This window comes from Marmota flaviventris, chromosome 11 (assembly GCF_047511675.1).
Source record: "Marmota flaviventris isolate mMarFla1 chromosome 11, mMarFla1.hap1, whole genome shotgun sequence".
Taxonomy (NCBI): Eukaryota; Metazoa; Chordata; class Mammalia; order Rodentia; family Sciuridae; genus Marmota; species Marmota flaviventris.
This window is the reverse complement of record NC_092508.1, coordinates 4,084,143-4,227,132: the sequence shown is the minus strand read 5'-3', so window position 1 is coordinate 4,227,132 and position 142,990 is coordinate 4,084,143. Positions and strand designations below refer to the sequence as shown.

At 48.8% G+C, this 142,990-nt stretch overlaps 3 protein-coding genes across 4 annotated transcripts in view; all 3 read right to left on the bottom strand.

Annotated features, from left to right (window-relative positions):
• Positions 1-9,204: 9,204 nt before the first annotated feature.
• On the bottom strand, positions 9,205-11,232 carry Gbx2 (gastrulation brain homeobox 2). Of its 2 annotated transcripts, none has more exons than XM_027956205.2 (2): positions 10,710-11,232; positions 9,205-9,728 (listed from the first exon to the last, which is right to left on the bottom strand). In XM_027956205.2, the coding sequence occupies exons 1-2, from the start codon at positions 11,230-11,232 to the stop codon at positions 9,205-9,207; spliced, it is 1,047 nt and encodes a 348-aa protein (XP_027812006.1). The 2 variants fall into 2 exon arrangements, with proteins under 2 accessions (XP_027812006.1, XP_027812007.1); XM_027956206.2 differs by having other exon boundaries at positions 9,680-9,728; positions 10,661-11,232.
• A 17,185-nt stretch (positions 11,233-28,417) lies between these two features.
• Asb18 (ankyrin repeat and SOCS box containing 18) lies at positions 28,418-86,162 on the bottom strand. Its single transcript, XM_027956193.2, has 6 exons — positions 85,958-86,162; positions 67,706-67,828; positions 64,092-64,359; positions 43,644-44,148; positions 30,058-30,171; positions 28,418-28,603 (listed from the first exon to the last, which is right to left on the bottom strand). Exons 1-6 carry the CDS (start codon positions 86,160-86,162, stop codon positions 28,418-28,420), a joined length of 1,401 nt encoding a protein of 466 aa, XP_027811994.2.
• Positions 86,163-135,381: 49,219 nt separating this feature from the next.
• Iqca1 (IQ motif containing with AAA domain 1) overlaps positions 135,382-142,990 on the bottom strand; it is a 125,262-nt gene continuing 117,653 nt past the window's right edge. Inside the window, exons 19-20 of the mRNA XM_034637405.2 lie at positions 140,720-140,958; positions 135,382-135,504 (exon numbers count right to left, since the gene is read on the bottom strand). Coding sequence (XP_034493296.2) covers positions 135,382-135,504; positions 140,720-140,958 — 362 coding nt within the window. The remainder of the gene's footprint in view (positions 135,505-140,719; positions 140,959-142,990) is intronic.

Here is a 142,990-nt window from a genome sequence, read left to right as displayed (position 1 = left end):
TTCCTAAATATCTTACAGGCAGCCATTCTTCCTTTCCCACAAACTCTCGTAAATTTTCATAGACTCTAGATTCTGTTTCTGAGCAAAAAGCTGTCATTGACACGAGCAGCAGTCCTGTAGCTTTAAACTGGCCCGAGTTTAAGTCCTGGGTCTGCTGAGGCCAGTGGCCAACGTCTCTGTGCTTCTGTTTTCTCTCTGTAAAATGTGAATGACAGAACCACAAACTTTCCTATGACTTAATACAATACCTGCCTCGGAGGGTTGAGTGAGGTTTCCACTAATTAGCATCAAAAGCTGGAGGAGAGGCTGCCACCCACGGGCGTTAGGTCCTGTTCCTCTGGAAGCCAGTGCCCCTCCTCACTAGGTTCCTCAGCTGTTTCAGCTGTCTGCTCTTCTGGATGTGCCTCAGAACCAGTTGTCAAGTTTCAGAGGTGACTCCACTGGGATTCTGACCGGGGTGGTGCGCAGAGCAGAGTCACGGGGAGCCCTGTCATCTTCACGGTCACGGGCCTCCCTCCGGGCTTCCCACGCACTGCAGCCTTCGTGGCGGGGTCCTGGGAGCTGGGTTTCTCCACTCCTGAAGGTGGAAGGGCCGTGGGGTCCCAGAGCAGCTTCCACTCGGGTGCTGGGACGTCAGCTCCGGGCCGGTGGGGTTGACGCCTGCTCACCCCTCACCATGCCCCCAGCTCCCCTGCCCCAGCATGTTTCTTTCCCATGCCACCTGAGGACCCAAGAGGACATTGCCATGAGCCTCAGGGCACACGAGTCCCCAGACACTGGAAGTCCCTATCATCCCTGGCTGAGCGCCAAGAACATCAACCACACCCAGGCACCTGTGTGGGTCCCCCTGCCTTGCACAGTGCCTGCAGACATGTGCTCAACTGGGGACAGTTCTGTGCTCCTCTAGAGGTCACATGACTCTGATGCACCTCTAGCATGCATAGGAAATCCCATAACAAAGAGAACTGTCCTGCCCCTAGAGCCTCAGGCTTGGTGGAGAAGCTCTGCATGTAGCAGCACTCAGGTGACCAAGGAGCCCCTTTCAGGGCAAATGTGTGGCATCCCCTGTCAGGAACCAAGAGCACCATTACAGCCCACCCATCTCGTCCCTGTGTGGCTTCCACTTTGCTGTACAGATGCCTTCTGGGGGGACAATAGTTAGAGGGAAGGAGGGAAATCTCCTGACTTTACAAATGGGGCTTTGCTAAATGAGCCTGGAAGACAAATCTGTCTTCAGTCCTATTCATTAAAGAAAGTCCTTTATAAATCCCCAATTAACAATTTCTCATTTAAAGATGGGTGATCATCATTTTTTTTGGCAATTTATAGCTTTAAATTTCCTGAAATATGAAAATTACTGGGGGAAGATCCTAGCTGTGGTCATGGAAATCCACTTCACCATTTCTGATAAACATATTAAAAATGATCAATAATTCTAAAGTTCAAATGTAATAATCCCACTAATACATATTAAAAGGCTGCCTTGGTATCACATGAAGGAAGGTATTCTAGATCCAGGTGGCACAACTCTCCATGTTACTGGAAAACCACACGATAAGTGTGGATGGATTTTCCCCAGCTTGGATGGGGCTGGAATTCTTATTTTCATTTGACACTGACAGTCTCGGGCCAGCTCTCCAATCAGACTGCTCAGCAGCAAGACGGGTGAGTCTGCAAAGGAGGCACCGTGTAAATATTAGGAGCGGGAAGGCCTCTCTGAAAGGAGACTTCACGACATTGTTCATCACTTACACCTTCACTGCAACCTCTCCAGCCCTGGGGATCCCCAACTCTGTATCCAAGATATGAAAGCAGGCTGAGAGAGAGAGAGGTGTGAGTGGTTGAAGCTATTTGTTTTGTTTTGTTTTGTTTTTTTTGGGGGGGACCCTGAACTGAGATGGCTTTTGTGGGTTGAAGAGCAGAGTAGCCATCCTGCCAAGGCATCTCTTGGCACAGTGGTCACTGGCCTACACAACCACCCCACCTTGACCTCAGGCTGCTTGAGAGCCAAAAGCACCAGAGACCTGAGCAAGTTAGGCAAGTGAGTGGAGAAGGTGTCACTAATTCTAGAACATAACAGAATTGAATGTCCTGGCCTTGAAAGGGAGCGAGAAGAGCCTCTGCATTGAGCAGGTAGAAGGGTGCTCTGGAGAACTTGAACCACATACCACAGGCCCTAAAGGAGAGAAAGAGTATTCGGCCTCTGTGAGGGTAAGGACAGAAACAGAGACTAATGTTGACGGGCACTCACGCTGTGCCCAGCTCTGCACAGCACCACTTGCTTGCATCAGCCCAGTGAGTGCTGATGGGAAAATGAGGCTCAATGACCAAAAATGGGACCTCAGGTGATCTAAGACCAACACTTTGCCCGCCCCCCCCCCCCCCCCGCAGGAGGCTATGCTGGGGGCTCCTATGTTATCATGTGCTTCCTCTGTACCACAAACTGCCCCAGGAAGCAGGACTCCTGGAGGCTGGACCCACTGTGCATGCTGGTTAAGAAAGAAAACCTGAAACAAGGGCGCAGCACCTCAACCCCTCAACCATCAAGAGAGTTCCAGCTCCCAGTCCAATGTCACCTCTGCACCCTTCCCCAACAGGCCAACCTCTGCCCTTGCCCTGGACTCCAGGGAAGGAGTTGACCAGCAGCTTCCCCACAGAACCCAATGCGTGGGCAGGAGGACAGGCAGGCTTTGGGCATATCCAGGCCAGTCCTGTTGCAGGTGTGGCCTGCCCAAGTCCCCTGCCTCATCTGACTGCTGTCTCTGGGAAAGGGGGCCTCACCCTTGCAGCTGGCTGCTGTGAGATCTGAGCAAGCAGACAAGGTGCCCAGTCCAGGGACCAGGAAGGTGGAGAGGTGCCCTGGAAGCCACAGGGCACCGGTTCTGAGAGCCTGGCTAGCTTGGCCTGTGCGCCTGGAGGTCAGTACCAGCTGGGGAGGGGCCGCCCCTCCCTTTTTTTTCTTCCCTGGCCTGGAGGGTCTTGCTTTTGTTATTCAGAACTCTGATTGAGCTCCCTTCCTGGGGTCAGGCGGCCACTTCCAAACCCCCATGGTGTTCGGCTCTCCGCGGGTCCCCGCCAAGCCAGGTGCACCCGCTGAAGTCGGGTCGGGGGCGGGCAGAGTGGGAAGGGCCAGGGGTGGGGGATCGGAGTCGGTCGGAGCCCGTCCCCGGGGAAGGCCGCTGGCGGGCAGACTTAATAGGATCAGGTCAGTGTAATCCCATTTCAGCCATTGTCATTCAAGCGGCGGGAGCCCGAGCTGGGGGGCCGGGCCCTTTAAGACAGCGCGCGGCCACACCAGAGACGCACCGGCTTGACAAAGGCCGCGAGGGATCCAGTGGCGGGAAATAAAGAGATGAAGGCCTGGGGGTGGGCTCCCGGCGTGAAGCTCCCTCCCGGGCCCGCCTGCCCCTGCCCTGGCCAGCGCCCTGGCCGCGCTGGGGGACGCCCTCGCTGCGGGCTCCATTTCGGGCTCAGGTCTCCGATGGCCTCCCTGGCTCTCCGGAGTCCCCGGCCGCCCGAGCCTCCTGCCTCTCTCTCGAGGCCCGCGGGGTGCTCGATGGTTCTGGCCGGAGCAGGGTCCCCTCGCGGTCGGGCGGCCTCTGCCTGAGCTGCCCGGGTCTCGGCTTTCCGAGCCCCGCGTGCAGCGCAGCTCCGGGGCGGGCACGCGGGAGTTCCTGGTGCCAGTTCCAGACAGAAAGTTTGTCTGACCGCGACGGTGACCCGGGTGGACTTGGGGGAGGAACGGGTCCCTAAACCTGTATGTGTGGCGGGGTGGGGGTTCGCAAAGGAGGCGGTGGATTGGGCCGGGGGTGCGGAGCGGCGCAGAGGCCAGACCTGGAGGACCCGGAGGCGAGATTGGAGAGGAGGACCGGGGGAGGGGGGGGCATCCCAGAGACCAGAAGGTGTGGGGGTGCTCGGCGTAGTGGAGGTCGGGGTGCGCGCCGAGAGCCCAGCGGCCGAGCGGAGTCGGACACGCGGACTGCTGGGCCGGGCTCGGGACTGGAAACCAGGCCGGGACCAGTCGGAGGGAACCCTCGAGAGCTCCCGGGCGCAGGCAGGGGAGGGCTTTGCGCCGGGAAAGGAGACCCTGGGAGAGCTGAGTCCTGAGGGGCGGCCCCAGCACACAGTGGCGCTCCATCAAGTAGGGCGCCTCCGCCGGCGTTTGGGTTCGGCCAGTAGGATCAGGCTCTTGGTTCTCGTGGATCCAGGATCGTGCAAAAAGCAGTAGAAGCGGGAAGGGAATCGCACAACCACATCGTACACTCACGTGCTCACACGCGCTCGCGCGCGCACACGCACAAGCGCTTACACTCACACGGCACCAACACACTCCCACCCTGATTATCCTAGAGTCAACTCCATAGGGAGCGGGGAGCTCACGGGGACCGCCGGGTCCGAGCTAGAACGTTTCCGCAGCGTCACCCTGCACTGCCCGGGAAGACGAGATCTAGGGCACCGTCGAGCCGGGACCGCAACAGGCTCAGTGCCCTTGGCGCCCCAGTCCAAAAGGCATAGGTCGCAGGTCCTCCTGTCCCCACAACTTCCCACAGTCAAAGGAAGCAGGCAGTGCAGTCTTGGGGCACCAACCAGGCAGGAACGCGGTGCTGTCAGGGGACAGGGCCCAGGTACTTTGGTCTGCAGTTTGTCAAAGAGAAGGGCTGCCTGACCTTTCCCCCAAAGCTTCAGAGGGCGGAAGTCAGCTTAGGTCTCCCACTTCTAAACTGTTCAAATAGGCAATCAATTTTTATGATGTAATTTATAATTTATGCAGGTTGTCTTCATACATATGGTGTTGCTTTTGTGTGTCGGGGTTTCAGGTGCTTTATTACTCTGACGGTGTGATTTGCATTCATGTTCAGTTACCAAGATCATATTTCTCCTGTTTACACCATAAGGGCCCCGAAATGAAGATTGATGCTGCCTCCCTTTGTCCAGGCCATCCCTGTAGACCTCAGGGCTACCCCCAGACCCTAGAGCCCAGCTACCCCAGAATCCTCCAAGTTGTGAGGGGAAGGAAGATGCACCTTTCCAAGCCATCTGGGAAGTTCTGGAGCACCAGAAGTCAGATCAGGTGGCCTGCTTTGATTGTGTACACTAGGGCTTCGGCTGAGGGGTTTCTGGGTACAGAAGGAGGTGCATATACACAAGCCATAGGGGGGGGGGGCAAGCAGGACACTCTCCTAATCATAGCCCAAGTCCAGTAGGTGAAAGGAAAGGGCAGCAAGCCCTAATCAACAGCCAGGGCTGCCAAATTTTGCAGGCTACAACCACTCCGGACAACCACAGGGATCTAGGAGGGCCTTGCGGTACTCAGTGGAGACACAGTCCCCAGCTGGGGAGCCATATATTCCTCCAGGTTTTTTATGCACCCCCTAACAAGGAGGGCAGCAAGCAGCTTTGCTCTGACTAGGCCCTGGGCTAGAGGGATCAACCTCGGCAGGCCTGTGCCAGGTCTGCTAGAAGCAGCTGAAATGATTGGCCCAATTAGGCTGAATCCAGCAGCAACAAGGGGGACAAGCCCTGGTCCCCAGAGAAAGGACATCTTGGAAGGCAGTACATGCAGACAGTCACAGAGTCAGGATGTTTCTGGGAAGCAAATCCCAGCTGGAGATGGCCAGGAAGACTCCCTACCCCCTATTTAGCTAAAAAGGTGCCAGTGGAAGAACCATTCTGGGGACTGAAGACTAGGAGACAGAGGCTGGCTGCACAGCATGCTCCACATCTTGAAAATTCCAGTGTAGGTTGGGTTTGGAGAGGGTGGCTTCAGTTGCAGGGTACCCCAGCCTCCAAAGGTAGCTAAAGGAGGAGGCTGCTTTAGGCTCAGGACCAAAAATATTTGGCTTCAGCTTTTCAAAGTACCCTCGGTTTTCCAAAGGGCTGGAGGTGCCTGGCTCTCTGAGAGCAAGGGCTCCCGGGGAATGAGGACTGGGGGCACAGGGTCAGATGGCTGTTCCTGTGGCCCCCTTGGGCCTCTGCTTAGGTCAAAGGACCCAGGCTGCAGGCAGCCCCAGGCATCCCACCGCACAGCTGGGGGCGCAGGTCCACTGTGCTCTCAAGCGTAATTATTTGATCTGCAGATGTAAGTGGAATTTATTGTAACAACAAATATAGTGATGTCAAAACCCAACCTTGGATTAAAGCCGGCAGCCAAAGGGGAAGTGTATTAATTTCCAACAGCATCTCAGGCCAGAGCCTATTAGAACAAGCTATTCTTCAGGCCCCCCCATCAGAATTAATCATTGGGAGTTAATTTGAAGCTCAGACAAGTTGCTGTTAATTTAGTGCAGGGAGGACGGGATGGAATAAAAAGCTGAGGTGCTGGCCGAGCCTCGTGGGTCTCATTAATCAGCCAGCTGAGACGGCCTGGCTTGATTACAATTTGCAAAAAAATTCATTAGGGCCCGGGCGATTGACAATTTTTCTCTCTGCCTGTGATGTGACTCATTAGGCAGCCAAATGAAAGCCATGATGACGGCCATGATGACAGCGGCCATCAAGCGCCGCTTGTTTATCTTCCTCCCCTCGGCCTGTCTCCAGGGCCTCTGACTGGCGCTGGGCTCTCTGGGCTTTTGGTGCTCAGGGGGTGGGAGGGAGGAAAATGCCTCCTAAAAGGGCAGGAGGGCCTAGGATGACTCCAAGGCTGTCCCCTCCTGGTGCTTCCAAAGTGTGAGGAGTGTGGCTGGGGATGGCTGGGAAGCTTGGGTCCTGGGATGGGGTACCTGAAGGCCATCTCCTTCTCCTAGGGAGCTTCACTTTACCGTGGGGTGTGTAACCAAGGTGGCCGCCGCCCATCTTTACCTTGGGCTTTTGGAGAAGGCCAAGTAGGGTTTACAGGGTACAGTGGAAGGGCATTTGGGAGCACTCTAGGATCTGCAGGGAATGCTGGACTTTCAATGTCCAGGATTTCTCTTTCAGAACCCGAGTGTCACTGGGGCAGGAGTCCTCATGTTCCTCTTGTCCTCGGGCTGCATTCTGCCACCACTAGCCATAGTCCCCTCGGGGCGCATAGGCGGCCCAAGGATATACTGCCCAAGAAGTCCAGGTGTATGTATATAGGGGGAGGAGAGGACAGCGTCCCTGCGAGTCTCAAATATCGCAGTACCAGCGGGCGGCCAGTGGAGACCTGCCCTGAACAATAGCGCCCAGGAGCAGCTGGGCCTTGTGGACCAGGCGCTGGGGCCCGGCGCGCCCGCCGGCGCTGTCCCTCTTCCCTTAGGCGGGAGCTGCCGCAGTTCTCCACGCCTCAGCCGGCTGAGGCCCTCGGAGGACCGGCCGCTCGGATTTACTGTGCTCAAAACCAAGCCCGGGCCATTTTCCGCCACCGGAAGTGTTCGGAACGCGGCGGGAAACCGTGACTCCGTCGCTCCAGGCTTTCACTCGGCGCCTGAAGTTCGGGCGGCGGCCTCGGTCCCCCGACCGGTGACGGGTTGTGAGCCATATAAATTAAGTCAATATTCGTATTGACCCTTGTCGCTGTGTCTTGGGCCGAGAAGGAGCAAGTGCGGCGCCGCGGCTCTGCAGCCAGCTCCCCGGGCTCCCTTCCCTTCATTTGGGAGGCTGAGCTGGCGAAGCCACCGGCTTCTCTTGCTGTGGGCCGGTGGTTTGGTGGCGGGAAGAGCTCTGGCATCACGACCACACTCACGCGCGCTCTCCACGTTTCCGGGACACCCGGGGCCTGCCATCCCAGCCTCTCGAGGGCCTGGTGGCGCTGGTTCCGCGAAGAGTCTCGGGTGTGAAAGGGGACCGGGGGGCTGGCGGGGCTCGGGGCGGGGAGCAGTGGGCTCGGGGGCGGGCACGCCCCGCCCGCGCCCTGCTGGCCGCCCCACCCAGGCGGGTAGGCGCCCGGCCCTCAGGCCCTGGCGGACGGTCCCCAACTCTCCGCGCTCCTCTCCTCTCCCCTGCTGTAGTACTGACTGCCCCGCGCCGCGGGGTGGGGCGGTGGTCCGGGCCCGCCCCTCCGACCCCGCCCGGAGGGGGAGGTTCCCGGCCCGCCCGAGCTCACCGCCCGCCTCCGCCTCCGAGCCGAGCGCTGCCGGGAAGCGGCTTGGCTTGCTGGGTTCCTGCTCCTGTCGGAAGATAACGCCCGAAGACTGATTTATGGACCTTCGGCGCTGCTGGCGAGCAAGCACCGCTGCTTTTCGGGACCAGGATGTTTAAGGAAACGTGTTTCTTCCCCTGGCTGTAGTCGATTTAGAGCACCCGCAGTTTGTGCAAATCCACCATCACCCACACTCGCGTTCCCTCTTCTAGGCACCCTCGCCTCTGGCTCCCTAGGTATTGATTAGGCTGGGCAGAAGAGGACATGCTAAATATCTAAGGTGGAATTGGGTTTTCTGAAATTCATAATCCTATTGGAGCTCTTGCCCTCCATTTCAAGACCTGGTACGGTGCTGCATGAATCATGCCCACAGGCCTTAGGACAGCTGGACCTGGGAGTTTATCCAGTAAGGGCCCCAGACCAGTTGCTCGGCCACACCCTTGCAGAGAGCCCTTGGAACAAATTCTGGACACATTTATGAGGCCCAAGGATTGATTTTTTTCCTTGTTCCTTTTTATTATTCACAAGACTGAGATTGTTTAAATGTCATAACTTATAAGAAAATAAACTACATTGAAATAAATTAAACACAACGGAGACGCGCTTCAGACATGGCTCAGATAGGATAAGCAACCCCAAGAAAGAAAGCCAGGCAAAGCAAAGCAAAGGAAAGCAAAGCAAATTCCAGGCTGCCCAACACTCTCTGCTTTGCGGTCAACTCAAAAAGCCAGAATAGAAACAAAAATAAGTTTAAGCCCCAGTGTTTGTTCTTGTGTTTCATGTTTACCTTTGGAAAAGTATGGAAAGATGGCTGCTAAGCACGGCAGGTTACAGCAGAGGGTTTGGTTTCTTCTGGAATGTGAGTGGAGAATATTACTAGGTAATTTGGTCCTATAACTTTCAAAATACTGCAGCTGAGATCCAGTCTATATAGATATCTATGTACAAAGTAGGATAGTATAATAAATATTTAGTGTATCTTCAGGTGTGGCTGTAGCCCCTTCAAAAGCAGTCTTTTAAGCCTGTTTAATGGATATATTCTCGATTTGCTTGGGATGTCCACGTCTGGGAAGATTTTGAGTTTCGCTTCACACACACAGTGGAGTCCACCATGGGTTCCCTCGGGTGCTGGGTCTTCTCCAAGGCTGCCAGCGGTGGCTGGGCCCTCAGGGTCGGGCCTGCTCCAGCTGCTGATGCTGACTTCTAATAGCGAATCTGCTGACATGGACAGGGATGGGGACGACAATCTTGGGGTTCCTGGAGGGCTCCCCCGTCTTGGAGTTAGCATTGCCCGCCTTCACCCGTTTCCACTTGGCTCTGCGGTTCTGGAACCAGATTTTCACCTGCACCTCGCTGAGTTTGAGGGCGTGGGCGATCTGCGAACGCTCCGTCAGGGAGAGGTACTTTTTGCAGTGAAACTCCTTCTCCAGCTCCAGCAGCTGCTCGCTGGTGAAGGCAGTCCGCCGCCGCCGGTTCTTGCCCGTGGACGTGGTGCTGCCTGCCGCACTGCCGCTTGGCGGGGTCTCCTCCAGTGCGTGGCCTGGGTCTTCCTCCTTGTGAGCGGCCTGGCCAGTCAGATTGTCATCCGAGCTGTAGTCCACATCGCTCTCCAGCGAGAAGCTCTCTTCCTTGCCCTTCGGGTCATCTTCCACCTTTGACTCGTCTTTCCCTTGCCCTCGGACAGCCCCGACTGAAAGCAAAACCAAACGGCGTTTTATTACATTTCGCACACTGGCCTTCCTTTCCCCTTCCCACCGTCACTTGGGCATCCCCCACCCCTTTGCGGATTGTCTTTCTATGACATTAACACATTGTGATTTCCTGGCCTTTGAGGAGTAGAGAAGGAGGGGGGAGCGTGAGAAAGCTCAAAGGAGAGGAGGAGACAGCATAGGCGACGGCCCTTTGCCCAGAACCATCACTCAAGGGGCTCCCAGTCTCCTGCACACACTGCCAGCCTCGGTCAGCTTAAGGAGAGTAGCAGGGCGCATGAGGCCCAAGAGAGGGTCCCCTTTGTCCGGGGGGGGATCAGGGATGGATGAGGACTTGGGGGGGTGGTTCACATCCATCCTGCCTCCACCCCCAGCACAGTGAAAATCTAGTGAATCTCAATTTCATCGCAGCTGGAGCTAGGGTGGAGGCTCGAGCAAAGCCAGACCTTGTCTTTTTTGAGACCAATGGTAATGTTTGTCAGAGGGATGTTTCATAGCCTTAGGAGAAGTTCCCACCAGACAGCTCAACACACACACACACACACACACACACACACACACGACTCCCAAGAATTCGGGTCTCCGAGGCAAGCAGCAGCCCAGTGAAAGGGTTTAATAAGTCTGAGCGCCCCTGGGCAAATGCACAGATGAGACGCACTGCCCACCGGCATCTCCTTAAGGCTTCAATCTACCCGGGACCCCAGGTCCTCGTGGAGTTGGAGTAGATTGGGCTAAATTCGCAGACCAATATGCAGCCCCAAGCAGCAGCTGGCTGGGGGTGGGGGAGAGCGCTAAATGCCCCTTCCCCAGAGATCCTGCTTGTTGAGTTTTTGCGTGGCCTTACGCGGCAGCCGGGGTCGGGCGGGGGCACGGTGTAGCCCCCAGGTTCCCCGGGGGGCTGGAGCTGGCCCGCCCCCTGTCCTCGCGTCCCCACGTTCCGGCTGCGCGCGCCTCACACTCACCGAGAGATGCCTGCACCGCCTCGGCAGCGGAGAAGGCGAGCAGCGAGCCCTCCTTGGAGAGGAAGCCTTTGCCGTCCTCGGTGTCGGCTTGCAGCGCCTCCGCCTTGTCGAAGTTGCCGCCGCCCGGCAGAGGCTGAGGCGCGAACTTGCGGGCGGCCGCCGCCTCCTGATGCTGGGGCGACGCGGAGAAGCCACCTGGCAGCGTGGCCATGAGCGTAGAGGTGAGCGCCATGCCCTGCGCCAGGCTGGAGCAGAAGCCAGTGGGCAGGCTGGGGATCTGGTGGTGAGGGTGAGCGGGCGGCAACGCGGGCTGCAGCGCGGCCTGGGGCAGCGCTGGCGGCGGTGGCGGCGGCGGCGGCAGCACCACCGGCCGGTAGGGCATGAACATGGGGTAGCCGGTGTAGACGAAATGGCCGGGGCTGGGCTGCGGCGGGCTGCCGATCAGCGAGTCTATGCTGAAGGCGGTGCTACTCCCCAGCGGGCGCTGCATCATCATCAGCGACGGCGGGAACGCTGCGCTCATAGACGCGCTGGGGAGAGGCCAGGGAGAGACGAAAAGTCCCCGCGCCGCGCCGCTGCCGGGAAGCCCACCAAAAGACGCGAGCACTACCCGGAGCGCCGGGAAGGCGCCAAGCGGGACCCGGAGAGCAGACTCCGCGGCCACTCAGTCCTGGGTCCACTGCATGACCGGCGGGCGCGGGCGCGGGAGGTGCGTGGGGTGAGGCTGTGCGCCGGGGTTTGGAGAGGGCGCTCCGGCCCTGCGGGCTCTTTGGAGCCGCTGCCCAGCCGCTGCCCGCTGCGAGTCGGTTGGAGTCCGAGAGCTTCACGTCTGCGGCTCTTTGCCCAACTAGCAGCCGTCGGTGCGTCCGTTTGTCCTTCCCGCAGTTCGTCGCCTCCCGCGGGCCGCTGGGGAGCGCGGGAAGCCGGCGCACTTGTCTCTGGCGGGCGCCGCCAGCACCTTTAAATCGCGCTCCTCTTTCTCATTCACATTTTGCCTGCTGCCCAGCAGATCCCGCCTCACGTGGGGCCAGGCGCCGCCCCCCATTGGCTGAGCAGGGCGTGGGCGGGGCGAATCAGACTCCGCCCCTCCTTCCTGGCTGGCGGAGAGCTAGCTGCGGGCGCCACCGTCGGAGCGCTTGAGCCAGAGAGCAGGATCCCTAGCGCCGGGACCGCGCAGAGCAAACTTGAGAGGGGCCGTTGGTACCCAGACTCACACCCTAGGGCCCTGCAGCCGTGTTAAGGCCGCTTCAAAAGGCGCCTTCCTTGCTCTCATCCGCCATGGATGGGCCGGGAGCGTTTTATTTCCTCTTATATTTGCAATGGAACAAGCCTGAGGCTCACCTTGTCTCTGGTGCTCCGGCTGAACCTGGGGTTCGGACAAGGTTCTTGGATTTAGGGGGAGGGTCTTACCCCTGCAGATCCACCCCCAGGGCGCGCGGGCCAGGAACTGTCAGCCCTGCTTGCTGCTGGGAACCTGCCGAGTTGCTAGCTGCGTCCCTACACTCCTGCGGGGAGGGGAGGCTGCTGGTCCCCTATTCGGAGCTGGGTCCTCCCGTGAACGATCCCTTCTCATTTTTCATGACATTCTTAATCATCGCACCTATTTACCCACTTTGCCAGCGCGCACCAAAATAACAACCACGATAATTATGATAATAAAGCGAGTCCTTTATCTGCTCCATCCTCGGGGAGGGAGGAAGGGGGAGTTGCTATGCCCCCGGATTGTATAACGTGAGATTATCCTGATGAAAGCTTTATGATGTTTGCTCAAATAAAAGCTGCGTTTTGTAAATAGGCGCTAATTAAGCACGTTGGGAACGGAGGGAGCGCTCACCCTGGCGCCGCCGCCCGGTTTCCAGCGAATGGACTCGAGGGCACGCGATTCCCCTTCGACTGCAGGATGAAGCTGATTCCCTCAAGATATTTCCCCCGTTTCGACAATGGTAAAGACACTGGAATTTGGGTATTGAGGGGGTAGGGAGGACATGGGATGTTCTTATCTCCTCCTTTATGTTAAAACAAACTTTTCAGCTCTCGTATTCCCTTTTAGAAAGGAATCATTTCGTGGCAGGGGCAGACCGTGCAAAACGCAGTACCGCGCGCGCAGGGCTTCCACGCATCTCCAGGGCCTCGGTTTCAACTTCCTGGGTCTAGACGTCCTACCCGAATTGCCGACAGCACCCGGCCAGGGAGGAGAGGAGGGCATTGTTACATCGGTCATTAAAAACCAGCTCACGCCGAGGAGCTAGTGGTGGGGAGTTGGCCGGTGTTGGACGTGTGTTATGTATCACTTACAAGCACATTTAATTGGGAGATAAAGATAAATCGATCTTTATGAATTTATCGACCCGATTCTTTGAAGCTCTTCTTTCTCGTTCTTGCTCTTTCTCTCGCTGTAACCCCAAGCCCCCCCACCCCCGGGACGTCTTAATCCCAGACCATTTCCTCAGCCAGGAGTCTGGCCAGAGAGCCTCTGCCCACCCGTCAGGCCCAGGAGGTAAGACCGGAGGGTGCGTCCTCGGCTCCCTGGGGTGCTGAGAAAACTCGCTGGCGGGGCTGCCAGCCGCCCTCCTCCTATCCTCCTCTCCCCTCCTCACCGTCACCCGGACAAAGACGTCTCGAGCGCGTTTCTCCACTCCAGGCCGCAGTAATAGATGGCTCCGGCAGCAGGCGGCTTGAAAGGAATTCATTAGGACGCTGCCTGTGTTGCCTCCCCTCACTTCACGGCCAGACCCGTGGTGGCCTAGGCAGCGTGAGGGGAAATTAATTCCCATCGGGGTCCACGGGGAAGGAGGTGTCGTGGGGTCTCTGAGCTCTCTCCCTCATTCTCCATTTCCACAAAAGAAGAAAAAGAAAAAAGATCGCAGCCCAGGGCAAAAGGCTGATTTCTTCATGAGAATAATGAATACTCCCTCTCATTATGAGATAGTTACAGTCACAGTCTCGAGTGCCATTACCTTGTTTTCGAATACTAAGAATAAACGTTTCCTTGATTTACTTGCTACAGCGGGGTCCCTTCTCCTACTCCTCCGGCCACTGCTGTATCTGTGTAAGCTGTTAGGCATCTGACCTAGGCAGCTTTGCCAGCCACTTTGCTATTTGGGGCTAAGATATTGTTCCAGGGGCTTCCATTACCTGATTACTCCCAGAGGGACAGGTATTCCTCTGATTATTTTGGTGATGATTCCACATTTAAAGTTCAGCAAGAAGATTTAGGTCCGTTAAATTATAGCTATGCTTGAAGTAATTTGATGGCATATTATTTGCATCTATAAATTGCCATGAAAAGTATTGACTGCAGGGGTTATGATACTAATCTTTTATTAGTGAGTTCAGATAATTCTCATCAATATGAATTTTATTTACTAGTATGCTATTCTCTAGTGCAAGGCAGTAATATTTTCTCATCTAATGCTTAACTGCTTAGAAAACGATTGTCCCTGTCATAAAAGAATCCTTGTGTCTCGGCGTGATTAACTAGATTCATTCGAGGCACCTCAGGTACCTGCAAAACATTCAGAGTGTGGGGACTGTGGGTAACAAAAGCCTTTAGAGACCTCTGTTCCTGGGAGAGATTTATGGGCTGGGAGCGACAGGTACACGGCTTGTCCCTCCTTCGGATTCCTACCTACTTAGCTTGTAACTACCTCAAACTGCAGAGTCCTGCGCGACAGAGCTCGGCCCAGGCTGCGCGGGAAAACCACCCAGCAGAGATCTTCGCAAGTTTGCTAGGAGAGCCCCGCCCCCCTTCAATTAAGAAAAAGGCTGGACGCGCCCGGAGAGAGAGCAGGGTTCTCGACTCCAGTTAAGTTCTGGGAACTTTTTCTCCCTGAAATCTCCATCGCAGATGAAGATAGCCCAGACCCAGGGCACTTTACTCCGCTGGTGTCAAGCTAATATCAGGGTCATATTAAACCACTGAAAATGCTGCTTAGACGTTCAGTAGAAATGATGGTGATTAGGTTGGCTTCCTGGTTCGCGGCTGCCCCAGTCAGCGTTTGCATGCAGGTGTATGAAGGCTGAGTGTAAAATATAAAACGCACAAGTAAATGAATATTCATGCAGCAAACTCCCTTTGGCCTGTCCAGCCCAGGCAGGAGGAGGAGCAGCGCTTCCAGCGGCAGTTTGGGCACCCGGGTCTCTGCGGACGCGTGGAAACCTGCGGGCCTCTCCGGCTGCTCTCCTCGCCAGCCGCACAGACCCAGGACATAGGCTAGTTTCTCAGGCAACCGGGTTGTTTTTATTTATAGGGATTTTGAGTGGCCTGATCATTCGGTCATTGCCCCAGCTCTTGCTCCTGGCAATAGTTGGGAAATAACTTGGGATGGGTTTTATTTATGGAAGGGCAATTGGGATTCACACCCAGCTAACCCAGAATAGTGCCTCCAAGCCCAAGACGCACTTACAAAGGGGTGCTTGTGTAAAATTCCCCATCAGACACACCAATTTGCAAGTAGCAGAAAGCATTGAAGCCTCATCTTTTTAAACTATTTTATTCAGCTTTTTTTTTTTTTTTTAAATCTGAAAGCCCAAAATAGACTCCATGTGGTTCTAAGTGAAGTCAGCCCTTGGCTGGCTTTGAAATAGCTCCTGCAATTATGTAAAAGAGCCATTCACCAACAGGACGGAATTAAAAGGGATCTCGCCCGCTTCCCTTTCATTGCCAACCTCTCATGTTTGGCTTTTCAAAGCACTTCCAACACGATGTCTTTCTCCAGGACAAAAGGCGGAACAAAAAAAGTCCCCAAACTTGTAAATTGAACGTCAAGGGAACTTTAAACAATTTAAAGCCCATAAATAATGATAAAGGGGACTGGCAAAAAAGGCAAGCCCATTCAATTAATAGAGTTTCCCAAGCAAAGATCAAGTGGTGTATAAAATAAAAGTCTTTGGTTTCTTTATTCTGCTCCTTGACCATGCAGAAAGCGGGACAGGGGGTTTTTCTAAAGCGCCCTGAAGAAGAAACACTTTGCGGGACTGTGTGTGCCTTGACATTCTTATGTAGAAACTTTGCTTTTTGTCCCCACCCTCAAAGTAGCAGAAACAAAACAACTGCAAACCAGAAACGTGAAGGGGAGGGCGCTTTTTTTTTTTTTTCTTCAGAGTTTTTCTCCGGGGAGTCGGAAAATGTTCTCCGCCTGCCTGAAGACCGAGGAATGTGACCCTTCACACCTGCGCTGCTCCCCCAGCGCGGAGGGACAGGCAGAGGCACACCCAGGTGGCCCGCGGGGTGAGCCCCGGTGGGAGCTGGTCCGGAGACGCGCGCGGCTGTGCGAGTTGCCCACTCGGAGCCGCCGCCCGACCGCGCACAGGCGCAAGCTGCGGGCTCCCGGAGCCGGGGCACACCCCACGCTGGGCTGGGCTGCCAGAGCCATGGCCGAGGCGTTCGAGGGCACAGTTTGGGGTTCCAATTCTTCGGAGCAGTCCTAATAGTTGGGGCTGGGAGTTGGTGAAACCCGCCTCAACAGATCACCCAACCCTTCGTCCTGGAATCTCGGAGCTGACGCTCGCTCGGGGCGCGTCTCCCCAGGAGCACCCCGAGGGCCAAGGGAGAGGGTCCAGGCGCAGTTCGCCCACCCGCGGGCTCCAGCGGGAAAGAAGGGAGAGCCAGGCGGAGGCCTAAGGCTGCGCTTCCCTGGGGTGAGGCCTGAGGGGGGGGAAGAGGGGCAGTTAGGGCGCTGGCTAAAGGTCAGAGGTGTCGCAGGGTTGGCGTTCACTTCCGTGCAGCTGGCTCCGGACCTGGGAGGCCACGTCGTCTGGGAACCCCAGATTCGGGCTCTGGGGAGGGAGGCGCGGGCCGCCGGGAGCTTCTCACCTGGTTTATCTCCTACCATCTGCTCCCTCGAATTCCCGCGGCCCCACCTTAGGGGACTTCAAACGTGCCCCCGCCACCCGGCTCCCCGCTCTCATCTCCCGCATGGCAGGCATTGTGTGCGGGACTTCACAGAGATGCTAATCCTGGGGCCGCGTGAACCGCGGCCTGGGAGGCGCGCAGAGGGCACCGAGGGGTGAGAGGGTGCTCTGGCCCCGGCTAGGCGCCCTGGGGACCACAGCGCGGCAGCTCTCCTGGAGAACTCCAGTCCGCTGCTGTTCCGGCACCGCATCCTTCCTGCCTTATTCCAGGAGGCGGCGGGCACGTCGTGATGGACCCGGGCTGGACCCAGCGAGGGAGGGCCAGAGCCCAGCTGCGAGCCCATGGAGCTTCCACCTCTCGCCAGTGTCTAGGGTGAGGCCCGTCGTGGTCCAGAGAGCATCTCTCCAGGCGGCTGACACCTCCCAGAACCGTCCCTCCCTAGCCCCCCCACCCTCCCAAACCAGAGCCCAGCTGCTGCCCCAGAGGGCCTCGACCCCCTGCAGGGGCGTTGTCTTTTAAAGAGGACGCAGTTTTCCAGGAGTGCATCCTTTTAACCCTTGGAGCGGGCAAGAGGATGTTTGGATCAGTAGCCCTGCGCATCAGGGGCACCAGTTGGGACTTTTTAACTTTTTAACAAGAAGCAGTAATTGCTGTTAAAAGGAACTCTGTCTCCTTCCTAGAGAAATGCCTGCAAAGTGAGGTCCCTATTCACTTGGTTGTTGGCCTCCTCCCATGACAAAATGCAACCCAGAAAATAAGTCAAAGACAGGGGCCGTGCATCAGGTGTGAATGGGAAGGAGAGAAGTTGGTCAAATGGGAAGGGAAAATAGGAAGGGTCTCCGTCATGCCTAACAAATGCCCTCAAGAAGAATTCCCAAGGACACACACAAAGTTGACTCACAAAATAGGCTCATGTGGAAAACTAAGGACAAGCGTGTCTATAACTGACCAACCTAATCCAAGGGAGGTTGCCCCAGGGACAGCTGAGACTATCAGAGACAGCTCTCCAGAGTGACCACCCTGAGTGAGGGACTTTTCCAAGAAGAGAGCAAGAGAGGAGTATGAGCTAACAGGGAGGTCCACTTACTAATCACCAGGAAAGCCAGGGAGTGATAGATGACAGCCCCTTTACAGGAACACCTCACTTAAACAGAGCGCCCAAGTTAGGGGACAGGGAAAGAAGAGTGCTTACTCTGGAACCACAGAGGTGGCAGGCTGTGGAGGAGAGGCCAGGTAGAGTGTTGGGGGGGCTTGAAAGCCACGGAGAAGTAGAACCAATGTGCCAGAGCAGTGAATGAAGGTTAGCCCCAGGATGCACCCCAGGCCCCTGCAGACTCTCACCTGGCCAGGGCTTCAAGGGTGGGCATAGTCACCATCTCAACAGGGGATGAGGCAGTGCCCTGTGGTGAGGCTTGAGAAATGAGGCATAGGCTGGGACAGTCTAAAATGTCTTCATAGTTACATCAGACACATTCTCTGTCCTTATTCCCTGCCATGGCCTGAGAAGCTGGGGTTGAGCATACTGGCGAGAGGATCCTCATCTGAGATCTAAATGTTCCTGCTATCTCAGCTTCCTTAAATATGCAGCCCCTTCACCTTAATGGTTTGGCAGAAACCATTAAGATTGGTGACCTCTTTGGTCTTTGAAGCAGAGAAGACTTTTGAGTTTCCTCTGTTTGTCCTTTGGAAAAATACAGAGGACTCAATCTGCGTTAATTTGCTGCGAACAATTATATCTTCCTTATGGGTGCAGTCTATACTTCCCAAACTTTAGGAATAAAGAACTGGAAGCTAGAACAGACCCAAGACTCCAAGACCCCAGAGTAAGTTCAGCTGGTGATTACTGGCTGGTGTGGATGAAGATCAAGTAGGAAACCTGGGGGTGAGGAGAGGGGAGGGGAGTTCTCTGAGTCACAGCCCCAAGAATCCAGAAAACTACAGAAGTTTGCCCCTCACACATTCTTAATGGATACTTCAAGGTTTTGTGGGAAATAGAATACATTTTGCTAGGGGGCGTGTTACCCATGCGTGCATGCATGTGTGCACATGTGTGTGTACATGTGTCAAGGGAGTAGTATTTTTTTCTCTCCATATGATGCACATATGATGATGGACGTTATCTAAGTTTTGCTCTCTATTATGTTTTCTGCATGGTGACTGTGGATGTCCTGCAGGGGGAGTGGACCATGTCCTTTCCCCAAAGCTCCTTACACCCCCACGCTGAGGTAGGCCACACTCTGGAAATTACAATATGTAGGGGACATAGCCACTAGCACCAGCAGAGGGGAGGCTGCTTCTGGGGCTCCCTTGGGTGTCATGTTTGGTCTCACCAGGCCCCAGCCGAGTGGCAGAGCTGCAGCAGGGCAGGGGCTAGGACTTTGTAGGTGGGCCCCATCCTGGCTGTCTGCCTTGGGCTGTCCTCCTTTTTCTCCTGGGCATCTGAGAAACACTGGTCTCTCTGAGAAATAAACCAAAGCCAGAAACAATGGAGCTTGTACCCACCCAGACACACCTTCTGTTCCCCGAAGAATGTGACAATAACCAAGATGAAGTTCTGGAGGGAGCAGAACTTGATCATGATGGCTCAGACAATGGGGCGATTGGCTTTCAGGTGGCCGTATTTGGTGTATTCATTGAGTTTAGGATCTTTCCCCCTTCCTTCCTTTCCCCCTTCCTCTCAGCCTCCCTCCTGTCTTTTTGAGAACATAAGTGTTTTGGAGTCTGTTACTATACTATTCCTGCTCTATTTCTTGGCTATTATGATTTCCCTATTCTCAAGTCTCTTGCAGATCCACAAACACAACAAAATAAGAAAACCTCAGAAACATTAAGCGACAAGAGACTTCTTAGCTGGATATGGTTTTGTATGCCTGCAATCCCAGAAACTCCAAGACTGAGGCAGGAGGATCATAAGTTCCAGGCCAGACTCAGCAACGTTAAAAAAAAAAAAAAAAAGGCTGGGGATACAGCTCAGTGGTAAAGTGCCTCTGGGTTCAAGCCCCATACAAAAAAAATGAGTGACTTCTTATAGTTCAATTTTATTTTAACTGAAAAAACTGTCAAATTCAATTCATTCAGCATATTGGAAATTATTTGGAAAATTATCCTTTAGAATAGAGTGAACTGAATAATTTATTGCTCAAGCCAAATTTTACACACAGAATATATATGTATTAAAAGTGTCATAGATCTTGGTGGATTAATGAGGGAATAGCAGGAAACAGCTTTATTTAAGGTTTCACAATTTCTAAGCTTTAGCCTGAGAAGCAGCGTGGGTGTGCACAGCGCCCCCTAGGGATCACGTAAGTAATGGTATCTGCTCTAGAGCCTGTTGGAGTTCTGTGGTTACAGCCCCAGATTCAGCCGAACTGCCCTCTCCAGGGATCAGAGTGCTGAGGCGTCCATCTTGATCATGCCTACGGTTGGTCAAGGAAGATTTCCAGATTTTTAAAAAAATTTAAACGTCTAAGCCATCACAAACCTTCATAATTCACAAGGTGTAGGAAATACTATCAGATTTTGTACCAGCTAGTAGGAAACCCATCTGACTCCCTTTAAAATCCGTTTAAGGTTCTCCTGGGTCTAACTCGCCCTGAACAGGTCCTAGAGGCAGATAGAAAAGAAATCTTTGACATCTGGGGCTGGAGATTCTCGGTGCGCAGCTGAACCCATCCCGGCCTCGGCTGTTCCATCTACGCAATGGGTGGGAATCCCAGCTCTCTCTCACCAGCCGCCTGACTTCGTCCCTACAAGGGGAATCATTAGTATAGTGCATATATCACGGTTGTCGTGGAGACTGAACTAGGTCGTGCCGTGCTCCCTGGCCAGGGGCCTGGCCCAGTGCGAATGCTGGGGAGGGCAGCTCATTACGAGCCCTCAAGCCAGTACCTCCCTGGAGTTGCAGTGCGCGCGCGCGAGCCAGCCTGGACCAAAGCCGTGCGCTTGGAGTGAGAGTGTCCTCTGTGGGCTGCCTCTGCACAGGACTCTCCAACATTTAGAAACGCCTCAGGCCACCAAGCGGAGCAGGATGTAGTGTGGTATTTAGTAATATATGTCGTCTCCCCCAGGAAGACAGAGGTCCCCAAACACCTCCCCTGGGCAGGTGCCGGCCACTCCACAGCACCAACGGAGACCGAGGCGCAGAGACCATCCCTGGCCTTTGGAGCGCCCTTTTCTGTCTGCTATCTTCACCAAGTCTTGCATTGCCAGGGCGCAAGGCACGGCCTTCTCAGGGAGATGGCTTTTACGTCATTTTAGATATTTTCCTAAAAAAAAAAAAAAACCACCATAAACTCCGTTTATGTGCTAAGACAAATAAAATACATTCATTCCTTTTTGGGGTAGGGGGCGGCACCCGGTGCACTTCGGCCTCCTGCATCCCTCCACATTCGGTGTCCTCAGAGCCACACTTTCCACCTCTGGAGTTTTGAACACTGCGGGAGGATGGGAGTGGGGTGGGCGAAGCTGCTGGGCGGGACCCAGTTGCCCGCAAATGACCCAGGGCTGACCCCACCCACTTCCCTCCCCTCCTCCGCGCTCTTCCTCAAGACACTGGCTCAAGGGCGCCCCCTCCCGGCCGCGGTGGGGATCGGCTCCTCTGGGAGAGGAAGCGGGGCCAGCACAGTCCAGGTCAGAGGGCCGCCCATCAAGGTCCTGCTGGAGGGACTCCAGCCAAGGCCCCTCTGGGGACCCATTCCATACACTCCTGGTTCTAGGATCTCTAAGCACCCCAGGTTTTGTTTCCACGAGCTCTTTTACCGCGGGTTCCTCCACGGGCTTTTTTTTTTTTCCCCCCCTTGAAAGGCGCAAACATTCCCAGTTTTAATGCGGGCCAATTATCTCGTTTATACGACTTAAAATGTTTCCTTTTAACTCATTTCAATCTAGTAAATATGCTTCAGCAAGTAGCTAATTTCTCAGGGATGGCTTCAGTCTCTCCATTTGCATATAAAGCGCATTGGGGTTGGCCTCATTTCGGGGTACGTGGGTCGCAGACAGCAGGGCCTCCTCTTCCAGGTAGGGCGCCTAGGTTTGGCCGCGGGCAGGCATAGGCCAGGGTCCGCGACCTTGCCCAGACCCCGACAACAGGGGGCCGGGCAACCCCAAGCGCCGCTCCCGCCCTGGCCGGCACTTATCCCGGAGAGGGTGCGCCCTGGGGTGCCGCATTGAGGCGTGGGTCAGGGATGCATTTATCCTGAAGTATGTTTATTAAATCGTGCCTGGAGATGGATGGACGTGGATACAGGGGAAGAAATCACAGGGCTCAGTCGAGCAATCTTCTGGCTTTAAATTCCGAATAAAAGTCTCAAATATTCCCGGGTCAGGGGGGCACTGTCTCATTAAAACCACTCTCGTCCCGAAACTGCCATGCAGACATTAAAGTGCAGTATTTTTCAATTAGAGCTGACGAATTCAATCAAAATTCCATAGATTAGGATGAAATGAGGCATGGGTCATTTACAGGGGAATTTAATTGCCGAGCCATTAGACAAATAGTATATTTGCCATTCCCGCGTTATCCATCATTTCGACATCAACACCGGGCCGCGTCTCCCCGTCCCGCGGCTGCCCGGCGTCGCCGTAAACACTCCCTTCCCTGTATCTTCTGATTGTATCTGATTTCATTTAGGGCCATGGGGGATTATAAATGTTCACGCAATCAAGTTCATTAGGACTTCAAATCGCATTTCTGATTGGGATCGCTCTGCAGCCGTCCTCGGAGCGCCTTTCAAACCCCAGCGCGAGGCTTGCGAAAACACCCTTTTGAATTTACAGCTTCCCATCCTTTTGTCTTGCGACGCCCCCGCCCGCCACCCTCCGGAGGCCCAGCGCTGCCGGGGCCTTGGCGGGGAGCAGCCCTGAACCCCAGTCGCCCAGTGAGCGCGGCTGGCGGAGGCTGGGCTGGCCCCCGCATTCCCCAGGCCGCGCCGCGGGCTCCGCCGGCCTCGGGAGACCCCTCCCCCAGCCGCGATCTCGCTGCTGGGCTGTGAAGCCCCCGGGCGGCCCGGGGCGCTCAGGACCCGAGGCCTGAGACGCGCGCGTCGGCTGGTCGAGTGGGTACCAGCCCCGCGTCTCCCGCCCCAGCCCAGTGCCACTGATGAGATTTGGGGGCCCCGGAGTCCCGCCGCCGCAGGCCTCAATTGGGCTGGCCCTAAGGACTGACACTGGGTACCCCCTTTCGGGCTGGTCTGTTTCCCTCCAAGGTCCCGGGTGGGGGCGGTACCCAGCGAAGCCGTACAGGGCTCCCATTAGCAAACCCAAGAGACAAAGGAGGAGGCTCTTCTGGGGAGAGCACGACAGGAAAGGCTCACGACATCCCTTCCAGCACAGTCGAAAAATAATAGCTTAATATTAACTGCTTCTCATAAAAATATACTTTCACAGATACAGTTACAAGAAGAAAACCCTCATTTTATCCTCGTACTTTGTGCTCATCGCTGTTAGCTGCCTCAGTAATTTAATTGGAATAGAACGTGAGAAATGTGTCATTTTTGAAGAATTTATGCATCACTTCCTAGAAATCTCATTGTGTTAACTAGGAGCCTACTGCGTTCTGTTTAGAACCATAATCACATTTTTATGTGTCTGTATTATGCGTTAATGTGACCTCCTATCTTTAGCAGATAAAAAAAAAAAAATCTCCTTCCATAACAAACTACCACTTACATCAAATACACGAAAACCTGTTTTCCCTATGTTCTTCAAACTTACCTACTTTCTCCAGATCATGGATAGGAAATGTGAATGGAAAAAAAAGTGCCTACCAAATGAATAATTACACACCAAATTAAAATCCTGCACTAAACATAGTCGACAGCAAATACTGCATTCTCAATCATGTTTATTGCTTACAAATTGCATTACAAAGAAATCTACTCTTTTTATTGGAGTGATTAAGCAGAGTGTTAGGATTGCAGAAATGCTGCTCCTGAAGATCAGACGAAGGCTGCAAACCCAGCTAGTCACATTGCAACAGTAAATGTATAATTTTGTTAAAGAACACGTTTAACACACAGACGAGGACCGGGCTGTCATTATGACACCATAAAAGAGTCAACTGAAAATTATATTTATTTATAAACACATTGCCTATAAAATGCACATATTTAATATGAAGGAAGCAAGCAATTCCATAATCAATATTTTAATTACTGAATTTTTTATCATAGCAGCACAGTTCTCTATGGTACTTTATGACTCCATGGCCTTCCCCAGCTCTTCTCCCTTTATCATGGGAGCTAAAGTCCTTCCTTGTTTTCTTCTCTTCCTCCCTTCTTTCTGGGCTGAGCAGGTTGGAGGGTGAGGGTCAGACCGTTTGCTGATGGCGCCACCTGCAGGACTCTATAACAAGGAATTTCCACACCTCTAAAATCTTCCCAAGGGCTCTGGGTTATTTTAGCAATTTAATGAAATTGATTTTGTTTTAACATAGAAGGATGTTAACAACTTCAAGATAAATCCTGGAGTCTAAAAAGTATTTTGATGCTGCCAAACTATGCTTAAGTCTGAGAAATAAAAAACAGCATTGATCAGAGTTGAACTGCCAGGGCTTTTGAATATCCCAGTGGCATATAGAAAATAGGACTAAAGGAATAATTTATCCTTGAAGGGATGGAATAAAAGATGAAGTATTCTCTGTTTATCACTTGGTCCTGGGAGCTACCCTGAAGAGGTAAGAAGCAATCAGCATCTGAAATTGTAGTGACCGAGGGCCTTCTCAGAGCCCAGGGTTTCGAGGAGGGGGCTGAGTTGCTGGAGCAGACCAGCTCATTCTCCAAGTCTGCACTTTAACCATTTCTGTAGAGGGTTAAGTGTTCTCTGCAAAAGTTCAACAGCCTTCCCCATCATGTTGGTCTAACCGGTTATTTCAGAGATTGGAAATTTGATGATTATATACTTACTGAGATTAGCAAATCCTCCTTATACCTAGGGAGTCAGTGGCTTTGATTTTCTACCAAACCTGTTGAATTGATGGCTATCAAGTAACTTAAAGTTAAACTGACACAAATACACTAAAAAATAGACCCAATGCTGCATTTGAAATTTTAACCCTAACATGTCACACAGTGTTCAGCCCATGTACTAACTAGCCCGAGGACTGTGCACTGAGTCTGGGGGTCCAGCTGTGAACATTTGCTCCTGTCCTGGGGATAGGTGCACCAGAGAAGCCCACCTCTCTAGGACCAGTGTTGGTGGAGAACGTCACTTAGGTAATTTTGGATCCTTGTGTTCAGATGGCAGGTAATAATCAAAGATATTTGATAAAAGTAGGAAGAAAACCATGCCTTGGCTGTTTTTTTTTTTTTTTCATTTTAGTAGAAGCAGCAGGTAAAGGGGCCATTCACTCTTTTATTACCTTATCAATTTTGAACCAGGTGAATGTACCATTAAAATCTAAATGTGAAATTAAAGAAAACAATTTAGATCTCGCAGAATCAATTTATGTTATATATGCAACAAGAAAAATGATGTTCAGTGTGGACTATCTAAGAAAGGAAAAAAAGTTTAGATTTTTTTAAAATAAAAAATAAATGCCAGGGTAAATTTTGTTTACTGGAAAGGAAATAAAATGGGAGAATTCTGGTCTTAAAATAGAATATCTTTTTCAATGTTCATTTCAGCTAATTTGTCCCCTCTCTACCTCCTTTCTCCCTACTTCTCTTCTTCCCTCCCTTTCTTCTTAGTCTCTTCCTTATGCAAGTCCTGTAATTCTAGAACTTTCCAGCAATATAGCATGGAGCATAGCTAGACTGGTCAGTGAAACAACTTTTTTTTTTGTCAGTTATTTTATTTATTTGGCTCTAACAAAGTAAGTTGCTAGCAGTAATTACATTCTGCAAAACTATGAATGAATTGTACCTTATTTGATGACTAAGATAGCCTCAAGTGCACAAGCCATTTTGCCCCATACAGTCATGGTCATAATTCAGAGACAGCATGTAGCGCATCTGGACAGCCACCAGGACCCAGGAGAACTGCTGTTCAGAGCCTGCTTCCTCCCTGGCCATTCTCTTGCAGCGGTGATGTCATGCTCCTGAAGAGTTGGGGGTGGGATAGAGGACGCCCCTCATCCCAGGAGAGCCAGCTTATGGCTGTTACTGTCACATATGGGTCCATGATGACCAAGGGTGCTGGCTGGAGAGGACAGACCCCATATTTCATAGCAGCCCTAGGACATGTTGTCCTGATCACCTGGTCAAGAGCTCCAGGAGAAGGCAGGCAGCCACCATGTCACCATGTTCCCAGCCCCTGGCCTTGGGCTCCATTCCCAGCCAACTGCTAGGAAGGGTTAGTCTGGGTTAGTCAGATAAATGAACAAAGGTCAAAGGAAAACCAAAACAACAAACCAGAAAATAACAAGAGCTGGTGAGGATGCAGAGAAATCAGAACCCTGGGGCATTGTTGATGGGACTGTGAAATGGGGTAGCAGCCACGGAAAGCAGCATGGAGTTTCCTCAAAAACTAAAACTGGAACTACCATCTGATTCGACAGTCTCACTTCTGGGTGAATATTCAAAGGAGCTGAATGCAGGATCTTGAAAAAATATTTGCATGCTCATTGTATTAGTCAGGTTTTTTTTTGGGGGGGGTATAAAAAACACCTGTGGCTGGATACATTTCAGCAAGATCACTTGGGGCTGCAGAAGACCTGCCTTATACCATTTCATCTCATGGGTCCCTAAGCTAGTGAGAGCTGCCATCCAGGTGAGCAAATTGCAGCTGGTTTCACTTCAGTATCTGTCTCTGCTGCTCAGTGGAGAAAGCCAGTTCTGAATCCATCTGTAGGCTGTTACCATGAGCTATGCAATGTCCAGTGTACTGTATCGCCTTCCAGGACAAAGCCATCTTTCTAGCATCACCTTTTGACTGTAACTGTTCACCTGCCCTCTGGTTCCTTATACCTGTACAGTGAGGTTCAGAAGCCTTGCTATGGAGGCCCAGGGCCTCCTGATTTGTAACCCCCATCTCTAGCCCTGCTTCCTTCCATCTGCCAAAGGATGGGGACCCTTTTTTCTGGCTGCCCATCCATCATGCCCTGCACTTCCCTGCAGCAATGACATCATTCAAGTTCTCCTTTGGGTCCAGCGATGACACCTGGAGGGGCCTGGGAGAGTAATCTACTTGGGTTGGGGGCCTCTGGGGGTCTTGAAACAGTGTTTACATATCCCCTTTGAAGGACAGGTCAATTGTCCATTATTAAAGGGTGGGATGGAGATGGGGATGGGTCATCTGGAGGAGTTGGAAGATGACAAGCTGTCTCATCACTCCCTTGGAAAGTCCAGTATGTTAAAATGTGACCCTCTACCCAGGTTCAGCCTGTCTTCTCCATCATGGTGGCCCTCCTCATGGATGGACCCTTCTTGCCAGGGGGCTTTACTCACCCGTGGTGCACACAGCATCCCCTCTTAAGCTATAGCTGCGTCCTGGGGCCTGAACTTGCTTCCAGACAGTGACAGTAGGAGTGTGTGCCCTGGCCTCAGGGGTCTTGCTCTGGCTTTAATTGGAAAGCAAAGGGGCCACTGCTTATCCTCATACCATGACCATAAAGAGTTCTTGCTTTGAAATATAGTGTGTTGGGCTGGGGCTATAGCTCAGTGGCAAAGTGCCTGCCCAGCATGAGGGAAGCCCTGGGTTCCATCCTCAGTGCACGCGTGCGCGCGCGCACACACACACACACACAAGTGTATTGATAGAAAACTTGAGGTCAAGTAAGGCAATACATTGAGAGATGAGTATCTATCACTGAGCTGCTTATCTCTCATAGTTCCCGAGAGAAGAAGGCTCACCATGCCACAGGGCCATGCAGGGAAGCATGAGCATTGGTCAGGAGCTGGGGGAGGAACAGGCTTAGGTCTGGTTAGTGTGAAGACTTCAGTGGCTCTCGGGCATAGGAGCTGTCCCTCATTGTCTAGTTTGTGGTCCTGGAGTGATCAGGACAGATGGACAGTGGCACTTAGTGAGAGTCAAATAAAGAAGGTGGCTGTGTGCTCTGGCCTGGTTGGCATGCATGTGAAAAGATGCTCTGTGGCCAGCTGTCTCTAGGGACTAGCTAGTGGGAAGGGCTGTCCCTCATGTCAGCAAGGCCCCAGATGTCACAGCATAGGAAAAGAGCAGACAGAAGACAAGTTCAACACGTTCCTAGATAATGAGCCCCTCTCTCTTGCTGTGTGGGCTCGGCTGAGCTGGGGCAACACCTGTGGACCTGTGCATTCCAGGCTACTTCCCACAGGGGTCTGTTGGGGTGGAATGAGGGTGTCAGACAAAGGACTCCTATGGGACCCAAAGTCTGACTCGACACCCCTTTAAGGTCCTCCTGGGAAAGTGCCGGATTGCTGTGTGCTTGCTAGCAGTGACAGGCTCCAGGGAGGTGCCCTGTCATGGAAGCAAGAGTGCTCTCAGCAGGTGGGCCTGGCATGTTCTGGGCACAGACCCACTCCCAGTGGCCAGGCTCCAGGAGGGGGTAGGAGGCCTTCCCTATGAGGCTGAGGGTCCACAGGCTATGGGGCAGTAGGCATGCTGCCAGTTCATTAGGGGTCAGGGACAGATCTTAGAAAAAGACATATGCCTTTTAGTTCAGCTTTTGTTGAAAGGTACTTTGCAACAGCAAGTGCAGCAATAGTCATGCTGTCCTGTGAGCCTCACAAGCAATCCTGAGATGCAGGAAGGATGTTCATTACCAATTCCATGTTGAGGCAAACCCGAGGCTTGGCAGCTTTGTGCTTCGGCTGGTCACATGGGAGTGAGGGGCACGGGAGGCCCATGCAGATGTGCCCCTCCTCAGCAGGCGCTCTTCCCCACAGGGCCTCCCTGAAGGGCCAAGATGAGGACCAGCAGCCTTGGTTGCCAAGCTCTTTCAGTGCAAAACACCCTCTGGCTCCAAAAGTAGGTAATCTTGCAGGGACTTGGGCAAGGGCAGCAGGGGTATGAGGTGAAAGCAGTTTTTTCCAGACCATCTGCGAATGGCACAGCGGCAAAGATGCTGCAGGCAGCGCGGGGTGTGGGCCAAGGCGAAGAAAGACTGGTAGAAAGGCTCGTGCATCTGGAAAGGAAGGCGCAGGGAGTGTAAGTGGGCGCACGGAACCCACCCACATTCCTCCCCCACCAGGCCACCATAGAAAGTCGTCCCTCTGTGGCTCCCCGGCTTAGTGCAGGGAGGAGAGCTGTCCTCCAGCTGTGCTTCTACAATGTAGTTCCCACCCAGTCAGGGAGGCGTGGTCTCCAGGGACTTGGGCTGTGCACTCCAATCCCTTCCTGCCCTGTCCTCTCTGACAGCAGCCCTGCAGCTCCAAGGGTGGCCTCCTGTCAAACCAGTCCTGACAAGCCTTCCCTTTGGCCAGTGATGGGCTCCAGAGCCCAGGCCAAGCCATGGGCGCATGGTGATCCCTGGCATTCATTAACATGCACTTGATGCAGCCAGTGAACCGGGAGAGGATTATCTAGGAAGAAACATTCTTCCTCTTTGTGCAATTGACAGTCACCCGTGCACCATGCTGTGTGTGGATGTGACCCCCTTTGCTGTGCGGGTTGCTCCTTTTTTGGTTCTGGGATTGAACCCAGGGGCCTTCTACCACTGTGCTACATCTCCAACCTTTGGCCTTTCTGTTTGGAGGTAGAATCTTGGTAAGTTGCCCAGGCTGGTCTTAAACTTGCAATCCTCCTGCCTCAGCCTCCTGAGTCAATGGGATTGCAGGGATGTGCCACCACATGTGACATGAGTTACACCTTGAGCCATCAGAAGAGGAAGCCCACACTCAGGTCCAGACTGGCATGTCCAGAGAAGGAGCCAGGACCTGCACACTCAGGCGGCTTCAAATCCCTTCCCTGATGTTGCTTCCCTACACTCCAGCAGCCTCCAAGCCAGTGTGGGCTGTTGTGTGCTCCCTGCAGCCACAGCACCCTCACCATCCTCTGCTGTATCTGTGGGGGACAGGTTCCAGGACCCCTGAGGGTACCCAAATCTGCAAGTGCTCAAGTCCCTTCTGTAAATGACACAGTGTTTGCAGGTAACCCAGGCACATCCTCCTGGGATGCCTTTCAATCACTTCTAGGTGACTTAGGATGCCCCCCACAGATGTCACACTGTATTGTTCACGAAAGAAGGGCCAGAAGCCAAACAAAGCCTGCACATGCTCAGGGTAGTTTGTCCCTTAAGATTTTTGATCCCTGAATCCAAAATCTGGATGCAGAACCCATGTACAGGGAAGGTGACTGTACAATAACTGGCTCTTGGCTATGTGGTCACTCAGACGCCAGAAGAAAACAGAAACATGTAAATGTGCCCCAGTGTCCCCTCTCCTCCTTACCTCTTAACCTTTTTTTTTTTTTTTTTTGGTGCTGGGGATGGTAGCCAGGGCCTGATGTGCTAGGCAAGTGCTCTACCGCTGAGCCGCACCAACTCAATGGTTCACACTTCCTGGATCCATGAAAAACTCCGCACAGATGCGCAGACAGCAAAATCTTGTACCCGAGTGGGAGAAAGAAGCATCTCCTCACCTGATACACTTCCTCAGGAATCATCTCCTTCCAGGACTCGGACACGTGCAGCTGAGCGTAGGAGTTGAAAAGAACCTCGATCACGCCCGGGGCTGGCGCGCAGGTCCTGAGCACCTGGTGGGAAGGGGGGAGATGGACTGTAGGGCGACTGGCTTGGGGTTCACCTGCAGAAGGGTGGGAGGCATGCAGATATGTCGGGTGCACGCCCGCCTCTCCCTGGCTGTGGGACTGGGGTCTCAAGTTGGAGAAGAGCCACAACACAGCCCAGCAGGAGGCTGCTGGGCCCAGGAGTGAACCAGGACAGGCACAGGCAGGCTCTGAGTGCCCCCTCCCCTCAGGATGGCTGCTTTGAAAACTCTGGGCACCAGGACTCAAGCCACCAAGTTCCAGGAGATGACACTGAGGGCCTGAGGGCGAGCAAACCAGAGTTGCACCAGAAACCTGGCCCCAGGAGGGCGTTCCCAGCCTCCGCCTCCTTGAATCAGGAGGGTGACAAGGGCCCACTTCTGGGGCTGCTGGATGTCCTCTTAGCTTGGCCTTTACATTTTATTTTCACAATGCCCACTGGCAAAGATTCCTGTTTTCTTAATTGCAAATTTATAGATCAAGCATATCAGCTTCACTGTAAAGATGGGAAAAATAAAATTTTGCTTTTGAAAAATAAATTTTTTATCATGGAGAAATTTGAACCACACAAAATAGATCAAATAGAAAGATAAAGCCCTGTGCACTCAGCATTGAATCAACGTCGATCCTGCTGCATCCATTTCCCCTCATATTGTCTTCTTATTTATTTATTTATTTCTGTGAGGCTGGGGATGGAACTCAGGGCCCTGCACAAGCTCTGCCACAGCTTCGTCCTCAGCACTCACCTAATATTGTTTTGAAGCAAAACCCCACGTGTCCTTATCATTTCACCTGTAATCATTTCAGTGTTTCCCTTAACGGACCTTTTAAAAAAAACATGATAGCACCTGAGAAATTAACATTTGTTTCTTTCTTTTAATTTATTTTTTATTTGTTCTTTTTAACAATTGTTTCTTAATATCATCTAATATTTAGTTAGCATTACAATTTACAAATTTCTCTTAAATGCCATTATATTAACAAAATAATTTCCCTTCTGGTACTGGGTAAATGAATATAATGCCATTAACAAAATAATTTCTCCTTTGCCACTGAGTTACGTTCTTAGTCCTTTTTCGTATTTTTTTTTCTTTTTCTTTTTCTTTTTTTTTTAGACCAGGACTCATCAAGTTGTCCAGGCTGGCCTTGAACTTGCCATCCTTCTGCCTCAGCCTCCTGAGTTGCTTGGATTACAGGTATGTGACACCACACTCTACTAATTTGTTTGGTTTATTTTATTTTATTTTTTTTCCTTCTCATTTGTTTCATGGTATTTATTTGTTGGAGAAACCAGATTCTTGATCCTGTAGTTTTTCTTTGTGGGATTTTGCTGATTGTAACCCTGTGGAGTTTTGAAACCTGCTGCTCTTCCTCTGTCCTCTGCAAATAGTAGCTAGATTTTTCAGTTTAACAGAATTGAGATTAGATTTTTGGAGAAGGGCAGGGCAACCTCATAGCATTCTTTTTGAGGGTCAGCTTTGGTGACAAGCTCACTCTTCTAAGACTTGGTTGAACAGGCTGAAGTCCTGGGAGTCTTCCAAGAACAAGCACCCGTGGAGACCATGACCGGAGCCAGTGGCCAGCCTGGCCTGCACCCTGACCCTGGGCCTCTGAGCATGGCCTCAAACAGAAGGGTGCATTCGAATCCCTCATTACAGTTGTTGCTCTTACAACTCACCTTGCTTCTTCACTGTTTTGGATCTAAGATCCTTCAAAATACAGAGAGTCAAAATTTAAAAAAGAATCATAGTTCTTTGTTCAGAGATAACCACTATCAACACTTTGTGTATGCTAACGTTTTATGCCATTTAGACAACACATTTACACACACACACACACACACACACACAAAGTTCCAACCTACAGTGGTTCTGCTTAAACAACTCTTTGATTCTACAGTGGAGTGTAATTAACATGCATTCAGAAGAAACTGTATTTTTAAAAAATATTTATTTTTTAGTTGTAGTTGGACACAATACCTTCATCTTATTTATTTTTAGGTGGTGCTGAGGATTGAACCTGGGGTCTTGCACATGCTAGGCGAGTGCTCCACGGCTGAGCCACAACCCCAGCCCCAAGAAACTGGATTTTGAATGTGGATGTTCCCCTGGACTTGTGACATGTGGTACCCTCTTCTCTTCCCTGTGATGCTAGATGGGGCTGGGCTCCCACACTGCCCATCAGCCCCTGCTCACCAGAGGTAAGAACGAGGGCTCTGCATTGTTCTGTGTTGTTGAGCTCCGCAATTCAGTAGGTCAGGTGCATTCCATGCGTCTCCTCTGGCTGATGTTTTTAACTTACAATGACTTTATTGGTACATAATCCTATTATTAACTAAGGCTCATCTGCATAACAAAAATGCTAACTGCTTTGCATATTATTTTGAAACTTGAGTTTTTTCTGCTTAAAATAGATTGTGAATAATTCAAAAATTATAAATGAAGCATTTCAGGATCATTTTTGTGCCCATATATTTTATTCTTGAATACATCAGAATATATTCATTGAATTAACTATGTAAGTTGCCTCAATATTTTTGGATAAAACAATATCCTTGGACATAATTCAATCCCTCTTTTCCTCCGATGAAACTTATTTAATTATTTATTTATTTAAATTAAAAAAAAATATTTTACTTTTACGTTTTAGGTGGACACAATCCTTTATGTGGTGCTGAGGATCGAACCCAGTGCCTCGTGCATGCTAGGTGAGCACTCTACCGCTGAGCCACAACCACAGCCCCAAAACTTATTTAAATACACTGAGAAAGTTACATTCTAGAAATGGAATTGCAGGATTAAAGGTATGTACATTTTAAGGCTTTTAAAACATACTGTCAAATATAAGAACATAAATTGGTGCAGTTTTTTAAAAATATATATATTTTTAGATGTTGCTGGACCTTTATTTTATTCATTTATTTATATGTGGTGCTGAGAATTGAACCCAGTGCCTCACACATGCTAGTTAAGTGCTCTACCACTGAGCCACAACCCCAATTTGGCGCAGTTTTTGAAGAAACAAATATAAGAGTGCATCTCTCCCCCTACCCAAAGCATCTCAATAATTGATTAAATTTGATAGATGCAACATGGAATATTGACTTTTGGTTTGATTAATTACTTATCTTTCTTCTTTTATGACTTGCTAAATTACATCTTTTGCTCATTTTTCTATTGGTCTGTTCATTTTATTTCTCTGACTTGGAAGTATACTTTACTTTAGGTTGTTTTTCCAGGTAGACAATATATAGTGTTTTTCTTCTTTAATATTAATATTTCCTATTTGTTTTCCTTGTCTTATTACATTGGCTAGCACTTTTAAGTTCAATGCCAAATAATAGCATTGATAAAGACTGTGTAATCATTCTGTTCCTAGTTTTAATAGGAATTCATAGGATTTTCTTTAATGTTTCACCATAAACATAATCTTGGATATAAGTTTCATATAAATATCCTGCTCTGATTTCAGAAAATACCTTTCTATTGCTAAGTTGTTACAAAATTTGAGATTTAATTTAATTTTTTTTTTTTAATTTTTTATTGTGGGTTGGATTTAATTTAATTTTATCTGTTATATTACCAAGCTTATAGAACAGGATTTTCCAATGTTGTCTCATTTCTGCCTTTATAAAACCAACCCTAATTGGCTATTCTTCTCTCCAATTGCTATATGTTGTGGGTATTTTATATGCCATATATATATATATATATATATATATATATATGTATATATGATTAATGTATATAATATAATGCTAGATTACTTTGATAAGGTTTTTATTTATTTATTTTTTTATATTCAGGATGGAACCCAGAGGTGCTTTACCACGGAGCTACATCCCTAGCTCTTTTTAAAATATTTTAAGACAGATTCTCACTAAGTTGCTTAGGGTGTTGCTTAGTTACTGAGGTTGACCTCTAACTTGTGATCCTTCTGCCTCAGCCTCCAGATCTGCTAGATTATTGGCATGAGCCACAGTGCCCAGCTGCTTTGTAGTGTTTTCTTTTTTAGCATTTTTGAAAATTGGGTTTGAATTTCACTTTATGTTAACTTAGTACAACTATCTGAAGAAAATTAAATCTTTTTAATACTTGGGAAGATTTTTAAAAGTATACAGTTATTGGGATTAAGACAACATGACAGAGTTTTAAAAACATTTAGTGGTGCTAGTACTGTAGCCCAGGGCCTCTTGCTTGCTGGGCCATTCTGGGTTTGATCCCCTGCACACTACATGCGCGCGCGCACACACACACACACAGACACACACACCCCCCTAATCAATTGGCTTTTGTTAAGCAAGTCTCCTTTAAAATTCACTAACCCATTAATTTGAGCCCTTTTCATGATTATTTCCTTTCTCCCCTCTGCTTGGTATGTTCTACTCCTTGGATTGATGGCTCATTTGATTTAGTGGTATTTTTTTCCCCTGAGTCATATATAATAGCAATAAAAGAGAATAAAATCATGGCATCTGCTGGTAAATGGATGGAGTTGGAGAATATAATGCAAAATGAAGTTAGCAACTTTAAAAAAACTTTAAAAAAATAACTATTTTATTTATTTACTTTTATGTGGTGCTGAGGATTGAACCCAGTGCCTCACCCATGCCAGGCAAGTGCTCTACCACTGACCTACAGCCCCAGCCCCCTGAAGTCAGCAACTTTAAACCTACTTTAAAGTGGCATCAATTTCCTTTTCAACATAGGTGGCTCATAGCAATAAATGTTAAAGCACAGTACTTCCACTGTCTTCCTTAAATAGTCTGCAATTAAATAACTTTTTTTTTTTGAGACAAGGCTCACTTTGTTGCCCTAGCTGGCCTCGAAGCCTGGGCTCAGTGATCTTCGTGCCTCAGCCTCAGCCTCTGGAGTAGCTGGGACCATGAGCACCTGCCTGAATAACTATTGACAGGGTGGTCACCTGACAGTGTGCTATAAAAGTTTCAAAGATTATATTATTTAAAACAAGTTGACTACCTTTTACTTTTATTTTCTGGTGTACTGCACTATTCGTAGGAACATCTTCTCAGGGTGGTAGAAGAAGCTGATTCAGTTTGGTTCAAGGTTCATTATGTACTCCTCACATTTATGACCAGAGCCCTATGCTTTTTCCTCCACTAGATCTGTGGAGATGGAGCTCTGTCTTAAGCCACCATACCCAGTCTAAGTGTCTTCCTTTTGACATAAAATGAAAGCTATTTGGCTGAGCCTAAAAATTATAGTATCCAAATTTTCCCTTAAAAATACGTAGATGATCCCAGCAGCTCGGGAAGCTGAGGCAGGAGGATTGTGAGTTCAAAGCCAGACTCAGCAATTTAGCAAGACCCTGTCTCTAAATAAAATATAAAAGGGGATGGAGATGTGACTCAGCAGTTGAGTGCCCCTGGGTTCAATTCCTGGTACCAAAAAAAAAAAAAAAAAAAAATCTGTAGATGACATTTCACTGTTTCATGCTAACAATGCAGCAGAGGAATCTATTTTTTGTTTTGTTTTGTTTTGTTTTTGGGGGGCATCTTTAACCATTTTTATTTATTTATTTTGGGGGTAAAATAAATCTGGAATTTTTTTGTTATTTATTTATTAATTTAATCAGTTATATATCACAGTAAAAAGCTCTGCAATTCATTGCACACAGATGGAGCAGAATTTTTCACTTCTCTGGTTGTTCATGAAGTAGGGTCACACCTTTGTGCAGTCATACATGTTCCTAGGGTAATGATGTCCATCTCATTCCACCATCTTTCCTACCCCTTTGCCCCCTCCCCACCTCTTTTGCCCCATTCAAAGTTCCTCCACATATCCTATGCACCTTCCCCATATGGATTAGCATCCACTTATTAGAGAAAACATTTGGCCTCTGTTTTTCGGGGGGATTCGCTTACTTTGCTTAGCATGATATTCTCCAACTCTATCCATTTAACTGCAAATGCCATAATTTTATTCTCTTTTAATGATGAGTAATACTCCACTGTGTATATGTACCACAGTTTCTTTATCCATTCATCTACTGAAGGGCATCTAGGTTGCTTCCACAGTTTAGCAATTGTGAATTGTGCTGCTATAAATACTGACGTGGCTGTGTCCCTGTAGTATGTTACTGTAGTTTTTAGGTCTTTCAGGTATAGACCGAGTGGGATAGCTGGGTCCAATGATGGTTCCATTCCCAGTTTTCTAAGGAATCTCCATACTGCTTTCCAGACTGGCTGCACCAATTTGCAGTCCCACCAGCAATGTATGAGTGTGCCTTTTCCCCGCATCCTCACCAACACTTACTGTTGTCTGTATTCTTGATAGCTGCCATTCTGACTGGCATGAGATGAAATCTTAGAGTAGTTTTGATTTGCATTTCTCTAACTACTAGAGATGTTGGATGTTTTTTCATAAATTTGTTGATCGATTGTATTTCTTCTTCTGAGAAGTGTCTGTTCAGCTCCTTAGCCCATTTATTGATTGGGTTGTTTATTTTCTTGGTGTTAAGTTTTTGGAGTTCTTTATACATCCTGAAGACAAGTGCTCTCTCCGATGTGTGTGTGACAAAAATCTGCTCCCAAAATATATAGCCTGACTTTTATTTCTTTAGGAATAACCTGTTTTCTGTTTGAATATGTGGCAAGGATTCCCCATGTTTTTGGAACATTTTTGCTAGACTGGACATTGACATGCTTCCTGTCATTGATCTACAGAGAACAACCAATCAACTTCTAACTAGAAACGTAAGCTTTTCAGTGCAGACAGGTTTCCTGTATTGAGTCTTTGGTTATGACTTCAAGACTTTTGTTCTAGGTCTTCCTTTCCTGCCCCCTCCTTTTCCAGGGCTTCTTATAAATCAAGAAACTGTGAACAAGGAAGCTGCCTAGCCCAGTTGCTGCTGGCAGCCCTGTTTGACCAAGAGAGGAGCCCTGGGAGGCTGGAGCTGACTCTCGGCACAGTGGAGCGGGGAGCTGGAAAGGATCGGTGCCTGGATGACACCATGGAGACACGGATGCAGCCACTCCTACAGGCTGCAACGTGTGCACGTGGTGTTACTTGAGATCACAAGATGCATTTCCTTACTTCATCCACTTTGAGTTGGGTTTTCTTCTACTTGTGGCTGAAATGACTTACATCAGTCAGAGTCCCATCGAGCAGCAGAAACCACTCCAGGTATTTCAGTCAGAAGGAAGTGAACATATGGAATTTATTATACAGGCTCCTGAGCTGCCCGGAAGCCAGCACAGGGAGGTGAGCTAGCCCAGGGATTAGCCAGACAAGCAACGGTTGTGGCCCTTAGTGCTATTGACAGTGGGGCACCCAGGTCAGGCTGGAACCTAGTGGGGTCAGGGGCTGGGTCATTAAGGCAGAGCCGTCCAGTGGTGCTGGGGCTTGGAGGAGACGCAGAAGCTTTGGGGGGGGCTACTTAAGGCAGAGGAAGGAGGAGAAGTGTGGCTTCTTCCCCTCCACTCCCTTTGCCGTGGCGTGCATTGGCTGAGCCTGCCAGAAGCCAGCCAACAGGGGCCTCTGCGCCCAGCCTGCAGGCCAGGCCGCGCCCCTGCCCCCAGGATGTAGAGCAAACAGGGCCATGGCAGGAGGGCTCAGGGCACAGGCACACAGCACAGCACCCCATTCATGTCACTGGTTTGGTTTTTTAAATGGGCCTCCCTTGGTGTGGTTCAATCTACGACTGCCCTGCTTTCTAGCCTCCACCTTCCTGGCCGTTCTGCTGGCTGCCTCTGGCCCTGTTCTGGATCAGCAGGGCAACTTCCCGCGCTCCCTGGAGGAGGCACTCAATGCCTGAGATTTTCTTCCAATCTTCTGATGAGAGATATGGACTTCTTCTCTGTTTTTTGGATTCTGTCTCGTTTCTCTTTTTCTTGGCCCTTTTCCCTCTGTGAATCCATTAGCTTTCTCGTTACTCTTCTGCACTGAGGTGAGGAACAGATGGGAAGTTCATCAACACGTGCGAAGCCGTGGTCCAGCTCCAGGGGAGAGTGTGGTAGGGCAGAGTGGAGTGCAGGCAACGTCTGCCTGACTGCCTGGACACTCGTGGCCACACCACAAAGGGACATCAGGTAAGAGCCCCCCTCACTGGTGCCAGGGATCCCGTCTCTCCCTCCCTCCCTCCCTCCTCCGGTCTCTGTCTTCACAGATGTTCGGGAGAACATCTGCTGCTATGGTAAGACTTTTCATCTCAGCTCCTCCCCTCCCACCCCCACCCCCTAATCTATGACTGTCACCAAGTCAGGCTGGAGCAGGCTGTAGAGAAGGACACTGGGCGGCTGCAGAGGGAGCCCGCAGGGCCTGGCGTCCATGTTTCTGGTGAGCACAAGGCCCTCTAACACGCCTTCCCTGTGCGTGGTGGTCTCCGACTTCAGTCACCCCTTCTCCGTCAGGGGAAAATGTGCCACTGAGAACGGTTCACACGGGGCACCCCCAGACCAGGTCTGGGCCTATGGAGATGGCGTCCTAAACAATTCCAAGGCCTTCCTTAGCCCTTGCTAACTTCGCTCTCCCAGCGACCCCCCAATTGGCCCTGTCACTACTCTGCAGTGTTAAATGGCTCCCAGGGACGGCATGGAACACGAATGTCCCCCGCCTGGGAAGAGCTGCCTGCCCTCAGAGGCAGAGCACCACCCCTCCCCCACCCCGGGTCACAGACTGTGACAAAGTCTTATTGCCTGTCTCTGGGAATTCATTTTCTGTCTCTCCGCTGTTCCACCTCTCTGGGGCTCCCCGCCCCTCCCGGCCCCTCAGCGCTGTGCCCCTCTGTTTGCCAGGCAGCTGGCTGCCTTCATTATTTTTACGCCAACACAGTTTAAAAATCTCCGCTGCCTCCTTGCTGTCTGTGGAGAGGCGGCTGCCACATTACTCTGACATGCTGATGTCATTAGTGTCCACGCAGACCCTCTCCAGCTAATGAGGCGGCAGAGAGAAAATTAAGGGGAGAAATCACAGAGGCACGTTGCTTTATATGTAGATGGAGAAATAAAACAAGGGCAAGAAAACAGAGGCGCTCCTATGATGGCTCGTCCCTCCCCGGGAGCCCGAGCACGCGGCTGTGAAGACAGGAAACGGGGCCCTGGGTTTTGACTACTGCTATCCCAGGTTCTCCCCTAAAATCCTGTGAAACTGGGGTAAATAGGTGAAGTCACTTTATCTGATTCTGTAACTAGGTCAAGAAGAAAACGTCAACATTTAAGGCCCCTATTTTGGCATTGTCAACATCCAGGTGAGGCAAGACCAGGGCTTTCCAGATATTTCTAGAATCTGTCATTACCCGCACCAACCTCCACCCCGTGTTGTTCAAGCCAAGTGCACCCCTCAACTGGATTTCCACAATGGCCAGTGGTTTCCCTCTGCCTTCTACTCCAGCATGTTCTCTACAGGACTGCAGAGAAATCATTTTAAAACATGAGTTAGATTATGGCACTTCCTCCGCTTAAAAACGATGGAGTAGATTCCCACAGTTTTTGACTTTTGCTTTTGGTACTTGGCTTGAACCCAGCGATGCTCTACCACTGGGCTACATCATCCGCCCTTTTTGTTTTTATTTTGGGGCAGGGTCCTGCTGAATTGTTGAGGCTGGCGTCAAACTTGCAATCCCCAGCCTCTCTTGGGGCTGGGCTCACAGGTGTGCACTACTGCAGAATCCCACACTGTACGGCAAGGCCTCCGCCTGGCTGTCCAGACTCAGTTCTCGGTCCCTGCTGTTCCTTCCGTCTGGAACAAGTCCCTTCCGGAGGCCTCACATAGCTGGGTCTCCAGGCTCCTCTGGGAGTACTCATCATGTGCTCGGTGTAGCCTCTGATCCCCCACCAGACCAGCCCCCATCTGCTCTTGGCTTTGTGGCAACTGTCACCACAGCGATTTCACATTGGCACGTGTGGTTGTTCAGCTCACTCCATGAGGGCCGGGAACACATGTGGTCTCTCTAATTCCAGCCCAGAAGTTCTCAAGACATGCCTACTGAATGCATAACTCAGTGTGCAAAGGATGCCCTCGGGAGGCGAAGTGGGTACTTTGCGGCCTGGGGAACCTTCACCGTGGCGTTGTCCTGCACTTCCCTGACTCCTGGTCATGTCCCAGGAGGAACTGTTTATGACCCTCTGCAGGTGCATTTCTGCTGCTCAGGGTGACCTCTGCTCCACGGGTCACAGAAGTGGCTTTGGGAAGCAGTACAACATAGGGGTCAGGGCTGGAGGGGCTAGAATGCTTGGTCACACACATGGTGAACGCAAATGACAAGTTCTGTGGAGGTGGTTGGGTGATACTGGGGAACAAATGAGACTGGCCACTTAATCCAAGCACTGATTCCAGGTGGCTGCCAACTGAGAACCAGGGAGGGGGAGGAGGCAGGGGACGGCAGTGATTCTAGGTGAAGGGACTTGGTAGGGTTCTGGTGTTCCACCCCACAGCTCCGCGACTATGGGTCTACCATGTCAGTTTTGGAGGGGGCTGGACTTAAGGGCACCCCTCCCTTTGTGGCTCCAAAATCGTGTTCTGAGATTGAACCAAAAATGTGCTCTTCAAAGAGGTGGGAGGTGCCAGGGAGAAGGGGAAGCTGGGCTTCATTACTGGCTTCTGAACGCGCCTTCCAGGTAGGAAGGAGCAGGAGAGAAACTCGAGCCTTTTCCTTTATCCAGATCAAGCATCCAGTCCACACGGTGGGCCTATGGCAGGTGCCAACACTTTCAGGCCCATCTCTGCCTCCTGCCGGCATTTGCCAGGCCTGACCCTAACCTGGTGTGACACCTTGCAGAGCCCACATGGCGCTGCAGCTGGCCACCTGCGCCTGCTTCTGGTGTGAACTGCAGCTCAGAGGGGAAGAGAGGCCTGGAAGCCTGGATACCCTTTGATTCTCCACGGAGCACTGAGCCAGGCTCCGGTAGATCCTTGTGTCCGCCTGCTGCCGAGGAGGTGGGTCCTTGTCTTGGTGTGGGGGAATGGTGATTTATGTCCCAAGCTCGCTGTGAAGCTTTGTGCCTCAGTCATTCTGAGCTCCATGGGTGTCTCTTTACATCTATTTAAAGTACGGCTGCTGCCCACTGGCTGCATGCTCTGTGACATTCCCAGTGGCCCTGTGCTTGCCTCGCCGTGGCGCCTGAGTCTTCTCTGATGAGCGTCTTTGTGGCCTGTGTGAGTGTTTGTGGGCACTAGCCAAGGCTGCCGAGCCCTCTTGGGCCTGTCCCTTTGATGTTGTGCGTGATTAGACCCCTTCCCCAGTGGGACACTCTTGGGGAGCCTGGGGGAGGAAGATGCCGCCTCCAGATCACAGCATATTGTCTGGTTGTCCTGGGGCAAGGTTAGAATGTCACAGGCACTTCTACCTTTGCTTGGAGGATTCTCAGTGTGGTACATGTGTCCCCATCCACCAGCTGCTCCTGGCCAGGTGTGGGGGCACCCCCTGGAAGTGTGAGGATTGTCCAGAGATTAAAGGCGGCTGCATACCCTATAGTTGCTGGAACCTTTTGCATTCATTCAACATCACTGATCAAAGGGCTGCATTGTCTGCACCACCTGAGCACAGGGTAGGCAGTAGTGGGAACGCTTGGGTGAAACTTCAAGATATTGAAGATTTCTCAAAATAAAAATCCAAATCTTCCCACTTTGGGGTGGAATTGACTGGATAGATATTGTTAGACCAGGGGCCAAGCACCTCTCACTGCCTAGTAAACCTGGACTCATCCCAGCCTGCCCGGGCAGAGGTAGCTGGACCACTGACTATATACCAGTCATGTGTGGCTGACATAGTTTTGGGGATCCAGAACAGATTCTTGAAGATGGGCCAGAGGCTTTGTCCTTCATCTCTAGGTCAAGGCAGGGTATTTCCTGTAGCTTGGAGACAGAGTTCAGGCACTAGAGGTCTCCAGAGGGGATGGCTGTGAGTCTGCCCTCAAAACTTGAAAACCTGGGCAAAGATCATGTGCACTAAAATGACATCAAGGCTAATGAAGGATTATTCCTGGTTGCTACTGGCACATATTGACTCCTAATTTTTTCTTTAAAAATGGCTGCATGTATTTTCCACTTGAGGCTCATCCTGTAAGGTTTCTCCTTTCATTCTGTATGCAGTGTCATACAAGGAGTGTTGAAGTGCACGTCATGGTTTAATGCAGATGCAATGTGATTGGCAGGGCAGCGGTGAGTTTTGCTTCTATAACACAGATTGATGAACTAAGCCTGCTAGTAATGGGAAAGGTTAAGGGCTAAATTATGAACACAAAGATTATGAACACAAAGGGCATGCTGGCGTTTCCTCCCTTTAAGAGTCTACCATGTTGAAATGCTTTGGAGGAGCACCTTAGGGAGATAGTGACAGAAAAGGGCCATCATATTGGTCACATAAAGGGACATCATGTTGGTCTCAGTGGATTTCCCACTTTTTACCTTTCCTTTTGTAGACATACTCTCTACCCTGAATGCATCTGTAATGCAGAGTTAGCATTGGCAGAAATATGTGAACTGCACAGTTTCAGATACTGTTCTTTTGGGTAACAACCTTCCTGATATCTATTAAAAACATGCCAGACCAAAAAATGTCATTTGCCTATGACTTTGCGTCTTGGGTAATGAGATCAATTTTATGTCAAATACACAAAAATTTTACATCCAATGAAGTGATTTCCTTCAATGAAGTCTTTGGGAAGGGCAATTTCCTACTCCAAACAACATTTTGGAAACTTCTTTTGGAAACACTCCCTGCCTTTTGGGTATTTTCTCTGATGAGAAATCTTTATTCTTCATCATTATTATTTCAGGGCAGATCTGACAGGTGGATCGGATGTCAAGTTTACAAAGGTAAGAACCTGGGAAATGGAGTTGAGGTCTCAACACAGCTGTGACCCAGAAGGAGGCACTTCACGTATGGAAACTCAGGTAGACGGATGTTTGGACAAAATCGTCCCTATGGAGAATTTCACATCAGTGCTACGAGACTAAAGGAGAGGAATCTGCGAGGGTGTTAAGTGCTATCATTAACAAGGCAGAGGACGAGGCTGGGTAATTTCGTTTTAGATCAAACACCAGATGCAAACAGAGACTATTTTTTCATCTTTCTGAAAATAACACCAGAAGACGAAAACCGCCAACGTGTTTTGAGTCGTGATAACGTCATTGAAATAAACGCCAGAGGTCCCCACGTTACTCCTTTGAAAGGGTATGTTCTGATATGCTACTTACAGCCCAACCTCTTAATTTCCTTGTGACTCTGACCCCTAGGAAGTTTCTAGGCCTTTGATTCTCAAAAAGTGGGGTTCTAAGATCAGCAGCCTCGGCCTCACTTGGGAGCTTGTTAGAAACGCAGAGCCTCCATCCCAGAATCGCCCCGGGGGGCCTGGGCCCGTCAAAGTTTGAAAGCGCTGCATGCAAAGCCAGCTCCCAAGTCCAGCCTCTGCGTGGCAAAGCTCCCTGGGGATGCTCTTCCGCCATCTGCCACGGATGGCCATCCGTGGCGCATGCCAGCCCAGCTGGGGCTCGCCTTACCTTGGGAAAGGCGTCGGGCCACACGGTGGGGGAGCCGTGGTTGAGCAGCGTCTGCACCGTGAGCTGCGGCGCGGCCTGGGGCGCGCAGGCGGCGGTCTGCAGCACGCGGGCCAGCGGCGAGGCTCCGCCGTAGTCCAGCGCGCCCGCGTCCGCGCCGTACCGCAGCAGGAGGCGCGCCAGGCTGTGGCGCGCGTGGCCGCAGGCCTTGTGCAGCGGGCTGCGCTCGTCCTCGTCGCGCGCGTCCGCCGCCGCGCCGCGCTGCAGTAGCAGCGCGCACAGGCGCAGGCAGCGCGCGTGCTCGTCGGGCTTCCGCGCCGCCCCGCAGGCCAAGCTCAGGGCCGTCTCGCCGCGGCGGTTCCTCGCGTCCACGCGCGCCCCGTGGCCTAGGTAGAGGTGTGCGTGCTCGTCCAGGCCGTGCTGCGCTGCCACGTGCAGCGGCGTGTCCCGGCCCGCGCCGCCCGGGAGCTGCACCGAGGCACCATGCTCCAGCAGCGCCTGCGCGCACCTGCGGGGAGGCCAAGGCTGTCACCAGGGGAAAGACACACACCCCCGCAGCCCCCAATCTACTGCCTGTAGGCTGGAGTTTACGCCGCGGTTTAGCCCACTTAAATACCAAGAGTGAGCCTGAGAAAAACCATGAATTTGGGTCTCCAGGGCAAAGGGTACAGGAATTCAAACTATCTGGAAACAAAACAAAACAACAACAAAAAACAAAACGGGAATAGCCTGGGACCTTTCGTAAAAAGTCAGAGTTAAAACTTGGTGCTACTTGGGAAAGTAATGTGGACGAATGACAGTTCTCCATGCACTGGTCACCTGCGTTCCTTGTTACACCTGGAGAGTGAAACCCACGAGAGCCCTCCTTGTTCCCATGGATAGTTTATCTATCCCTCAACAGCACCGACTCAGTGCAACACGGCCATGTCCTCAACCCAGCGCTGGAAGGTCAGGTGGAAACAGAACCATGTCCAGCTGTGGGGCGACCTTTATCCCAAACAGACTCTCTTGGATGGGACTGTGAATTTGGGCTGTAGCCCAGTAACCCCAACAGTCTTCTGAGGTCTCCAGGTCCCCATGTGAGGCTGCTGTCTCCCCCAGAGGTGGGTGTCTTCTGCTGGTTCCTAGACTGTATCTGAGCCGAGTTGCCAAGGCCTCTCCGGGAAGAGTGGCTGCCCCTAGAAGCACTCCTGACACCTCGACTGCCATTCCAATGGTGGCTGTTTCCAGACAGGCCCATGCTGGACCTCATGACCTAGTACCTGGTGGAAGACTCAGTCTGCTCCATCTGAGGGTGGGCACCTAATGAGCCTTGAGTCCTTGACCTCTGCCTCTCAGCCCTTCCTGGCTTTCCTTGATCCCCGGGCAGCACTGGGGTCACCGGTTTCCCTTTCTTAATCTTCAGTTCCCTTGAATTGCAATGGTTTCCATGCCCTGCATCAGATGGCCACCCCTTTAACCTGGAGTTCATTCCTCTCGCTCTCCTGGCGGCTGAGCCCGCTGGGAAAGCACTGCCTGAGGGGACTGGCCTTGGTCTCAGCGGCCTCGCGGCTCCTGCTACTTACTGTTTTTCAGTGCTGGAGGCTGAGTCCTCGTTCCTCAGCTTTCTAGGGTGCTGAGCCCTGTGACTCTGCCCCATCCTTCTCTTCAGTACTGTACCTGCTCCATTCAGAGTGCACTCCAGGAACCCCCCACCTGCCTGCCTCCTGCACAGGAGTCTGTTCCAACAGGTATTGTAAGCTGTTTCTACCACTGCTGTGCTGTCTTCCCGGGTTCGAGGAGGAGGCCTCCTGCGCCCTGCCTCCCTGGGCTCCTCTTCAGCATGCCCAGGGTCTTGCTCAGCAGCTTACTTGCTCTCTGTCTTTCTTCTGTCCTGTCCCTCCCTCACTCCCCTCTGCATTGGTGCCTCAGCCAGTTGGTGCCATCTCTTTAATAATCACCTGAATGGCTTCCTCCCTCCATTGACTGTCACTGTCGTTTGAGAGGCCAAATCACTTCTTGCTGGAATGTTCACAGGTCTCCTAGTTTGTCCCTTGCTCCAATCTGGGAAGCTCCGTGCCATCCAGAAAGAGGCTTGCCAATGTGAATCAGAAGAGCCACACCTGCTTAAAACTGGTGGCAAAGCCCTGCTCCTTTCTCAGGACACCAGCTGCCCCGGGATCCAGCTCCCGTGGACCTCACCAGCTTCACCTTGGGAGGCTCCACCCAGCTGCACTTCAGTCCTACCTCACCAGGGGTGGTCCCTAGAACCCCTAGCCATTTCGTTCTCCCTTTGCATGTTCTCCCTTCCTCCTAAGCCCCTGGCACCACAATGGCCCCCACATTCCTATCCTTCCTTCCTCTCAAAAGTCTCCCCACAGCCACCAGGCAGAGAGCTGCAGCTCTGTGTTGTCCTGCATCTAGCCTGCAGGTGCCCAGGCATGACTTGTCACACCATGTTTCCAACATTTGCTGGCACCTTTGTCTCCTCTCTTAGATTGTTGGCTCCTCGAATGTGGACATGGGGGCTCTTTGATGTCTCTGTCTCGGTGTCTCCTGAGGCACCTGGCCTAAAAGTGCTGGTGTTCCCTGAAAGCACGTTGAACAGGCGCTTTTCATGAATCAACACTTTGCAGCCTTGTTTCTGTTGTTTTTCTGTCATTTATCTACCTGGGCTCTGAACCAGATCTGAAGGTTCAGAGCAGACAGTGGCTGCCTCTCAATCTCTTTATATTTCCTCTTAGGAACTCTCAGTATTTTAAATTCTACCTTTGTGTTTGTTTAGCCTCAGCATCAGCAGTATCTTGAGAAGTGGTCTGTTTGGGCAAAAGATTTTTGACAAACAGTACAATGTGATGTGAAATGTCCCTTGGCACGGTAACCAGCTAGGAGAACATGCAAATTTTATAATCAGAGCGCTCCAGCGTCTTCCTGCTTGACTCTGGGAGAAATGCTGAACCATGCCGCAGGAGGTTAGAAATCAAGGGTTCTGTTTTTTTTTTTTTGCCTCTGAAACTAGCAAACAATTACAAACCATTTTCTTCTACATTTTTTTTTAAAGCACCTCAGCCTCCAAAGATGTCCCCCAGGAAACAGAGCCAGTCCTCTTTTCCAGGTCCTCAGCCTAACTGGTGGATGGCCGGGCTGCTGTCTGCAGCCCAGACACCTGTCAGAAGAACCAGGACACTGGCCCGCATTTCAGAGGGTGGAAGATGCTCTTTTCTGTCTTAATGAGGAGCTTCCAGGTAGCTCGACCTTGGCCTTTCTGACCGTGGGCAGTGGTTAGCACTGCAGAATCGCAGGTACGAAGCCACACAACAGCACAGATTGGCAGAGGGCGCGTCTCTGTCGGCACACTGTGGGCAGTTAATAAAAACGAAGCTCGCGGGCCGGGGCTGTGGCTCAGTGGCAGAGTGCTTGCCGAGCATGCGTGAGGCACTGGGTTCCATCCCTGGCCCCACATAAAAATTAATAAATAAAATGAAGGTATTGTGTTCATTTACAACTAAAAAAATATTTTAAAAAATGAAGCTCAAGGGGGCTGTGACTGTGGCTCCGTGGTAGGGCTCTTGTCTTGCACATGTGAGCCACTGGGGTTGGATTCTTGGCACCACATAAAAAGAAATAAAATAAATATAGTAAAGATAACGTGTCCATCTTCTTAAAAAAATCTTAAAAAAAAAAAATGAAGCTTGAAAGCCCGAGTGATGGTGTGGAGGGGGCTGTGTCCTGGACGTGTGGATAGTCCAATACCAAACAGCACTGTGCCGTCCCATGTAGAAAAGCTGCCCATGTCTATGTGTGTGGAAGGAAAGACCAGACAAGGCAGGGCAGCGTGCGTTGTCTCTGGATGACTGGGTGACGGGGGCTTTGATTTCCTTTTCACCTGCCTGTATTTTCAAATGTTCCAACGTAAGTCAGAGTAACAGGTTGATATGGCCACAGCTGGCATTATTAATCACAAGCCACCCTCAGCAGCTCCAACAGCAGCTCGCAGATTCGAATAATGTCAGCCCTGCTTTCCAGTTTCCCAGACACTCTCAACTTGTCCACTGATCTGTTCACGCATAAGCTGCAGCCCCAGAATGTGGGTAGGCATGGCCACGCCTCCGGAAGGTGAGTAGAACCGGCTGGGCGGTCACAACTCAGTCCACGATCAGCAGAAAAGTGGCTAAAGTCTCAGGGACCTCTCAGACCTGACTCTGGCACTCAGGCCCCCCCTCGAACACTGGTCCTCATTTCAGTGCTGTGTATGTGTCCCCAGTTGAAGAAATGGCCTAGATGGGAGCACAACTCCCAGATTTGTGTGGGGAGCCCATGAGGGCTGAGCCTTTTACTCAGAGCTGGGACTTGCGACAGGTTTCCTGGTATCCTGATGGACGGGCAGAAGCCAGGAAGGGCCCTGGATCAGTGCGGAACAGTGAGTGTGGGGAGCAGGGGGTGCACTCCCATCTGGAGCATGAGAGGCACTTTCTCTCACTGGGATGGAGGAGACTCCATGGCATCTTCACAGCCTCTTGTAAGAAGGTGCTTGGACCGACACACTCACCCCCTCCATTCCTCATTCCTGTCATGGATAAGGACTGTGCTGACAGCTGTTACAGGGCCCAAGGTTGACAGCACAAAGAAAGAGTAGCTTGACCCAGAGGCAGGAGTGAACGGAGAGGGGCCATCAAGGGCTGTCGAATCCATGTCACCTTAATTCATGCTAAGGAGGAAGTGATCTTGGAGTCCACTCTCTCCCAACTCAGCTCCTGTCCACCAGGCAGCAGCCTGGTCACCTCCTCTGGCGGAAGGTCCTGCCCAGCCCGGGCTTTCTTGTCTTGGCCTCTTCCTCTGCCCCCCTGCTCTGTCAGCCAGGCCCCCCGCCTGTCGGCCTTAGGATTTCCTTTTCCCACCTTTTCTCTGTCCCATCTTCTCTGCCTTCCAATCACTTCACACAGTCCCCCAAATGGTACTCCCCTGCCTCCTAGTTATAAGCTGGAAAGGCTATGGGTTCCCCAGTACTTGGTCTTTTTTTTTTTTTTAAACAAATGTGACCTTGAGTCCTTGTAACTCTTCAGGATTCTGGTGGAATTTACAGGTAGGGAAATCAAGGCTTAAAAAAAGATCAGTGGCTTGCATGAGACCTTGCAGCCAGGACATAGCCCAGGTGGCCTGCTGGTCTGGCTCCAAGTGCTCAGTTACATGGTCCACCTCACTGCTGGCTCCTGGTACAGTCATGACCGCCGGGCTGTGTTTGGTCAGTTTCCGTGAGCATACATGATGGTGGTCGCCTAAGCTTTTATAACGGAGCTGAAAAATTCCTAACTCCTAGGATTTTTGCTAGACCCTTTCTAGGTTTAGATGTTTGTTCACACAGACATTATTGCCCTCAGTATCCAGTAAGTTGACATGCTCTCCTGATTCGTAGCCTGGGAGCAATAGGCTCCAGCATCCGGGTGTGCAGGGGTCATGCTGTCTAGGCTTGTGTGGTTGTGATGTTACAGTGTGAAGCTGCCTAGGGATGGAGGGGTCTAGTGACGAGTTTGTCAGGAGGATGGGGCCAGTAAGCAAAGCGTGCCTGTGTTATTGGTCTAGAACCTTCCACGAGCCAGGAACCACACTGAGCATGGCCCTCAAGTTATCTCTAAGGTCCTCCTTCCTTCACTCATTCAAAAGAGAGGACCCTCCCATGCTCCTCTCCTCTCAAGGCAGAGAGTGTTTCTTCCTTAGCACTCCACGGGAATTCCCGGGAGGCCCACTGACAGCCCCTGCAGTGGGCTCGGGCAGGAGGTAGCCTGTCCCATGGGCCTCGAGCTGTGGGGTGGGCACCAGCACCTCCTCCCACCCAGAACTCCCAGCAACGCTGCTGCACGAAGGTCTCACTCTCCCTAGTGCTGGGTGCAACTCAGTTTCAGAGGTCTGAGCAGGGGGCTGGAGGTGGAGACCAGGGCATCACAGTGGCCTCACAGCACATGGTGAGCTCCAGCCCCCCTGGGCGAGGGAGGGATTCCACACCCACAAAAAGATGATGCCGAAGGAACAAAGCAATGAGCACCACAAAGAACTCTACCAATATGGCTACATTCCAGATGAACACATCACTTAATTTTTTTTTTTTTTTTTGCAGGGGACAAAAGACGCTGCTCATAAGCTCTTGTTAGAAATATTAAGGAGGCGAAACTGCTGTCTCCTGGGTAACGGTTTCTCTCGCCGTATTCCCTGGAGCCCTTGGACAATCCTGGCATGCCCTTTACTTCACATGATTGCTGCCAGAATCCCTTCTGACAGACAGAAGGGGCTCAGTGCTCAGCAGTGTGTCTGCAGGGTGATGGGCATGAGGAGCTAGTCTCCTTGGATCCCGGCTGCTGCTCCTTTCCTTCTTGGAGTTGACGTGGCAGCAGATGGGCTGCAGACATGTCCCAGGGGAAGGGTGCCTGGAGCCGCAGGCTGGGTCCCTGGGTGGGGGCAGAGGACAATATGGATGCTGCATGAAAGTGGGTGGGGACTTGGGGAAATGCAGTATCATTGTCTAAGGGCGCCGTTGGAGAAGGTTCCCTCCTGTGGACTGATTCCCCCGCTGGCTCTGCATGAAGCATGGGGGAGCCACAGGCCTGAGACTTTGATGGAGGAGCAGTTCCACTTTTATTTCCTTGGACCTTCTGCTGAGGCTGTCCTTTGGGGACCTGCCGTCCACCCCATTGCTGTCTGTGTTTCCTTCTGGCTTGCTTTCTCCTGGGATGCTAAGTTATGACACTATCAGGCATACGCATGACAGTGGAAATGGCTGATGTGAACAGACAGATCCTCAGGGTGGTGGGGGCTCAGGAGAAAACCTTATTGGTCATTTCTAGCATCACAGTTTCCCTTGGAGCAATGGCTGCCATTTGATGTTTTTCTGAAGCATTGCATGGCTGCAGTAGGGGATATTTTGGGCAAACTGTCCTCAGATCACAAATGGAGCCCTGCATCTTGGAGAATGGAGACATGATTTAGGGAACAAGATTTCAGAAATCAGCTCCACTGCCTCCCCTCGTGTCCATCAAGCAGCATCACCAGGGTCCTTCCTGGACACAAGAATAGACAGTGCTTCTCCCCCTTCTCTCTTGTCCTGGTCCCAACATACTGGATGGAGAAGGAGACCCAGAAGCACCAGAGTAAGAGGAGGAGAAAAAGGAGGGGTGGGAGTGGGGTTTTTTTTTTTTTTTTTTTTTTTTTTTTATCTGGATGAGAGAAAAGGTGTATGAATCTTTAAAGTAAAATTTACATACTGAGAAATGCATAGGCTTAAGAGTATAATTGAATGAATTTTCCAAAGGAATATATCATCATAATCAAAAGCCCAGGCAAGATGTAGTACATGTCCATGTTTCCTCTTGCATTGATTGCCACTTGTTATCACCCTCAGAGGCAGCCACTTCTCCCTGCAATTTCTCCCTCCATGGTGCAGTTTTATTTTTTTCTAGAAGTTTCTATTTTTCTTGCATCTGCTCTGCGCATGCAACAATTCATCTGTATTGCTCTAAGCACAGAGCAAGTCGTTCTTGTTTTTATTGCTGGGTCATATTCAATCGCTTAGATATACCATGATTTTTAATCCATTCTCTTATTGATATTGATAGACATTTAGATGTTTTCCACTTTGTGACTATTATGAACAGAGCTGCTAAGAACATTTTTGTATAAATCTTTTTGTAGACATTTATTCTCACTCTTAGGTAAATACCTACAAGTGGAATTGCAGGTAGTTATGCATTTAACTTTTAACTCCCAGTGTTCCAAAGAGATCTAACCATTTTACACACCCAGCAACGAAGTGTGGGAGTTCTAGTGGCTCCACACTCTTGTCGACATTTGGTGGTGTCAGATGTTTATTTTTTTGAGTGACTGTATCATTACAGTGACATGGTGAATATCTTTGTGGTTTTAATTTGCATTTTTCTGATGACTGAAGGTGGTGAATGCCTTTTGATGTGCTAATTGGCATCTGTCTTTCATGCAGCGTCTGATTAAGGCTTATGCCCAGAGGGAAGCAAAAGATGAGTAAATCTGCCTAGAATGCCACCAAAGGCTGGGAAGGTTCGAAAGCCTGTAATAGAACATGTTTGAAAGTTAATGGTTACAGATGAGTGGAACTACTTCCAGATGATAGGCAGTTTATATATATATCAGTCAATAAGGGAGAGGCAATCTCTCAGCATCCTTTGCACAATGCTTGGTTTGGGGCCCCGGCTCTGACACTGTCCACTGCCAAAGCACTGGCCCTCTCTGAGCCTCAGTTTTCTCATCTTGTGATGGGGGATGACCAAGTCCTGCAGACCCGAGATGATCGTAGGAAAAAGACACCTGCTAACACTCAGGAATGCATTCAACTACAGACAGTAAGTCCTCCAATGGGGTTTGCTCCTCTTCCTTCAATCTTCCTTAAGATGTGTTGAACTCCTGGCAAATAAATTGTTTTTCATTTAGTTGATCAAACACAACCAGTCCAAAAAAGCAAAGCTGTGTGCTTTTCATTAATGTGTCCCATGAAGGAAGCAAGTTGTCCTGGCTTTCATTTAAATCAAGACAGCCATAGACAAGAAAAAGACCATGTCTTCCTTCTTCCTACTGGAAGGGTGAATTGAGCACTCATCTGAGCTGTGGAAAGAGCGGGTGTTTTCTGGATGACGTATCCAAGCCTGTGAGCCTTGCTTCTCATGCAGTTAAAACCCATGTTAACAGCTGGAGGCTGTGGGGTAGGGGAGGGAGCCTGAGCTTCCTGCTCAGATACTGACCCGACAGTGGCTGCGTTTTCCGTTGTGATCATTGGTGTGCAGTTGGTCCTCCACATCCATGGGTTCTGCATCTGCACTGTCAGCCAACCAGGGATTGAAGCTGTTAAACCAATTGCATCTGTCCCGCCTGAACACAGAATTTTATTGCTTGTCATTATTCCCTAAAAAGCACAGACCATATCTTTGACATTGTACTAGGTATTGTAGGTCATCCAGAATGATCTAAAGTCCATGGGAGAATGTGTGTCAAAAGCTGTGCCACTTTATAGAAGGGACTTGAGCATTGTGGATCTTGGTGTCCTCAGGGGTCCTGGAACCACAGCCCTGCAAATCATTAGTGCTTTGTTTATGTCTCCCCGGATTTCAATCGGCTGGGTCAGAACTAGAAAAGAATCGTGCAATGGTTTTCTTCCATGATGTCTGTTCCCACTTGAGATAATTAGTTTCTTCCCCTCATCTCACTCTGGCTTATGAATTGTTCTTCATTTAGTTGATCTGACACAACCAGCCCCCCAAAAGCAAAGCTGTGTGCTTTTCATGAATAAGTCCCATGAAGGAAGTGAGTTGTTCCGGCTTTCATTTAAATCAAGACAGCTATAGACAAGAAAAAGAATCTGGACTCAACAAATTCTTTTCTCATTTTAATTATCTCAGAGTAAGAATGGAAGGGTCGAGGGGAGGAATCTGGTAATAAATAGGGCGAGGCTGGCCGGCCCGCCGCCAGTGTGCACAGGTAACTTTACTGGAACTTTTCTTTTTGGGAAAACCTCTTCAAAAGCTTCCAGATGAAAGGACTGATATCCCTTTCTGTGTGTTGGATTCTGAATTCTGAAGCTTGCTGGTTGGAAGGAAGCACACATAATTTTTTTTTTTTAAATCCCAGGAACTCAGAGACTCAAAGGTTTTAAAGTCCTATGCCCATGGAGAATTGCCAACTAAAAGGGGCAGAGCAGAGCTGGGTCCCTAGGTGTGGGGACCATTGTCATAAGAGTAAGAAAATGAAATGGCTCTGTATGTAGGTCAACGACCCCCTCTCTACCGGGAGGTAAAAAAAATTAAGGATGACCTAAAATCTACTATGTATAAAAAGATTCCAGAGAAAGTAGCTCTTTCTTGTCAAAGTGATAATGTTTATACTCCCCAAAGCCAGACCTCCTTGGAGTCTAACTTTAGGGGGAACTCTTTAAAGCTGAAAAGCCTGGTCGGACCCTCAAGTCCTTTCTGACATCTATTAACTTTTCATCCTTCAAGGTAGTTGGCTGCGTTATTGTAGAGGTGTTCAATGGATCCTGCCAGCGTTTTCCGTTGTGATCATTGGTGTGGAGGGTTCTAAGTCAGCTGCTTCTTAGCGCTGGTGAACTTCTGGCTTCTCCATCACTTAACTTTTCCCCAATAGTGAAGATTTGAATGAGTCAAGACTCCCAAATTAAACTGTCAAAGGGAAAGATTCACAGAGAGAGATTTAGATGAGAAATCGGGACAGAAAAGAAGAGGAGGAACGAGAGGAAGACAGAAGGAGATTTAAAAAAAAAAAAAAAAACCACTCTAATACAAAGACGTTTCAAAGGCCTTATTAAACAATGTCCTAGACCTGTATGACTTTTTTTGAAAAGCCAACTGAAGCCAGAAAATCAGTTTTTATTGCCCAGTTATGAGATGAGTAGCTCCAATGGTCTGCACCTGGTCACAGCTCTTCATGATGTCCATGTGTCAGACTCTTGGTTTCTCCTGAGGGCTGCTGTCAGGATTCACAGTGTTTTGCGCTCTGCGTAGCTACTGCATTCTCATTTCTTAGCAAAAAGCAACATTTTTTTCTAATAAAATAAAATAGAACCCATTCTTATTTAAGAATTGTTTCAGATTTACAGAGGAGTTGGGATGATAGAACAGAGAGTTCCTGCACATCCTTCACCCAGTTTCCCTTGAAGTTAACTTGTTATATTAGAGGGTACATTTGTCAAAATTAAGAACTTTGGTGTAGTACAGCAAACTGAACAGCCCCCTAAAGGGCCCCCAGGCTCCCAGGTGCAGTAAAGGGAGCAGGCAGAAGCTGGTGAGCTCTGGAGTTGGAGGTGGATCTGCACTCCTAGGGAGCAGAGGCAGCTGGAATGTGGAGGGCAGAGTACTGGAGAAGGGAGAGTCAGAGAGAAAGAATTTGCAGAGGGGCCCCTTGGGTACTGAGTACTGATTACTGTGTGCCTATGAGGAACAGCCTTGAAAGGGTTAGGGGAGAGTGCCTGTAGAGTGCACAGGCCTGTTTCCACAACCAGAGCATAAAACCTCACAACTAATGAGCCATGCACCGGAGCCTCAAGAAAACGCTGTCCAGGAGTGGAGAAAAAATCCACCTCTGTTAAATCCTGCTCTCATCCTGCCTAGCAGAGATTAAAGGCAAGACCCAAAAGGATCAATTTATTTCCAAGTAAGTTTACATCCCAAAGTAAAGAGTATTGATAGAAATACAAAAATATCCAGTACCCAGTGAAATAAAGAGAAACAAGGTCAACCAAAGTGACCCTGAAGTGACACAGATAGGGACACTGAAGCAGAGTTACAACTGTCCTCATATGTGTGGGAGGCTAGAGGAAAGGCGGAGCGTGTGAAGTACACATGAGGGATATGGAAAAGAGCCAAGACTGGACTTCTAAGGTTGAAACTACAGCGTCTAAGATGAAAAGTACATTAGACAGGGTTCCTGGTACATCAGGGGTTTTAGAAGGAAAGATAAATCAGCCACAGAGGGATAAAAAGACTGCACAAGATAACAGAGCTCCAGTAAACTGTGGAAAGACTTCAAGAGGCATGGTGTGCACACCATGATTAGTGCTCCAAGGCCCTGGTGGAGAGAAGGAGTGGGTATAAAAAAAGGGGAAGAAATAATTGCCAACAGTTTTCTGAATTTGATGAAAAGTACAAATCAACAGATGAAAGAAAATCACATCAAGACACATCCTTAGCAAATGCTTAAAATCAGTGAAAAGTAGAAAATCTTACAGCTAGGGAAAGGATACATTAGGTACAAAGAAGTACAGATAAGGAGGACAGCAGATTTCTCATTGAAAAACAAAACAACCAAGTTAGAAGTCAGTGGAGTCATGTGTCTGCAGTACAGAAAAAGAAGAGGAGGAGGAGGAGGAGGGAGAGGTAAAAGGAGGGGGAAGACAAGAAAAACCAAACTGTCACTCCAGAATTCTCAAGCTGGCAAAAACACCTTTCAAACATTCAGGTGAAATAGTATTTTTCAAATATACAGATCTGAGAGCATTCACCACCAGCAGACTTTCAGTGCAAGAAACACTAAGGAAAGTTCTTTAAGCAGAAAGAAAACTATTCCAGAATGAAATGCTGGATCCACACAAAGCAATGAAGGAGCTGGAAATGCTAACTACAGGGCTAGAAATAAAAAAACCCTTTTTTCTTATTATTTCAATATATTTAAAAGAAAATTGACCATTTAAACAAAATAATAACAATATATTGTGGGACTTAAATGTAGAAGTGAAATGTATGATACCAATAGCACAAAGGCCGGAAGAGACATGGAAGTATACTATCATATGACTTTTACGCTACACAAGAACATCACTGAGGGCAGATTATGATAAGGAAAGATGTATACTGAAAACCCTAAAGGAATCACTATGCTAACACAACAAAATGCTATATTTAATAAGCAAAAAGGAGACAAGATGGAATTATGAAAAATACTTCTAAGTTTAGAAGGCAAAAAAAGGTGATAAAGAGCAAAGAATAGATGAACCAAATAGGGAAAAAAAGCAGAAGGTTTACTTTGAATCTAACAAATCAAAATTACATTAAATGTAAGTGATATAAACATGAAATTAAAAAGCAAAGACTGTCAGATTACACATAAAAAGTCAAGATCCAATGATGATCTTACCACAAGATGCTGACTTAAAAAACACACACACACACACACACATAAGTTCAAAGTGAAAGGCTGGTATGGCTGGCAGCTTCTGGCCTAGTCTCCTAGCGATCAGGCCATGAATAACTTCCAGTGTTCGTCTCTTGAGTCTCTCTTTGAATGTGGGTGGGACCTTTGACTTGCTTCTAGCTGATAGAAAATGGCAAAAGTGATAGGGAGTCAATTCTGTGAGTAGATTACAGAAGATCATAACTCCCATCTCACTAGCAAAATCTCTCTATTGTCTTCTCAGCTCACATGCTTTGATGAAGCAAGTTGCAATATTACAGAGTCCCACATGGCAAGGGGTATAATTTCCATGTTTTGTCTCTCCAAAATCTACATGGACAGCTAATCCTCAATGCAATAGTATTAAGTGGGTGGGTGGGTTCTAGGAAGTGATTAGGCCACGAGGGTTCTGTCCTCATGGATAGAATTAACATCCTTATAAAAAGGTTTGAGGGAGCAAGTCCATTCCTTCCATCTCTTCAACCCTTTCTGCCAGAAGGCCCCATCTTAGTGAGCAGTCTTCACCAGCTGCTGAATCTGCTGGCACCTTGACCTTGCACTTTTTAGCCTCCAGAAATGTGAGCAATAAACTCCTATTATTTATAAGTTACTTAGTCTAAGGTATTTTGTCATAGCAACAGGAATGGCCAGCAACAGTGTTATGGTTTAGATACTAGGTGCCCCCTAAAGCTCATGTGTGAGACAATGCAAGAGCAGTCAGAAGTAAAATCATAGGGTTTTGAAAGCCTTAACCAATCAATTAAGTCAGTGTGTTAATCCACTTGAATGGATTAAATGGGTGGTGGTCACTGTAGGCAACTAGGCTGTGGCTGGAGGAGGTGCTGCGGTGTATATATTTTGTCTGTGGTCAGGGAAGGTCTCTTTCTGTTTTCTGGAGCATGTTCTAAGCTGCTTTCCTCCACCACACCCTTCTTCTTCCTGCCTCATCTTGTGTCCAGAGCAATGAGCTGGCCGTCTATGGACTGAGACTTCTGAAACTGTGATACCCATGTAAACTTTTCCTTCTCTAAAATCGTTCTTGTCAGGCCTTTTGGTCACAGCATAAAATAAATAATTAAATAAAAAGCTGACTAAAATGGACAGAAAGGAACTGAAGACAGTTTTCAACCAATGTCAGCCAGGAACTGAGACCCTTAGTCCAACAGTACCTGGGAAACCGAATTCCGCCAGTAGCCATAGAGGTTTGGTAGCAAATTCCCAGTTGACAATTCAGGTGAGACTGTAGGCCTTGTTATCACCAAGCATGCAGTCCTGTGAGACCCAGAAGCAGAAGACCTAGCAAAGCCATGGCCAAATGCCAGAAACTGTGAGGTAAGAAGTGTGTGTTGTTTTGAGTCTCTGCATTTGCACTAATTTAGGACACAGCAATAGATTTCTGATGAAGATGGAAAAAGGCCTACCATAATCTAAAGAAAGCTATATTAATACAGACTATGTCTTTTAAATTCAAGGTGATTTTAGGCTGAAGAATACTACTAGAGATTAAGAATACCATTTCATAATGATAAAGATGTCCATTCTTGCAGGGCATGGTGGTGCACACCTGTAATCCCAGTGCTTGGGAGGCTGAGGCAGGAAAATCACAAGTTCAAAGCCAGCCTTAGCAATTTAGCCAGGCCCTAAGAAAGTTAGTGAGGCCATGTCTCAAAATAAAACATAAAAAGGGCTGGGGACGTGGCTCAATGGGTAAGCTCCCCTGGGTTAAATGCCTAGTATCAGAAGAAAAAAGTGTTCATTCTTCAAGAGGACATCATAGCAATGCTAACCACTTGTGTACCTGATAATAGAACTTCAAAATACTTGAAGCAAAAACTGATAGAACGATGAGGAAAAAAGAGATCAATCAACAATTATAGTCACAGAGTTTAACACTGTTTTTTAAAATAACTTTTAAAACAAATATGAAGAATGTCATGAACAGTCAGTCAGGTTCTGTACTGCTGTGACCAAAATACGTGACAAGAACAACTTAGAGGAGGAAAGCCTTATTTTGGCTCATGGTTTCAGAGGTTTCAGTTCATAGATGGCTGACTCTCTTGTTCTGGGCCCAAGTGAGGGAAACTATGCCCTTGATGGCAGCCAGGAAGCAGTCCACCCAACAACTGCAGATGCACACACATTATTTTGTAGTGTACATGGAACATTTACCATGATACAACCTGTTTTAGAATGTAAGTAAGTCTCAGTCAGTTTATAAGGAGTAAAGTCATACAAAGTAAGTTCTGTAAACACAATGATTAAATTAGAAATAGAAAGATATCTGGAAAGATATATGAAAAATTCCCAAACATTTGGAAACTAAATGCACACTTTAACCCAGGATTCAAATTAAAAAGAAAATCAAAAGGAAATTTAGAAAGTATTTTGAGCTGACTGAAACTAAAAGCACAACATAGGAACATCTGTGAGCTTCAGAAAATAGTATGGGAGGATCATATGTACTACTAAAATCCTACATCCCAAAATAAGAAAATTCTCAAATCAATGACATTTGCATCTTCCTTAAGAAATTAGAAAAAGATGAGCAAATGAAGGCCAATATATATATATATATATATATATATATATATATATATATATATATATAGGAAAATAAAAGAGATCTAGTGGAAATCAATGAAACAAAACTTAGAAAACTAATAGAGAAAGTCAATGAAACCAAAGGCAAGACTGTGTGTGAGGGATGGGAATTCCAATTGCATGAGATAGAGAGGTGATATTGCTATAGATTCTGCAGCTATTAAAAGAATAACAAGGATCAACTTTATGCCAATAAATTCAAAACTTAGTTGAAAGAGATAAATCTCTTATAAGAGACAGACTGAAAGCTCTCTGAAAAAGAAAGGAAGAAACTGTGTAGTTCTCTACCTAGTAAAGGGCTTGAATCCATAGTTAGAAACTTGTCACAAAGAAAATGCCTACCCAGATGACTTCACAGAAGAACTATACCAAACATTAAGGGACAACTGCAGGTTTTCCAGAAAATAGGAGGGAACACTTCTGAGGCCAGTATTACTCTGACACCAAAACCAGACAGGCATTACAAGAAAACCATAGACCAATATCTTTCATGAAAATATATACACATATGAAAAATTATAACAAATCAAATCCAACATCATGTACATATGTGTATTTACATATATATGAAGCTAATACTTTGTGACCAAGTATGATTTATTCCAGGAATGCAAGGTTGGTTTGACATTTGAAAATCAGTGTAAATCATTATAATTAACAGATGAAAAATTATATCACATCATCTCTGTATATATAAGAAAATCATTTAATAAAACTTGATATCCACTCATAATACAAACCCTCAGCAAAGAAGAAATAAAGAGGAGTGTTCTATCTTTGAAAAGGAGAATCTATAAAGCCTTTACATCTAATATCGTACACAATGGAGGAGACATTCAATGCTTTCCTCTAAGGTCAGAAGAAGGAGAACTGTCTGCCCTAGCCACCTCTACTCAACATGCCACTGGAGGAAAATAGGAAAGGACATCTGTATGGCAAAAGAAGTAAAAGTGTTTATTTGAAGATGATATGCTTCCTACATAAAAATGTATTTCCTATGTAAAAATCCCACAGAATTTATAAAAAGTTACCAGAACAATGACTGAGTTTAGTTAGTTTGCAGGATAAAAGGTTAAGACACAAATAGGTTATTTTGGTTTCATATAATAGCTACACATAGTCCAAAGCTGGAATAAAAATATTATGAACAATATTATGATTCCAATATAAGATGACTAGGCAACAATCTTACAAAGTATTTGCAAGTCTTGTGCACTGAAAACTAAAACACAGCTGAGAGAAGCTATAGGACCTAAATATATGGAGGGATGCATCGGACCCATGGGTTACCAGTCTCAATATTTTTATGATGTCAGTACTCCCCAGATGGATTTAATTCATAGCTATCCCAGTGAAAACCCAGTTAGCTATTTTGAAGAAAATGACCAACTGTATCTAATATTCATATGAGCATGCAAATGAGCTAGATTAGCCAAACTACTGAAAAGGAAGAATGGCCCTAGAATTACACTCCTGACTTCAAGGTTTATTAAGAAGCTTCAGTATTCAAGACAATGTGGGATTGGTGTCAAAATTCCCAGATGGATCAGTGAACTAGAGGAGAGATGGGGGATGACTCTTCCATTGCCCTCTGACCCCGCTATCGCCCCTGGAAGGCTGTCGTGAGACAGAGTCCTATTGTCTCTTGGGTTCTGATGAGCTGTGGGCCTTCCTGTCTCACCCCTTCAGAACAGAGCTGCGGACCCTAAACTGCAAAGCCCAGGTCTAGACTTGGATCTCAGCCTGGGGCACCCTTCCACCCACATTGCCACCATCCAGCCTCCTTTGCTTGGATGTCATCATTTCTGGGGTGTGGGACGGAGTAAGGACCATGAGGAGCTGGCACCTCTAGCTAGTCTTTCACTGTTTACACAAAAAGCGGTTCCTGGCGTCTTGTGTATAATTGAGAAGACCGTTCAGAATGAAACCCACACGTATGGAGTCAATTGGTTTTTGACAAAAGTACAAAGGGAACAGAGTGAAGAAAGTAAAGGGTTTTTGACAAATCGTCAAACTCTGTACACCCCGTTGGATATGCAGTTTTGGACCAGCTGGACACCCATAGGCAAAAATGAGCCAAACACACACTTCACCCCATACCTCACTCTCTATAGATGCAGAAATTAACTCCCAATGGAGCACAGCCATTGTTCTGGAGCAGTCCAGTTCTGCTGTGTGAGGACCAGCCCCAAGATGTTGTCACATGTGGAGAGTGGTGACAGTGACTGGGAGACCAGTGTCTGAGACTGGGGTCCCCGATGACTTCATGGCTGTGGTATGCCACCAAGTATACTTGGTGACTGGGAAAGTTTCTGTGCAAAGGCATAGGATGCCTGGTTGCTGTGGAGATGTCCTCCATGCTAGAGTCTTATCAGCTTCAACCTTATTCTCAGGCAGGGCAGCTCCTGGGAATGAGAGAACTTCCTTGCTGAGATAACCACAGCATTTGACCAGCTTTGCTGCTCCTGAATCTGCCTGAGAATTAGTAACTTTAAACAATGGACTTTCTTGAGCTGCCCAAGGCTCCCAACATTGCACATTGCAACTGTAGCATATAACTGAGGAAGTAGCTGCATACTGTTGCTAACTCTGTAACTTTCATGAATACAAAGAAAAACCACTTGGATAGTCTTTAATCTGATTTAGAGACATATAATAAAGATTGCTGGTGTAATCCTTTAGATCTGCTTCTCCATCAGAGAGCAGCAATCCACCCGACCCCAGTGTTTTATCTTCAAGGTCTGCGTGTGTTGACTCTTTATTTCTTCCAATCTCCCATCACTCTTTGGGGGAAGCTGCTAGTTTGGCCGCGCTGGTCACGGCAGTCGAGGCTGAAGGGAAAAGGCAGGTAGATCCAGGATTGCACAGAATGCAATTTATTGGGGGACTGACTTAACACTTGGATTCCTGCAATATGGGTCACCAAAGGGGCATATTTATGGGTTAGGACAAAAGTGACTTTATCCTTGATCCTGTTTTATCTTAGGCTAATATTAAAGTGCCAGGCACTTCCCTGGAGCCAGGGTCTGGTTATAAAGCTCCATATACAACTCTAGTGTTTTTGTGTATTTATAGTTGAATGGGAAACTGCAGGAAAAATAGGCTACCTTGGGCCATCATGGCAGAAGTGCCTCAATATGACTGCCATCATGTCAAGCTGAATCCACACAGACTTAAATCTAAAAATGTAAAATTATGAAATTCATAGAAGAAAAAAGGAGAAACTCTTTGTGAGCTTCTTGGGTTATGCAAAAAGTTTTTTAAATACAACCCCTAAAAGAAAAAAAAAAATGATACATTGGATTCAAAATGAAGAATTTCTGTTCTTCAAAAGACACTGTTCAGAGAAGAAAATAAAAACCAGAAACTAGGAGATGACATTTGTTCAACACATATGTAACAAGGGACTTTTACCTAAAATATATGAAGAAATCCGAAAAATTAATGAAAAAACCCAAACAACTCAATTTTAAAAATGGGCAAGAGATTTGAACAGACACTTCACCCAGTAAGACACACGGATGGTAAATAATTAAATTGAAAGAGACTGAATATCACTAGTCATCAGGGAACACCAACCCAAACCACAAAGAGCTACTTCTATACCCCTGTTAGAATGTCTGCAGTTAGTGGCTGACCACACTAAGAACTGGTGAGGATGGGAAGCAGACCCTGGGACATGGGTGGTGGGAGTGTAAAGGGCACTATGGAAATTAGTGTGGCAGTTCCTTAAAAAGAATCTTCTTAATCCTGTCACATGTTCCACCCATTCCAATCCTGTGTATTTCTCCAAAAGAAATAAAAGTTTATGCCCATACAGAGGGTTAGTAGCCACTTTATTTGTAATAGCTGGAAACTGGAAATGATCAAATGTATTTTAGCCGTAAATGGATAAGCACAGTAGTACAGCCACACCATGGAACAGCACTCCAAGATAAACCGGAAGGAGCTATAGATACACACCATGACACTGATGAGTCTCAGAATAATTATGTCGAAAGAAGGCAGACAAAAAAGAGCATATTCCATTAATATGAAATTCTAGAAACTGCTAAAAAAAAATTGCTGAAAATTGCAGAAAGCAGCTCAGTGGGTGGATGGGAGAGAGAGTGTGGGGCCTAGGAGCTTTTGGTGAGGTGGATGGGTTCACCACCTGGGGGACGGCGACGGTTCGCGAATGTGTACCTGTGCCCACGTTTGCCAAAGCCAGAACCCTGTTTCTTTCGCTCACTCTCCAGAGTAGTGGGGGTCTGAGTCCTGAGTCCCCACGCTGAACCGGGGGGACTCTTCTTTGGTGGCGCCCCTGCCTCCGTGTCCAGGAGCCCAGTAGTCCTGTTTCCCGCTGCCCTAGCCCTCTGGGTGCAGGAGACCTGTGTAATTCGGGCAGTTGGTGGGGGAACAGCAGGGCGACACGACCACTCTGCCTGGGTGATTTCATTTGATCCTCACACCAAGGAGGCAAGCCACACAGTCAGAACCCAAGCCGGGACGGGAATACTGGAGTAAAAGCAAGGTCAACGCTAAGCGATGCCAGAGGGACACTGAGCCAAGTCCTGTACAGTGACACTTGGCCCCGCCGCCTCTGCCGAGACGCTGCGGTCCCCGAGTGGAGGACGCTGTCGGGTCTGCGGTGTGGGCCGCGAACCCGGCGCCGCACAGCCTGGGCGGGGGCGAGGCCCGCACAGCTCCGCTTCCCGCGGGCCTCGGAAGCCCCCGCCCGAGGAGCTAACCATTTATGTCACACTGTGACAATTATTCTGCATAAAATTATCATTAAAAACCCTAATTTTTCAGCCTCCAACCCCGCCAGCGGCCTTTTAGCATTCTCCAGCGCGCGTCTGCGGGCGCGATCAGCGCGCTCATTACCGCGGCGTGGCGCCTCCCCGCGCTCGCAATCAAGCGCTAATTAACGCGCCCGGGGGCCGGCGGCGGGGCGGGGCCTGGGGGCGGGGCCAGTGCGCGCCTGGGGCCAAGTCTGGGGTCCAGGGTCAGGGGTCCTGGATCTGGGATGTGGGACCGGAGCTGGGGAAGGGGCCCCGGGGTATTCGGGTCCCGGGACTGGCGGCCGAGGGCGCGTCCCCGCCCAGGGTCGGAGTCCGGGAGGAGTCCCGAGGCCGGGTCCTAGGTGTGGGTGGAGTCCGGGGCGGCGGCTGTCCCCAGCCCAGGAGCTCTTACCCGAGCGAGGCGGTCGTGCGGCACAGGTGCAGGGGCGCCAAGCCCTCGGAGCTGGGAAGGTCCGGGTCGGCCCCGTGCTGTAGTAGCAGCCGGGCGCAGGCCGTGTGGTCCCCGAGGCAGGCCTCATGCAGGGGCCCGCGGCCTCCAGGGCTGGCGTCGGGGTGAGCGCCGCGGGAGAGCAGGTGTCGCACGCAGGCCGTGTGGCCATGGGCTGCTGCGATGCACAGGGGCGTGGTGAGCTCCCGCTTGTACTCCAGGGTCCAGAGGCCTGGAAGGGGGGGGGGTAAGGTGTGAAATGATGGGGTTGGTGGGGAGCCTATGGGGTCGCGCTACACTAAGGCGGGAGAAGCAGGAGACAATTGCTTGGCGGTAGGTACCAGGTGCACCTGCAGGGGACACACCCGAGAGTATAGAGGGACAGAGAGCTGTGAGACACACTGAGCAAGACAGAGGTGTAGACAGGGAAGAGACAGAGAAGGAAAGGTTGGGAAGGGTACAGCTGAAACCGAAAGGTTGTGGGGTAGCTGGGAAGGAAGAGGCTTTCCAAATATGGGGGTGACTGAGAAAGTTGGTAAGATTCAAGTAGTCAGAAGCCCACCCCGCCGACGCAGAGGGGGAATCTAAGGGCAGAATTCACATTTTCCAAGCTCCGAATTAGGGATGACCTGAGAGAGGAGAGTGGGCAGTGGAATTTTCCAGAATTCAGCCCTATCTGGGTCAACTGCCAAACTTACCTCTTTATGATTAAGAGAAGACAAACAGACAAAACAAACTGACCCACCTCACCCAGATTGTCCAAGAAAAGCACTGGGAGAAAGTTTAGCCCCCTTGGAAGTGGCTGAGTTTTCGAAGGCCTCTTTGATGTGGCCGTCCACATTCAGCACAATTCTGGTTTGTTTCTCTGCGCTTTTGAGGGGTGTGTGTATATATAGGGTTGTTCTTTCTTGAGGGATGAATGGAGCAGGTGCTATACATTTCACTTCTCTGAAAACTTTGGTGCTTTCAAAAAGCCCGTGGAAGGTTGTTAGCAGCCAGGAGCACTCGTGGAAATGGGGGGAGGTGTCCCTGGTGAATACACATCAAGGATTTCTCATGGCAGGAAGGCCTTCTGATAATGATGGGAGAATCGATACCATGGCCGTAATGAGCTGCAGAGGAGGCCCTTTTTGCAGGCCACCGCCTTCCCAAGACCCATGCTGAGCAGTTTTGAAAGACCACTCATTAATTACCTCCCATATGTGGTGCACAGTTTCAGCCTGCCCCTTGGCCCAAGGGCCCAGCCTGGAGCTGTTGCCCCCTCAGGCGGGGGAGGCAGGGGCCTGTTGTCCCTGGTGTGAAGTGATGGTGGCCACAGGCCCAGGGCTAGGGTCCTGCATGGGATTTGGCTGCCTTTCCCACTGATGTCTGAGTCAGAATTGAAGAGGGCAGGATGGAGGTAGTCCTAATGACAGCAGTACTCTACATTCCTGCACGGGCCCACTCTTGGTTCTGTGATTGTATTTATTTTCCAGAGACATGAAGTCTGTTTACTGACTTTTGCAGGACATGCTAAGTTCCCAACTCTCCCCCATCAGCTCTGTTCACCCATCCTTGATTCCTGAGTTTCTCCTTAGACTGATGGAGATGCCATGGTTGGGTATCTGACTCAGCCAGAGGTAGGGGCACCACCTTCCCCAGGTCCTGAAAAAGAATGAGGAGCTTCCAGTAGGCCAAGGGAGCCTGGATTCTAGGGCAGCCCTCTCAGAAGAAAGTCTGAGTTAGCTTCCCATAAATCCCTGACCCTGTTGGTCTCCCACCAGGACGAACATGGATTGAAGATTCTCACTGTGCACTCCCCATGCCAACCGCTCCTGGGACTGTGGGCTGCAGGAGTTGGCCACTGTGAACCTACAGCCTGTACCCAGAGCACGCCCTTCCTCAGAGCTGCCGTGGGGGGCTGGAACTGCCCACCAGGAAGTCTTTGTGCAAGAGAGTGCAGAGCAGGTGCACTGTTCAGCCGGGGGTATTTCTGCTTCAGGGAAGTTGGAGAGCTGGGCCCAAGAGCTTGGGATCCAGGCTGCCCCATCTTCCCTCCCTTCCCAGTGTGCACAGAGCCTCAGGCCAGTGCTAAGTCTCTGGGCTGCATTTCCCATCCCTTCTCTGTTGGTGGGCTGTGCCTGCTGTTGGGCAGATGTGCCACAGAAAGCAGCAGAGCTTAGGGACAGGAAGGTTACTGAGGAAAATAGAACCCAGACTTTGAATTCAGACATGTAAGAGATGGGTTAAAATTAGCATCTATTTGAAATTTGAGGCTTGAGCATATGAGTAAGTGCAGGGCCAGGAAGCATGTGACTAAAAAGATACAGGTGGCATCCATGTGTGGTGGTGCTCACCTGACATCCCCACTTATCTGGGAGGCTGAGGCAGGAGGATCAAGTTCTAATCTGGGGAATTCAGTGAGACCCTGCCTCAAAATAAAACATAAATAGGGCTGTGGTATAGCTTAGTGGTAGAGAGCTTGTCTGGCATGCTCAAGGCCTTGGGTTCAATCCCCAGCCTGCAAAATAACACAAACATGGCTCAAGTATTGAAGCAGGTGGCATTCTTGGTTCGGGGCAGGGGCAGGTGAAGGAGAGGAGGCCTGGAGAGGCTCAGCTGGGAGGCAGTGAGCCTGATGGCAATGACGCCTGCCTTCCCTGCAGCCCTGTCTCCTCATGTGGGTTAGAGCTGCTCAGTCCTTCCATGGTGCTCTGCTTTATCCCCTTCTCCCCGTGTGAGGTATAAACCAAATCATGCTGGGTCTCTGGACATGGACCTTCTACATTCCTTGTCTGCCAGAGCTCACAGGTCAGGGGCATGGACACTCGCCCCTGGCCCAACTGGCAGCAGATTCTCAAATCCCCATGTCTGGCAGAGTTGCAGTGGATTCTAGCACATGGGCCCTGGGTAGGGGGGTCCCAGTGCAACTGCCAGCCAAGAAGCCTGGATGCAGCCAGGTGGTCAGCAAGCATCTGCATATCCAGGTGGGGTGGGGAGGCTTCTCTTCCCTTGGGGTCTTGCTTGCCTGCCTGGGCCCAGGTGACCACATCCAGGCATCAAGAGTGTACTCAGACAAATATGACACAAGGACCTGGGGTTTCATTCTCCAGCCTCCCTGGCTTCCAGGAGGAAGGTCTGCTATGCGCCTCTTGACCTTTGTGTGTGGGGTGGCTGGGGCACAGCTCTCCCTGAGGCTGTGGCAATCATGGATTCATAGAAGGGCCTTCCACAGAGCTGCATGCCAGGGGCTTGACTCTCCTCCTCTGGCTCTTGCCTCCCTGGCTGCCAAGTGTAGGGGCTGGCTCATCGGCATCTAAGCCAGCTCCCTTTTCTAGGCAAGAGGCAGATGGAGCATTATCAGATGGGCATTTCTCACTGGTTGTTTTGCTTTTCTGATTGCATCTCTCATATCCCATCACCAAAACCCCACATCTTAAAACCCACAAAGATCAAATTTTGTTTACAGATGTCCTTTGCTTAGAGACTCTCCTTAAACACAGTGTCCAGTTGCCCAACAAACACATGTGCCCCGTATATTCCGAGAGTGTTAGTAGCTCCTTAGAAACACACAACTGAGCTTTAAAGGCAGAGGGTACCTGACAGCCCAAACGTAGCTGGGGATTTCACCTGCCACTCCATCTCATCCTTGCTGATCTCAAATACTATGTTGGCATCCTGGAAGAACTGGTCCATGAGAGGCTGAATATGGTCCAGGTCTCCTGCCACCAGTGCGGCATGGTACTCCAGCTCCGGGGACCCTGCTCTAACCTGAGGCTCTTTTTCCATCTTCTGAAAGATCTGAAGCTTTCTTGTGATGGGCTCTGGCCGTCTCTCCATTACAAAGCAGTTGATTTCAGAACAAGTCTTTAGGAGGGGAAAGATGGTCTTGTAGAGTGTGAGCTATTTCTATTGTCATTACTCAATTGTCCTCCAGTTGGGGCCCGATGGTGGTATATTTATAACTCCTGTGGACTCTGATGTGATAATGGTTACTTGATATGACCAGGGTCATATGATCACTGAGATGCCACAGTGCTCAGCCACCCCTGTGACTCTATAGATGCTAGCCTCAGAGAAAGACACATCTGTCTATCTCAAAACTGCTCTCCACGTGTCTGGGGAAGATGCCCAGCACACACGTTTAGCTGTGATGGACTCTTCTCTTTCATCTGCTATTTGGGTGGATGACTCCCCAGATGCCTCTCTGCTGCTCAGAGTGCATTCTCTCATAGTTTCCACTGTCAGGAGGATGGAGCTGAAAGGCCCTCCCTTGTCGGTGTTCTCCGTGCTGTTTTTGAATGGCTTGGGAACTAAGAATGGTTTCTAATTTATAAATGCTTGGGGAAAAAAAAATCAAAAGAGGACTATTTCCTGACATGTACAATGACAGGAATTCAAATTTCAGTGTCCATGAATACAGTTTACTGGATCCCCTCCGTCTCATTCATGTCCATGTTGTCTGCTGCTGCTTTCAAACTCAGCCTGGCAGGCTTGCATAGGTTTGACAGTGACAGATGGCCCACAAAGCCAGAACGGTTTTATTCTCCAGCTCTTTGCAGGAAAAAGTTGACTCCTGGTCTTGAAGTGGAGAGAGCTAGCCAACCCCTCCCAGCAAAGGCTCATTCGTAATTCTTACTAATACACCATTAAAAAGTAGGCGAGGCCTCTCCTGCCCACTCTGCAGGGCCTCCTTCTGCTTCCTGTCTCACTCTCTGTCTCTGTGGCTGTGGCCACCAGTGAGTGAACATTTGATCTGAGGGCTGCATCAGCCCCTAAGAAGCAGGCCCAGCTGGAGGCTGCAAATGACCAGGCTCTGCATGAGTGTCCCTTGGTGGGGACACCAGGACTTCCCTCAGGCATCCTCTGAGGTGGCGGCGGCCTGTAGTTACTTCCAGTGACTGAGAATATATCCCTAAATGTGCATCCTTGCTCAAGATGAGAAATGCCACAATTTAAAAAAACCCGAATAATTAGTTTTTTTTAAAAAAAATTAATAACTAACCATATGTGAGCATTCCTAATCTGAAAATCTAAAATGCTCCAAAAATCTGAACCTTTTTGATATGTAATTTTGGATTTTGGAGTGTTTTGGATTCGGGGTGCTCAACTAGTAAAATCTACACAAATGTTCCAAAATCTGAAAAACTCTAAAATCTCAAACACTTCTGGTCTCAAGCATTTTGTATAGGAATAGTTGTTATTTACTACAGTTTTAGTTCAGGGCTTTAAATACAGCTCTTTTCCCACCTTATATTGTAAATCAAACTATCACACACACACACACACACACTCACATACTTTATGGCTCTTGCTCATTCTCCCTAGGAAGTTGGTCTGTCCACATGCATCATGATAAAGGCAGGAAGAGGGTCAGGAGGGCTGTGCCTGGCTGGCTGAGGGAGGAACAGTGAGGTCTGCCAGGAGAGCTGAGCCCAGGGAGGGTGATATATCCGCCATCCATGCCCTGCCAGCAGGAGACACGGGACCCACGCATCTTGTGCCCATGTGGTGTTGCAATCCAGTAAACAGCTCAGAAGCGACAGGAAGGCAGACGCGAAGTCAAGCTGGAGAGTTCATCCAGGCAGCACGTCCTCGGTCACAGTCAGAATTCACAAGCACCCTCTTACCCCATGTCCCGTCTCTGTTCTGCACATGGAGGCTGCCGGTGACTCCCCTCCTCTCTGAGCTCCACCAGAGCTGTGGGCCCCAGAGCAAACAGGCTCTTTATTTCTGACAGTAACCTGGTCTCTGGGCTGCCCCTTCCTGAACACCTCCAACCAAGGGAGTCCGGCAGAGGAAGGCGTGCCTTCACCCTTGGCGTGGACTGAGTCCAGGCACCACTGTGGGTACAGACCGACCCGAGGCCCAGAGGTTGCCCACAAAAGGTCAAACCCACTCCTGCGCCACAGAGGATGTGCTGGGGCGATGGGCCCTGTCTGTCTGTCTGGGTGGTCCTCACGCAGACAGATTCAGGTACTGATCATGCCATAAAAGCAGAGGCTCATGTCGGTGAGGGACAGCTATGCCTGGGGTCGGGCCGCTTGGACATGAGCCGTACATAGTTGCTCCGTTTTTTAGTAGCAATGTTAGGCTCCTCGGATATTTCATTTCTCTAAGCATAGCCGTTGGGCCATTTTTTCTACAACTGATTATTTGTAATTAGATTTCTGAAAGACTTATTCAAGCACAACTGTATTATTATTATTATTATCAGCACCAGGGATTGAACCCAGGGGCACTTAACCACTGAGGCACATCCCATGTCCTTTTCTGTATTTTACTTAGCGACAGGGTGTCACTGAGTTGCTTAGAGCCTAGCTAAGTTGCTGAGGTTGGCTTTGAACTCATGATCCTCCTGTCTCAGCCTCCCTAGGGGCTGGGATTCAGGTGTGTGCCACCATACCTGGCTCAAGCACAACTTTAATATGACCCTGCTTGAGTGGCATTTCACTTTAAACTGGAGGATTTTTTTTTTGTACTTGATATAATTTGTTGTGGAGTATTTTAAAAAGGGATGGGGCTCTGAGGGGAGTCCAGGGGAGAGGCCACTCTACGTCCTTCTAGGCTAAATTTAGCTTCCATGTGTTTTTGTCAACAGCTCCCTAAATATCCAAGCTTGATTTCAGTAGTGGGGAGTAGTAGTCAAGAACAGGCTTGGTGCTTTGTGAGAGCTTTAAAAATAGCCCACGATGACAGCACTGCCTCATAAGTGGGGCATGGGGGTGACTCCAAAGGCCTGGCACAGAGTTTTTTTTTTTTTTAAAGACAAGAATAGATACACTATTGACAATTATATTAAATAAACAAACCTGAAAACCAACCCTTCCATTCATGTATTTGTTCAATAAACATTTATGTAATCTTTATGTTTCAGGGTAGGAATTTTGGGGATTCAGAGGTGTAAATGACAGTACCCCTACCAGCAAGGATCACTCAGGAAAGAGCAGTGGCCAGGGGACCCCAGTAGACAAGAGTTGGTTACTGTTCTTTCTCGCCCGCTGGATGACATCCTTTAGGGATTCAAGTGTCACTGTTACCTGACCCAGTGTTCCTGGTTGGGCTCCTCCTTGCCCCCTGCACCCCAGTTTTGCCATCCATACCTTGTTGGTCAAGCTATTTTTGTGTCATTTTTATCGCCTTCATCCCTCAGCTTGTCAAACCCAGGGCCTAGCCTCAAGATGCAACTCAAGTCTTCTCTGCTCTGCTACCTTCAGTCCACAGGAAAGCTCAGCTTCTTTCAAGAGTAAATATGCATCCGAAGTTGCCAGAATTTTGGAGGGAATTTTGGTGGAACATCAGGACCTGAAGGCTGGAGTTTTAGTTGTCAAGTTGGAAAAGAATAGGGATTCCTCAGATTCTCGAGCTTCACATTAACCCTTGGAAAGTCCCCTCATGGCATTATGGAAACGATGGTTTGGGAATATTTAGAAAAGGACTGGGATCACTTGGAGCTTGGGGAGTCCCTAAGAACATGGCCAGGTGGACCAGAAGAATTGTCTCTGGTGACTTGGTTATTCACTTCCAAGGAGGGGCTGTAGCAGCCATTGTGCGTATCTCAATGTTTAATGGAAAGTGTTATGAAAACTTTTGGGAGAAGTTGAAAAAACGATGTGTCTTTGTGCTGAGCATTCCGTCCCACAATTGTGTAGGAAGACGATGAGTCCTAAAACTGACAGTGTGTTTACTGTGGGGAGCTGGGCCTGCAGAGCCCCAGCCTGCCCTGTTCTCGCACAGCACTCCCTTTACAGGGCCGTGTGAGGCTACATCTTAACTACAGCAAAACACATGGGAGACAAGGAACTGATTGGCTAGTTCTAAGAAACATTTTCCCCAGTGGCAAAACAGGCTATGTTCTCATTTAATGCCAGGACACAGACACCTAAAGTACACAGCAGGTCGCGCCGCTGGGGCCTTGTGTTTCTCCTTAAACAGGGTCATCGTGCCCCACAGGAACGAGCCTGGTGTGGGAGCTGTTGCTGTGCTGCCGCCTGCAGCCTTCCAGCTCCTTGGCTTGGGCTGAGGAACTCTGCATTTAGATTCTTCAGGGTGCGCTTTCCATGACCTCAGGAGAGGGGATCCCAACATCTTTCTTTGGGAAAATTTGGTTAAAAAACTCAACCTGGAGAAATAACATACACAATGCCTCTAGAAGAGTGCCTCAAACCTCGGCCATGAGGTGGACTCGCCCATGAGCTGTAACGATTGCTGGTGCCCGGCTCTGGGGCAGAGAGGCTCTGGGGTGGTGTCGGGCTCAGCATGGCTCAGGACTGCCGGAAACTCTCCAGGTGCTGCTAACGGGCAGCAGGGCCGGGAACCACTGCTCCAAAAGGAAGCCACAGAGCCTGGCTTCAGCCCGACCTTGAGCACATGCAGAGTTGGGTATCAGAAAGGTGGCATGGAGCAGGACACAGTCAGAGTTCCTAAAGATGGTAACAGGCCAGAGCAAAGGGCTGAGTCCATCCACGCCCCGATCTGACATCCAAACTTCTGACACACAGGATCCTGCTTCCTTGTGAATTTTGTGGCATAAGCTGCCGCTCCTTGCTGTGGCTTCTCCTGTTGCTCTTTCTAGATTTTTCTCTTTCTTCTTTGTAAGCTCAGAGTGTTTGGGACTGTGGGTGAGTTGATGTTGGCACCCATGTTTAGATGGCATAAATGCAGCAAGTCACGGAAGCTGCTTCACAACATGCAAAGCGTGAATGTGCAGCCAGAGAAACTGTCAGCCAGGTGTCCGCTTGGGTTCCCTCAGTCACCAAGGCCCTGGCTTGAAGACGTGAGAGTCTCCCTAGAGCCCCTGGCTTGGCCTCCACCTCTGTGTGCCTGGGGACTGTCTTCCTCCTGCTCTGCCCCATGCTGGTGCACATGGGAGCTCCGTGGAGTTTTCTAGGTGAGCCTGTTTGTACGCTAGCCCTAACAACACGGATGAGCATGGTGAGTGGGCTGAGTGGGTTGATCACAGTCTGCACAGCCTCATCCCACCTTTCTCCAACCTGCTCGGCTTCCTCTCTCCCTGGTGGCACCATTAAAATCCTGACCCTTTCCTTTGCAGTGTGGTTCCATGCTTTCTCAGTCCCTGCAGCGTTCCGGCTTCTGCTCCGGGGAGCTGGTCAGAGACGTTGCTCCTGAATGAACACAGTGCCCCCCTTGGAAGAATGAGGCTCTGATGAGTTCAAGCTTCTCCAAATCAGTAAGTACGCTTGGTGTTCTTAGTTCTTCAGACGAACTATCCAGCGGTCCCTCTTTGAATAGAGGACGCTCGTTGTATGGGCGGCCATGGCAGGGTACCACACACAGGTAGTTCTGTGGCCTTTTATTACAGAGTGTGGAAAGAATTTAGAGAAAGGAAGCAGGAGAGGATGCTGAGCTTGTGTGTGGATAACTGAGTCAATAGAGTAAGTTTCTTCAATACCCAGCCATGTAGTACCTTGATTTCGAATGTAATTTTGCAAAGAATATTCTTAGGACTTGAATAATAAGCATTATGTGTTGTCTACAGGAGGCACGAAAACTAGTTTTTCATAACTGTGTTTTGTAGTATAGACAGGGATTTTTCTTTCTGGATCAAATGAGATGAAAAAGGTGAAATCTACTTGAAATTCTAATGGGATACAGGAATGACAGTGTTTGAAAGGTAATTATTATTTTCACGGCAACATTGGGACCATGGTATCCTGTCACTGAGGTGACAGATGTTCTCTTTCCCCCAGCAGTTCTGAGGGTCAGCTCTGCTGGTGCTCTGTGGAACCGTCTGGCTGGGCCTGGACGTGGGGCTGGTGACCGCGTGATTACGGGACCAGCTTCTTCTTCACACAGCAACTTCCATGCCTCTGGCCAAGAGGAAGGTTTTTGGAGGCAGCAGGATGCCCCTGTCATTTTTTCGTGTTCTTGGGGAAGGGCCAAGGTTCTGACTCTCTCCTGGGTCATTGGAAAATATCTGACCTCCTCCTAGATACAAGTGTCCCTGTAACTGGAGAGAAGAGGGCGAGAGGCCAGAGCCTGAGGACACATGAGATTCCATGCACACTCTTACACACACCCGTGGATAGGCTGGCGGGGTCCATCTGCCCTCCCTGGATGACAGTTTATACAGATGGCGGTGGGCTGACTCCACTGGGCCTAGGATGACGTTACCCCCAACAACATGGTGGCTGCAGACCTGACAGTGGTTCACTTTCACTCCCTTTCCCTGGTCTTAATCTCCCTACAAAATTTCTAAACACTACTCTTCATTCACCTCTCCTCCCCGGAGGGGTCCATTTAAAAAAAATTTTTTTTGTTTGAATTTTTTAAAAATAAGAAGCTGGCAGGTGGGTAGGGCTCTGTTTTCATGACTTCTAAGACATATTCACCAGAGTTAGTCACATAGACATTAACATCAAACATGTTAAATATCTTAACCTCCTGTCTGAATAACAACGTTAGCACATCACACCTCATTTAACAAAACATTACAACATTTTACTTCTTCAGATCAACTGTATCTATTAATAATGACTTAAATTGTCTGTACTGATTTCACATTATTAAGAAATCTCATTCTCATCATGTGGAAGAACACAATGGTGGGGGGGGGAGCACAAACCACCTTCATAACTTATTTTCCCAATGTTGCTACTGAGCGCAGTGCAGAGAATGCAAAACAGCGAAGTCACTTCTCATTATTAATGTGATCTTATCCAAAGGTCAAGTGCTGCTTGCACTGACAGCCCAGGAGGGCTTTTTTTTGGGGAGCTTAGAAACAAAGGTGCCCTTGAACACTGAGCATCAACTGTGGTTGAGTGGAAAACCCAGCCGCCAGATCCTGGCCTGCAGAGCCCGGAGCAAATAGCCCTGGAAGGACATTTATAGGCTCTGGGGACGTTGCTGGAAAGCATATCATCAACACTTTCCCTGATAAAAGTGACGAAGTTTCTTTACAACTGTCATGGGGATTTAATTACATGATGAAATTGCAGCTTCTGCCTCTTGAGACAAATTGCATGTTCAGACTGATTGTTTTTTATGAATCTCACACAGGGAGCAAAATACTTCTCTCTTGAAGTTGGTTTGTCTGATTGTTATGCTGATCATCCTCAGTGTCCCTTTTAGAAGTCTCCCGAGCCTGCTGCTGCGTAGGGAGGTCTCCCTGGGGCCTCTTTGGGTCCCATTGCCACTGTGTTTGTCTGATGGACTGAGAGTTCGTTGGAATTATTTTTTTTTATCGGCAAAAAGTTAGAACTTTAAACTCCAACAGAAAACAGTGAGCATTATTAAAATATGAATGAATATTTAACATACAAAATATCACATTTTTCTAATTTAAAATATAAGTCAAATTTTTTTTCTTTTGCCTACTAAATTATGAAAGTGTTTTTTTTTTAATTTGAGTTTTGGGAGAGTTTATTGAGGCTGATACTTCCCTAATTTGCAGGTGAGAGGGTGAATTCCTATTCAGTTGGGGGATGCACATTGAACTTACATGTCCTGAGCATTTTTCAGATTCTAGAAGCACAAAGGGAGAGAGTGGAGGTCCTCGCCAGGGAGCAGTGTCAGATTTGGCAGGAGAGACGTGGCGACCATTCACGGGCAAGCGGAGTTCAGTGGTCACCGCACCGGGGTGACGTGCTAGGTGAGGCATCCGAGTGGCAGGGAGGGTGGCTGGGATAGCATCCTCCAGGGGCCACCCTAGCAGAGCCAGGAAACAGGACGAGGATGGTGTGTTCTTCTGGGGTGTCTGTTTCCTCCTCTTTACCTGCTGTCTGGAGCTGGAGGCCCTGGGCAGAGTGAGAGGTGGGCATCACTAACAAGGGGGCCATCTGGAAGCCAGGTGGCGGGGTCAGGCAGAGGGGACCTGGGTGGGAAGGAAACCAGCGAGGCCGTGGGTCTGAGGTTCAGAGCTGGGGCGAGGCGAGGCCTGGACGTGGGTGGACACAGACTCCAGTGTTGGGGAGACTTGTCACTGCAGCTGTCAGTTCCCTAAGGTTTGAAGGAGGGGCCGAGAGCTGCCTCACCCGGGCACCCTGCCCGACGTGGCCAGACCCACAGGCAGGTCCAGGTTCAGGTAGAGAGACCTTGCCATTTGGATCCAAGGTGGGAAAACTATGTCAAGCCAGTTAGCTCCAGAGCTGTGACTGCAGCTAGCCAAGGCACCATCAGGCGGTGTCACAAGAGTCCCTTCTCCTACTGCCAACAGGCCTCCTAGGTGTTGATCCTAGAAAACGTCCTGTGTGGGTCAAACTCCACCCAGCACCCAACTGTGAGGCCCCAGGCCCCTGAGCCACCAGGAAGGATGGCAGTCAGCAGGTACTAGGACAGGAGCAGCCGGCAGAGGAGACTGCACGCAAAGGCAGAGGAGGGCCAGAAACAATGGCCCCTCACCACAGATTAGACCTTCACTCCACACCAGAGGTGAAGGCCAGGGAGGGTTTTGTTTTTGTTTTTTAAATCCTGATCTGTTACAACTGATTCTTTTCAAAATCCAATGAAAATCAATCACTTAAAGTAAAAAGGAAAATACACACACAATTACACGTCCTCACACGGGAATGTTGGGCTGCTATGAACACTCTCAATGCTCACTGTCCCCCTCAGTGCCCGGCACCCCCAGAACGACACCTGCTTCCCACCAGGCTCCGAGCAGCCCTGCAACCCGCCAGTCTTGGGAGCGCACAGGTCAGGTAGGTCCTCTGATTCCTGCCGCAAAATGGAGCCTGTCTGTGGTTGGACAGGGCTCACCAACCTTTTTCTGTGAAGTCCAGAGAATAAATATCTCAGGTCTTATCTCAGGGCTGTGTGGTCTCTGTGGTGACGGATCAGCTCTGTGGCAGCATGAGAGCAGCCAGAGATGCTGTATGAAGGCAGGACGTGGCTGCACTCCAATAAAACTTTATTCATAAAGCCAGGCAGCTGGTCCCAGCAGGGCTGGCGGGGCAGGAGGGAGCCCTTGCCGTGCGTGGTGCAGGCGGGCATGCCAGCCTTCTCTGGGCACGCTTCTCCCTCTCCCACTCCAGTGAAACCTGGTCCTTATTTTCCAGGTAAAAGAGCCTCAGTGTAATTGAGTCTGCTCTGCTTGAGGTCTGCTGAACTTGAACTTGTAAATTTATGTCTTCTACCTCTAAATTTTTGGCACAGCTTGGTGGTTATTTCTTTGATCTTTTTTTCCTGTCCATTCTCTTTCTCTTTCTTCCTCTCCAGTTGAATACATTAGAGCTTTTATCTGATCCCCAGTCCTGGGTCATTTTTATTTCCAGACATTTTAGTTTCTGTTCTTCAGACTGGGAACTTTGTATTGATATGTTTTCACATTCGCAGGTTCTTTTTCTTTCTTCTGTCATCCTTGATGTGTTGTTAACCCACTGTTGACAAGAATGAGACCAACCCCAGCATCGAGGGGCACTTTCCAGGTGGGCACTTTGTGGAGGGATTCTCATAGCAAGCGGGGAAGGGGCTTGGAGAGGGCGTGAGCAGACAGTCGGACGAGTCTCCCGGCTTCACTTTCTTGGCTCTAGCCTTCCTACCTATGTGAAAGAGTCACATGGTTCTCTTTTTCATTTTTCCAAGTCATATGATCTCATTCCTCTGCTCAATGGCTCCTCACTGCCTTTGCAAACAAGTGTAGCCACTACATCTAGAGTTTGTGTCCTCATGGGTACAGTCCCACAACACAGACCCACACCCCAGTTCCAGATGGGTCCTATTCCTTTCTCCCTGCTGTATCTCCCTTGGAAACTCCACTTCCTCTCTTTGGCTTATTTCTGTCCATCACACCCTCTCAGAGCATGCTCATAATTGCAAGGCCAATCTGGGAGACTGCTATTCCTAATAGCTGTGCTACTTGGCCCATAAATATTTATTTTAGAGCTATTATGTGCCCAGATATGGTGAATAAGACCAACCTAGTCCCTGTTCAACCTCTGGGTGCTGAAGTTGGTATTAGGAGGTGACAGGAAGTGGAGCAGGTAGGTGGGACCAGGGAGTGTGCTTGCCACTTGCACCACATCCCCTAGGAGTGTTGCATTCTGAAGCAGAGCCCTCCATTGCAGGCAGCCACCGCATTCATCTTGGAAGGCACAACATCCTCTTCCCTATTATCCTCGTTTCTTTTTGTTCTTTCGAACCTCTCCAGTGTGCTCGGGAGTGATGCTAATAGAAGGATGTCATCAGCATACATTATTTCTTTATTAGCCTGTTTCTCAATTTTGATTCTGAAAATATCCTGATTTAGTCTAATTGCAATTTCACCGTGTTCCAGAGGCAGTGACGGTTCATACTGGGGGTAGCAGAGACGCGACCCTGTAGGGTTTTCCTTCCTTCCCATATGCCTTTGAAGCTGGACCATTAGCTCTAAGGCGTGCATCTAATCTCATCACAGTGTGATCCAACCTGCTTCTGGGAAAAATAAGCGCCCGGGGTGGGGGAGCTATCTTGTAGAAAGCAAAGAAATATTCTAATTTTAGGTGGGGAGAGATATTTTTCTGTATCTAAAGCAGGGGCTGCAGCAGCAGCCATTTTATTCCTAAATAATTTAACTATATTCAAAGATAATCTGATGTTATTGTAGGAAAGTGTATTTCTAATAAATTCCACTTGATCTGGGTGAATCAATTCAGGCAGCGCATAATTGAGTCTGTTAGCAAGGACTTTAGCAAGAATTTTGCAATCAGCGTTAATTAAGAAGATGGGACAATAATTTGTGCATAATTCCGGATCTTTTCCTGGCTTGTGAATCAAAGTAATAAGAGCAATGCTCAGGCTGGTGGTGGGATAGTGTCATTAGGTGCTGATTTATAAGTGCTTAGAAAGGTTTAATTTCATTTTGCTTCGAGCAGGGTCTCCCTGCCCCCACATTCTCTGGCCGGGTGAGCAGCTGAGTTGGTGGATGCTTCTCTTTCTTTCCCTGTCATGGGTGACCTCCTGCTTCTAGTTTCTGCTTTTATTCTTCAGAGGAGCACCCCACTCAACCATCCATGTTTGTTTTTTTTTTCCCTGAACACTTTTGCTGAATCCGGGGACTTCAGGCTATTGATATTGTGGGTGCATGTGTGTTTATGCTCATGTGCGTGAATGTGTGTGTGCATGTGTGTATATACATGTGTGTGCTACTCTCAATTCAAAAGAGCTTCACAGGGGACATTTCTTCATGAATTTTCCTGCATAGTGCCACTGGTTGGGCAGGCAGCAAGAGGCCTTGATTACAAAACAGGAAACATCTGGGTTTTACTCTGCTCCTTACTGTCCATTCACCAGTAAGTGCATACAAGAAAGCCTCAGGGTCCCATCTGCAAAATGCAGGATGTAAGCATGCAACTGCAGGCAACATGGAGTACCAGGAGTGCACTGGATTTGTGCTGGCCCTTGGCTGTGGGGCTTCAGATATGCAGCTCAACTTCTCTGAGCCTCATTTTCCTCTGCTGGAAAATAATCACTGTGAGTTGTTGGGTCTCCCCTCTGCCTGTAGGTTAGGCGGGTTCGAGGTCTAACTGAGATATGGTTGCTTGGTCTGTATGTGCAGCTTTCCACCAGCCTCCCATCTGATAGCTTCACTGCCCAGCTGACCTGAAAGTGGCCTCAGAGCCCTTCTGGTGAAGGCAGGGGAAGGCCTACACAGGCCCTGAGAGGCTGAGCCACTCCTGGGAAGGCACCTGGGGTGGGGAGGAGTGCTTCTAACCTCCCTGACACAAGTCAGACTTAGAACCCGAGTTAGTCCAATTTGTATAGACCCTTGGGGTTGATCCGGAATAATATCATCTTTTTTCTTTCTTTTATCTTTCATTCATTAATTAATTGATTAATTAATTCATTATAATTAGGTATATATGACAGCAGAATGCATTTTGATTCATTGTATACAATCGTAGCACAACTTTTCATCGGACAGATGGGCTGATGCATTCAAGGTCACCTGGGTAGTGGCAGAGCGCCGGTGGGAACCGGTTCACCTCACTGGTGGCCTTTCGCTCCTCTCACTGTGCCAAGGTCCACGCGCATGTGCACCTCATTGCGCTTTAAGAGGAGGCCGGAGCTGTGCTGGCTTAGCTGAGGTCCAGCTGTTTGTCCTGGTGCCGTCTCTACCCGGTGCCTGAGGAAGGACGGCCCACTGGGGTGGTGGATATGGCCCCAGGGTCGGCCTAGCGCCCAGCTGTGGACGAGAAGTGTAATTCAAAACATGGACCCCAGCTTCCCGGGTGCGCACGTGTCCATTGCCCGTTTACCCACGCTCATTCTCCACCTATACAGATCTCTTAATAAAGACCCAATTAGTATTTCTTTAACTTTCCTCTGGATGCTTAAATACCATTACCCCAAACACAACAGAATGCCTCTATTTTTCTATTTCAATCAGGAATTCAAGTAGCATCTTGACTTGTATATAATATATCAGCAGCAAAATCATAGGATGCTGACATCCTTAATAATAGCAATTAGTAATCAGTTGTTCCTTAAGTAGTTTGATTACACCAGTTACCAAATTGTGCAGTTGATGCATATGGGGGGCAAGATGGGCCTCGCCACCCTCCCCCAGTCGTCCTTTCTCCCTCTCTGTGTTCTTGGTGCCAAGTGGGCCGGTTGGTGATGAACAGGTACAAGGACAATTAATGCAGTGCTCACCATGTTAGATGGTAGTTAGACGGCTTTGGAAGAAAATAGAATGAAACATTCCTTTGCAGAAAAACGAATTCCAGATGTGTCTATGGAAGTGCAGTTGCCCCCCCCCCCCCATACCAGCCGAGAAGTCTGGCTGGCCTGTGGCAGTCACTGTACCCCAATCTGTAGCCTGTGTGAGGTCTGGGCACTAAGTGTTAGGCAAGGTCTTGCCCTTGAGGAGGTGCGTCTGAGTTTGAAATATCAGTGGGAATAGACATAGAAGCCAGGGCCATGGTCCGGACATGGTCTCAGGGTGACTACCAAAGGCTCATGGCTGGAAGCTTGGTCCCACACTTCCCCAGAGGAGTATGGTGCTCTGGGAGCTGGCGGGGCCTTTCAGAAGTGTGGCCTAGTGGGAGGTGACGAAGTCACAGGGGACACACTCTCAGAGGGGTGAGTGCAGACCTCCTGGGGCCCAAGTGAGATATTCGGAGAAAAATTGTGTTGAAAAGAGCAAGATGGGCCCCTCCTGATCTCTGGCTTCCTTTCTCATCCTGTCTTTTCTGCTCAAGGGCTGCCTGGTTTTAGGCATTCAGCTGCCAAAGCTGTGAAATAAGTAAACCTCTTTTTTTCCTTTTTTTTTTTTTTTTTTTGTAGTACTGGGGATTGAACCCAGGACCTCGTGCATGTTAGGTAAATGCTCTCATTGAGCTACATCCTGTCCCCCACCCCCATTTTTTAAAATGTATTTTATTTTAAGTTCTCACCTAAGTTGCCCAGGCTGGCCTCAACCTGCACTCCTCCCAACACAAGCCAGACTTCAAACCTAGGTAGGATTACAAGTGTGTACTACCACTAGGGGTATGTCTTCCCTTTTTAAAGTATCCAACTTCAGGCATTTTGTTATAGCATCAGAAAGTAGACTAAGACAGCCATACATTTCACGATTAAATGCAGACTAAGGGTATTACACTCTGGCAAAGGAGGAGGTGTGTCTTTCTCTCTCACATAGATGGCCTACTACACATTGCTGGACTCCATTCATGTGTTGAGGGTCTCCATGGTGGGAATGCAGAGCTGGCAACACAGGACTCCTTGCAGCAGGGTGAGCAAGGAGGGGACAATCCAGAGCCAGGAGGGATCACAGTGGTTCTTACCGGGGCAGGCTGAGTGCACACGAGAAGTTTCCATGCCCTTTGGGGCATCTTGCTGGGCATCCCAAGGCATGTCTTGCTAGAGAGCTGGTGTCTTTGCCAGGGCACAGGTGAGTTGCCCCATGAAGGGGACCCTGACTGATGACCTTTCTCCTGTCTCCAGCCCACCTCAGGAGGCACATTTACTCTGTCATTTGCAGGACTAAATTTTCTGCTCCTTTAGCCTCTGCCCACACCGCAGGGCACGTAGGCACCTGCAAGACTTCTCCAGAAAAAGCCATTTCCTGCATTCTCTTGGACAGGACACATCAAAATAAATGATTTTTCCTTCTGTTCAAATTAGTGGAAATAAAAATTCACAGGATGGTTAGCTTTAGAGGGATCCCTGTGTGATCTGTCAACCAGCAGAGAATGGTTACTTTTTCCTGTCTTTGCAGCCTTGTCTCCTTTTGAATGATTCCCAGAATTCTGTCAGCTCAGGCTGTGCTGGAAATCTCTTCTCTCTTCCCCAAATGCTGAGGCTGCCATGACCTCGGCAGATGCTTTCTCCCTGCTGGGCATCCTTGGCTCTCTGCCCTCCTGGCCTGGCCCTCTTCCTGCTGTTGCCATCCTTCACCCTCACCTTCCTCCTCCCGAGGGCTTCAGTTCTTCACAGTGTCTGCTCCTGATCCGGGCTGCATTCAGGCTCCTGCCACAAGTTCCAGAAATCCTCATGTCCCCACGTGTCTGTCTGAATGCAATGGCTCTTGCTTCCTCCAGGATGCTCTGCAAGGCCTCAGGTGTCCCCCGAGAGCAGAGGAACACACTCCCATCTTGGGCTGTGACCGTGAGTCCTGGGGACGCTGGCCTCGGCATGGAGAAGGAAGAGACCCATTCCACAGCCCAGGCCAGCAGATCCCAAGGAGCATCTGCAAGCCCCCTTTCCACAGTCATCAGCAAAGTTGAGGTCAGAGGAGAAATCACGGCGAGCAGGATTGCATTCTGTAAGTCCCTTTGTGGTTAGACCACTCAGAGCCCTTGCTCCGCCAGAGTGCCAGTCTCCAGGGGTAGGATAGCAAGGAGCCCTTCCCAGTTCATCCCACCCTGGAGATTTTCTCAGGAAACTTTAGGACCTCTGTTTGGGGAACATACTCTAACCTCATCTTTGTTGGTAAGTGGAGATGCTGGCTCAGAGAGGGAAAGTGTCTTTCTTGAGGTCACACAGTTTGCTGGTGGCAGAACCTGAGCTTGACTCGGAGAGCCTCATTCGAAGCCAGCTGTTTCCTGGGGCTCCTCATGAGCTGCCCATGATGACGTCTTCTGCGTCACAGGCTCTTGGGAGGGAGTTTCCTGTGCTGACCCTGTGTTCGTCCTCCACTCTCCACTCCGTCACACACGGAGCAGACTTCACGCGCGACAGAAAAGCAGATCGCTCTTCGTGCCTCCTGCCCCTCCCCAAGTCCTTCCCACGAGCAGCCCTGCTCTTCTCCGTCTTTGTCCCTTCATCTGTGTTAATCCCAGACCCTTGCTATGGTGCAGCTGGGCAGCTGCCTTCAGTCCCCTCCTGACTACACCCACCTCCCAGCCTTCTTTGTCTCCTTCAAGCCCTAATTTCCCAGTTTAGTCAGAGTGGCACGCCACACACACAACTCCGACCACGTGGCTCCCTCTGCCCTTGGGAGAAGTGCAGCCTGCTCTGTCTGCAATGAAATCACCAGTGACAAGTCACCCCCCACCACGCACCTACTCATACCGTGTATCATCATCCTGCACTGAAATGACTCTCAGCAGACCTGAGCGCCTAAACATGTCCTCAGCCTCCCCTGTGCTCTGGAATCATGCCATCCAGCAGGGAATGGTCCCTGTGTACGGTGGTGTCCATGAGCTGATGGAGCCAAGGGAAGGGTGTGTGGCTTTCCCAAGACAAATATCACTGGTTGAAGCATTCAGCCCAGTGACGGGGACGGTGAAGGTTGGCAGGTCAGCAGAGGCGTGAGCAGCACTGATGCTGGGAAGGAGCTCCAAATGCACAAGCCTTTGCCGGCCGCGGCAGGTCTGCAAAGGAGGATGCGTGGAGACGACCTTGCTCCAGTCAGAATCCCACAGAAGACAGAGGCATGACCACAGGGCGCAGGAGAGGGCAGTCAAGCAGGGGAGGAGCCGCAGGGGGCGGTTCTCCATTCCTGCACCCGAAGGGCCAGTGAGGAGGATGGGGATGCCGGCCAGGAGCGGGGTCCCCATCTGGACGATGTTGCAAAATTGCAGCAGCCACCTGGCAGGGAAGGGCCCGGGGAGCAAATACCCTGCCCTTTCCCCTCCTTCTAGCACCTTCTAAAAGCTGCACCCAACAGGAACCAGAGGGCAGGGGATGGATGAATGCACTTCATAAAGATCAGCCTCAAGGGTGGGCACAGGGCACAGCAGGGTGGGTCAGGACAGTGTTTATCACTCCTAGTCAAATTGCCACTTATGATCAGAAAGGCTCCCCCTTTCAGCCCCCTGAGAGCAGAGAGGAGCCTTCAGCCAAGACAGGCCTCCCAGGGTGCACATTGCACCAGCTAGAAGATAGCAGAATACAGTTAAAAGTAAATCAGGCCAGGGAAGACATCCTGAGCAAACCCAAGAAGGGATTGTGCCTGTTCCTTGCAGATGTTCTACTAAGTGACAGAAAGCACTCAAAGAGATAGTCGCATTTCATGTAAAGAGGTCTCCAAAGAGAGGCAAAGTCCCTTGTCCTGGCCTGTAAAGAGAGGATGGACGAGCAGGCAGCAAAGAATTGCGCACATACAATGATTAAGTTGGTGATTTAAATGTTTCAATGTGAAGATTCCTTTCTGCGGCGCTCATTGTTGGAGAGGTCGTGGCAAACAGCTCGCTGTCAGAGGGAATAGAAGTCATTTTGGAAAACAATTTGAATTATACTCAAGGAAATTTATATTCCCATTCCAGTAATGGGCTCCTAGGAATGTATCCTAAGGATAAACCCCAAATAAGAAAAAAGTCATGTGGATTCTAATGAAGATGCTAGTTTCAGCATTATTTACAGGAACAAAAATAGAAACCGATACCCTCCTCCCATGACGTTTTGTGATCAATCACCTCTGCAGGGGTCAGGGGTTGGAGATGAGGTGTCCCACAAAGCTCAGGATTAGGTCATGAGAACCACAACCTGATCAGAGCGGCTTTCCTCCTCCACAGCCTCCCACCAGGCTCTTCTGCCTCACCTGGACGCACAGCAGTGGTGTCAGGTGACCACAGACTGAACCTCTGAAAGGGTAAGCCAAATAAACTTTTCCTCCTCTAAGTTGTTCTTGTCAGGTACTTGGGTCACAGCAACAAAGAGCTGACTAACACAAATTCAGGAACCTAGGTGGCAACATGGAAAGCAGGTTTTTGGATCTCAAGAAAGAGCACAAAATGCTGTCTATGATGCGGTTATAAAGAGGCAGACGGACCAGTGTGGGAGAACACGGACACCCAACAACAGCCCCTGTGCCAGGACGGGGCACCCAGGGTGGATTTCTCCTTTGAATCATCTTGTGGGGTGCTGTGCTGTTGGTCCTGTGACACACCCACCAGGCTGGGTGCAGTGTGTGTTTATGTGAACCCAGATGAAGTCACCCTGTCAATCCTGACAGACAGCAGGTAAAGCCGGGAGGGTATGAAGGAGGGGCCCCACACGTGTGCCCGGAAACCAAGACTGCACCAAGGGCTCTGCCAGAGCCACAACCTTGTACAGAGGCCACCGTGACCTTGCACAGAAAATGCTTCTGCAGGGCCATTTGCCCAGCCACTGCCCGTTCAGCCTCGGATGGATGCCGAATGCTGGCTGTCGATCCTTGTAGCCAAGGGCTATTGTTTGCAAATATGTGGCCCTTCTCATTTGCCTCCAGCTCTGCCCCTGGCCTCTGCCTCCTCGATTTGCACGCGGTTCACTATGGCACATGGTGTTCCCCTTGCAATGCCCACTCCCTAATAAATACCATATCTTTGGAGAATCTCGCTCCCTTACGATTGGTATCTTTGCAGTAGGAATCTGATATCCAACCACCGTCCTGGCCCCTTCCCGCCGTCGGCCCCTCTACTCAGGAATGGCCCACCCTGGTGTGGGAGTTAGCCACCTCCTTCCCCCATGGGCCTCATTCTGGTTACCTAGCAGCACGCCAGACGGCAGCTGCGCCGAGGGGTCCTTCATCCAGTCGTCGTTGGCCAGCTCGATGACCGCGTCCACTGGCTCCACCTCCCTGCCGATCAGCTCCCTCAGTGAACCCTCATCGTTGGCGTCCAGGGCGGCCTTCAGTCTCCTCACCAAGTCTGAATTGACAGGGTAGTCGGGTGGGTCATCCGAGCTGGACATTGTAATGTCCTTTGTGTGGGGATCTGTCTTTCTTCTCTTCCTCTAATCTCAGGCCAAAGTCAGCAGCTGCCTGGGGAGGGAGTGGTGCGGGGGCTATAAATAGCTGAGGTTCTGTGGCTCCCTTACAGCCAGGGCCACTGGCCCCGGGCAGCTGTGAGGTCGTCTTCCCGGGCGCAGGGAAGAGCTGTTCTCGATGGGGGCGGTGGACGTGTTTGTGGTGCTGGGAGAGGAAGAGCCAGCCTTTTCAAAGGAAGCTCTTGGAAGCATTGTTGAATGTCTCCTTTGTCAAAAGTGCGGTTCTATCCGGAAACTTTGGACACTGTCCCCCGGGACGGGCTGGCTCTCTGCTTGTTGAAGAGAACATTTTCTGACTTTCTGTCCCTCACACTCTACTTCACCTAAAAGGACAGTGTGGGCACCGTGACGTGGACGGGCCTTCGACTGAACAGAATGCAAGGGGAACTTGGGTTTCTGAATTCAGAGATGGACTGGCAGGTCTCAAAGAAGGACAAAACCATAGACAGGAACTCTTTCTCAGCTGGGGACAGAAGCACAGACCAGGGGACACAGGAAGCAACCTAACATTAGCTGCCCCCCCACACCAGGGCTGATAAACTTGGCTCAAAGTGACAGTGCCCACCCGTGCAGGAGCAAAGCCCTGTCCTGATTTACCTGCACTCCTGGGGAGCGGGTGGGCTATTTTCTCAAGGTAGCCACTGCCTCCTGTACTCCCGGGTGTCCCAATGTCAATCTGTGCACAAACATGGCTGTCCCAGCAGTTTCCTTCTAACTCTAAGTGTGTTGTGGCCTCACCTTATTCTGGATGTTTCTGAGAAGATGTTTTTTGGATGAGATTAATTTAAACTCAGTGGACTTGGAATAAAGGGTAATGGGTGAAGGCCCAGCCAGGACAGACGGCCCTCCGGGCAGCGAGGAATCTGCCGGCGCACAGCCTTGGAACCCAGTGCAGCTGTCCCCGGGCGGCCTGCCCTGTGGCTTCAGACCTACCAAGTCTCCGCAATTGGCGAATCAGTCCCTTAAGCTCTCTCACCCTGCTGCTTCTGCTCCTCGGGAAAACTCTCTTCTCCACTTGGCTCCTGCGTACGACCTTGTGGAACGTGACCAGCCCGTGGGGGTGACTCACAGTGGTTTAAATCCCGTCTCCACCGCTGGCCACTCGGTGTTCCAGCCTCCCTCACGACGAGGTTCTGCCGTGAGAGCAGGTGTGCTCTGCGCTGGGGTGTCTGGGGTGCCTGGGGTGTCTGTCTGGGGTGTCTGGGGAGTCTGGGGTGTCTGTGGTGTCTGTCTGTGGTGTCTGGGGTGTCTGTCTGGGGAGTCTGGGGTGTCGTCTGGGAAGCCCTTTGCTGTCCTGACTGAGCGGGAACATTGCTTCCCTTTTCCTTTCCTTGGACTGGACCCGTAGTCGGAGCTTGGCAGAGGGAGGCCGAGGAGATGAAGGTGAGCAGGCGGAGGGGCCCGAAGCAGGGAGGAGGGAAGGCTGGCTCCTGAGGCCCTCACCCTCTGCCCGGCGCTGGCTGTGCCCGGGTCCCCGCGTTGGTGCTAGTGCTGTTTGTGTGCTGTGTCCCGGGAGGTGAAGGTTTCCCCGGTAGGTTGTGTGCTCGCTCTGCCTTTGAATCACAGACGGGTCTCAGTTTCTGCCTAAAGAGACTCCGCAAAAATGCAGGCAGAGGTGAGGAACGGCTCCCCATTCTTGGCTGATGGCTACTTCCTGTCTCAGGGCAAAGCCACCAAGGGTTTGCCGCAAGCAGCCAGCCCCAGACCCCAAGTGGGGGAGCCAGGCCTCCTGGGCCCGGCTTGCCACCAGCAAGTCCAGGGTCACTCGGGCAACCGCCTTCAAGCCACATGCACTGAAAACTGGACCCTGTGGGGACGTTGGAACCACTGGAGTCACAGGCAATGGCTGCCACCCAGGAAGCAGACGGGAACTCTTCCTCAGCACAGCCACTGGCCTCGAGTGCCTTCTTTGCCCAAAGAGTTAGGGGTTTTGTTTACTTTATGCTGGGGATGAAATGGAACCCAGGGTCTCACACACGCCAGACACGTTTCCCCAGCCCAAAGAATTAGGGATTTGAAAGAGTTGTGAGCTTGAATTTCCAAGTGCAAATGCCCTATAAATGCTTTACTTCCAGAAGGAATTTAGCACATTGGTGTCAACACAGAGAGGGAGGGTGGTGACCACAGGAAAAATGATCTCCATCGGGAGAGGTGATTTAAAAAATCAAATGAGCATTATTAGAGGCTGATATCAAACTTCAAATCAGAAGGGAGGTAAAGATGAAGCACTTGTTAGGCAGATAACAAGATGACAAAGCCTCAAAATCCGGCTCTCTCTGATCTTAATTACCGCGCTATCCGCTGGGTGTTTAATCAGTGGCACATACGCTATGCTAATTATTCTGGCTAATTTTGTTATAATGTAATTCTTTATCAACCCTGCTATGTATAAATTAGGAATTGAAATGTAACGAACACAAATTATATTTAAGGCAACATGAATTTCTTTATTTCAGTATGAAATCTTCTAATCTCTATTTCTTCCTCTTTATTTATTTATTTTTCGATAGCTCGTGTGACCGCTGTTCCCCACCCAACCCCTCTTAGCCTGGACTGTTCCTGAGGAGAAAGGGACCCAGTAGCAAGACTTCCCCCTTCACTTCTTGGAGATCATATATTTGATTTTCTCCTTCAGCAATTGTCCTTGAAGGGTGCAAAATGTATTTAAGCAATCAATGGCAGACACATCCCGGCTTCTCTGAATCAGATAAAGGTCGTTCATCGTTCTAGTTTAATTTTTAAACAGTCATTATCAGGTGCCATAAGTCATGTATTTTCAGTGACACGCTGTACTGACTCACGTCTTTATGTTTACAAATGTCCGGGGCGGGGGGCTAGCAGCACAGATCCTCGGGGAGAAGCACGCAGGTTCTAGGGGGAGTTTTTTATGTTATGTCCCATGGTTTGTGTCCAGTGAGATCAGGCTCGGTGGCTAAAATGCTGTGAAAGGCTTGTTTAAAAGGAATTCAGAAGACCCTCCAGCCAAACTGAAAAGCACTGGCTTTTAGTTACGGTGGAGTTTGGTGTAGTTGTTCAGAGCCCCAAAGTGTACCTTCTGTGACTGCTGGACCTGCAGCTTCTTCTCTATCTATCCTTTTGGTTTTGAGCAATTTTACCACGAGCTGACCGAGCTTGGAGAGTGAGTGGACATGCTTGGAGTCCAGTTACATGTCAGCCCCACGTTAGGATTGAACAGCAGTGAGAGTCAGTTGCCAAAACAGGGTCCTGGCCGGGGAGAAATGGAGAGTCTCAAATGTGCCAACCCCGTGGACCTCAGGTAAGGGACAAGTGTGGTCCATGTACAAATGGACTCAAGTGACCGAGGCCCACTTCTGGGCCCACATCTTCATTGAGCCTGCCATGTTCCCACTCCCTGTGGAGAGTCTGGGGCTGCTCCTTCTGCCCATGGTTCCCATGAGAATTCCTGTGGGTACTCTTGGGTCACTCTCCCCTCCCAGTCTAGCTGCCCAACCTTCCCAGGTCCAGGTTAAACTGGGGCTTTCTTCTTGGGCAGAGTTTCTTTCTGTCTTTCTTCTTCCTCTTCTCTCCCCGCTCCCAGGGTCTTGTTTGCAGCTGCTGTGGTTCACTGTGGCTTGTCTCCCGTGGGGCACGATGGAGTTTGGCCCTCATGGCGAGGTCTTAAAAGGGTGGAGACATGTCTAACTACGGTATTTGGAGGTAGGGCTTTTGGGAAATTGTTGGGATTCAAGTTATTAGGTTCAAGCTCCATGATGGACTCCTGGTGGCCTTGTAAGAAGAGGGAGAGAGCCCAGACACACAGACATGTGTGCTCCTGTCCTTTACCATGTGATGCCCTGTGCCACTTTGGGGCTCTGCCAGCAGGAAGGGCATCACCAGGTGACATCTTTCAACCTTTCATCTCCAGAATCATGAGCCCAAATAAACTTTCTTTAATTTACAAAGTAGCATGCCTTGGGTATCATCATAGCAACAAAGTGGACTAACATGGCGACTCTTAATTCCCTGCTGGAGTGACACAGATGCTTGTCCCTGAGGCCAGAGCTTTTCCGTTTGGCTGGAGGGTCTTCTGAATTCCTTTTAAACAAGCCTTTCATAGCATTTTAGGCATGTCATTCACAACCAAGATATCTGTGTCAGTGAATCGACTGTTCTGTGATGGAACGGGCTTGCTCACTGGCCCACTGCACCTCTTTGTAGAGTGGCATTGGAGTGGGGTCTTGATGGCAGGTCTCTGTGCAAGGAGACAACAGATTCCGATTCCATTTCCTCAGTGGTTACAAAGGTTGGGAACAATGCAGGAGTTAGATACCAGATATGCAGAAATTCAACAGCAACTCTTGCAAGATTTTTTTCTCTTTGGGTCATGATTTGCAAAGGCACAAGGAGAGACCAGTTCAGTTGGAGGTTCATATATTTTCCATTAATACGACCACCCAAACGAAATAACATGGAAGTTTCATGCAGCAAACACTTTGGAGCCCTGCTAGGGCCAGGCAATTCTGGGTGGCTGACGATGTGACGCTATGTGCCATATGCCCATGACAGTTGGTGACACAGGCCAGGTACCCTTCTCAGGTATTGCAAATGTGAATGCAGTTTCCCCTCTTGACACCCTGGGGGTCAGGAGCTATTGCTGCCATCACTTGGCAGGTGAGGAAGCTGGGGAGGGAAACAATTTGCCTGAGGTCACGCTGCAGTCAAGGGGTGGGGCTGACAGTGGGACCATGCCCCATTGCCGTGCGGTCCTGCTTCCTGGCTGTCCATCACCTCCTCTAGGAATCAGCTCCTACTTCTTCCTTCCTCTCTGTTCGTTTGGTCTTTTTAGGAGATGCAGGACCGTGAGAAGAGATGAGGAAGGAATGGTAGGGAAAGAAGAGGTGCAAGGGAGAGGGTAGCCGCCAGGGTTCGGGGCATCGCTGGGCAGCTGTCTCATATGGCAAGTGGACGAAGAGAGAGAGGCAACTGCGCCCTGTGAGCTCTGTGTGGCTGGATGGTGTTTTCCCAACCAAGACGCTGCCTTGAGCCTGGACCTCGAAGGCCTCCTGTTGAAAAGTCGCACAGCTAATCATGGTGTCACTGTCACCTCCAAGCACATGACTCAGGGGAAGAGTTTGCCTTCTGAGAGCTGAAGTTAAAGTCGCCCTGTTAGATCAAAGCAGAGCTGGGTGGCTCCCTGACAGGGCAAAGCAGAGGAGTCTGACAACTCGTAACCCTCCCTCCACCTCCCTCAGTCTTCAGAATCAGTGAACCTGGAAGAAATGGGGAAAGCGTGTCCCCGATGGCGTTGAGGGCAGAGTGCAGCATCCATGAAGAGAAAGTCGCGAGGACTTTGCTAACAACGGGGCAGGGAGGGCGGGCGCGGGCTGAGCTGCTGATCGAGGTCGGGGAAGAGGGAGGCAGAGAGGGCCAGGGTGAGCGGAGGGCAGTTCCTGCCCCATCAGCAGGCCCAGGAAGGGGCCCTGCGTCCCACAGCACACGCCAAACACCCGCATCTCAAGCAGCACCCGGCTCGGGCTCCCTGACCGAGCAGCACGGCCTGGGCACGGCGGGCTCCTGGGAGGCAGCCAAGCCTGTTTCAGAAAGGACAGTGCCCTGCCATTCCAGCAGCTGGACGTTGAAAAACAAAACAAACAAGAAACAGGACAGGAACACCCTGCCCCAGGGTGACGCTCCCTGTCCCTGTTGCTAATTCTTTCCAATTTCTACGCCTGTTACAGAAGAGTGGCACGTCTACAAGGTCCAACCCCGTGGTCTACTCTTGGTAGGGGTCGGAAAATGTTTGACAGTGACACAGTCCATGCTGGAGCGGTCCCTGGTGGGCAGCTCCTGATGCCGGCCTGCTGACATCGCCCTGGTAACCTCCCTGCTCCGAGGGCTGCGGGGCCTCTGAGCCGCGCTTCTAACAGCTGGTGCTGCTCATGCAGAAGAGGCAGCTGCTTGAGGTTGGGTTATAAAAGGTCTGGCTCTGTCCCAAGGCTCTCTTCAGCTCTCTCCGGTGTGGCTCAGTCTTGCAGAAGCCAGCTGCCAAGTATGACCAGCCCTGTGGAAGGACCCAGTGAGTGGACAGTCTGTGGTGCCCATAGGGGGCACGGCCATGCAGGGGGCATGGTGGTAGAGCTTTCGGCCCCTGTCTACCCTTGAGGTGACTGCACAAGAGGCTCTGAGCTGGCACCACCCTCCTAAACTGGAAAGTGTGAAATTATATATGTGTGTTGTTTTAAGCATTAGGCTTTGGGGGGAATCTGTTATTCAGCAATAGATGATTGGTCTGCCACCTTAACTACTGTTTGAAGACAGCCAAAGAGCTTGTCCTTCCCCCTCTCCTTCCCCATCTCAGATAAGCCGAGTGTGAGCTCTGGCCTCACAGAGCTAAAGTGGGTCCCGGAGTCAGCAGAGCATGTGTCTTCTTATGAATCAGAATCGCTGCAAGAAACAAGCACTGGGAACATTTCTACTTCATACTGTCACCTAGGATCTGGACAAGCCTGCTGATAACCAGCCACAGACTATCCACTCACCTGGGTCCTTCCACAAGGCTGGCCATCACTTACACACTGAGGGGAGGTTGTGGGGAATCCAATCAAGAAGACCAGACACAGACGTTCTCTTCAACTTCCACTTCAACATATGAAAGAGAGAAAATGGTTCATGGAAACAGAGCAAGGTGGAAGAAAGGGTCAGGAAATCCGTGAACATGACATAGACACGCATTTCTGGGATTCGTTTAGCTAGCTGTTGTGTGGCTGTGACCAATACACCTACCAAGAACTATTTAGAGGGGCTCACGATTTCAGAGGTCTCGGTCCATAGATGGTCATCCATTGCTCTGGGTCCAAGTGAGGCAGCACATCATGGGGGAGGGTCTCAGCAGCGGAAAGCGGCTCAGCTCACGACAGGAAGTTGAGAGAGCAAGAGGTAGAGATGTGGGGGTGGGCACAGGAAGCAGTGCCCTTCCAGGACATGTCCCCAGTGGCCCACCTGCCCACAGTTACCACCCAGTCAGTCCATCCAAGCCACCATGGACCCATTAGGTTGCAGTTCTCAGGGTCTGATCATTCTCCTCTGAATGTTCTTGCATTAATATTATCTTAGGAGAAAGAGAATAGAGATAATAGAGTATTTTCATCATCCTTTCTTCTGCTGTGATGAAAAGACCCAACAAGAGTAATTTTAGGGGGAAAAGTTTATTTTGGGGTTCATGGTTCAGAGGTCTCAGTCCATAGGTAGTCAGCCACATTCCTCAGGGCCCCAGGTAAGACAGAGCATCATGGTGGAAGAGTGTGGCAGAGGAAAGCAGCTCAGGACCTGGCACCAGGAAGCAGAGAGAGCACAGCTCTGCTCAACCAAGGCAAAATCCAGACCTCAAAGACATGCCCCGCAGGCACCCGCCTTCTCCAGCCACACCCTACCTGCCTGCAGTTACCCACCTATCAGGGGACTGACTCACTGATTGGGTTAAGGCTCTGGTAACCCAATAATTTTACTCCTGAGCCTTCTTGCATTGTGTCACACATGAGTTTTTGGGGGACACCGCAAATCTAAGCCATAACATACAGTAAGTAAATGAAGAAATAACATAGGATAATGTAGCTAGGACTGACTTGTGCCCACCTCCAATAGGTTAAAGCCCTAACCCCCATGAGACTGCAGTGGAGACAGGACCCAAGGAAGGGATTGCTGGTCATGAGGCCTTAAGGGTGGAGTCCGATCCTGTAGAACTGGTGTCCTCCCAGAAGAGGAAGAGACACCACAGCTCTTTCTCTGGGCACAAAAAAGGAAGTCATATGAGTGCCCAGTGAGACGGTGCCTACGTGAGCCGAGGGAAGAGGCCTCAGAGCCAGGCCGGCCGTGATCTTGGACCTGCAGAACCCTGAGCCCCACGTTGGTGTTTGAGTCGCCACCCCGTCTGTGGTACCGGGGTTTTTCATCTGCTTCATTTGCCCAGCAGATGAAGACAAGTTCCCTGAGAAGGAAGTCTTTTTCTCTAAATCAGAACTCCTTCTAATACTTCTAGAAATTAAGAGCTGTCTTTAAATTAAAGGTATTCTTCAAAATATTCTTTGAAAGAAGGAAACATATTTGAACACATTCTGAGGACATTTTGGTATTTCCAGGAGAAAGGAACAATTCCTACCTCACAGAAGAAAAAAACAGATTCTCTAGTTGGAAGCAGGTTTCTTCCTATCAAAACTGGGTCAAAGCAACGGAGGAATGCCTGCAAAGTTTGCAGGGCAAAATGTTATAACCCAAGAACTCTTTTCTCGGCTGATCTAAGGTTCCCATGTTGGGACACCAGAAGGAGGTTCTCAGGCATCAAACACATTATCTCCTGGAAAAAAAATTTAAGAATTATTTTAGTTGTGTGAAATAAAACATTTAAGAATTGGGAGAGAGTTTAAAGAACGGTCAATGTTATGAACTGAATGTGCTCCCTAAAATTCATACGTTGAAATTTAATTTCTGGTTTGAAGGGTTTAGATCATGGGGGCAAAGTCCTCACAAGGAGATTAGTGATTATAAAAGGGCTGGAGAGCTAGCAAGGTCCTTTCTCATCTGCACTTCCCACCAGGCCGGGGACACCACAAGGCACTGTCTTGGAAGCAGAGAGCCGCCCTCACCAGACACCAAATGGCTAGCACCTTGGTCTTGGACACCCCAGTCTCAAGAACCATAAGGAAATAAAGTCCTGTTGTTTCAGGATCACTCGGTCTGGGGGTCTCGGGTTGGGGCTCGCCTGGCATGGTGAGGCACTGGGTTTGATCCTCAGCACCACATAAAATAAAATAAAGATGTTCTGTCCACCTATAACTAAAAAATAAATATTAAAACAAGATTACTCGGTCTGTTGTCTTTTGTTATAGCACACACATGAGCTAAACAGTTGGCAAAAAAGAAAAAAAAATGTTTGGGGAACAATAAAGAATACAATAATCAAGGAAGTGATTTGAGTGCATCAGAGGCCCTAGCTGAGAACAAGGGTCAGCACCCTCCAGGTGCAGAGCTGCCTGCAGGTGGGAGTCAGCCTCTTTCTGAAAGGGAGGACCGAGAGCCTCCACACCTGGCTGGGAGACTCCGCTCCTGAGGAGGAGAGGAAGTCGGCTTTTTCTGGAGTTTGGAGTTCAAGGAGGAGGTTGTCTCTTTCTCTCCCTGCAGAGGAGGCGTAGATAGACACTGTCCAGAGCCGACGAGGGTGACTCACTCAAGGATGGCGGGAGCCTGCAGAAAAGAGGCTGGCATTTGCTCTCTAGGTGGATTTCTATTTTCCAGATACTTGCTGCCCTTGTGGCACCTGAGAAGTTGACAGGCACCTGCAGGAAGTGCACAGAGAGATGGTGGCAGAGGACATGAGCTGCTCCCAGTGAGCCAATGAGCAGGCAGTCCAGAAAGGAGCATGCTGGAGCCAGCACCCCACGCCTTGACCACTGAGCTACATTTGTGACTACAAATGTTTCACGGAGATAAATCTGGATAATCTATGTATATCCATATGTATAATATAATATGTCTATATGCAATGTACTTACATGTTCCCCATACCCCCAAACTGATCCACAGACTTAACATATCCCCACCCAAACCCAAGTGTGGTTTTTTTAAAAAAACTGTAACTTGATAAGCTGATTCTAAAATTTAAACAGAATAAGAATTAAGAACAAGATTAGGAATGAAAATAACAAAGCCATTGTGGTGATAAAACACGCTGAGACAATTTACTGTAATGGAAATTCAGACTTCATGTTAAGCCACAGTCATTAAGACCACGTGGTTTTGGCACAGGAATAGACAAGCAGAGCAATAAATAGACTAGTGGTCCCAGGCCAGACCGAGTGCGAGGACGGTGGCACGAAGAGGGAATCCTGAGGTTACAAGTACAGCCTAAAGGAGGCCAGTGTTTTTTTTTTTTTTTTTTTTTTTTTTTTAGTTTTTAGTTGTTGATGGACCTTTAGTTTTTATTTATTTATATGTGATGTTAAGGATAGAACCCAGTTCCTCACACATGTTAGGCAAACCCTCAACTACTGAGCGGCAACCCCAGCCCCAAGGCCAGTGTTTTTAACGGTTTGAAGTGATGTGACTTCCATGTACTGCTAGAGTATAAACTGGTGCAATCAGTTGGGAAAAGTGGGGTTATATATATAGGTTGAAGATATTTATATCCAGTTACTCCCCAATTGGGAAATGCCCAACAGAAATATGTTCACATGTCCAAGGCACGCAAGACCTTCACAGCAATGTTGTCCAACAGCTCCAAACTAGAAGCCATCCCAATATCCACTGCCAATAGAACGGCTACATAAGCCATGGTGTGCTCTACAACAGACCCGTGCAGCAGCGGAGCTCCGTATTCTACAGGGACTTGCAGCAGGTGGGCGGCTCTTGCAGACACTTGAATATGATAGCATTTATATTAAGATTAAAGACAGGCAAAACTAGACTACAGCGATGGAAGTCACGACAGTGATAGCTTTTGCAGGAGAGACCATACAGCAGGCGGGGACAGAAGTATGAGCAAGTCCTGGTGGCACTTCGTCTCTTGAACAGGTCCCAGGGTGTTTGGGATGATTCACCAGCAGTTATGTAGTGTGGGTAGATGTTTTCGATGATTCACTAATATCACTGCATTACTGTTGTATGTAATGGGTTCATTTTGACATGATCACACATGCATGGAATAATGTGCCCTACTTGGTCCCTAGTACTTCTTTTCATCACCTCCTCTCTCTCCCTGTTCTCTTTCTTTACTCTAATGGTCTTCCTATTTTTATTTATTTATTTAAATTGGTGCTTTCTAGATACACATAAAGGTGGAATTCACCAGTTCCACCCATTTACCAGCAAAGGCCATGATTTCCTTCTTTATGGCTGAGTGAAACTCCCTTGTGTATAAATGCCGCATTTTCTTTATCCATTCAGCTGTTGACAGGCACCTGCGCTGATTCCGTAACTTGGCTATTGTGGACTGTGCTGCTATAAACATCGATGTGTGTATACCACTACGGAATGCTGAGATTGGTTCTTTTGGATCAATAGCAAGGAGTGGGATATCTGGGTCAGATGGTGGTTCCATTCCTAGTCTTAAGGTCTCTCCATACTGCTTTCTAAAGTGGTTAATTTGAAGCCCATCACAGTGTATGGGTGTACATTTTACCCCCAGCCTCACTGGCATTTGATATTGTTTGTATCCTTGATGATGATGCCCTTCTAACTGGAGTGAGATGAAATCTCAATGTGATTTTGATTTGCATTTCCCTGATTGCTAGGGATACTGAACTTTTAAAAAATGTATTTGTATTTCTTCTTTTGAGAAATGTCTCTAGTTCTTTTGTCCATTTATGGATTTTTTGTGTGTTTTTGTTCGGTTTATGTTATGGATGTAAATCCCCTATCAGAGGAGCAGCTGGCAAAGATTTTCTTTCACTCCACAAACTCTCTCTTCACACTCTTCATTGCTTCCTTTGCTGTGAAGAAGGTTTTTATTTTCCTCATTAGGGATTGTTGAATCCAGGGGCATTTTACCATCAAACTATATCTCCAAACTCCTTACATTTAAAAAAAGATTATAAAAAAGGGTTTTACTAAGTTGCTCGGGCCCTTGCAAAATTGCTGAGGTTGGCCTCAAACTTGGATTTTCCTGCCTCAGCCTCCTGAGTTGCTGGGGTTACAGGTGTGTGCCATCACACCTAGCTTTGCAGAAGTTTTTTAATTCGATGCTGTCCTACATATTGATCCTTGGTTTTATTTCTTGAGTTTTTGGGGTCTTGTTAAGGAAGTTGGTGCTTGCACCAATATGTTGGAGTGTTGACCTTGTTTTCTTCTAGTAGTTACAAATTTTCTGGTCTGATTCCTAGGTCTTTGTTCCATTTTGAGTTGACTTTTGTGCAGGATGACACCAGGACCTAGTTCATTCTTCTACATATGGATATCCAGTTTTCCCAGCACTGTTTGTTAAGAAGGCTATCTTTTCTCCAACATATTTTTTGGCACCTTTGTTAGGTATCAGATTTCTGTACCTATGTGGGTTTGTGTTTTAGTCAGTTTCTTGCTGCTTTGACCAAATGATCTGACAAGAACAATCTTCCTCTCTTAGGGGAGGATAAGTTTATCTGGGGCTCATGGTTTCAGAAAAGCATGCATCTTCCCACACTAAATAACTGCTAGTGGATACATTTTATTTATTCAGAGGTCTCAGTGCAAAGACGAGGACTCCTTTGCTCTGGGCTGAAGTGAGGCAGAACATCAAGGTGGAAGGCTGTAGCCGAGGAAAACAGCTTAGGACGTGACAGGAAGGAGCATAGCGAGTGCGCGTTACCAGGGACAAAAACAGATCCCAAAGGCAGGACCCCAGGGACGTCCTCCTCCAGCCACATCCTACCTGTGTACAATACCACCCAGTTAATCTCCATCAGTGAACTAATGCACTGATTATGTCAAAGCTCTCACAACCCAAGCATTTCACCTCTGAACTTTCTTGCATGGTCTCACACATGAGCTTTTGGGGCACTGAATATCTAAACCATAATAATTTGTCTCTGTGTCTTCTATTCTATCCCATTGGTTTTAAAGTATGTCTTGATGCCAATACCATGCTGTTTATTACTACAGACCTGCAGTGTACACTGAGATCAGGTGTTGTGATGCCTCTAGCAATACTCTTCTGGCTCAGCATTGCTTTGGCTGTTCTAGATATTTTATTCTTTCAAATGAGTTTTAGGACTGCTTTTCCTAGTCATATGAAGACTGTCATTGGCATTTTGATGGGGATTGCATTGAATCTATATACACTTTTGGAAGTATAGCCATTTTGACAATATTAATTTGCCTATCCATAAACATGGGAGGTCTTTCCGTCTTTTGAGGTCTTGCTTGTTCAATATCTTTCTTCAAGTGTTCTGTAATTTCACTGTCAAGGTGTTTCAACTCTTGGGTTAGATTTACTTCCAAGTATTTTATTTATTTATTTATTTTGAGATTCTGGTGAATAGGATTGTCTTGCTGATTTCTTTCTCAGAACTTTCTTTGTTGGAGTTTAGTAAAGCTATTGATTTTGTATGTTGATCTTGTATCCACTAGCAGTTATTTAGTGTGGGAAGATGCATACTTTTCTGTATGCATCTCCTACTTAATGATACAAAAAGAATAAAAGAGAGATTGTCTCAAGAGAAGAAATAGTTGAAACAGGCACCAGACCAAAATATTCTGAGGGTTTTTCATTGAGAATTTCTCTACACTTTGAAACCAAAAAGTTGGAGGTGGGGGAGGCTGAGATGTGGGTAATGGTCTCCCCCAGACAGACTACGAAGAGTAACATTTTCTGTTGCAAACATGGAAGACTCAATGGGGATTGACTCATGACTGAGAAGTCCTTAGCTGACCTTCTAGACCTTTGCATCAAGGTCAATCTATGGGTCATTGGGCATCTGGTTTGGATGATACTTGATGTTCCCAGAACTTCCTCTTCTACCCTATTCCCCCCATTCACTTGTCATTTGTGAGCAATTACCTTTTAGGCCCTAGGTAAAAATCCTACTAAAGAGAGCTCCTACACACCAATTTGAAACATTAAGAATTGGCATCAAAACATACTTTAAAACGAATGGGATAGAAGAGAAGACACAGGAGAATGAGAGCAAGAGACTTGCAGTGGGAGAGTAGTGTGAAGAAAAAGGATTCCTGACCAAGATAAGATGGGATGGAAATTAGTGAAAATTCCATAGTGTGCTGGGCGGTGGTAATAAATTCGGTAATAAAATTCCAAAGAAAATTTATATTCTCTGACCATGAGTGAGTAAAGAGAAACTATAACAACACTCTTAGGGAAAGATAGAATTATCAAAGTATTTAGGTATTAGAAGAAACAAAAGGGTTTTAAATAAGTAACTAATACATTGTAGGAGAATTCAAATTAGTGATCAGAAAAAATTTAATTTCAAATGAATGATAATGAAAGTACTATACAACAAAATTTGTAGGAGGTAGCCAAAGTTGTCTTTAGAAGAAAATTCATAGCCTTAAATGCCTTTATTGTGAAACAAGAAAGAAGGGAGATAAAGGAACTAAACTTTGGGAGATAAAGGAACTAAACTTTCACCTCAACAACAGAGGAAAATAATACTGAGATAAAACTAAGAAAACAAGAATAGACAACTAATAAATTTTTAAAAAGAATAGAATAAATAGAAAATCCATTAAGATGATTGAAAAATTCAACATTTTTTGAAAGGTAAATGAAAAATAAAGTCAATCAAAAACCAAAAGAATGGGCATAAATGTATAACCTTCAGGAAAAAAGAGGTCATAAATAGGGAGTAAAAATTTAAATCTTCAAGAAAATATATTCTATTTCATTTTAAAGTCTCAATGAAATGGATGATCTTTCAGAAAAATAAATAGACATGAAAGCTGAACAAGGAAAATAGTAGAAAACTAAAATACAACAATTTTATTGAAGACACTAAAAAAAGTCTGTCAAAGAAATATTCCTAAAAAGTTAAAATAAAACACAACAGAGATAATGGCAATCAGCAATAACAACAAATAAAGCTAGACCAATATCAATCACCAATAAAAGTATAAAAATCCTGTATGAAATATTGAAAAATAAAATCCAGTAATATGTTGAAAGAATAATACATGTGACAAAATAGAATTTATTGCAGGATTGCAAAATTCTTTAGCTTTAAAATATTTTAGAAGCTTTAAAAAATTTACTAATACATTTTGTCTCATATATACTAAAGGAGAAAACAGTCTGATCATCTCAATAGATGCTAAAACAATATTTGACAACACCTGATACCCATTTCTTATTACAACTTTGATTTGGACAGAATGAAAGCATACCTTCTTGCATGATTAGAGATTATCTTTATAAAAGTAACAGCCAACATCCAATTTAATGATGCAACAGAGATATTTTTACTATGCCGAGAAGCAAGCAAGCAAGCTTGCCGTTACCACTTGTTCCTTGTCTCAGTTTGGAATCAATTGAAAGGAGGCCTCAGACACAGGGGGTCAAATGTCAACTTCATTACTGATGAAGCCAACTGCAGAATGTGGCTTTAGATCTGAAGCCAAAGGAGCTTGCTAACAATCCCTGAATTAGACAACCTACACAGACACTGACAGCTCTGACCCTTCTTCCTCCACCCACATACAGCTATGATGGACCCCCTCCTGGGAAGCAGAGAGACCAGAGGATGCCTCTTCTTAACAACAGATCCAAAGACTCCAGAAGGGGCTAAGACATGCAAGCAAACTCTTTCTTCTCAAGGTACCAATAAAATGCTCCCAAGAGGGAATGTGTGAGAGGTTAGAAGGAGATTAGGTGCGTCATAAAAATGCAACTTTTTACAAATGGAAACATGAGATCAAAGGTACCCTCATCAGTATTCTATACTCTTTGAGAAGTTTTAGCCATTGTAATAGGATAGGAAAAAGGAACAAAAATATCAAATATTTTTTAAAAATCAAAATGATTAATTATTATCTGTAGATGACACAACTATCTATTTAGAAAATTCATACAAATCAATATAAAAATATTACTTAGAACTTGTAAAAATGTTCAGTAAGCTAGCTTATTATCATCTCAAATAACAAAATTAATAGTTTTCTATAAACCAGTAAAATTAGAAAATTGGGTAAAAGGTGGAGGAGGGAATCTTGGAAAAAGAGTCACATCAGTGTTCAGGAAATGTAATAAAAGAAGAATGTTGGAAGAAATCTGCTTTATCAGATGGCAAAATATGTTATAGAGCTACTACAATTATCCTTAAAGTGTAGAAATGGTGAAAAAAAAAATTCTGGGGAAAAGAGGCCGAGGATCCTAATAGCCAATACACAAAAAGGAAGCTAAAATACCAACAAATCGTCTTAATGTTAAATATCACTGACATTTACAAAAATGCAAATTAAAAGAGGACATTACATTGACAAAAGTTTAACAATGTATTTGTATGCTGAGTAACGGCCCCTTCTGGATTCTTTACATATATTTCTGGTGAGTAACAATTTTCTGGAATGTAGAATATATAGCATGATTTTATTTTTGGTAAATACACATGAAATTATACTTAAAGGAAGATGAGATGGACAGATTCCAAATATTTAAAGTAGTTATTATTAAATGAGTATCTGTATTTTGTCAGTTTTCTACAAGAAAATATTAGCTTTGTGATGTGCTATTTATTTATTGTTGTTGGAGATGAACCTGGGCCTCACATAGAGTGGGCATGTGTTCTACCACTGAGCTTCACTCCTGGCCCTCAAAACTATTTTTTAAGAATACATTTATGAGAAAAGTTCAGAAAACTTTGAGGAGTGGTCAAAGATAGAGGCTCCTCAGAAGCACAAAGTGGCTGTCCTTGGAAGTGTGGTGTGGGTGTGGGGATTAATGGCAGCAGGAAAGACAATGTGAAATAGTCCTCAGTGAATATTGGGTCTTCAAATTGTTGAAGATAAAAAATTGTCATTTGGAGGAATGTAGGTGCTTTTTATAATGGAATTTTTCTTTAGCAGGGGCCATGGATGAGCCCCTGCTAACTGGAAGCAACCTAAATATCCAAGAAGATTGAATGGCTAAACAAATTATGGTGCATTGATTCAATGAGGTTCCATGTAGACATGAAAATGCTGTGATGGTAGAACACTTAATGGTATGGAAATTTGTATACAGTTTAGGGAAAATCTAGTTTCGGAACTGAATGCATGCTATATCTTAAATTTGTAAAAAACATTATTATTTAGAGAAAAAAACTGAAGAATGCATTTTATTTTATCCTGTTAACTTGTCTGTATTTTTCTATAATGAACATCTATTTCTTTTATAGAAAAATATACTATGGATCAGTTTATATCCACTTTACATAAAATGTTACAAAAAAGAGAGAATGGCTTTTACATCAGTAGGACTTGGCTCTCAAATGTCTGAATGAATCAGAATATCCAAGAAAGGGTCCCTCGGAAGGAGGCTCTATGGATAAGAGAGAGGGGCCAACGCCCTCTGGGGCCTCCCAGTCACAGGAGAAGCCCCTCAGCCTCTGGACTGCTCATAGTGAAGGTCCTCAATGGAAACACCTATTATGTGGGATGGCAGCTCCAGGCCACCCTAATTGGCTGCCGGAGACTCTGGCCTTTCTGCTTCCTCTCGGTTCTGAAGGTTCCCACGGTGTGGCCCAGTTTTGGTTGTAGATGATGGATCAATGGGTCATTAGTCTGATGCAGACAGCTGGTTGAGCTGAGCTTTTCTGGAAAGAGATGAGCAATGACCAGAGAAATAGAAGGGACAATGGTGTAGTAGTGTCAGGGGCCATATGACCAAGGAGCCCCGAGGAGGGGGCTGGCAATAAGGGTGAGCTCAGGGTGAACTCCAGAGTGTGAAGACCCTGAGTGGGTGGGTATGGTCTGCGTTCAGGCTGTTGGCGAGGACTCTGGGCTGGAAGAGTCAACGGGGCCAGGAGGATGGGACTGTTGGAGAACGCCCAGGACACACAGAATGGGAGAGAAGAGGCTAAGGACGGGGTCACAGGCACTGTGACACTCAGAGGCATGGAGAGGAAAGGAGGCCACAGGAAAAGCAGAGGAGGGGGCGCCATATGCAACCCAGGGTGGAGGGGATGGTGGGGCCCAGGGAGTCCTGGGCTGGAGCAGAAGGTCCAGAGCAGTCCAGAGGGTCTAAAAATGCAGAGAGGCAAGTTAGGCAGAGCCCCGGGGCAGACAGCAAGCTGAACTTTGCTAAGAAGTGAATAGGAGACGGAGTGAAGGCTGTCTGAGAAGACCGGGAGGAAAGGGGAGACCAGTAATCGTGGTCTGCTCGTATTTCAAGAGGTAAAAGCTTAGAGAGAAGAACTTCATTGTAATGAGAGTACACAGGCAGAGGAGGCTGCAATGGAGTAGATGGCTGGTGGTCTGGGAGGGTGTGGGCCCTGGCCTCAGCCAGAGCAGGAGGCACTGGTGGGAGGAGGCTGTGACAGTGTAAGGTCACAGATCCAGGTTGGTGAGGGAGGACGCCTAACGGTGTCCTCTCTTCTGGTGAAGTAAGAGTCAAAGGTCTTTTGTTGAGGAGAGGGGAGAGATGGTTGGGTAGAGACCTTGAGCTGGAGGCTGGTGGGAGGGGAGTCCACGAGGAATGAGAGGAAATGGGCGAATGGCAACGAGAGCCTGTGGATAAGGGAAGGTCCTGGGTTGAGTCCATCACACCCTGTCTTCTCTAATCAATGCCAAAGGGTTTAGGAAGACATGGCCGTCTTTCAGTTGTCCTCCGTCTAAAACAGTCCTCCGGTGAACCCCTACCACAGACTAGAAAGGCCTACACAAGGTTCCTGGTCTCCAGGGCCATCTGGTCTGGGGGAGGAGAGAAGACAGGAATCCTTACCAAGGAGCTGGACAGCCATGAGTGGTGGTGGTGGAGAGATGACTTCTTACCATCATGATCAAAGAATTGACGGGCAGGTGGCTCCTGAATTGGGTCTGAAGGGATGCACAGAATTTTGGAAGGCAGAAGTGCTTTTGTCCAGATGGAGGGAGCAGAGTGAACAAAGGCAAGTGGAGGAGGACAGGTGTGCAGATGGGCCATCAGGAATGGAAGGCATGGCTGTGACCATGGAGCCCGGGGGAGAGGACATGGGAAGCGGGTCAGGTCCCAGAAGCCATATGTTGGCTATCCACTTTTGGAGGAAGACTGTGAAATGAACAGAGGGTGGTTTTAGGAAGGCACAGTATTTGGTGCGAGAGGACAGGGAACCTGGGAATAAGGAGCCCACCCCAGTGTCACAGACGTCTAAGAAGAGCAGCTGATACTTGGCAGAACGATGAGATTAAACAATCCCTGTGATTATGCATGTAAACGTCTAATTTTAAATCCAGCACCCTAATGAAGCATAAATCATTTTGCCATTCAAATGTATTCTGACTTGAAGCTCCTCTCTGTCGGGGGTGAGGGAGGGTGCTGGGAGGAAGCACAAGTCAACAATCAGAGTCTCTGTGCAGCCATCCCCAGGAGTCTCACCTCCGAATGGCGCTCACCATTGCTCTGCGGACTCAGTTCTGCCCTCTCTGAGAGGCTGCCTTCCTGGAGGTGGGTTGTGTTTAGGCTGTGATTGGTTCCTAGTTTCATTCCCTTGTGTCCTTCCTGAGTTTTTAGCTTGCAAAGGACAAACCGGAGTAGGGCATGGGAGTCCAGCTGCTTCCATGAGAGAGTAAACTACAATTCCATGTATCTCCAAGAAGACGTTCAGACACCAAACAAGGTTACATGGGACACCAAAATTCCCTTCGTGACAATCCAGGAGGTGGATGTCCAAGTCCAACCCAGCAGATAAATGGGCAGCACTGGAGAGGAAGCTGGGTGGGATCCAAGGAGGGAGCGCACGCAGGAGAGGACACTCCTTGCACTTCCCTGCACAGCTGGGTGTGTCAGACCTGCACGTTTGTGTGAGAATCTGTGGTTCTTAGGCAGATGGGCCGTGGGGCTGTTCCCTCACGTCATGGCCATCCCATGGTCTCACCCATCCTACCAGCTGGACCAGGCTGCTGGGAGGGTGGGTGGTACTTTGCCAGATGGGCTGGGGTTGTAGGAACTTGGTCCTTGTGCTGAGGGTAACTCTTCCTGAGTGGCCTCTAAGCCCTGAGTTCAGGACTTCCCACAAGTATGTGCTGGAGCAAAAGGGAATTGTCACATCTCACCACTGTGAGCTCAGTGCCTTTTCGGTTCTGGACACCATCAGAAGGTGGAGAGCAGAGACAGTGAGACCAGGCAATCCCTCCCTGCAGGGCTGTGTATTGTGGTGAAGAGATGACGAGGCAGTGTGTCTAGGGAGCATTTCTTAATGCACGATGACAGGTAAGGGTGGGAGAGATGATATGCAGGTGGCAAAGGAGTCACACACAATGATCCTGAGTTTGGGATTTATTCTGGAGATTTCCTGGAACAGGTGAGACTGCCTGGTTTAGAAAGGTGCATGACTTCCAGAGGTGGAAGGAGGCTTGCTGGGTGAGGAGAGACCAACACAGCAGAACAGGGGTGAAGGAGGGGCGCAGAGCAAAGAGCATACAATGATTGATTCAAGAACTCAATCAATAACCCTTGTTCCAAGCACCAGGATGCAGCAGTGACAATTCAAGAAAGGACTGGTGGCCCAGATGAATGAGAGGAATTTGGAATCTGTGTGCGTTTTGGAGATGGAGAAGCCAGGATTCCCAGAGGGATGGGAAGTGGGTGAGAGCAAGCAGAACCAGGGCGCCTCCTAGTGCGTGGGAGGAGCAGCTGAAGTGTGACTGAGGGAGGACCACGGTGGGAGAAGCAGGGCTGGGGTGCAAAACCAGGACTTTAGACTTTTAAAAGTTGAGTTGTGCATTGGATGTCCAAGGGAGGCATTGAGTAGGCAGCTGGAAATACATCTACCATTGGGGAAAAAGCCTGGTGGGGAATGGAACTTGGGAATCATGGGCATTTAGATAATATTGAGATCTTTAGATGGGAGGATATGGCATTTTATTGTGGGGGACTATTGTAAATAATTTTTTTTCCTGATTTATTTTTCAGTAGATTCATTATTGGTGTATAGAAAAGCTATTGATTTTTTTTATAGTGCTGGAGATGGAACAAGGGCCTTGTGCATGGGAGGCAAGCACTCTACCCACTGAGCTACGTCCCCAGCCCAGCTATTGATTTTTGTGTGTTGATTTTGTATCTTGCTACTTTGCTGAGTTTGTTCATCAGTCCAAAAGTCTTCTGGTGGAGCTTTTGGGATCTTCTAGGTACAGGGTTGTTTTAGTCAGTTATCTCGCTGCTGTGACTAAAAGGCCCTGACCAGAACAAATGTAAAGGAGGAAAGGTTGATTTAGAGGCTCATGGTTTCAGAGGTTTTAGTCCACAGAAGGTTGGTTCCATTCCTTGGGGCTCAATAGAACATCATGGTGGAAGAGTGTGGCATAGGGAAGCTGTTCACATGATGATTGGAGCGGATAGAGCGAGAGAGAGAGAGAGAGAGAGAGAGAGAGAGAGAGAGAGACACCACTCGCCAGATACAAATCTACATCCCCAAGCCACGCCCCAATTCCACCTCCTCCAGCCACACCCCACCACTTAGTTACCACTCAGTTAATCCCTATCAGGGTATTAATTCACTGATTAGGTGCAGGCTAGAACCCAGTTATTTCTCCTCCAAACCTTCTCGCATTGTTTCACATGTGAGCTTTTGGGGGACACCTCACATCCAAACCATAACAAGGGTCGTATCATCTGTGAACAGTAATAATCTGATGTTTTTCTTTCCTGTTTGTATCCCTTTTATTTACTTTTCTTGCCTAATTGCTCTGGCTAAAATTTTAAGTACTCTCTTGTATAGGTTTGGTGAGAAAGGAAATCCTGGTCTTGTTGCTGATTTTAGAGGAAATGCTTTCAGCTTTTCCCCCATTCAGTATGATGTTGGATTCAGGTTTGTCATATAAAGCCTTTAGGGATATTAGCCTACCCCTGATTTCTTCATTTTTTAAAAATCCCGAATGGGTGCTGAATTTTTTCAAAGGCCTTTTATGCATTTATTTAGATCATGTGATTTTTGTCCTTGGTTCTATTTATATGATGTACTATATTTATGGATTTGCATATGTCGAACTAACCTTACATCCCTGGAATGAAACCCACTTAATCATGGTGTGTGATCTTTATCATGTGTTTTTTATTTGAATTGCTTATATTTTATAAGGATTTTTGCACTTTTTGTTCTTTGATGTGTCCCTATCTGCCGCAGTCTGGCTGGGCACAAAATCACGAGCCACCACACACCTTGTAGATTCAAACAGCAACTCTTTATTCTCGAACTGTCACCAGCACTTTACACACGTTCCGGGGAAATCCACGTTCCGGGCCCCAATCACGTTCTGGGCAAAATCCCAAATACTCTCTGAATCCCACTCAACGAGAACTCAAGGGGAACTCAACGAGCAGGCGCGCCTGAGGCAGCAGGATACGCCCTATTCCCAGCGGGGTACACCTTAAACCTGGAACCGCCCTAAACCCGGATTGTCCTAAACCGGGAACGCCCTAAACCCTGATCCGCCCTGGTCCTTGAGCAAGGTCACCTTACATGCAATGACACTGCAAATGACCTGGGTCAATATGGAGAGTCCTTCCTCTAAGCAACATTGGGTAGGCTGACAAATAAATTGCCATGTGTCATTCTTACTTAGCAATGGCCCTCAGCACCTATCTATTTTTAGTATCAGTGTGATAATAACTTTATAGAGTGGGGTATTCCCTCCTCTTCTGCTCCATGGAATAATTTGAGGAGCATTGGCATGAATTCTTCCTTAAGGATCTGGTAGAACTCAGTTAAGAATCCGTCTGGTCTGCGGTTTTCTTTATTGAAGTGCTTTTTATAACTGTTTCAATCTCACTGCTTGTTGTTGGTCAGTTAAAGTTTTAATTGTATGTGTTTAGAGACCTATCCCTTTTTTTCTAGATTTTCCAGTTTATTTGGAATATAAGTTATCAAAATAGTCCTTAGTGATCCTTTGGATTTCAGGGATGTCTGTTATGATATCTCCTTTTTCATCTCAAATTTTGTTAGTTTGGGTCTTCTCTCTTTTTCAGTTTGGCTAAGGGTTTAACAGTCTTTTTTTTTTTTTATCTTTTCAAAATATCAACTCTATGTATCTAAAAAATTATCTAGTTCATTAATTTAGCCATGATATTTATTATTTTCTTCCTTCTATTGGTTTGGAATTGGCTTATTCTTATTTTTATAAATCTTGAAATGTACAATTAGGTTATTTATTTGGGATCTTTTTTGATTTGTTGAAATTTAGGCATTCACAACTATAAGCTTTCCTCTTAGGATCAACTTCATGGTGTTCCAGAGATTATGGCATGTTGTTATTTCTGTTCTTCTTTGATTCTAAGAAGTTTAAAATTTTCCCCTATCTTCTTTGATATCCCATTTATCACTCAAAGTATATTTTTCAAACTCATGTGTTTATGTAGTCTCTGTAATTTTCTTTTTTGCTGTTGATTTTTAATTTCATTCCATTATGATCTGTCTTGCAAGGTATTGTATTTTTTCAAACTCGCTAAATATTTACAATATATTTTGGAGAAAGTTCTATAAGCAGCTGAAAAGAAAATGTATTAACCTCTTATTGGATTAAGTATTATGTAAATGTCTATTAAGTTTATTTGATTTTTAATATATTCTAGGTCTGAAGTATCTCTGCTGATTTTGTGTCTGGGTGACCACTCTGTTGGTGAGAAAGGTGTATTGAAACCATTCAATATTATTTTACTGGGATATAGTTGAGACTTTATTTCATGTAGTGTTTGTTTTATGCAATTGGTGCCTGGCATTTGATGTGTAAATATTCACTGATATTATATATTCTTGTTGGAATGTTCCCTTTACCAATATGTAGTGACCTTCATTGTCTTTTCTGACTCATTTTGGCTTGAAGTATACTTTTCTGCATATGAGGGTAGCTATTCCTGCTTGCTTTAAGCCCCATTTGCATGGAATATTGTGTTTTGCTTTTTAATCCTATCTGCAAATCATATCATTTCAGTTTGACAATTATATTTAGTCATGGAACTGTCATAACATTTTCAACACTTCAAAAATCATGAATGGAAAAAAAATCTCTACCAGTCCTGACCCACTTCTGTAGTTTGTGTATGGTGTGCTTTCAGTTGCTTAGTCTAACCTAGAGGCCATGAGACTTGACACCAGCTGGCAGAGTGAGGACTGAGCTTAGCAGTTAGTTAACAAAATTTCTGAATTTAACACATGCAGAAACAAGAGACCTACTAGTTCATCATCTAATTCTTTTCTTTTCTTTTTTTCATGGTACTAGGGATTGAACTCAGGGACATTCAACCACTGAACCACATCCTGAGCCCTATTTTGTATTTTATTTAGAGACAGAGTCTCACTGAGTTGATTAGTGCCTCACCATTGCTGAGGCTGGCTTTGAACTTGCTATCCTCCTGTCTAAATTCCTGAGCCACTGGGATTACAGGTGTGGCCCCACACCTAGCTGATCATCTAAATTTTAAATGGATCATTTTTACTTCTCAAATAGTCTAGTTCAGGAAACCTCTCTGAAAGTAAACATAAAGAGGTGGGAAATTTTAATGGAAGGACAAGTTTATCTCCTGTGGGTTATACACATTTCAGACCAATATAATTAGGGAGTATTGATTTGGGTGGGCCACAGGTGACTGGCTGCTCCATTTCTGACAGGCCTCAGCTCTGCATACTGGAAACTCTGCCTCAGATGAGGGGAGACAGCTCTTGTCCAGGGAGGAGGCCATAGAACAGAAGCTGGTGAGATCCACTCACGGCATCTTCACCCATTTCCCATGGGACACTAATTAGCAGTGGAAAGAGGAGCTCTCCATTGTGAATCCTCTCACTGGCCACTCAGAACTGAGCAGAAGGCTGTCTGCAGGGATTCTTTTTCTACTGTAAGTCTGGAAAATGACGGCAGGGCCTAGGCGAGGTGAGCCTGAGGCCTTGTGCAGGCAGGCCAGTAGGGGGCAGTAGCATCCAGGTGTTCCCCCTGCTGCCTGCGTAGGGCCACCTGGACTTCGCTCACCCCCATGCTATGCAGAGGCAAATCTATGGCTTGGGGAGGAGAGGTGCGTGCCGGTGGTGCCGTCAGTGTTCTGTGTGCCCGTTCTCTGAAGGAGGAATGGGTTTAGTTATGAGAGCTGGGACCACCAGGAGCCAGGGTAAGTGCCATCAGTGCGAGGCTGGCCAAGACCCTCGCTCCTTAGTCTTTGGATTTAGACTGGGATAACATCTCTGTAGCCAAGTGCTGTGGAGTGCTGACCGTTTCTCTTTTCTGTGCCTCAGTTGTCATCCGTAAAATGGGAGGCACAGTTCACTACTGAGCGCATCAGTACCTGAACAGTGCTGGCCTGCAGCAGGGGCTCAGTCAATGCTCCTTCCATGATCACACGATGGCGCTCAGTGAGGCAGGAATGGGGCGCCCCGTGTGCACGGTAGTTTGGCCTGGACCCGTGACTATGGGCGTAACCCTGTGGGGACAGGGTTTCCGTTTCTGGATCAGTGCAGCTGGAAGTCTCATGCTAATGACTATCCCTGGGTGGCCCCAGTGAAAAGCTGAGGATCTGAGTTTCCCTAAGGGGCTGTCCCAAAGCCACTGTCTGCTGCTCTGAGGGCCAGGGAGGCTGCAGGTGCACTTGGGTGGGACTCACCTGCTGGCACACAGGAAGCAGGCTTTGCTTTGGAAGCAGCCAGGATGGTGAGCTCTGCTCTTTCCTGGATGTCTGGGAACCAGAGCGAGGCTGCTTCAGGGCAGACCTGGGCAGCAAGTGGAAGCCAGGCCAGACCTGGAGAGTAACAAGCCTGTTTTATTTTGAAGTTGTGGTAAAATGCACACCGTGTACAATTCGCCATTTTAGCCGTTTCCCAAGTGAATGGTTCAGAGTCTCACAGAGAGTGCAGCTGTCACCACACCCATCTCAGAACGCTCTTCAGCATCCCAAACCCACAGGGCACCCTGCCAGGACCAGCGCCCACCCCTTCTCCCTGCATCCCCAGCTCCCCACTCTACAGTCTACGCTCGACTCCTCTGAACACCTTGTCTGTGGAATCAGCGGTCTTTGTTCTTTCGAGGCTGACTTCACTGGGCACATGCCCTCCAGGCTCACCCATGTTGCAGCCTGTGACAGGAGGTCCTTCCTTCTGAGGCTGGGTGGTGTTCCAGAGCCAGGGGAGGCCACAGTTGTTTGTGATTCATCCACTGAAGCTCTGCTTTTGCCGTTGTGAGTACTGCTGCTCTGAGCATGAGTGTGCACGTGTGCAGAACACTTCTCGTGCCTTGCCTTTGTTGGGGACCCCCGTGCCTGCTCAGGGGGGCCACAGACATTTCCATCCCTAGAGCCAGGATTCTCCCTGGTGGGGCAATTCTTGTCCGTTTTCTCAAAGACTCGGGTGTCTTCTGGAATTCTGTGACACAGGCCGGAGAAGGAATGACTGTGGCGTGGAAACCTCGAAGCCAGGAGTTCCTGAGGTCCATCTCTACCAAAACAGAATCTTGAGATGAGGCTCGCGGCCCAGTGAGCCAGGATCGGGGCTGCATCCGACGGAGCCTCCAGGACACGTTAGCGTCACTGCCAACATGCCGCCCTCTCTGTAAGTCCAGCCATCAACCTGCTGAGGCGCACTGGGCAGAAGTGTTCTGGAGCTGCCAGGAGCAAGGGAGGCTTTGGCCTAAGTTGCGTTGATGCCCTTCATGACAATAATTGCTCAGTGAGCTCACCGATTCTCTTGGCCATCTCCGCAAGTCCTGCTCTGAATGTTTGAGGATGCAAATCTTCCAATTTCTCATTGAAATGAACTTGTGCATTCCTGTCCCTCTAAAAGTGGCACCGAGTTTCTTTGTGAATTGAATTTAGTTTAAAAGAGGACAATCAAGTAAAAAATACCAACAGACATTTCACTGAAGGGGCTCTACAGATGGCAGATATGCCCAGGAGAAGATGTTCAGTGTCTTCAGCCATCAGGGAAATGCAATGAGATATTACTGCACACAGACCAGAATGCAGGCCAGGGTGCAGAGAACCCAGACCACCCACTGGTGGGGGGTAAGATGGTGCACCGCTCTGGAGAAACAGCAGGCAATGGCTACCATCCATCACCCACTTTCTTCATCACAGAAATTTCACTCCTGGGCATTAACCCCAGAGAAATGAAAACTCATCTTCACACAAAAACCTGTGAACAGCTGGGCACCATGGCACACACTTGTGATCCAGCAATGTGGGAGACGGGGACAGGAGGAAGGCACGTTTGAGGCCAGCTGGGGCAAGGTAATGAGACCGTTTATCAAAATAGAAAGGACTGGCTCCCTGGGTTTGATCCTTGAATGAAAAGTGGCACAGGACTGATCTCACACACACCTGGGATATGGACAGATCATAGACACCTGAAATAGGGACTGATCACACACACCTGGGGTAAGGACTGATCACACACACCTAGGATACAGACTGATCACACACACCTAGGATGAGGACTGATCACATGCACCTGGGGTAAGGACTGATCAAAAACACACCTGGGATGAGGACTGATCACACACACCTGGGATAAGGACTGATCACACACACCTAGGATACAGACTGATCACACACACCTGGGGTAAGGACTGATCAAAAACACACCTGGGATGAGGACTGATCACACACACCTGGGATAAGGACTGATCACACACACCTAGGATACAGACTGATCACACACACCTGGGGTAAGGACTGATCAAAAACACACCTGGGATGAGGACTGATCACACACACCTGGGATAAGGACTGATCACACACACCTAGGATACAGACTGATCACACACACCTGGGGTAAGGACTGATCAAAAACACACCTGGGATGAGGACTGATCACACACACCTGGGATAAGGACTGATCACACACACCTAGGATACAGACTGATCACACACACCTGGGGTAAGGACTGATCAAAAACACACCTGGGATAAGGACTGATCACACACCTGGGATATGAACTGATCACACACACCTGTGGTAAGGACTGATCTCACACACACACCTGGGATAAGGACTGATCACACACACCTGGGATAAGGACTGATCACACACACCTAGGATACAGACTGATCACACACACCTGGGGTAAGGACTGATCAAAAACACACCTGGGATGAGGACTGATCACACACACCTGGGGTAAGGACTGATCAAAAACACACCTGGGATAAGGGCTGATCACACACACCTGGGATAAGGACGGGTCACACACACCTGGGATAAGGACTGGTCACACACACCTGGGATAAGTACTGATCATACATACACCTGGGATAAGGACTGGTCACACACACCTGGGATAAGGACTGATCATACACACCTGGGATAAGTACTGGTCACACACACACACACATACTCGCCTGAGATAAAGACTGATTACACACTCACCTGGGATAAGGATCGATCACACACACACCTGGGATAAGGACTGATCACATACACACCTGGGATAAGGACTGGTCACACACACACACATACTCGCCTGAGATAAGGACTGATTACACACACACCTGAGATAAGGACTGATCACACACAACCTTGGGTAAGGACTGATCATGCACACACTTTAAATAAGGATTGATCACACACACACAGGTGGGATACGGACTGATCACACATACCTCTGATAAGAATTGATCACACACACCTGGGATAAGGACTGATCACACACACCTGGGGTAAGGGCTGATCACACACACCTGGGATAAGGACTGATCACACACACCTGGGGAGAGGACTGATCACACACACCTGGGATGAGGGCTGATCACACACACCTGTGATAAGGACTGATCACACACACCTGTGATAAGGACAGATCACACACACCAGGGATAAGGACTGATCACACACACCTGGGGTAAGGGCTGATCACACAAACCTGGGATAAGGACTGATCACACACACCTGGGGAGAGTACTGATCACACACACCTGGGGTAAGAAGTGGGTTTATTGTCAGGACCCTGAGAAGGCTGCTCTGCAGAGGGACAGAAGGAGCAAGGAGGGACAGCAGCAGCCCTCCCCCCTGAGTGTCACCTTATAGCCTAGGCTCGTGGCCATGGACAGAGGTGGGTTTGTGTTCAGGGACATGATGAGCATCCCCTGGTCTTGTGGAAGGCAAGCTTGTTTCTTGGGATCAGAGACAGGCAGTTTCCCCATCTCTCAGAAGGGGGGACAGGGAAGTCGTCCTTTTATCTTCTCAAGGAGAGAACAGGGAAGGCAGTATGTCCCCATCTCAGGGTCAGTTAGCTGTCTCCTATCTCTCAGTGAGAGAACAGGGAGAGACTGGTGGTCTCCAGACTGGTAGGTTTTATCTTGGTCTAGTTTCTATTTCTTGGGAATAAGATCAATAGTCATAACGTGGAGGTGGGGAGGGACGATGGCTCAATCATGCCAACAACACTCAGCACCACAAGGAATAAACAAACAGGTACACAGATACTCTTAGCAACTTTATTATTAATTTTGTTTGGTGATAACCCCAACCTTAAAATAGCCCAAGTATCTCTTATCTGTGATGGTTAAACGGGCAGCAGTGCACCAATACCACGGTCACTTCTCTACAGGGATAGCAAACAGCTGTAATTCAATAAGGAGTGTGGATCTCAAAGGGTGGGTGCTGACTGAGAGCTGTCACTCCCCAAAGGTCACAGTCAGAGTGATTCCATCTGTGGAACCCCCTGGAAGAAGCAGAATGATAGACAGGAGGAACAGATGAGGATGGAGGAGGTGCGTGGGACGTGGACGATAGGGACCCTTATTGAGCAGGGGTCCTGAATGCTGCTGTGGATGAGGACACAGCAACATGCACGTGCTGGGGCTGCAGAGGATCCTGCTCCTCGGAATATACCCAAAGGACTTAAAATCAGCATACTTCAGTGACACAGCCACATCACATGTTTATAACAACTCAACTCACTGTAGCCAAGCTATGAAACAACCTAGATGTCCTTTAACAGATGAATAGATGAATAAATTGTAGTATATATACACACAATGGAATATTACTTAGCCATAAAGAAGAATGAAATCATGGCATTTGCCATTAAATGGATGGAATTGGAGAATATTATGCTAAGTGAAGTAAGCCAATCCCTCCAAAACCCAAAGGCTGAATATTCTCTCTGATTTGTGGATGCTAACCCAAAACAAGGGAGGTTGGGGTGGGAACAATAGAAACAGATTGCACTAGACAAAGGGTAATGAAGGGTAGGCAGTACAGAGGGAATAGGAAGTAGAATTAATTGATCGTAACTTTCCTAGCCTTGTATCATACACAACCAGGGCAACTGAACGTTATGTACACCAAGGTGGGAACCTAATAGAATAAGTTATACTTATGCATGTATTCTGGCAAAATACACTCTACTGTCATGTGTAACTGAAAATAAAAATAAAAAAAAGTAAGACAATAGATAACTGATTCACTGGGAAAAAGTGCAGTTGACGTTTTTCCTGCAAACATTTCCTCATTCTCTCCTGTCCCACCTCCCCAGAGGAAATATATTCCTGACATCTTAACTAAAATTTAAAACAGACCATAAAGGTAATAAAGAAAAATTTATTTTGATCTTATAGTGGGAGTTGCCTTCGAAAGCCCCCTGGGGAAGAGAAAGAGATTTGGCTAGGTAAAGATGGCAGGTGCTTGCATCTGAAATAAACTACACGTGGAGTCAGAAGACAGAAGAGAGACTGGGAGAGAATATCTGTGACTGTGTAAGAGCCAGGAGGGCTTCTGTGTCCGTGCAGGGGGACGCACTGTTACCCAACAAGAAGGAGAGACATCCAGGGAAACGGAAGGATATTCAGAAATTGTTTCCAGGACACAGGAAAAACACGCAATCTCGATGGCAGTAAATAAGAAGCAAATTAAAACAAGCCAATTTTTGGTTATTTCAGTATCTTCTCAAGTATGAAACCCAGGGAGGAGTCAGTGAGGGGCAGGCCACGCAGAGAGAAGTCCCACGTTGTCCTGCGTTGGGGGCCGCTGGCTCCTGTACTTCGGTATTTCATTTGGCAAGGGTCAGTTTTCAGGCCAGTTGGTCCTGGGCACTGAGGGCGGAGTGTGTGCTGCGGGGAAGACGGGACCTGGCGCCCGCTGCGGGGGCCCCGGCATGCTGAGCACGGCTGCCCAAGTGCTGCCCGCTGGGGAGTGGGTCTCAGGCGGCAGCACTACTCAGCTCGGGGACCCACCTCCTCTCAGACACTGCCTCTGCCCTGCCTCTATGGGGCTCCCGTGACTGTCCCCAACCTGGCAGACCCCTGAGTACCACGGCTTGGCACACTGGAAACGAGAGCGCTAAGGGCCATTTGGGGCCATCGCCTCGGACTTTCAGGAAGTGAAAGACAGACAGACGGTTGTGGCTTCCTTTCCTGAGGGATTCCATTCATGGAGAAGAGCCCTGTGGCCCCCCTTAGCGCCGTCACACTGGTGACCCTATCAGCTCTCATCCTCGGCCCCGTGTTCCTCTGGCCACTTCTCTGCTGGCCATGTGCCCTAGTCGTCTTCACTCCACCCCCTGTTTTAGCCAGCTTGTTTGTGCTGTGACTAGAGGGGCTGACTGACCAGAACAGCTGTAGAGGAGAGGGTTAGTTGGGGGTCAGGGTTTCAGGGGTCTCAGTCCATAGAGGCCCAGCTCCATTCCGCGGGCTCCAGCTGAGGCTGAACATCACAGTGGCAGAGTGTGGAGGAGGGAAGCAGAGGGAGCTCCACCCCCATATACAAAACATCCCTCACCATGCTCCAGCCCACCCCTCCAGCCCACCCCGCCACTTCAGTGACCACAGTTAATCCCGTCAGGGGTTCAGTTCACTGATCAGATGAAGACTCTCACAACGCAATTCTGAACTTCTTGCAGCGTCTCACCTGTGAGCTTTTGGGGGACACCCCACCTCCACACCCTGACACCCCTTTCTGATTTCTAGTGCATAAGGCTGTGTCTGGAACAGCACTTCTGAAATGTCCCCCAGAGCCACTGGGGGAGACAAGGAGCAGTGGATGCTGAGATGCTGGATTTGTAACTACATCGAGGGGGACCAGAAATTCAGTGACACCAAGAGCTTGCTAACAATGCAGGATCTCAGGCTTGAAACACGACCCATTGATAAAGATTCTGCTTATTAACAAGACCAACAAGTGCATGTTGACATGAAGTGTGTCTCAGCACAGCAGTGAGGCCCACCTGGGACCCAGAGTCTCCGGTGACTGTCACACAGGTGCCCAACACACTGGGTTCTTCCAGGTACTTGCAGGTGTGGGAGCCCTGGGCAGGCTCCTCAAGACCAGTCTGCACCCGCCATCCTTTTGAGTGGCAGGTGACGTGGCTGATATGGCTGACCTCCCTCCTCACGGGCTGGTGGCACTGTGGTGGTCCCCCGAGGACTCACCGCCCAGGGGGCGCTCCTCTCCCACTCACTCTCCGCGTCCTCTCTGCAATCCTCGGGGTTCCGGACAGTGCTGGTGTTGTGGTTTGGATGTGAGGTGTCCCCAGAGCTCCTGTGGACGCAGGAATACTCAGAGGCGAAGTGATTGGTTGTGAGCTGTGACCTCATCCATGCAGTCTGAATGGGCTGACGGGTGGGGACGGCCAGCAGGTGGGCGAGGCTGGAGGAGGTGGGCCACTGGGGTGAGCCCTGGAGGGCGCATCGGCCCTGCAGCCCCTCCCCCTTCTCTCTCCCTGCTTCCTGACCCTCCCTGAGCTGAGCCACTCCCCTCCAGCGGCCCTTCCCCACGATGTGCGCCCCACTTCAGGCCCTGAGCAGTGGAGTCCGTCATCTATGGACAGAGGCCTCTGAAACTGTGAGCCCCAGAGAAGCTGCCCCTCCTCTAAGTTGTTCCTTTCAAGCGTTTTGGTCACAGTGAGGCCCAAACTAACTGAAACAGATGGAGCCAGGTGGGCAGGGGCTGAGGATGTCTTGCTGACCTCCGCTGCTCCGCGGTCCTCTGGGAGGCAGCGGCGTGACATGGCATCCGGGGAAGCTGCCGGGCCTCCTCCTCTCCGTGGTGGTCAGGTCAGGGCTTCCAGGGTGATGTGCAGGGAGAAGGACTCTCAGGAGTGCGGTCAGGGCTTCCAGGGTGATGTGCAGGGAGAAGGACTCTCAGGAGTGCTGACCGAGCTAATGACGCCCGCAGGGGACCTCAGAAGGAGCAGCGTGGTGTTCCAGTGGCCTCCGAGAGACGGGTCTTCAAGAGATTTAACCGGCTCAACACACCCACACCTCCTGCTGCTGGGCTTCCTGTGGCCAGCAAGACTGTCTCCACTCCTGGGGGTGCCGTGGGCAGCAGAGGGGAGGCTCTGTTCTTCTTCCACAGTCAATGCCACTCATTAGGATTTCACAGTTCCAAATCCTGGGTCACTCCCCAAAACAGAAACCGAATCATGTATGTCACATGTGCACGCCCCTGGGTAGGGTCATGGTGGGGTGTGATAGGTAAGCACTGCCATCATATTCTAATAAAACTGCCCAAGTCTAAAGCGTTCCTGACCCGACAGGTCTGTTGCAGCTCTGGGGAAGGCGTGGCCGGCTCTGTTCCGGTGAGGAGGGGGAGGTTTAGGGTCTTCCACTCTTTTGCATTTCCTCCAAATCAGTTTGGCTGTTGAGCCATCAAGTTTCTGTCACATCCTGGAGACATCCCGTGGCTTTTGGAGCCTTAGCTTGCTAATGGCACCTGTGCGTAAATTACCCCTGAGGCTGAAACTGCTCGCACCCCTCCTCCCTGCATGACCCCCCCCTCCCATCCTCATCACAATAGACCCACACCTTGTGATCCAGTGGGGGCAGCACTAGGAAGCACAGGGGGTGAGCGTGGGGTGGGGTCTTCTCCCGGCCGGCACCGGCATTTGTCCCAGGGTCAGGGGTTAGGTCCTGCGCTCTGCACTTGAGAGCACGCAGGACTGCCCACTAAGTAGTGCGGGCGGTGGAGTGCTCAGGATGCAAGGAGGAACATTGAGATGGACTTGTCTGTCCTGGGTCTGACCCCTGTGGCGCGCACTTCTCTCCCTCTCTCCCTGAGGCTGCTGGGCACAAGGATGTGCATGGAGGCTGAGCTGCCAAGCCCCCACCCGGCAGGGCAGGGAGTGGGGGGAAGGAGGGACCAGGCAGAGGCCAGCTCTTGAAGCTCTCTGCTGCTTGAGCCAGTCCTGCCTGAAGGATCCCCTCAAAATGCTGTGCTAGAGCAGAGCCTCGATTTAAAGCCCACGGGGAAATGCGGAGCCAGGACTCCCAGCCCCCCTTGTAGTTGGAACACTTCGGGCGAGTGTGTAATCAAGAACGCCAGCTCGGTGAGCACTTCTTCCATCACTAGTCACGCTTCCCTGCCGGGTCTCCCTGTGCTAGCACACCCCCAGATGTCCCGGGGTCCCCACATACAGACACCTGCTTTCTTATGAGATGGATGGGGCTCGTGAGCAGGCGAAGAAGGGCGAGGGTGGGAACAGAGGGGCGTGCGGGCCCCAAGCAGACCAGCGGCTGACAGCTGACAGCCTTTGGGTATTTGTCCAACATTTACTTCTTGGAGATGTGAGCAGCTTAGTTTCTATGAATAAATGAACCCAGGCGACCATGAAAGGGCATGCCGCCCTCTCTTTCTCTAGGATAGGAGGGCTCTGACCTGCACTGGCCGTGGCAGAGCCATCCCGATGGGGGCCTGAAGGAGAGCTGTGCTCACACGTGTCCACGTGAGGGCACTGTGATGCCGGCGCTGGCTTGGTGTCCTTTCCAAGTGACCCCTGGGAAGATGCCTGACCTTCCATGTCCTCATCAGGCTCTCCCTACTCCCAGAGGGGCAAGAAAGGTTCCCATCCCTACCAGAGGCCGAGGCCTGCGGCTGAGTGACAGCATGCTCTGCAGAGAGACAGCTGAGTGTTCCTGACCACTGGAGCAGCCTACTGGAGAGGAGAGTTAGCGCCAGTCTCTATGGGGATGAGTTCTCTGTGCTACCCATGCACTGGTGCTGATTGTTGGTTTGATCAGCTGTTGGCAGGGGAGGCTAGGTCCCCCTTCTCACAGAGCCCAGGGTCTAGGGCCACCTGGCCAGCAGTGAGCTCGCGGCTGAGTTTAGGAAGTCAGGTCCTGAAGCGGCAGAGGAGACCCTCTGCTGTCTGGCTGCCATCTTAGCACTAGTTGGCCTCTGAAAGAGGCCAGGTCCTCTCTTTCCTGGGCTCAGGAATAGGCTTCACCAAAGCCCAGTCCAGGTCCTGAGTGTGTGGAGGGTGGTCAGTCCTTGTTGGAGCAGATGGAGCCCTGGCGTCCTGAAGCTCCTCCCTGACTACACTCCACCAACACCACCGTGCTCCCCGGACAAACGCAGAAGCCCCACAGTTCTGTTTGTCACCAGCTCATTACTATTAGCATCATTCAATCCTGGTTGAGCAATAATCCTTTCCCCTGTGCCTGGGTAAGCACGTATTATGCAGAATTCAAAGTCTCTTGATGCCACAAGGAAACTAAAAAGACTCTGCATAGGGCAGAAATAATTTGCAAGACCAACTTGGGGTAGAGTGTTCTCAAATGAACTCCAGTGGTCCCACAGCTTTCAGAGGGCCAGGCGGGCAGCACCGTTGAAGGCTGCGTAACAAAAGGCCCTGGCTGGGTGCATTCTAATTTGCTGCTGCCAGTTCCAAAGTACTCGTATTTCCAACAATGTGAAGAGAAATACTGATGTCACAGGACGTGGGCATTGTGCTCAAGATAAATACCCACACAAAAGCGAAGCGAGCCCGTTCCGGACGTCTTGTTGGGGAGAATGTAATTAAATGTACTTTAGAGGACGCTTTGAAGTTGGGCTAACTGTTTTATATAATGGTAACGTTCCCATCAGCCGCTCTGTCAGCTGTGGAACGCTAGCAAATTGGGAAAGTTATGGGGCAGAATCAGTTGGTTTCCACTTGGAGTCAAGCTGTCCCTCAGCAGGGAGGGTGACGTCTCAGCCATGGCGGTTTGAGTCAGCACTGGCAGGGAGCCGTGAGTCTCGGTCGGTCCCTGGGCAGAGAACAGGGCTGGGCCCATCAATACTCGCGTGTGCTGCGGGGAGACCCTGGGGTTAGGGTGGTGCCAGCCCAGGCCTGGCCCTGCGTTACCGCCACACGGTGAGGTCTCCACACCCCCTGAGCCCTGTGAACACTGCAGCCTGGTCAGCGGTGGGAAAGTGCCACGTCTCACTGGGTGAAAGGGTTTGGAAGAGGCCAGCTGGGCGCCATGCCCTGGTGGAAGTGTTGGGAGCTCTGTGAACGCACCAGGCATGAAGGCAGAGGCCCACAGCCATGGGCCCCACCTCATCTCAGCCAAGTGGCCTCAGGGTGGGCCCTGCCTCTTGTCCTGTTCTCCTGTGCCCTGCCTCTGGCCTTTGTGGACAGGGAGAGCCTGTGTCTGCACCTGCCCTGCACTGTTCTGGCCATTTCTCCAGGTGACCAGCTGGCTTAAGTGACCAGCGCTGCATTCAGTGCTCCCGCTCTCCTAGGGTCCTGGGCCACTGTGGCCAGGGAGGGTGGCACAGTCAAGCAGTAGCAGGTCCTGGGCTCAGGGTCAACACAGCACAGAAACCAAGAAGTGAGGCGCAGGAGCTGGACTGTGGGTGTGGCAGTGGGTGGGTGTGTGGGGGGCTCTGGACCTGGTCTGAGAGACGAGTGCAAGGTTGGACTCTGTCATAGGCCTTGACGTGTGACCTGATGCCACACTGGGCCTGGCTGGTGGCGGCTGCTGAGAATGCAGGTGGGTTTCCAGGGGTTCACTGCACGGCCCTCTTCTCCACCTCTTGTCTTCTAGTGTTTCTACTCCATAGATCTCTTAAGGTGATCACGTCTTGTGCTTCCTAGGCCAGCGTGGACCGAAGTAAAGTCGTATTCATTTCCTGGGTTTCCATCATCAAATGATTCCTTAAAACCCACACTTCCCAATGCCTGACTGGTTACCCGATGCTAAAAACAGACTTCGGATGGCAGCTGTGCTCTTCAAGGACATAGGGAGAGAAGATTTTGATACAAAAGTTCAAATTCAAATTGAAAACAGGAATGAGGCACTACTAAATCTTCTCTTCTTAGCTATTAAATTTATGGCACTTTAAAAGCCATTTTTTTTCCTCTACTGGCTTTTGAAAACAGTACCATGGTGGCCCAAGCCTCTGTTTTTAGTTTGTGATCTCATTCTTTTAATTTGCACTTGTGCAGCATAGTTCTTAAAATATATATTTTACTCAAATTGCAAATATGGCGTACACTAAGTGAAAAGGGCCTAACAAAATTCAGAAAGCAAAAAGAAAGTCAGCATGCTCATAGCCTTACTATCCAGAGATCACGGCCCAGCTTGACATGCACCCTTCCAATGCCGTACGCACCTGTGTACACACTGAAATGCATTCTGTTGATCGTGTGCACACTTGGAGCTGGTTTCCGCCTTGATGACTATCAAGAAAGAGATTCTCCGAGGAAAATCTATAGTCTCAAGGTATTGAAAAGCAGAAGGATAAAAATCAATGAGTATCTGTTCTCAGGAAATCGGAAAAAGAAGACCAAATTAAATCATAAAAGGTATAGAAGGAAAGAAAGGATAAAGACAAAAGTGAATAAAATTTAAAAATTGTAATGGGGACAGCCAGAATTATTCCATTATAAACAATGAAAATTCAATTAAGAGTATTCAATTAAATGGAGGAGCCAAAACCCAGCTCTTTGGAAATGTGGTTTTAAAAAGATAAATCCCTGATGACACCAACTAAGAGAAAAGAGAAAAGGCACAGTAACTAACACCAAGAATCAACAATAGGAACCCTTTCAGATCTTACAGTAAAAATAATGAGGAGATTGTGAAGAACTTTATGCTAAGGATGTGAAAATTTGGATGAAATAGACAAATTCCTTTAAAAATGCAATTTACCAAAACTGACACTAGAAGAAATAGAAAGTCTGAAGCCTTATAATGCAATAAGAAATTAAATTGGGAATTAGAATCCTTTCCTCAAAGAAAACTTCAGATGCAGTCACCTGTCAAAGTTACCAAACTCTAAAGAAAATATAATGCTTATCTTATACAAATATTTACAAAAAATAAAAAAAACAAAGAATGTTACTGATTTTATGAGATGTAGATATGAAAGTCTAATAAGAATATTACAAGAGGACCTGGGTTGTGGCTCAGTGGTGGAGCGCTCGCCTAGCATGGGTGAGGCACTGGGTTCGATCCTCAGCACCACATAAAGATAAATAAAGGTATGTTTCCATCTACAACTGCCAAAAAAAAAAAAATTAAAAAAGAATATTACAAGAGAAGAAAATTATAGAATAGTTCCATGTAGGAACATATGAAATATTCTAAACAAAATGTTACCAAATGAAATAAAATCATACATTAAAAAAATAATAGATCAAAAATAAAAACTTATACTTGGCAAAAAAAGAGGACTTATTTAGTTCTCAAAAGCCAGTTATTACACCATTATCAAAATAGGAAATAGCAGCAATTCCCAGTGTTGAAGGGGGTGTGGAGAAACTGGACAAGAAGTACACTGCTGCTAGAAGTTTAAGGTGGTCCTGCTGTTCTAGGTGGTCTTAGCAGGTTCTTAAAGAGCTGACCACACAGAGACCTCGCACTCTGGGGATGTATTAGGGTTCTCTAGAGGAGCAGAATCAACAGGAAGTACGATTACACAAAGGGACTTATTAGATTGACTTACACCACCAGAAGCTGTGTAGTCCACAATGGCCGTCCTCAGGCTGGAGAGCTGGGAGAACCAGTACCTCGCAGTCCAAGAGGCTGAAGCCCCACAACAAGAGGGATCAATGGTGCTGAAGACTGAAGACTTCTGGGAAGTCACCGGCAGAGTCCACTTTGGAAGAGTGAAGAAGTGAGTCCTGTATCCCCAGATAATTGCAGCAGCAATCAAGAATTGGTTCAAGAAGAATGGAGCTTGCATCTGCTGCTGCTTCCTTATTCTTCCAATCCTTATTCCATCCAAGCCATCATCCTATTGGATGGTGCTGCCCCCACTTGGGGAGGGTCTCCACTTCAGTTGGCTATCCCACATGCCAATCATTCCTAGACACACCTGCATTGAAACACACCCAGAAGCCTCTTAATCGTAGGCATCCGTTAATCCAATCAAGTTGACAATTCAAATTAACCATTACAGGGTAATTTATCTCAGGTTTTCACTGGAAAACTTATGTTCACACAAAAACATGTCCATAAACTCTTACAGCAGCTTTATTTGTAATAGCTAAAAGCTGACACTGGTCACATGTCTTCATCGGATGTCAGGATGAATCAACTGTGGTGCATCCATACTGTGGAACAGTGTCATGGACCTCTGATACACCAGTAATCTGGGATAATCCCACGGGATTATGTTGAGTGAAGAAAGCCAGTCCCCAAAAGTACGTCAAACTGTATTAGCCCATTCACACAACATTCTGGATATTATGAAATTTTAGAAATGAAGGACATATTAGTGGTTAACTGGGGTTACAGGAGGGGCAGCAGGAGGGAAGTGGATGTGGTTATAAAGGGCCAGGTGAAGAAGGATCCTTGTAGTGTTGGGATTGCTCTGTATCTCAATTGTGGTCACAGGGATACAAACATACACAGGTGACAGAATTGTATACAACTTAACACACACAAATATGAGCACCAATAAAACTGAGGAAAACTGAGTAAAATCAGTATATTGTATCAATGATATACTATAGTTATGCAAAGTCACTGCTGGGGAGGGGGAGTGTGCAAGGGATCTCTTTGTATGATTTCTTACAAGTATGTGAATAAGTAATTATTTCATTATAAATGATGAAAATTCAATTAAAATTATTCAATTAAACCAGCTTTGATAATGAAGGAACAGGCTGTGTAATCATCTCAATGGGTGCAAAAACACTTGCTATGAGTTCATACCCATGCATGGTAGAAATTCTTAGCACAACAAATCTACAAAGCATATTCTAGAATGATTCATTATATTTTCAAAAACCTAATCAAACTTTGCACCTCAATAGTGACATGGTGAATATTTTTCCCGCTTAGAGTATTCTTTTTTTCCTTTTTCACAGCACTGGGGAGTGAACCTAGGGCCTCATGCTTTACCACTGAGCCATAGTCCCAGCCTGTTGACTTTATTTCTATTCAATATTGTAACTAAAGGACACATCCAGTGCAATAAAACAAGAAAAAGAAATAAAATTATAAGTAAAAAAAAAAAACTAAACCACTATTATCCAAAGAGAATATGATTAAGGACATTAAAAAATCCAAAATAACCTATAGATAAATAATTACAATTAGATAGCAAGTTAACACGTTGATGGATATAAAATATATACAAAAAGTCAATCTACATACCAGTAAAAAAGGCATAAAATAAAGTTTCAAAAATAGAATTTATGATGCAAAATTATCTAAAACAGAGATATAAGTTGAAAGAAAGACGTGTTTATACATTAAATTACAAAGCATCATTGAGAAAATTTAAAAAAAAACTAAAATAAATTCTGTGAAACAGTACTTTCAGGGTAGAAAACTCACTAAATGTTGGTTCTTCTAAATTACTCTTGTAGATTCAGCATAATGCTTAAGGTAATACACATTAAAAGGTCAGATTTTTTTTTTTTTTTTTTTGGTGGGGATGGATAAGCTGACTCTCAAGTTGTTTAGAAATGCAAAGAGTCAAACATATCTAAGACACTTTGGAGAGAAGACAGGTGACACTAGAATAAAAAACCTCTGTGAGGCTCCAGTGATCAGGACAGGGTACAGTTAGCCACAGGCGGTCAGAGAGGAGGATTCACAGGCAATGTATACACCCACACTTGCTTTTCTTTTCATCCTTATTTTTGAACACTTGTTTAATGACACAGGGCCCTGCAAAGCAGTGGGCAGAGGACAATCTTTCCAATAAACAATCCTGGGTTTATTCATGGCTAAGAAATGGAGGTTCGGCCTTAAACAAAAATCAATTCCAGGTGAACCAGTGGACAAATGTGGAAAGTAAAACTACAGACTTATTCTAAGAGACACCAGCAACACTGATCCCCGCGTGGTGAAAGAGGCAAAGACTTCTTACATAGGACACACGGACAAGCTGTACCCTCCAAGGGAGAGTTGATCACCTAGGTGGTGTCAACAAAGACCTCCTATTCGATGGAAGAGACTTCCAGACAGGGAAAAGGAAGCGAGAGTAGAACACCGGCCACCGCCCGCCTGCAAGCATCCTCTTTCTAGGAGAGAACCTAGAATTGGTAGGAAAGAGTCAAGCCAAGAGGAGAGACAATCGGGGTGACAGGCATGTGTAAGACACCATGTCCAGTGTTCATGGGCAGACAGGCAGTTTGACTGGCAACCTCTTAGTCTTCAGGGAGAAGGAGATGAAAACCGTGAGGCTGCCTCACCCACCCAGAGCGGGGAGCGCGGAAAGGGCCCGCCACACTGAGGGCAGGAGATGGCGTGTCAGCGAGTCTGCAGGCGCTGCTGGCCTGGGCGAAGTGGACGCCATGGCAGTGAGCCATGGGCACTGCCCACCACCTGTGACGATGCTCCGGGTGAGCAGGGTCCTCACAGGGGCACCCCTACCAGCCACGCCTGCCTGCGCCTGGACACAGGGGTGTTGGCAGCACCCAGAGCAGCCCCAAACTGAGGAAAGAACAGATGCTCACTGACCACAGAATGAAACCTATGAGGTTGCTATTTTGCCTTTTTCCTAGAATCATAAAACACAGTTATTTTCCCTTGTTGACCATCTCAACGTACTTATGTGGCCGCAGTCTGGCTGGGCAAAATAACTGGGGGGGGTGACAAGCAACTTGTGAAGGTTGATACAGCGGGAGCCGCTTTATTGTAGGACAGCAGAGGTATATATACATAACTGAATACACAGCTTGACTCAATTTAGCATCATCCAGTTACAGCAATCAGTCATTAAGGAATCCTCATCATCTTAGTAATTACACACAGCTTAACTTAATTAACATCATCTAGACACAGCAGTCAGTCATTAAGGAATCTCCATCATCTTAATGGCTCGCTGGCGTTACTTCTCAAACCACTCCTCCTGGCAAAGTGCCAGGCGCCATCTTGACTTGTCTGTGGCCCTCAACACTTACGGAGTCAGTTCTCCCCTTATGCTAACCTGGTTACCTGGTAAGAGCGTTTCAACTTAGTAGGCAAAGGCCCACTGTGAAGGAGAAGTCCATCCATGGTGAACAGATAAAGGAAATGTGGCATTTGCACACAATGGAGTTTCATTCATAAAGAAAAATGAAATCATGTCATTTTTAGGAAAATAGATGGAACTAGAGACCATTGTGTTAAGTGAATAAGTCAAACTCAGAAGGTCAACGGTCCTAAGTTCCTCTAATAGGCTGAAGCTAGAGAGGAGAAAGGGGAAAAAAGAGGGGTATCTCATGAAAATAGAGGGGGGACCAGGAAGGAGAAGAGGGGAGGGAAAGAGGGGGTTCTGGAGATGAAATGGACCAAATGCATGCACAAATAGGTCACAGTGAACCCCACTATTACATACAATTATAATGCATCAAAAATTTTTTAAAAAATTAAAAATAAAACAAACAAGCCCATAAATAAATAAACAAGGAGCAAAACCAAAGAAATCCGATTTTGAGGAGGAAATGCCTAAGTGCTGCTGCATACAAGGCTGTGGAAGAGACGATCGTAATTTTGACTAAAAGAAATCCATACACAAAGGAATGCCTGCTCCTTACTTCCATGATACACAGTTCCAAACCAGGGCCAGTTTGCCTGGGCGGCTGGAAGTCACCAGGAGGGCCAGGCCTGGGGGGACGGTTTCGCCCCTCTCCACTCACACTGGGCCTGAGCCCTTCTGTGTTCTGTGACTCAGCAGAAGCGCCAGTGTTTACATCCCTCTCCGGGATATTTACATTTTGATAAAAGACTGTTGGAAACTTTTCTTTCAAAAGATGAGTCTGTAATAGCCTTTCAGGCTGGAGAGAGAGCAGTATTAGTGGGGATCGATCGATCTATCTATCTATCTATCTATCTATCTATCTATCTATCTATATTATCTACGTATGTGTCTATTGATTGTCTGTCTCTGTTATGTATGTATCTATCTATCTATCGATCCATCCATCTAATCTGTTAGTGCCTTGTTTTAAATTTCATTCTGAGACAGGGTCTGGCTGAGTGGCCCAGGCTGGCCTTGCCCTTGCCATCCTCCTGCCTTAGTCCCCTGAGTTCCCTGGATTACAGGTGTGTGGCACTATGCCTGGCTTGTTTCTTTAGTGCTTTCTCTTGAAAATACCAAATTTCCCTGAACTGGCTGGTCCACTGGACTCCACACTCTACACACTGTTCCCGCGTGTGGAGGCGGGCCCACGGCTAGGCCCCGTTCCTGCCCTTGGTTTGCCCTTGGGTGTGCTGTGTGCTCTGTGAGCAGCAGGGTGGGGTAGACCCCCTATTCTGTAGGCCTGCCCCTCAAACCTTTCCTGGTCTTGACAGGCTCACCCCTCCCCCACCTGCTGGAGTTTGGTGCCCAGGGTGACTTTGGAAGGGGCCAGACCCAGGAGCCTGGGTGGATTCATGGAGAAGGCCTCCTTGCTCCTCCCGCTGGACCTAAATGGCTGAGAAGCTTCTGTTGTACTAAACCCTTAAGATTTATTGGCATCAAGGGCTGGGTCTACCTTGTCTCACCTGTTATTTGTCCAGTGTTGAATGAGCACCTACTATTGCCCTCCTGCTCTAGCCTCTGGGGGTCCAACAGTCAGCAAAATAGACAGCAGCTCTGTCCTCGGGGTGACTCTCGCATTCCAGCGCAGCTTGGAGAGAATGGAAAACATGAACGCATTCCACCCTGGGTGGCAGTAACAGCCAAGGCAATGTGAGGCAGGGCGAGGCAGAAAGTGGCAGGTGGGGGTGGGGGTGGGACAGAGCCACGGTAGTCTGCGTCCAGAAAGCTGCTGGCTTGGGAGAAAAGAGCTCCCAGCCTCGTGGATGGGGCAGGAGCAGCCCATCTTCCAGGGGCAGGCTGGCCTCCTGAGGGGGCACAGCTGGCTTCAGATGACTGAGCACAGATCCAAGTTTAGCTTTGTCCCTGCTCTCTGGGACGATGCCAACTTCTGTGCAGAGATGGCTCTGGCTCAAACACATACCCTTAACGTAAGCCAGATGTGCAAAGAACCACTGTGCCCTCCAGCTCTGGTCATTTTTGATTCGTGTTGAGACTTGTGTGTCTCAGGAAGAAGCCTCAACTCCGGTGGATTAAGATTGGCCACTGGGGTGTGTGCACTGCTCCTCTCATCACCAATGGCCAGGTGGCTCTGGGGGTTCAGGCTTTGTATTTGGAATGCTCTGGCCTGAGCATCACAGGAACTGAAAGCTACAAGGGCCTTTATGGAGTTCGCCCAGGATTCCATGAATGAGGAAGAAAACAGGGCTTCCCGGGGTCCCCGGAACTGGCCCCACCCCATCCCAAGGTCAGCTCCTCCCAGTCAGACTCCTGGTCATTGACCTCTGTGGTCCCCGCAGTGCTGCCTGGGGAGCAGCTTTGGGCCCTCCCACCCCCCTGTGCTCAGGTGCAGCTGGGAGCAGAGGGTGTCTGTGTCAGCCTTTCCTGCTGCAGCTGGGGTCTCCTGGCTCCCACGAGGAGCAGGAAGAGGATGTTTTCCCTGAGCGGAGCAGAGGTGCAAACAGCACGCTCAGAGCACCTGCCCAGGCCTCTTCCTCACCCGCTGCCCGGTCCCTGCCGCAGCTCTGAGGTGGCCTGAGGTTTGGGGTTGTGCAGGTCACTGCACCTGCCACTGGCCCTTTTGCAGGAATGGGGGCTGTAGGGCTGAGTAGAGGAATGTGTGAGCACGCATGTGCATATGTGTGCACATGTGTGCATACGTGTATGTGTCTGTATGTCTGAGATGTGTGTAAGCCTGTGCATCTGTGTCTTTGTGTGGATGTGAGGGCTCATGTATATGTGTGTTCACGTCCCTGTAGTGAGTGGTGTGCGTGCTGTTTGTATGTGCATACATGTGCATCTATAGATCATGTATGTGTGTAGTTTGCATGGTTTGTATGTGTGAATGTTTGTTCAAAAATGCCACACGTGGTTACACATATCACCTGCATGCACGCACACCCTGTGGTCTGTCTGTTGTGTTTGTGCACGTGGTCAACGTGTGCGTGTAGCTGAGTGGCTGGACTGGCTTCAGGTTGCTCAGCTGTTTGTGACCTGGACCCCGCCCACCCAGCCGAGCGCTTCCTGGGTGCCATGGACCCCTTCCCCGCTGGAGTGGGGGTGAGGAAGAGTTGGTGCAAGGCTACTAAGAGCCCCAGAGATGGAGCCGAGGTGTCCATGAAGCCGAGCGCAGAGGAGCACTGGATTCCCAAAGTGGCTCCCGACAGGGAGACAGTTGCTTTTGCCCTGGCCGAGAGGAGGTGGGGAGCTGCCCCTGTGCTTTCACGGCCACCGTGCTGGTGTCCCTTTCAGGAATGTGACGCTCTCCCTGTGGCTGGGCAGGGCCTACTGTGGGTGCTCAGAAATCATTTACTGGCTGGTGCTGGTCTCTGGAGCTGCCTCCTGTGGGCCTTGCATCAGGCTTGTGCTAGCTGGGTTCCCCCTCGCAGTGCCCCGGAGGCAAGGCCTGGATGCACACCATGCCCCGTGTGCATGTCTCAGGTTGGGGCTGGATGTGGCTCCACAGCACCAGCATCACTGCAGGCTGTGTCCAGGGTGTGTGACCCCTTGGCCAGCACTCTCTTAATGAGGGTTAATGACATTAATTGTTACTGTCCCCTTCAAAGGTACTGGGCTTCTTTGCCGTGTTGAGGAGCTGGGTTCACTGCCTGCGCAAGGGGACAGGTGTCTGACAGCAAAACCAGTGTGTGGAGGAGGAGCCTCCTCCTCCCTAGGCCATGGGCCCTGACCTCCTGCAGCCCAGCATGAGAAGTGCCCCCACTGACCTCGATAAGGTGGCACACTCTCGTGTGCCAGGGACCTTATACACATGAAGAGCTAACAAATCAGACAGGTCTGCACTTCATCACAGTCTAAAATTCTAAGCCCCGGGCAGGTCCAGGCACTGAACGGATCTGGCCTCACCTGTGCATTTGCATGATCATCTCTTTTATCAATGTCTCCCCCATCAACGAGGCTGCAAAGCTGATCACTTGTGCAACCCCAACCTGGCAGGTGTCTGGCACCCAGAAGGTGCCCACTGAAAGGCCTGGAGAAGGAACCAAAGACAGCAGGGCTGCAGCTGGATTCTAGGGAACCGGCATCGCCAGGGCCTGCTCGGGCAGAGGGAAGCACATTGGACCAAGACCCTTTGGTTTTCCCAAATTGCAGCACTGGGGAACAGTCCCCAAAGCAAATTCTTTAGCACTCAGGTTTTTAGACTTGCTCTATCTGAACTGAGGTGTTTGTTGAAGCCCCAAAGATCTCATGAGCGTTTTTTTAAGGAACAGTGTGACATCAGGCAGTGTGATGTGACATCAGGACCTGCTTATTCCTAAGTACAGGCTGAGTGTGCAGCCATTGAGGCCACATTCCACTTTAATCAGATTCCATTCTATGGAACACTCTCTTAATGAGGGTTAATGACATTAATTATTTCTGTCCCCTTCATTTAAGAACATGCTCAAGAGGAGCTAATTGCCACATGATGGCCCAGGGATAGCTCAGGCCCAGCAGAACTTCAGGGAAGAGCATGTCCCTTCATTCCACCTCCCCCCTGCACCCAGGCACTTGTCTTGGTTCCTCTGCACAGGGGGGCTGGCCAGTCCCCAGCTCCACCACGGTGAGAAACGGGGGTTCCTGTATACCATGGCTTTCCCCTCCGGGTAGGGTGGGGTCTTAACATGGACCTCTGGCTGGTTCACCAGCAGGTTCTCCTGCTCCATGAGGACGATGGGACAGGTGCACCCCACAGGATGTGAGCAACACACTTCTTCTCCACTCACCCTGCTAGAATTCAGATGAAAAACACATAAGTGATTTGGCTCAGTGATTTCTCTTCGAGGATACATCCTACGGAGATGCTTTTGCACTCACCATGATGGATGTTGAAGGGCCTTGCAGCATGGATGGAATGGCAACAGGGTGGAAATAGTCTACGTCTTTGCCTGAGAGTGTAGGGTGCCAAGCAGGGAATAGAATGAGACCCATCTGAATGTGTTGAGATGAAACAACATTCAAGATAAATTATTCAAAAGAGAGCGGGGACAGAGCAGTACATGCGGCAAGTTGCCATTTGTGTAAGAAGTGGCATGTCCATGTGGCCAAGCAGGAGGCTGAGTGGAACTGTGGGTGTCGGGCTCCTATGTAGTTCTCTGTGATGACAGGGCTCCCATCTGTGGGGGGCACCCAGCAGTGTGTACCTGTAGCAGCGGGAGGATGCAAGGTCACGCTGATGTTCTCCAAGGTTCAGACAGGGCTCAGGCCCACATGGCACCAGAGTGCAAGCCCAACACTGGGAAGGGCTGGAGGTGGCTGTGAAATCACACGCGGGCGGGAGCTTGCTGGGAAAGGCAGCGGGCTCCCTGCGAGGCCATAAGGCCCTCCTTATCGGTTTCCAAGACTCACCTCGCTCCAAAGCTGCGTGTCCAGTCAGCAGTCCACTGGCCACATGTGTCTATGTAACTAAACTGACATTAGACCAAGTTAGGATCCAGCCCCGTGGGGCACCAGTCATGTTGCACCAGTCATTGCCACGTTTGGCTGCCGGCTGGTCCTGCTAGGAGGGCACAGCACCAGAGAGTGTCCACCAACACGCAAGTCCCCTGGAGGGTGCTCAGAAGCAGGGGCCCCCCAGTGCATTTGTACCCTTTAATTATTATTCATTAAACTTTCCCAAGGCAGATTTGTATGGGTTCTGGAAATGTGTTGCTTAAGTCCAAGTTCAATGGTATTTTAAAAAATTGTTTCTTTTCACCTAATTTTCATTTCTTTGCAGTGAAATGATGATGAACATCAGACCCCAGGGCTTTAAGTTCTCCTTTTGGGTCACAAGCAAAGGTCTTCTTCCCAGGATGAGTGGTGGGCACTGGGTGGAGCCACCCTGGAGACTGTTTGCCATCTCTGAGGCCAGTGGGTGGCCACCTGCCCCTCGGGTCTGAAGTGGGCGGAAGGAGGTCAGTCTGCAGAAGCTGGGGGTCAGTTTGGTACGGGAAGGCAGAGTGTGGAAGGGCCCCCAAGGTAGTGGTTCTCAGGAGGATGGACTCGGGCTGTGTAGGACCACCACACAGTTTCTTTGTGTGCAGATCCAAACAACCACAGATTGAAAATATTTGGTAAAAAATTGCATTTGAACATCTGTGGACTTCCTCTTGTCATTGTTCTCTATAAGCAATACAGCGTGCCAGCTATTTGCAGAGCATTTACATTTTATTAGGTGTTTTATGTAATTTTGAGATGATTTAAAGTCTACACGGGGATTTATACAGGCTATATGCAAATACTGCCCCACTTTATTGAAGGAACTTTTGAATCCTTGGATTTTGGTATCCTTTGGGGGAGGAGGGTGGGTTCCTTGAACCAGTGCCTGTGGGTACTAAGGGGCAGCTGTACTTTCTGGTGAGCACAGACTGTGTCCAGGGCACATGGACCAGTGACCGTCTCTGTGGGTCCTCATTTGTGTGGCCTGTTGTCATAGCAAGGCCCACGCTGGAGTTCTGACAGGAGGACACCTGGAAATGGCTGGTCTTTGGGGCTTGTGAGCAGAGCTGCTGGTCCTGGGAGAGCCTGGAGACAGAGCCCACCTGTGGAGCGGCCTTGCCCTACCCAGGCCCTGGGTCCCGTGGCCTCCGGAGGTCCCACGTGAGCACTCCCCACCAGCCAGCCTTCAGATGAAGCCATCCCGTGGCCTCTGTTTTCCAACAGTTCAGGAGCTGGTTACTTGTGATCTTCCACCAAATAATATTTTCTGTTCTTAGAAAATTCACATTTTTTTTGAATCCTTACTTTTTTACCCTTTAATATTTTTCTTATCTACCATTTTGAATCTCTTCACTTGGGCTTCCTCGTCTCCATTTACACAGTGTGGTTTCCATCCTCTGTTGGGCCTGCTAACACCTGAGGCTTCCACAGCACCCCAGGCGGCTGGTCACTCCAGCCCAGGCTGCGGGGCAGGGCCTGGCCCTCCCAGGGCTCCTCTTCAGAGCAGGAGGTGGAAACATTTGCTAGAGGGGTGTTCAGCAACCACAGCTCTGACTTTATTCCATTACATAAAACACATCACTAGAGCAAATGATTAATTTATTGAAATACATGAAAGACAATGCGCAACGTCAGTGGGCTAATCAACAGCCAGCTTACCACATGTCCTCGTGGCGTTCCCGCCTATCCCATGAGAACATTCTCTGCAAACTCAACACCGGTGCTGGTGAGTATCCAGCTTGGACACAGTGTGCAGAACGTGAGGCGAGGATTTCACCTCTAGACAAACTTCACGCAGATTAAGAAAATCCCGGGCATGGTGGCCCTGGTCCCCCAACGAGGGCTGTCACTCACACTCACAGGCCAGGCTGGGCAGATGCCGCTCCTTGGGGCGTCTTCAGTGGGTAGTGTGAGCCTCCTCCTGGGAGCCCGGGGGCTGTCACTGTCCCAAGGAGACTCGAGGATGGCTCTTCAGAGAGGCGTTACTTATTTTTCTTCCTCTCCTTTCCCCCCTTCTTCTTCCCCTTCTCCGTCTCCTTTTCTCTGCCACCGACCGTTAAGGATAAGACGCGCTTTCTGCCCAGAGGGGTCTTGGCGTACCAGTTCTGAAATGAAACGGAAACTTCGTAAACGCCCAGGAAAAGACCAGCAGGACACGAACCCGCCAAACAGTCTTAAAACCAAAGACGAGCTCGCTAGGAACGAAGCAGCAAGTCGCCATTTTACTTTGGGCATTTAACGTCTTTGACACAAACTTCTCTCCCTGGGCTTTCTCGTCTGCATTTCTGTATGATCCGAAACTCGTACCCGAGGAATTCCCAGTTTCCGAGAAGCGCGTACTAAACGTAAGCAACAGTACTTTCCAGGTAAGTCCCGCGCTTCCCTGGAATGTTACTGTGCCCCGAGGATGTGGGTCTTCTTGGAAATGTGAATTGGCCCTGGTTCATGTGTGACCACTGTAAGCTGGCCACATGTGAGCACAGTGGGCACTCACATGCTCTGAGGGGGCTCTGTGGAAAACGGGGCAGAAATAATGGAGTCAAGATACCAACAAAGCACTTAGTGATTGCCACTGGCCCTGTTTAGATTGCATTTGGAACCTGAGAAACATTTTGGTTGATAAACATTACAATAATATTATTTCATGAATGATTATATCACCCATCAACTCTCCTGTTAGTGGACATGTAAGTCATTTTTCTTTTTTGTGAACAGTGCTATAGTTCACAATTTTTACGTGCCTCTTTGTATACCTGTGAGACGTATCTCGGGCATACGCTTTGGAATAGAATTTCTGGGTTACAGGAAACAAACACCTTCATTATAGCCAAATTGTTCTCTGAAGTGCCGTGAGAGGGAACTGATCTCTGATATTTGTCTTAAATTGACTTTGTTTTCTCCTGCCTCTGGTTTAGCTGGGTACAAATATTAGGTAGCTGACTATTCTCATCGCTTTGCAGGTATAATTTCACTGTCTTTGGCATTTATTGCTGTCAAAGAGATGTCTGATTGCCCAATTGCTGTTTCTTTGTAAGTAATCATGTAGCTTTTGAGACTGGTTTGTTATCTTGTTCTTAGATTCTCAATCATGGATACTGGCATGGATTTTTAAAATTACTCCTTGGAATTTATTTTTAATCTGAGAACTCAGGTTTTTAATTCAGGAAAATTCTCAGCATGTATTTCTTTAATTCTTCTGATATAATTCTTCTGATATTTCTTATATTCCTTTCTCCTAGAATTTGTATTTGCTGAATGTTGATGTCTTTCAACATGTCATCTGTAGATTTACTTTTATGGATTCTTACCTTTTGGTTTTTCTGTGTTGCCTTCTCGGGGAACTCCCCAGGACCACCTTCCAGACTACTAATTTACTCTTTGACCGTGTCTATTCTAGGGATCATACTGATCTCATTTTTACCACTTAGTATTAACTACTGTATCTTTCATCTTATATAATTTCTCTTTGTGGCTTTTTTTCATCTTATCTCTTCTCATTCAATTTATATCTTTGTTTCAAAACTGTGTATATTCCTAGTGAAAGTCAGTTTTTTACTTATTTTCTTGAACATCTTAACCATATTTATTTAAACGATTTTGTCAGATTGTTCTTAACACTAGATGGTTAACACAGATTCTAATTAGTGGTTAGAATTCTAACTTTGGTTAACAATAGATTTCCAAAGATATTTTAAGATTTTGATTTTCAGGATCATTTTGAGTGGGATGCTTTGCTTGGCTTCTCTCTTTCCTTATTCTTGCCTCCCTAGCAGTTTTGCAATTGCTTCTACAAGGCCCTTACAGCCCAATACAGAACTAGGTTTTGTATTGCTATTTTGAAGTTTATTCTCCTTGGTGATGCTGGGGAATCAAAAAAGCAACATGTATTCCCATGTCACAGTCTCCAGTTATTAAAGTACAGCTTCTCTATATTTTAATGGTCTTTTTTTTTCCTCTCTGCTGCATCCTAGGCAAATTCCTCTTGCTCCCCTTTCCAGTTCCTTTAGTTTCTCTTTAGCTGTATCAGATCACCCCTTCATTGACCTTTTATATTTTTTGACTATCAGACTTCTATTGGGTTCTTTTTCAAGTATGTCTATCCTCTTCCCCCATAATATTTCTGGTCTTTAATAATTTAAAAATACTTAACATATATTCTCTTTCAGAATGTTCTAGTATCTTGCTTTCTTGGGAGTGCTAATTCTGTTATTTGTATCTGCTGACTCTCCTCATGGTGTGTTATTTCCTTGTTTTTTTTTTTTTTTTAAATTTCCATAGTTTTTTAAAATTATGAGATTTCTTTAGCAAGGGTAATATTTCCTAAAGAAATCAAATGTTCCTTAACTTGGATAAGTTTCCATACAGAGTGTTTTTCATGTTTGCTTTTGATGTGACTTTGGGGGCATGAATGATATGTTACCTTTCAGCATGGGATTCTGGCACCGAGGGGGTTGTGTCAACATGGAAGCTGATGTGCAAGGTATGAGCAGAGTCTGACTTTGTATGGAACGCCTCCGTTCCTCCTGTACAGCCCCGAGAAGGTCACAAGGCCCGTGATGCTGCCTCCCGAGTGGCCCAGTGTTGTGCTCTTCCTGCTTTCTGATGACCTGGTCCTTTCTGAGGACCATTGTATTTGTGTCTTAGGCTCCCCGGGCCACCAGTGCGTTAGCTCATGTGGTTGTTCTTGTCTTTGAAATTTATCCTTATTTCTAGCACCTGGGGATTCCCTCCTCCTTCTTTTAGCCGTGGCTCTGTTTTTATAATAAGGTGAGGTGGCCAAGCATGTAAAGTGATGAGCTCTTAATTTATAGACACACAGGATAAAATATAGTTACTAAAATTGGCTTTGGAGGAAGGCATTAATTTTAGCTTTGCTACTCTTGTGCTGTGTGACTTATAACAAGTTACTTTGCTTCTTGCATTTTTTTCTTTTTATTGATGCTGTAGCAAATAACCCAAAATTAGTGGCTTAAAATAACACATTTAGGTCAGAGGTCTGAAATGGCTCTCACATCGCTACAATTGAGGTGCCCCAGAGCTGTGCCCCTTCATGGATGCTCGGGGTGAGAACCTGATTTCCTGCTTTCTGGAGCTTCCAGAGACCATCTGTTCTGGCCTGTGGTTTCCCTCCATCTGCAGGGTAGCAACTTGGGCTACTTGGAGTAGCCATGAGTCTCTCCCAAGCTGTGCCCTCTCTGGGTCTCTCTTCTCAGTCCCTCGTCCACTTTCACAATCCCATCGGACTCTCAAGCTAATTCTCGACAATCTGTTTGTCCTAAGGTCAGCTGGCTGGCAAACTGGCTTCCCCTCTGCCAGGTCAAGGAGCACATTCACAGGCTCCGGGGTCAGGACGCAGCTGTCCCCAAGGGGTCTTTATTCTGCCTCCCACAGAATAATGGCTCCTTCCTTGCAAACCAGGGCTCTGCCACGGAGCAGCAGTCGATATGTAACGGAGAACGTTACGGTGATTCTATCATCGTTAGCCATCAGAGTTTTCCCCATCATGTTCATGGAACAGGGCTGAATGTGCCTGGAGAAGATGCGAGATCTCAGTCTGAGACATTCTCAGAGCACAATTCAGTAAACTGGCTCAGGGCAAACAGCCATGAGCAGCCACAGCGGAGCACCACGTCATCCAGGAGAGCCACAGTGACATTCCACCTGTCCCTTTGCTCAACGAAGGTGTCACTAGCGAACTTACTGAGCACCAACCCCAGGCCAGGCACTGTGCCTGGTGCCACATGGAAGGGGGAGTGGGTTGGGAGTATAGAGTCACCACGGCTCCTTAAAAAGTCCACCAGAAATGGGTGTGAGAAGCACACACATTGTCATCCAGGTTGTGAAGTGTGACGTTCCCTTTTCTTGAGCAGCACGGTCAGCCTCAAACACCTGTCACAGAAAACCAGCCCTGGGCTTCAACACCCTAAACCCAACTTCTCAAAATAAGGAAAAATCAGTACTTTAGAAAGGAGAGAAAAGTGCAGTGTTTCAGAAAAGAATCTATCATTAGAAGAGGGTAAATATTAGCAATTAATGTGAACAAAATTCAAACAGTTCAATTAAACAATGCTAACTCAAGCAGTTCAGTAACAGAGTGTCAATTCAGATGCTTGGCCAACACTCAGATGGAACTAAAAATGTCCCTTTTAGTTTGGCTGGCGCTGGGGCTGGAGAAACAGGATTTGTTGTCTGTTTTTGCAGATAAAGTCTTATTGGACCCCAGCCCTGCCCACCACTCACTGCTGCACCCTGATGCAGAGTTGAAGAGCTGCCCAGAGGCTGTGTGGCTCTCAGGACCAGAGGTGTTCAGTATCCGGACCTTACAGAGGAAGCTCCCCAACCCCACGCTGGGCCCTCCCTGTGGGGGTCACTACTGCGATGACTTCTCACCTTCCACTTCAGCCCTGGGACAGGCCAGGAGGGAGGCTGTGTCCGTCCTCACCATAAGCGAGCTCCCAGAGGGGGAGGCTTGGATGGGGACTTCAACTCTCCCTTTGGTGACAGTGTGCCCAAGATTGTGGTGACCTTCAATTCCATGGATAAGATTTTCCTCTTTTGTCTTCCCAGTTGGCCAAGGAGACTACCTCAGGGACAGAAAGGGGACACACCTGTGTTCATTTTGAGGTAGAATGGAGCCAGCGGTGTGGGAGGAGTGGCCCTGGTGACAGGGACAAGGCTGCCTTGTTTGTGTCTTGGGCCACTTCACGAAGGACAAGTCCTAAGACAGACTCTCCGAAATTTGTGTCCCTCTTGGAAGAGGAGTTGGAACAGACATCTCAAACTTTCCTCCAGATCTAAAGAATGTGGTGACCATGTCAGAATGTGATCAAAAATTTGGATACTAAATTTTGCTGAGTTCCCTTGTGGTTTCCTACGTCAAGTACACTGAAAACTGAAGTGTGCCACGGCAAGTATGTGGCCGAACAACTTCAACTTGAAACATGCTATTTAGGGACAGTTTTCCCCATGCAAAACTTATTCCATAATATGAAGTAAAATGTGAGAAACAAGATAAGGGCGTGTGTGTGTGTGTGTGTGTGTGTGTGTGTGTGTGTGTGTGAGAGAGAGAGAGAGAGAGAGAGAGAGAATCCTTTGAAGCTGCGATTTGGCTGTTAATTCACAAGGTCACAGAGCATGTTTTTCCTAAAATTTGGAAGATACCTGCTTTATTACTAAGACTCAAAAGATTCTGTGATCCCAAAATGTCACATTTCCAAATTTCAATGTATGTGGCAGAGTTCAGGTTCGTGGACTTGCAAGCCAGAGGGAGGAGGTCATGTGGCCAGTGTCCGCCCACCTCTGGCTGTGGGTGCTGCTTACCTTAAAGCACTCTTCTTCTTCTTTGTACACTGGGTTCATGCCGGCTATCAACGGGATGAACTCCGCTGGGGTGAGTGGCTTTTGAGTCTGCTGCCGGATTCTCCGGTCCGTGAGCACACCTTTAACCACTTTGACTATGTTTCCTTGGGTGAAGCCGTCGGTGACCTTTGCTAAGCAGCTGATGTTCAAGGCCTTGGTGAGGACTCCACCGTTGCGCTGAATGATTTGTTTCCACAAAACTGTTGCATCAAAGATGGTGGGAAAGACACAGAGAACAAGCGTTACCACAGAGCAAGCAGCGCTAGCCCAGCTCTCCACAAACTTCATCTTGTCTGAAAGGACACACGGGGGCCAACTCCCACGTACAAGTCATTCAAATGAGCAGATGACTGCACATTGTCCTCTGGGGACTCTTCCCCCACAGGACCTGGAGGTCTATAGATCACACGTCCCTTGCAAATAGACAAGGAAGAGTTAACCGGTACAGTTGAATGCAACCCATACAGATGCTGAAGAGCTTTCAGAACTGGAAATTTGTGTGAGGAATAAGTGGCATCTCTGCTCATCAGATTATTATATTTTCCCAAGCATTTGGATAAGGAGTTTAACATTTCTTTTTTTTTAGTTATAAAGTTCATTTCTTATATTATTCGCACAACTGGAATTAGAAATCACATTATGATTTTCTCTAGCTACTGCAAGGCTCTGGGTAATATTACACATTGGGTTAGGTGGAGCACTGTGACCTGTTCTCTCCCCCTGTATATATAGGTTGGTTGATAGACAGTGCCTGGGTGGGTGGGACCGGGGTAAAGAAGAGATTTCCCTCAGAGCACAGGAGGTTGTGCAAATGAAATAAGTTTGATGCTTACTTTAGAGATTGAACAAACTCAGTGCAACATTTAAACTAACATTACATTTGGAGAACTATGTCCATTCTGTTGAGACAGCACAGGGAAGGGACCGAGGACAGGTGAAGGCACTCACGGGCTGTCTGTCTCAGAACCAGGACAACCTGGTCACACATTTCTAAAGCATTTTGACCTTCTCTGAGGTGTGTGGAAACATTTTTTTTTTAATGACTGTTACTATACAATCTGGCCATCGCCAGACATGGTGAAGGGTCAGTTCTGCATTTGTTCAATGATCCCACCGTCCACATCCACTGAGCTGAAGACAAATGGTGAAAGGCAAAGGTGCACTGGTCACTGTAAAGGAAGGGACCCGGGAGCCACTTCAGAGAGTACTGCTTTGGGAGCTGAGTGATCCCGCAATTCGCCTCCACTGTCCTCTTTGGTGGGGTCCTTTGGGGGGAGCTGATTTGCTGGTAAAGGCCAGTGTCCCCGGGGTCCTGCCTGTTTCTCCAAGGCATCAAGGGTTTGGAGCCCTGCAGTGAGGCCAACAAGGGCCCTCGGGATCCCCATGTTGGCTGGGATCATCAGCCACTCCTGAGCTGCTCTGCTCCTCAGCCTTGGTGGGATGCAGCCACGGCAGTGTGTGGGCTGCCCGACGGCGCTGACCGTGGGCCCTGTTCTTAGCTGCGTGAGTGCTGCTGCCACGGTGACTGCTGGTCACTGTGCCTTGCACGAGTGCTTCCCGCCCTCACTAAAACATCAGTTATAAACAGCACAAAAGGAGCTACGGAAGGCGTCAAGGCACATTTGTTTAAAGACAGACTATAGCAGGCAAGGGTAATCCCCATCTAATCATGATTGCCACAGAGTTAGAAAATATAACCTAGGGTAAAAATGGAAACACCAGAAACAACTGGGGACACCATGAGATGGAACGTCTTCTGCCCAAACTCATCGTCTACAGGGAACCAGCACGTCTGAGAGCTGACTCCGGAGGGCACGAGTGTCCTGGGAAGCACAGCTGGAGCCGCTGAAGCCCAAGTCGACACCTGTGGCGGACACTCAGGATGGTGGTAGCCCTGCCGGGCAGGGACAGCCTTCCTGCCTGTGGCTTGAAGTGGAACCATCAGGGGACAGATGGGGAGGGCCAGGTGACCTTGCAATAGACACCTGACTCAGTCCCCTGCTGCCTTGTAGACTGGCAATAGTCACATCCCTGGAAGTGCCTGCCCAAGTCATGCCACTGTCCAACATGAGCAATCTCTGCACGTGAGGGTCACTAGCAATGGAACGCAGCCCTCTGGGGCAGCGTGCACGTGTGGACACACCACTCACCATTTACAACGGGCGATGCTTGGTGTTCGTGTAGTTTGGCCAGTGTTTCTGGACAGACTCGTTTCATTGATGACTCTCCAGA

Bases quoted from the DNA above. Each gene is read 5' to 3' on its own strand.
- Asb18 (XM_027956193.2), bottom strand. From the start codon at position 86,162: ATGTCCAGCTCGGATGACCCACCCGACTACCCTGTCAATTCAGACTTG. The intron at 44,149-64,091 runs GTAAGAGCTCCT...GCCTCCCCGCAG, and splicing joins CGCACGACCGCCTCGCTCGG to GTGCGCGCAGGCGCTGCTGG. The intron at 30,172-43,643 runs GTAAGGCGAGCC...CCTTCCCACCAG, and splicing joins GGCCCGACGCCTTTCCCAAG to GTGCTCAGGACCTGCGCGCC.
- Gbx2 (XM_027956205.2), bottom strand. From the start codon at position 11,232: ATGAGCGCAGCGTTCCCGCCGTCGCTGATGATGATGCAGCGCCCGCTG. The intron at 9,729-10,709 runs GTGAGTGTGAGG...TTTTGCTTTCAG, and splicing joins GGCGGTGCAGGCATCTCTCG to TCGGGGCTGTCCGAGGGCAA.